This window comes from Dryobates pubescens, chromosome 16, assembly GCF_014839835.1.
Source record: "Dryobates pubescens isolate bDryPub1 chromosome 16, bDryPub1.pri, whole genome shotgun sequence".
Classification (NCBI taxonomy): Eukaryota; Metazoa; Chordata; class Aves; order Piciformes; family Picidae; genus Dryobates; species Dryobates pubescens.
The window spans coordinates 6,874,610-6,995,358 of NC_071627.1; the positions used below are offsets into that span (position 1 = coordinate 6,874,610).

At 50.3% G+C, this 120,749-nt stretch overlaps 2 protein-coding genes and 1 non-coding gene across 3 annotated transcripts; all 3 read left to right on the forward strand.

Annotated features, from left to right (window-relative positions):
• The first annotated feature begins 12,954 nt into the window (after positions 1-12,954).
• HSPA9 (heat shock protein family A (Hsp70) member 9) lies at positions 12,955-37,686 on the forward strand. Its single transcript, XM_054168282.1, has 17 exons — positions 12,955-13,131; positions 14,280-14,338; positions 15,865-15,952; positions 16,529-16,710; positions 17,953-18,077; positions 19,603-19,676; positions 19,760-19,866; positions 20,633-20,795; positions 21,402-21,494; positions 23,546-23,755; positions 26,637-26,864; positions 27,599-27,703; positions 29,050-29,167; positions 31,739-31,833; positions 34,362-34,454; positions 36,110-36,250; positions 37,469-37,686. The coding sequence occupies exons 1-17, from the start codon at positions 13,045-13,047 to the stop codon at positions 37,526-37,528; spliced, it is 2,028 nt and encodes a 675-aa protein (XP_054024257.1). The 5' UTR covers positions 12,955-13,044; the 3' UTR covers positions 37,529-37,686.
• Positions 27,107-27,178, forward strand: LOC128897981 (small nucleolar RNA SNORD63). Its single transcript, XR_008462651.1, has one exon. It is a non-coding gene; the product is annotated as a small nucleolar RNA SNORD63 (small nucleolar RNA).
• A 7,626-nt stretch (positions 37,687-45,312) lies between the features above and the next one.
• Positions 45,313-77,821, forward strand: ETF1 (eukaryotic translation termination factor 1). Its single transcript, XM_054168359.1, has 11 exons — positions 45,313-45,402; positions 45,497-45,641; positions 62,855-63,030; positions 64,053-64,192; positions 69,549-69,687; positions 70,591-70,781; positions 71,285-71,414; positions 72,645-72,800; positions 73,373-73,437; positions 74,959-75,106; positions 77,680-77,821. The coding sequence occupies exons 2-11, from the start codon at positions 45,556-45,558 to the stop codon at positions 77,760-77,762; spliced, it is 1,314 nt and encodes a 437-aa protein (XP_054024334.1). The 5' UTR covers positions 45,313-45,402; positions 45,497-45,555; the 3' UTR covers positions 77,763-77,821.
• Positions 77,822-120,749: the final 42,928 nt, after the last annotated feature.

Sequence of the window (120,749 nt, forward strand, 5' to 3'; positions counted from 1 at the left end):
AGGCTGCAACACCTCTGTGATCTCTCTCTTATTCTCTGTGTCCTGGTTCCCACAGGATGTGGTTAATTCCCATGAAAGCTTCCAATTCATTATTTCATGACAAGATTGGCTTTCACAAATGAGCAGCTCTTAAAAGTGCTTGCAGATAACCCAAGTTGTAGACTCACAGAATTGTTAGGGTTAGAAGGGACCTCAAGTTCCAATCCTCCTGCCTTGAGCAGAGACACCTCACACTACATCACATTTCTCAGACTTGATGATCTTTGAAGTCTTTTGCAACCTTTATGATTCTATGATTCAGAGCCACATCCAGCCTACCCTTAAAAACCTCCAGGGATGAGGCTTCCACCACCTCCCTGGGCAACCTGTTCCAGTGTCTCACCACCCTCATGCTGAAGAACTTCCTCCTAATGCCTAATCTAAATCTACTCTCCTCCAGCTTGGATCCATCCCCCTCAGTCCTATCACTCCCTGACACCCTAAAAAGTGCCTCCCCAGCTTTCTTGTAGCCCCCTTCAGATACTGGAAGGCCACAATAAGGACTCCTCAGAGCCTTCTCTTCTCCAGGCTGAACAGCCCTGACTCCCTCTGTCTGTCCTCATAGGAGAGGTGCTCTGAATGCAGCCAAGGTTGGGTGTAGGACGAATGAAGGTGTGCACCTGCTTTGTTTGCACACAGTCCCACAGCCCATACTTTGATGAAATGAGTAATTCCCAGAAAATTATCCATGCCCCTTTACAAGAAGGACTTGGCAGGGTTTGTCGGATGCTCAGGATTTTTACAGAGTTGTTCTAATCCTCTGGTTTTTGAGTGAGGAAAAGCTTGGCAGGGCAGAGCTTACCTGTCAGAAACTAGCAGGCAAATGAAGGAGGATGTACAGCCCCAGTTTGTTATTTTTTCCTCTCTGTGTTGAGCCCAGCTCAAGCTTTTAGGAATATTTGGGCGTGGTTGTGCTGCAGTGATGCTCCAGGAGGGGGGGATTTGGGAACAGCCAGTCAGCAAACCCAGCTGTGCCCAGCTTGCCTCCAGCACATCGTTTGGGTCCCTGCCCTGCATTTGTAACGGGGGAAGGAGAAGCGTCGCTGTCTCATTAGCTGCTCAAGTGCTGGGAGCATGTACCAAGGGCAAGATCATTTCTTACGTGGCCTGGATCCTTTATTTTTTCCACTGGCTTTTGCTCCCAGGCTCTGTGACACTCGGCTGGGGCATGAGCAGCACAGCTTTGGCAGCCTCTGCCCTCTAAACGTGCTCCTGGGTCTCACCGGTGTGGCCTCCGGTGCTGCCTGCTGCAAAGCTCCCTAAGCAGCATTTGAAAAGGGGCAGGAGGCTGGGAAAAGGAACCTCAGTTAAGAGAGGTGAAAGTCAAAACTTCAAGAAAAGCTTTTAATTGACAAGCAGCTCCGCAGGGAAATGCTGAGGCGAGTCGCCCGCTTGGCGCCTTTACAGACGGTGAGAATGTCACACTTTGGGGAGGAAGGAGAGGAAAAAAGCTAGCTGGGGTGAGCAGGAGCTTCCAAGAAGTAGGGCATGGACAGGAGGAATGAGGGAAGGCAGAAAGCGCCGCTGTGTGTTGGCTGCCAGCTCCCCGCCGCAGCCTGCTCCCAGGGATGGCCCCATGCCTGGGGCCCAGCACCACCAGCCCTCCAGCCAGTACCCAGGGCCTGAGGTGCAGTGGGGCTTCTCAGACCTGCCCAGCTCAGCCAGCTCACAGAGAAGCTCCATTTGCTGGGCTGAGTGTGTGTGACTTCATAGATCATTAAGGCTGGAAAAGACCTCTAAGATCAGCAGTCCAACTGCCAGCCCAGCATCACTGTGGCAATCAAACCATGTCCACATGTTTCTTCAGCACCTCCAGGGGACGGTGACTCCACCACCCCTCTGGGCAGCCTGTTCCAATGCCTGATCACTCTTACAGGAAAGAAATTGTTCCTAATATCCAACCTAAACCTCTCCTGTGCAATTTCAGACCCTTTCCTCTCATCCTGTCATTTGTTCCTTGGGAGAAGAGACCAACTCCCACCTGGCTCCAACCGCCTTTCAGGGAGTTGTAGAGAGCAATGAGGTCTCCCCTCAGCCTCCTCTTCTCCAGGCTATACAACCCCAAGTCCCTCAGCCACTCTCCCCCAGCCCTTTTTTCCAGACCCTTCCCCAGCTATGTTGCCCTTTTCTGGACCTGATCCAGCCCCTCAATGTCCTTCTTGGAGTAAGGGGCCCAAACCTGAACCTAGTATTCAACATGTGTCCTCACCAGTGCTGAGTAGAGATAGACAATTGCTTCCCATGGATTTCCCAGGCTCTGGAGGAGGTTTCCTCTTTCACTCCAAGTATTAAGAAATACAGTTTTCTATTGCTCTTGTCAGGTGGCACTGGTGTGGCAACCTCAGCCAGTCTGCCATGGCTGCCTGGATGCCAGCTTGGCAGCAGGGACCCAAGGGAGCAGGACCACTGTCACATCCCTGCAGTTCTTCCCTTCCTTATTCTCATTTGACTTTCATTCCTCTTCTCTTTCCTCTCTCTTATCATTCTAGCTGTATTTTTGTGTTTGTCCCCATCTTGTCCCTGGGAGCTCGCCTCAAGGGAGGAGACACAGCAGCGTTTTGCACATGAATCTCTTCCATGTCTCTGTGGTTTATGACCTGGAGGAGCAATTAAAGGAAGGTTTGAATCCCCCCTCTACATCCTTAGAGAAACCACCCTGCAGAGCTCCTTCCTTTTGCAAGCAGGGTGACAACAACTCAGATAATTCAGTATTTTGCCTTCGCTGGATTTTGGTGAGGTTCAATTTTTGCTTGCAGGGTTTCACTGCTAATAATTCCTAGTGGGCTTCCAGCATTCACTCTCTGACATCCCAGATTCCTGATCATTGCTCCCAGGAGATGCTGCCCTGTGCAGGACATGACCTCAGAGCTCCCAGGAAGATCAACAATTTCTCTGTCTGTGAGTGCATCGGCACTACCCCATCCCTGTCCTTGCTCATGCACAGAGCACAAAGCCAGCAGGGGCTCGCTGGTGGAAACCACCTGGAGGAGTGCAAGGTATGGCTCAGTCCCAGCTTAATCGGTCTTGGGAACACAAATGCTCCCAGAGGAGGGAGTTATAGCTGTGAAGGTCCTGTAGCTCTCCAGTTTCACCTAAGTTTCATCTCGGCTCTGAATTAGGAGGGAAGTGTCAGCTGCCACTCTCATTAGAAAGATGCTTCTCTGAAGGGCACCTTGCAGCGAGGAGGTGGAAACCTTGGAGCCCTGAAACGGAGCGGGGTGTTCCCACTGGCAGCACCTATGCCTGGGGCTGGGTTTTCATTAATGCCCAAGAGAACCGGTGTGCAGGCAGGAGCGGCAATAAAAATGGGATGCTTTGCCGGTCTGATCCTGTACTGAGAGCCACGAGATTGGTGGAGGGCTGTGAAGAATAATGCTGAAATCACAGAAATGTCAGGGCAGGCTGGGAGCCAAATCCGAGGCTGGATTTGTGGCAAGTCACATTTTAAGTCATCTTCTCCCTAAAAGCCTTGCCTAGGTTTCACGCTCGTTAAATCAAAGGAGAAGACCGCCGCGTCTGACCGAGCCTAACCAGTCCGGCTCGGTTCTCACACTCTGGCTGGCACAGGCTTACAATGAGATGCTGAGGAGCAACCTGCAGCTGGGGAGCTATTAGCAAAAATTATTCAGTGAGTAGCTTGGAACAAGGAGCAGACCTGAGCAACTTCGGCGCTTGTTGGCTAATCACGAGGAAAAAGAGCAGAGAGGACTTGGTGCCTGAATTATTTGTGATGAGTTAATTACAGCAGCAGAGGATGATGGAAGGTAGGAACAGCAGTCAAAATTTTCTGCCTCCTTCCACCTACACAGTTTCCTTAGATCCACTCAAAATGGATGTGCTGTTCAATATCGGACCCTCTCCAGGCTCTGAGCCTGAGCAATTGTTGATTTACAACTCTGTCCAGGACTGCTGTGCCTTATTTTATTTAATATATATATATTATTTTTTTTTTGGACCTCTCCATGATGTAAATCAGGTGGGAAGTGAAAGGCTTTGATAATCCAAAGCCCTGCTTCTGCAGGGGGAGTGGGGGTGGGGGGGTGTGACAGCCCTTCCTAGATGTTCCTAAACACTTCAGGATAGGACAAAGCTTTCACCTTGTAAGATCAGCCTAGAAAATTATGTGGTGATACCAACCCAGAAAGCAAATTGCCAAGCTGAGGAGGTGACAGGGGAGGAAGATGAAGCAGAAAGACCATGAGCTGAGACCTCTTGCCGATGTTTGTGGTTGGGAGATGGGAAGTCAGGAGGAGCCAATCCCACCAAGGTGATGCTGATGCACCTCTCAGCATTTCACCATCAGGTGAGCTGAACCTCCCCACAGCCCTGAGCAGGTCTGTCCAAGCTCAGCCCCTCGGGACTGGCACCGGGGGGGGATGTCTATTCCCAGGTACCTGCAGGATTTATGCTGCTCTCATTTTCCATCCCACTGAAAACTGCAGATCTCCTGGGGAAAGCTGCTCTCCCAGGAGACTTCCCACTGAATCTTGCACGTCCCAGGGGGGCTGCAGAACACCCAGCAAGCTCGGGTTCTGTGTAGGCTTAGCTAAATCCAGAAGCACAGAGGGTATTCCCCAGGGAGGGTGCACTGCCTGCTCCTGTGCACACAGCAGCCAGCGCTGGAGCAGAGCTGAGAGCCCTGCTGGGATCAGCGCATCCCCAGTTAACGTCAGAAAACACTGTGTGTCCAAAACGACCCTGGGAAGAACTGAGGCACGCTCTCTTGCTCTGATTTTTGTTTTCCATCACATGCCCCAGGATCTATTGAGACATCCAGGGAGGTGGTGGAGTCCCCATCCCTGAAGGCATTCAGAAGGGGATTGGATGTGGCACTTGGCAGCCATGGTTTGGTTGCCACGAGGTGTTGGGTATCAGGCAATAGGTTGGACTTGATGATCTCCGAGGTCTTTTCCAACCTGATTGATTCTATGATCCAGGCTGTGTTTTCTGAGCTTTAGGAGGCTCTTTTCACCACAAATCCACAGCTCTTGATTTGTTATCTATTGTTTTTAATCCGTTCGCTATTGGATTTTTCTGATGGAATTTCAAAGCTGGAAAGAAGCCGCTAGTGAGGATCCTCCGGGGCACCTGAAGGAGGGCAAAACAAAAGGGAGAAAGAGGTGGTGGTAGGTGAGGGGTGGGGGGAAAACTTAATGAAAAAATGTATTTGTCTAAACAACCCCCGAAGCTCGCGTTCGCGTGTTAAACAACCACCTTGAAATTGGTCTGTCTCAAAGGACTGAGCGATTGCCGACTGCCTCGGCATGAATGATTTATGACATTCATGAACTTGGCAACTGCATCAGTTTTTCCTCAACCTGGCAGCCAACACCACCTGCATATTAAGTGAAGATTTATGATTTCGCAAACTCACCTCATTATGCAGAGGAACAGGAATTGTCTTATGTGTGCAGTCTATAACTCCCGGGACAGATGAAAAGGCAGCTCTGACACACAATTTATGTGCTCTCCCCTTTGCTCAAGTTGGTGAGGGGAAAGGAGGGGGGGGGGGGGGGGAAAGAGGGGAGAAAAAATAGGTCTTTGAGTAGGGTGTCTTCAAAGCTGGCCACCTCCTCCTCCCTCCCTCCCTCCCTCCCTCCCAGAATGATGCTGTGGCTAAAATTGCCTCTTCTCTGGGAGGAGAAAGGAGGGGGAGGGGTGGAAAAAGCCTCACCAAGATTAATGGTGGAGGTCATCTGAATCAATGTGCTAAACGATGTCCTCCCTCCAAAAAAAAACCCACTGGGATAGGAAGCATCTGAGATGCCTCCATGGAAATAACAGGCTTGATGTTGAGCTCATTGCTCGTATATTTTTTCCCCCACACTGTCCTCTTCTGATCTTTCTTACCCAAGGACACAGGTTCCTGGCTTCAATGAGTTTTTGGTCTTGTGGAGGCCAAAATGCAGCATGTGTTAGGCGTGGAGCTCGTGTCCCCCAGAAAGGACTGAAGCAAAAAGATGAGAACCCAGGGTACAGCTGGTGTCCCTCATTTGGGGTCAGGAGGGCATTTGAGAGACATGAAAACAGGCAGGGCTGATGGACTGAAACACAAGTGACATGATCCAAGGAGAAAACCCCCCAGGGCAGGATTTCTCCCTGATCTACCACGTGAGATTGAGTGAACTGTGGTCTGCACATCTCATTTTCTCTTTTGCTTAAAAAAATTAACAATTCTGTCCAGAGAGCAGATGCTGGTACAGCTTGATAGGTAGTGCTGCTGGGGAGCTGTCAGAGGGCCCTGGAGCTCCATGTTACTGCTGAGAGCAGGAAAAATCCCACTCTAGTGTGCCTAGGACACCAGAGGACACACACATCCCATCCTCGGCGTCCCAGTTTGGTCAGGGCTCCCACAGACTGGACAGGGTTGTCTGTGCTGTCCCCAGGCTCCTGGGAGTCCATGGAGCAGCTTCTGCAGCAGGGCTGGGGATGGAAATGCAAGGACATCACTGCTGGGGACCACTGCATGAAGCCCACTTGCCCTACCAACCTCAGGCTGCTCCTAGATCTGGCCAGGGGTCACAGGCAGGACACAGGGGTGCAGTGGGGACATGAGGCTCCCTCTGCACTTCATGCTGTGCAGCAGGGCAGCCATGTGTGGGTACATCTGATCTGGAAGGGCAGCTCCTCTCCACAGCTATCTCCTTCTGAAGGGAGGGATGTGACCTGTGAGCAGCAGTTTGGAGCACAGGCATCTGAGCTGGCCCAGCAGCCGTGCAGCATGCTGCTAATTACACCCAGGAGTTTTGGCAGGAGAAAGCCATGTGTGAAGCCTTTGGTTCTGTAATTGGCTGCAGTGCTACTTAAATCAATTTAAGCCTCCTCCGTGCCCAGCCTGGCTGCTTGTGCCCACCCTGTGCTGCAGTTGTCTGTGCTGGGAATTGGCTCAGGAAAAAGGGAGCTGGGAAAAGCCAGCCTGCAGGAAAGGGGCAGGGAGCTAAGTACCCCCTACCCCCAGGTAAGCAGGGCTGTGGGAGCTCCTGGAGATCCCAATATGAAGGGCTTGGGTGCACCCTCCTTCAGCAAGAAGGGATTGGCACAAAACCTGTCCATACCCTGGCACAATAACGAGGCTTGGCTCAGCAGGAGGTGAGGAGCTGAGGCTGGAGGCAGGCAGGATGTGTTCTGCTGCTGCTGTAGGTTGCAGGGGGGACACAACTCACTGTTTATTTCCTGCAGTAAAAACCTGCACTGAAGCTCTTCAAAATATATATTGGTGCTACTGGAAAGGAGGGAGTCAGGAATGTGAATGATTTTATGCTTTCCTCCCTCACTCTCTCATTGCCAAGGTAGCAGAGATGGAGCATTTCTTCTGTCTAAGCACAAATCAGGATTTGTTTTGTGGATTTTTTTTTTCTCCTCCCAACGTTACCTTTTTGTTCCACACCTGTCTCATGAGGCTGATTTCAAAATGGAATTGTTGTAACTGTACACATGAAATAAATTGCAGGCTCTTACCTCGGCCGGGTGTGTTGGCAGCAGCTGATCCAACAGGAGCTTCCTGGCACCGGCCCTGCCAGGCAGGGAAGAGTCTTTCTCTCCTGGCTCTGTATGCAAACAGTCAGCACAAAGCAAAGAGTGTTTGCACACACAGGAGCTGCACCAGGTTCAAGGCACCGTGGCTTACAAAGGAAGGGACGCCTATTTAAGAAACGACAAAGGAAACGGCAAGTATGTATCAATGGGGTGATTTATATCCTTTTCAGAATAAAAAGCCGCGTCCTTCCTCAAAAGACAAAGTGCTGGATGGGAAGTTTTTGCATCCTTCGAGCTGCTTGAGGAATGGGAAGCGGGGGTTCGGGGCTGGTGGGTACAAATCCAGAGGGCAGGATAAAGTGGCAGAGGGTGCTGTGAGGAACAGCCTCATGATGGCCTGGAGGAGGGAGCACAGAGCTGTAAATTTGGTGCTCCTGCAAATACTGGAGAGGGCAAAGAGTGGAGGAGCTGGGAAGGACAGGAGGCTAGCAGTGAGGGAGAGATTCATGCCAGCACAGGTGGGAGTGGTGTAGATGATTTGATGAGGGAGAAATTAGGGAAGCAGAAATTGGGACACACCTTTGGGTGTTTCCACTGCATGCTGGAGGGTATGTGGGAGAATAAGCCTACTCCAAGACACCACACAAGAGCAGGGGACTGGGGTGTGCTGGAAAACCCCACCATGAGCTGGGGACACAGGACAAGTCCAGCCCTGCCCAGCAAAGGGCACAAGGGAGACTTCTGCCAGAACATGTACAAGGTGAGCCCTTAACCGAGGGGTCCCCAGGGGCTTCCTCTGCCTGCCAAGTTAGCTGGCTGAGCCCCATCAGTCTTCCCATTGTGGCACAGTTTGGCCATTGGTGACCTTCAACCCAGCCTGTCTTCTCAGCAGGGCTGAGAGCAGCCCTGGGAGCTGCACCATCCTCCTGGAAACCACTCGCTTTGTACCTCAGCTGCTTCAGATCAGGGTGAAAAAAAACCCCAAAACAATCTGCAGAGCACAGCATTTGGAAGTTTTCATTTGTAACACACTAATTGTCCTCATTATTATGGTTCCTGGAGGCACCTCAGATCCTTATTACGGCAGCTGCAGTCGTGTCGGGGTGAGATGCGGTTTGCTGCTCCCTCCGGTCTCCTGCCTCCTCGGCTGAGTGACAGGTCTCTGCCACATGCACTGCAGGAAGAAGGTCTGGTGTGCTGCCGGCAGACTCGCAGGCAGCCCTCACAACTGTCTTGTTGCTGGTTTGTTGCTTCTGTGTTGCTTTCTGATTTGTTTTGTGATGCTCTGCAGGCTGATGCTTGCTGCCAGCCTGACTGGAATCACCATCAGGGTGAAACCAGGGGAGCCTGGAAGGATGCTATGAGGTTGACCAGCTCTACATTAAATGCCCACTCCAAACCCTCATGTCCCTGCAGCGAGCCCCTCGAGGTGACTACCTAGACAAGCATCTGCCCGGGAGTTCTTTACAACACCGGTGCATACAAACCGTTAAGTACCCAAGCCAAAGAGAAACGACTGCATCCCTTCCACCCTTGCAAATGGGAGGACTTCTCTTTTACCCTGCTGCCCTCTTCTCATTGCTCCTGCACACTGCAGCTTGCCTTTCCCCAAAGCCAGCCCTCCCCTAAGCGTTTGGGGATAACCCTGCACTAGGTATGAGTTTCTCCTCCTGCACAGCGAGCATGGTGGCCCTTGGCTTGTGATTCACCCTGAGTCAGGGTTCAGAGCGATGCCATGGTGTGTTTGAACATCGCTGCTTTTCCTATCAGACTCCACTGCAGAGAGCAGGGAAGTGCCTGAAGTGCAGCTGTTTTGGCAGCTGCCTCAATGAGCCTCTTCACACCAGGTCACCTGAAGCTGTGCAGTCATCACTCCAGGTAACTCCAATGCACTTAGGAGCCAGGGCACAGGAGCTGTCCTTAGATCCCTGCCAGAGGGGAATAATGAAGGTGGAGGAGCTAAGGCAGAGCTCCCTGCAGACCCTGTCACACTGCCAGCAGCCTGAGCCTAGCAGCCTCAGCCTGCCTCTGACATGCTTCTTCCACTGAACACTGTGGAACCTCGTTGTGTTTTTGCCATTCACAGTGACATCCTTCTGAAACAGATGCCTACAGAGCTGACAAACACAACCAAGCAGCTTGAGGTTTTGCAAGGAAGGAGCTACAGCCTTGCTCTGCTCCTTTGGGAGTCAAGCAAATGCTCCACTGATGTCTGTGGGACATCCACACGGCCCCCTGCGTTTGCAGCTGCCAAAGGGCTGCCCTGCTACCAGAGCAGTGTCTGTCATGCTTCAAAGCAGCTTGATGTCTGGCAACAGTTAAAGGAAGGAAATTAATTGAGTCCCCACAGGGCAGCTCCTTCACACCGTTTCTGTGTTGCCGTGCTGCAGGCAGCTGGTGCCTGGTCCTCACTGCAGGCTGTACCAGAGAAACCACATCACCTTGCCCACCAGACCCCTCCCTGCCAGCCCCTTGCACGGGGAAGTGGAGGCTCGGGGCCAATCCTGCCTGATGCAGAGCATCCTCTGGGTCAATTTGAGCCAGCAATCTTGAAGCTGTGAGTGCCTTGCCTACTGCCTGAGCACCAAAGGGCATGGCTGTGGTTTTGGCTAGCACTGTTGGCTGCCTGGCATGATTTAGGGAGCAGAGGCAGACATGAGATAGATTGCATCAGAGGGATCAAAGCGTGAGCGAGGAAGAGAGCAGAAGGTGCAAAGGATATCACAAGTGAGGCCTGTGAAGATGATGGCAGGGATGGAGCACCTCTCCTATGAAGACAGGCTGAGAGAATTGGGGTTGTTCAAATGGAGAAGAGAAGGCTCCAGGAAGACCTTAAAGCAGCTTTCCAGTACCTGAAAGGGGCTGGGGAGGGACTTTTGACAAAGGCATGGAGTGACAGGAGGAGGAATAATGGCCTCAAAATGGAGTAAACTGGATTTAGATTAGACATTAGGAAGAAATTCTTCCCTGTGAGGGTAGAGAGTCATTGGAACAGGTTGCCCAGGGAAGTTGTGGAGGCTTCAAGGCTCTGGAGGAGACTCAGAGCCAAGCTGGATTGGGCCTTGAGCAACCTAATCTAGTAGGAGGTGTCCCTGCTCATGGCAGTGGATTAGAATTAAATGATCTTTAAGATCCCTTCCAACCCAAACCATTCCATGATTCTATAATGACTTCTAAGTGGTGCAGCTAAAGATGACAACTAAGGACAATTTGAAGCTCACATCTGTGGCTTTTAGAGAGCGGAAGGTGAGCATCTCACGTTTCAGGAGTGGAAGAACTCCGCTCTGGTCTTTCACCGGGGGGGCCCTTGCTGCCGTGTGCTTGCTGTGCCTGCAAGGCAGACACACCAGACACTGACACCTGACCTCAGCCAGACCACAGGGACAGAGACTTTTTACAAAGGCATGTAGTGACAGCACAAGGGGTAATGGTTTCAAGGCCCAAGGACACTGCAGGTCACATCTGTCTTCTTAGCAGCAGCTGGACAGGGCTGGGGGATTTTGTGACCTTCGGAGCAGGAGGATTTGCCCTTTCCCTTTTTTGCCACCTCTACAGGGACTGCTGAAACAGGCTGGCCCGTTGCTCGATCAGCTGCTGTCTGAGCAGCCCCTGTCCCAGCCCAGGGTGCAGGGCTTGCATGCTGCGGGACGTCCCCTCAGAGCCGAGAGCAGGGAGGGGGGGCACAGGGTTCCCGGGGATCCGCTTCCAGGTGCGTTACTGTTTTAATTGCAGCCGTGCCAATGCCGGGGAGTTGCCAGCGAGGAGAATTAAGCTGTCATTCTCCAGGCTTATGATTCACAGCGGTAGCCAGAAAGCAGCTCTAGCACGGCTGGCTGCTGCCCCTTTCTGGCAAGGGGAGAAGGTGGCACTGGAATGTGCCCTCCTATCTTGCTGCGTTAGAGCTGGCCCACCCCAGGACATGAGTCAAGGATGCCTGAGGGATGAAGTCAGGCTTGTGTGAGCCATACAGGAAGGATGTGAGTGAATGGTTATCACGGGTGTACACTAAACCCTGGCTCAATTACTGTCTGGTATTTACTGGGCCTCAGCGGTGGATCCTGACCCTGCAGGATGAACCCACTCAAGCACCAACAAGCAGCCAGAGCTATACCCTGCCCTACCTTTCCCCACTGGTGCCCCATGGGCAGACCCCAAACATACAGAGCCAGCAGGTAACACAGCCACGGCCCACAGCTTCAGCTGGAGAGCTGCTGCTGGGTGAAAGGACCTTCCCTGGGCAATCCAGGAGGCTGTGATCAGCCCAAAGGCAGCCTCCTGTGGGGCAGGGAGCACAGGTCAGTGGTGCACTAGTGCTGGGCTCTGTCCTTTGGTTTTTCAGAGGTGATTGGCTGAATGTGTTTCGGGGAAGGGCATCAAGCTGGTATGATTGGGGAAGAAATGAGGACCTGCACTCAGAAAGGCCTCTTAGGGGCAACATGATGGTGAATGATGTGGAGTAGAGGTCTTGTCAGCAGCAGCTGAGGGACCTGGGGGTGTTCAGCCTGGAGAAAAAGGCTGCAGGGAGATCTCACTGCTTCCTGCACCACCCTGAAAGGAGGTTGGAGCCTGGTAGGTCCCTTTTCTGGAGGAACAAGTAATAGAACAAAAGGAAATGGTCTCAAATTGGACCAAGAGAGGTTTAGACGAGACATTAGGAAAATTTTCTTTATTGAAAGAGTGGTCAGGCATTGGAACAGGCTGCCCGTGGAGGTGGGGGAGTCACCGCCCCTGGAGGCACTGGCACTTCAGGACATTGTTCAATGGCCATGGTGGTATTGGGCTGACGGTTGGCCTTAAATGACCGTAGAGATCTTTTCCGACTATTCTGATTCTACGTGACAAACTGATACTGTGCTGCTTTCGGTCCCGCCTGCAGCACTGCTGGGAACTGTGCACTGGGGAGCTGGAGGCTCACCTTTGCCTGCAGGGGAAAGCCTCACGTTCCCGGTCCTTGCCACTCGGTTGAGCAGCAACAAGAGACACCCCCCGACCCCCACCGCCAAAGACCCCGAACCCGGCCGCGAGAAGCTGCTGCTGCCGCCGCACCGCACACCCCTCCGCATGCGCGCAGGCCCCGCGCTGTCATTCGCTGCGCATGCGGCAGCTCGGAGCCAAAGGCGCATGCGCACCGCCCGGACTGACGCAAGGCCACTGCAATCGGCCTGCGCTTTATCCTGTCCGACCTTGAGTGCGCGGCCTCCCGCAGGACCCGGGCTGTCGGAACCGTGCCGGTGTGTAGCTGACCCATTCGAAGCCCGTCTCGCGCCCCAGTCCATGCGGCCTGAGGCAGCGGATTCTCCCGCAGTCTCGACATTGCAGAGCGCAGCCCGGCTAAGGGTGCTGGTCTCCGACCGGAGAGCCAAGGAACGCGCGTAAAGATCAGGCGATTCTCCGGGCAGCCCGCGCCGGGGGTCCTGCGACGCACTCTCAGCCCCTCCCCGCGGCCCACGTGGGTGGAGGTTTCCAGAAGAGCCGCGGCCCCGCGCACACCTTGTCCTGCCACCGGTCCTGCTCCGTCGCCCTGCAGCCATGCTCAGCGCCCGCCGCGCCGCCGCCCGCCTCCCGCTGCTCCTGCCGCGCGCGGCCCCCGCGCCCGCGCCGCCCGGGCTGGCGCAGGTGGGGATGGGGAGGCCTCGGGGGGATGGGCCCGGACGGGAGAGGCCTAGGGGAGGTCGGAGGGGACGGGGAAGGCCCAAGGGGACGAGGACGCCAGAGTGGACGGGCGAGCCCTGGGGGAGCGTTAGGAGGTCGGGAGGGGGCTACGGGCATGGCGGGGGAAGCTGCTTGTTAGCGTGTGAGTCCCGACAGTGCCGGGGATGGGCCCAGGCCGCTGGCTCCTTGGTCTGTTTCGGGCGTGGAGGGAGTTTTGTGAGGGGAAAAAAAGCGTTAATAGCCGTGCAGGGGCTAACAGCAGCTGGTGGCTGAGGAGGGAGTAGCGTACCAGCAGTGTGTTCCACGTGTTTGGGCTTACTTTTGAGGAGCTTTATAGTAAGATTGTACAATTCCATGTGAGAGTTATGGTGGAGATCAGGAAGGTAGAGTGTTGGTAAAGCAGTTTGTAAATAGATCGGGTGCCAAATCCTGTAGCTTTCTGTGCCGGACGGGCTGATCGGTGTCTCCCACGCAGAGCAGGTCGCTGCTTCAAACACGGTGCTGACAAGGCCTTCCCCAGCCCACATCTGCTCAGAGAGTGCAGCTAGGCCAAGTATTTGCAAGAATTAACAAAATCTTCATGTGTTGCCCTGGTCCTGTTAGTGATAAGATACCTTATTAAAAACTCGTTCTCAGAATAAGGGATGCTGCTTTCAGAAGTCTCGAAGGTGCTGTTTTGTTTGTGCCAAGTGAAGACTTCCTGCAAAATTTGGGCTCCAGGTTCTTGAAGGGATGTAGTCGATCATTTGTTGCTGACCGCACATAAAGCTTTGAGGAATGGGGTTAATGTTTATCTGCTGCTGTTTGGTGGAAGTTGAAGGTTCAGAGTTAATTTACATAAGTGGTTTTTTTTTTTGGTCTGGTAGCATATTTGGAGACTGGCTTGTATGAGAAAGATAGCTCTGTTCTGATGATACAAACCGGGGTTACGCCAGATGTAGTAACTGAAGCTTTGTGTCAGCTTGAGTCTTTCTCAAGTTTTTCCTTAGTTTGTAGTGAAGTTTCTAAATACAGGACACTGTAGTGGGGCTCTGTTGCTTCAGACTTTTTTCCTTTGGAAGCTCACTTAATATTTAAAGCTAAGCTTTCATTTGACTGTCTTTGCTTTATAGACATTCTGGAATGGCCTCAGTCAGAATGTTCTCAGAGCAGCATCCAGCAGAAAATATGCGTGAGTATCTCCTTTTCGTTTTTCAGTTTGGTTGGTTGATGTTTATTTTCACTCTGTTCCTGATACCAAGACTGATTATTGAAGTCAGAGATGGAGTAACAGAGCAAAGCTGGCAAGATAAACTTAGATGTTATGCATTTAACTTTTTAAAGGCAGTTTCTTCATCTCTTTGTGGTGGTGTTTAGGTTTTTCTCAAGCAGAGCTTTAAGACTTCTTGCCTCTTCTCTCACCACCAGTAGCATCTAGAAAATGTGGGTTGTTGAGATCTGTTTGACAAACAAACATATCTCCCACCCAAACAAAAACACCCCAAGTGGTGAAGGAACAACTTCTAGACTGGTGTGAAATGAGAGGAGTCATAGAATGATTTGGATTGGAAGGCACCTCCAAAGGTCATCAACCCTCCTGCAGTGAGCAGGAGGCCTATGAGTGGCTCTGTTTCCCTATAGATAAAGCTTGTTTCAAGCAGCTTGTGGATTTTAATCCCTGTTTCTTTCCTGTTGCAAGCTAATGGGAAATGTGTAGCAGTTGTGTAACTTTGATCCTTTGTGGCTGTTGCTGGTTCGGGACACAGTGGGAAATGTATGTGTGTTAGGAAGACTGCCCCATTCTGCTTTGTGCAGAGGAAATGAGCAGCTGCACATCTCTGAGATCACTGCCTGATGTTTGAACTGGAGTTAGAACAACTTAACACTTTGAGTAGGTGATAAACATACTCCTGCTCTACCTTCAGTGTGCTTCCTCCATCCCAGGACATGGCTTGGTTTAAGGCAAAACTGATTCAGGAGTTCACTTCAGCCTGTTGTAAGGGGCAACATACTCTCTCTAGGAAAGAGAAGGAGGTTCAGTTTTGTCTCATGTAAGAACCACTCCCATTTTTCAACATTATATTAATTTCTTGCCCTCGGGATCAAAAAGATAACCATCTTTGGCTCTGGCTCAGAGAACCTTGCATGAATGGAGTAATTTATTGTCTCTCTGTATTCTTTTCATGCTAAGCAACAACAACAAAAAAAACCCAGTACAATTTAATATTAGCATTTTGATTCCAGTTGGTGGACATCAAAAGTAATTCAAAAGAGACCCTCTGTGTGTAGGGACACAATTAGTTGCCACTGGTCTATGTCAAAATCCTAACAAGATGTTGGCAATATATGTAGTAAAAGGTTATTCTGGGGAGGAATAATAATTTAGAGGTTTATTTTAACAAGCAAGAGTTTACCTGCAAGTGATCCAATTGAAAACAGAGAGGCAAGGTTAAACTCTTGTGTAAGAGCCAGAATACAACCTGTATTTCACAGAATCCCAGCGTGGTAAGGGGTGAAAGGGACCTCTGGGGATCATCCAGTCCGATGCCCCTGCTAAAACAGGGTCACCCACAGCAGCTTGTCCAGGATCACAATGTCCAGGTGGATTCCTGAACATCTGGTGACAAATGACTTTGTTCTGTCTTCAGGGTAGGAAGTTTTTGCTGTCGTTTTCTTTTAGTAGTGATTTCTTTTTCCCCCTCACAATATGCTTTGCAGCTCAGAAGCAATTAAAGGTGCTGTTATTGGAATTGACCTGGGGACAACCAACTCCTGTGTGGCAGTTATGGAAGGAAAGCAAGCAAAAGTAAGTAAAACATGAACCCCCAGCTTGCAGTGATGGTGTTGCAAGTTGAATGTCTAAATTGGTCTTAAACTCACAGAATTGATTAGGCTGGGGAGCACCCTTGAGATTCTCAAGTCAAACCATTAACCCAGCACTAGCAAGTCCACTTCTAAAGCACATCCCTCAGCACCACATCTGCATGCATTATAAATTCCTCTAGGGATGATGATTCAATCAGCTCCCTGGGCAGCCTGTTCCAGGGTTTGACAACCCTTTCCATGAAGAAATTGTTCCCTTGCATCCACCTTGAGGCTGTCTTCTCTTGTCCTGTCACTTGTTTCTTGGAAGAAGAGACCAACCCCAACCTGGCTCCAGTCTTTTCAGGGAGCTGCAGAGATCAATGAGGTCTCCCTCAGCCTCCTTTTCTCCAGGCTGAACACCCCCAGCTCCCTCAGCTGCTCCTCACCAGCCCTGGTCTCCAGACCCTTCACCAGCTTCCTTGCCCTTCTCTGGACCCGCCTCAGTGCCTTTTACTTGAGGGGATGTTCTCTGGGGACATGTTTTATTTGACTGTGTCCTGTTACAATTTTCCCTCAGGTGCTGGAAAACGCGGAAGGTGCCAGGACAACCCCTTCCGTTGTGGCCTTCACAGCCGACGGGGAGCGGCTGGTGGGGATGCCGGCCAAGCGGCAGGCGGTGACCAACCCGCACAACACCTTCTACGCCACCAAGCGGCTGATCGGGAGGCGCTTCGATGACTCTGAAGTGAAGAAGGATATGTGAGTGAGGGGGAGGGGGAAGATACTCCACCGGCAATGCACCAAATGCAATGCTGTGTAATGAGGCCTTCGTCGGGGGAAGTGGTCGTGCCCTTGTGTCTCAAAGGGATCTTGTTTAGGTTGTTAGAATTGTAGGATCAGCCAGGTTGGAAAAGACCTCAGAGATCAAGTTCAACCTAATACCTAACACCTCCTGACAAGCAAACCATGGCTCCAAGTGCCACATCCAATCCTTTTTGAACACCTGCAGGGATGGTGACTCCACCACCTCCCTGGGCAGCACATTCCAATGGCCAATTACTCTTTCTGGGAAGAACTTTCTCCTCACCTCAAGCCTAAACCACTCCTGGCACAGCTTGAGACTGTGTCCTCTTGTTCTGGTGCTGGTTGCCTGGGAGAAGAGACAGTCCCCACCTGTCTACAACCTCTTTTCAGGAAGCTGTAGAGAGCAATAAGATCTCCCCTGAGCCTCCTCCAGGTTACACAACCCCAGCTCCCTCAGCCTCTCCTCATAGGGCTTGTGCTTGAGACCTCTCCTCAGCCTTCTTGCCCTTCTCTGGACATGTTCAAGTACCTCAGTGTCCTTCTTAAATTGAGGAGCCCAGAACTGGACACAATACTCAAGGTGTGCATTATAGACAATCACTGAATGGTTTGGGTTGGAAGGCATCTTGAAGCTCATCTAGTTTCAATCCACCTGCACACTGAGGAGGAACATTTTCCCACTAGATCAGGTTGCTTAAAGCCCCATCCAACCTGACCTTGAGTACTTCCAAGGAGGGGATATCTGCAGCTTTTCTGGGCAACCTATAACAGTGTCTCACCTCCCTCACTGAAGTATGACTTCTCAATACCTAATGTCAATCTCCCCTCTCTGTTTTGCCATGTTTGTTGCCAACCTTTGTGAGGCTTTCAAAGAAGTCAAAGGTCCACCATTTGGTCTGTCTTGCCAGGCAGCCTCCTCTTCTTGCTAAAAGCATCTGCCAAAGGAGACCTCTCATTCCTGAGTGTGCTTACAGTCACAGCTGTATGATCCTGCCTAAGGCTTGTGATTAAAATGATGCAGCTAATTAAGAGCAGTAGTACACTGGCGCTTCTGGGACTCTTGGATTTGAGGCTGCTGTTGGCAATTTCAGCATTCTTTGTCTGTCTGGAACTCCTACATGTTGATCTGCTGCTGGCTGTAGGAGTTTAGTGCTGTGTGCTGATGCAGGAGCTGAGGGTGGAATCCTTCTCTTTCAGTAAGAACGTTCCGTTTAAAATTGTCCGTGCCTCCAACGGTGATGCCTGGGTAGAGGCTCATGGGAAGCTCTATTCTCCGAGCCAGATCGGTGCCTTTGTGCTGATGAAGATGAAGGAGACTGCAGGTTGGTACAGTTGTTTTGGTCTTTGCCCTCAGTGTGCACCAGTGTGACCTCGCTGCTGGGCTGTGGTAAATGGGGAGTACAGCCCCCAGGTAGTTCTTGTGCTACGGGGGTCCTTCAAGAGCAGGTCCTTGCGTGGAGCAGATCGTGGAAGGCTGCGGTGATGCTACAGAGCCTCAAGGAAGATCAGTGCCTACCTCAGCCTGGGATTTTTTTGGCAAGATACTAATGCTTTGCTGACAACATTCTGACTAAAATTGAATACTGATTGAGTTGATGCTCAGTTTGAAGGAAATTGCACCCATGCTTACTCAGAAGGGGAAACTCCTTTTCCTCCTGAGCTGCAGGCCTTGTGCCTCCCAGGCTGGGAGAGCAGCCAGGGATTTGAGTGACTTTGTCCTTAATCAACTGCAGGGTTTGTAGCAAGAAAAGGAGTGTTTAAGGGACCTGATTTGGGGACTGATGGAATGGATTCTTAGCCAGTGCTGACTTTAGATCTTCACTAGGGGAAAATATCCATTGGCCTGCAGAAAGTTTTATTGTTGTGGTTTTGGGGTGTAGGGTTTTTTATTCTCTCTCCTTTTCAATTCCTAATGTGTTTGGGGGTTTGGAGGAGCTGAGTATCATACATAGAGATAACAGCTGCCTTCCATAGCCTTGTTTGATAATCATGCATCCAGTGATAAGTGTTTGGAGGACAAGGCTAAACATTGCTAGTAGAGCTGCACCCAGAGATGTTGGGGGGTTGGGTCTTGGACACATACTAAAGCTCTATCCAAAATGTGAGCAGCTAGGTGTGATCAGTCTGACTTACTCTGAGGGTGATGTTCCTCTGCCTTAAGCAGGGCTCTGCTTGCTGTTGGGTTTTGGCCTGGATGCCACATGAGCTGTGGAATGATCTGTGTGGAAGGGTTGTGCAGAGCTAATGCACAGGTGTAAATCCTCTCTCTGCATTCTCACTGCACCATGCACATTCTTATTGTTCAGCAGGTCTGAATCTGCATTTGATGACATCCTTCTCTTTTTTGAGGGAAGTTTGTGACCTGAAGTCACAAAGACCTAAGAGTGGCCTCAAGGGTGCAACACCTGGTTTTGCTGACTTGTGGTCAAACCTTTGCAAAGTTCATGTCTGTTATCTGTACCATATAAAGGTTATCTACAGCAGGCTCTATAAACAGGGTGAAAATGAGTAAGTTTGAAGTGCATCACATGTTGAACACCCCAAAAAGGGAGAACAGCTTCAGTCCCACGCACTAAAAGCTCTCAGATGAGTTCCCACTTGCTAGCAGCATCCAGTCACTCGTTAATTGCAGAGGTGCTTAGTTCTGTCAGAAGCCCACAAAGTACTCCATGTTATGTGGAAAACTTGAATTCTGCACAGCTCTATCTGCATTTGCCTAGAAAGCAGCAGGCTCTTGAGCAGCAAGCCTGTGTTCTCTTCTTAGTTCAGGAAAATTACTTCAAACTACATCATCATTTGGTCCTATTCTTCTCTTATGACTTCTGGTTTGTCTCTTCTTTCTTCCAGAAAACTACCTGGGACATGCAGCCAAGAATGCTGTGATCACAGTCCCTGCTTACTTCAATGATTCCCAGAGACAGGTATTGACCAAACTGGAAGATTGGGGGCTTATAAATGATTTTGTTTCCCTCAGCAGTCAGCACTCTTCCTCTTTTACCTTCAGGCCACTAAAGACGCTGGGCAGATCGCTGGCTTGAATGTTTTGAGAGTGATTAATGAACCAACAGCAGCTGCACTTGCCTATGGTCTGGACAAGTCTGAAGACAAAGTGTAAGTGCCTGTTCATAACTCCTACCCTCTCCAGTAAGCGTGCTGGAAATTGCTTTGCAGATGCCTCTTCTGCTTTCTGTTTGGTAAAATCATGGGTTGGAGTTCTGCCAAAGCAGACTCACCGCTGTGAGTCAGTGCTGCGTAATGTCACCTCTGCTCTATGCCAACCCTACTCCTTACAGTGAGTTCATAACTTGCAGCTACAACTTAATTATCAAAGCTAAATGTCAGTTTAATTATCTTACTTACAGCTAGGTGTGGTTAAGGACAGCTGGGTGAGAGGTTCTCTCTGGTGCTGGAGTAGCACCAGAGGTGCGCTGAGGTTTGGTGCCTGGTCTCCACAGCTGGCATAATCTTCCCTGTCTACATTCAGCCTTCTGTGAGGGGTGGTTATATAAATGCAGGGGGTTGGTAACAGATTTTGTATTTCTGATTGTAGATAATGGTGCTGTGAAAGCCTCAGGCTTTGAAAAACATGTTTCATAATGGTCTTGGTGTGCCTGGCCTTGGCGCTGGATGGGAGGGTGTCTTGCTTTGGAGGAGGAGCTGCCCTCTCTGAAGTAATGGGCAAGGTTAAGCATCTTGCAGCTCATCTTTTGAGCAGGCTTCATGAGGACTTGGGAGTGCTCCAGGAGGGTGTATGCTGTGGCATTTGCTTACTGCTGACTTTAGAGAGGCTTTTAACTTTGTGAATTCTGCACACTTCGGCTCCTGAGGAGTGGGATTTTCAAGCTTTGTCTCTGGTTTTGTGCCTCTCTCCTTCTAGGATTGCAGTCTATGATTTGGGTGGTGGCACATTTGATATTTCCATTTTGGAAATCCAGAAGGGAGTCTTTGAGGTGAAGTCTACCAATGGTGACACTTTCCTAGGTGGAGAAGATTTTGACCAGGCTTTGCTGCAGCATATTGTTAAAGAGTTCAAGAGAGAGGTAAAGTATCTCATCAAAATCCTATCTCCTCTTACACTGAACTCCTATAGCAGAAAGGTAATTTTCTTAATTATTAGACTTGGTTTGTAATTTATCATACAGTTGAAATTTAAGATGTCTGTTGGCCTTGCTTCCAGTTCTCAAACTTGTTTCCTTGAGGTGGAATATTCCTTTTCTGGAAGACTGGAATAGCATCACTCTGCCTTCTTTCTTCTAGGACTGTCCTGTACATAGTCTGCTTGCTTTCAATTGGAACAGAGACTTTTGTTACTGGATGTGTCAGCAGACTTGCATACAGTACAGTGTTGGCTGCAGTGTAATTCCACCTCCTTTACCCATCCAGTCTTGCCTTTATGTTCCATAATGTGACTGCTTTTCCAAGCTTTAATCAGTTCCTTGCTGTATAATCATTGTCAGAGGGTTAGTGGATGTTCTTGAAATGCTAAATACAGTTGCCAGAAGCAGGAGATCAGCTGAAGATGAGCATCCTGGGCTGTGTTTCCACAAACATCTTCATGCTTAAGAGTGGTGGGAGGCTGAACTGCAATGAAGAAGACCTCTCTGTGGCTCTTGTGCAATGTTTAACCCGTATTGTTTCTCACCTAGATGGGTGTTGACCTGACTAAAGACAACATGGCCCTTCAGAGGGTGAGAGAGGCATCAGAGAAAGCAAAGTGTGAGCTTTCATCATCTGTGCAGGTAGGTGGCTGGGCTCAAAGCAGTGCAGTAGAACATTGTGATACACTGAGGTCTGCATTATTTTTGTTTACCAAGTTCTGTGAGATGGTTGCTGCTTTGTTTTTTTGTCTGTGGTAGCAGAACAAGCTTCTGCTTTTTGTGTAGCAATGACATCACTCTATCCTGCTAAAGGACTTTCTGTTAGACTTTAGGAGCACAGTTAGTAGCTGGAAGCTCAGAATGTTAGCAGGTGCTGGGTTGTGCCTTTCTTCTGGCATCATATTTTCTTATCTTGCAGGGAATGTGGCCTTGTTCCCAACTTAACTCTGTAATTTAGATATAGGAAATCAGGGCATTTAGCTGTAGCTGGCGCTGCTGGGTTACTGGAAGCACTTGGCAGCTTTGTGCAAGCAGTTCCAGAGCCTTGGTGCTGCTCACTCCATTGAAACAGCTAATTTGTCTAATAAGACATAATTTCTGGAAAGAATCTTTGCTTATTTGCCTATGGGACTGCCTAGACAATGGGCAACATACACCCTTTATTTTTTCCACTCACTTTGTATATTAATGCATTCAAGCATGTCCTTTATTCACTGCTGAATAAGGAGCTAGAGAGGCAGCAAGTTGGGGGGGGGTGTGTGTAATAATCTTGCCTAAGTGAAATTAAGGTCAATTATATAGTAATTGAAATGGGGACTCTGCCAATTTCTAGGTTCTGAATAAACATATTTTTTTCCTTTTTGATGGTGGTCTTTTTATTGGCCAGTAGGGAGCTCCTAGCAAGGAGTTTAGGCCAGTCACAATGGATGCATAGTTCTGCCAGACACATAGCAGGCTCTGTTTTACTAGCTCAAGAGTTGGCAAGTACAGGCTGGTCATACCAGGAAAAACTGAATTCCTTAACTCTTTAGCAGTGAGGAGGAAACAGCTTGGTTTGGGCCTTGCTTTTGATGCTGTTTATAAAGTGAGTGCACACCTCTCATCCTGAACATGGCTTGAGTTCTTGTTGTGTAAAGGTAAAGCATCAGTAGTTTTCAATGCCTTTATTTGTAGTAGCTTTTGATGTCAGCATGACTCAGCACTTGAGCAAGATGGTTTCAGTTGAGACTTGCTTGGGAAATCCAGCATGTGAATTTGTAGGATCATTCACAGAAGAGATTTTGGTCTCAGGCACTGATGAACTTAGAAGCATAGAATTGTCAGGGTTGGAAGGAACCTCAAGGATCATCCAGTTTCACCCCCCCTGCCATGGGCAGGGACACCTCACATTAGATCAGACTGCTCAGAGCCACATTCAACCTGGCCTTCAAAACCTTCAGGGATGAGGCTGCTACCACCTCCCTGGGCAACCTGTGCCAGTGTGTCTCCACCCTCCTGGGGAAGAACTTCTTCCTAACATCCAAGCTGAATCTACCCACTTGTAGTTTTGCTCCATCCCCCCCAGTCCTATCACTCCTTGACACCCTAAAAAGTCCTTCCCCAGCTTTCTTGTAGCCCCCTGCAGATACGGGAAGGCCACAAGAAGGTCTCTGGGGAGCCTTCTGTTCTCCAGACCGAATAGCCCCAATTCCCTCAGTCTGTCCTCATCCTCATGGATGTCAACTTCATGTTAAATGGCAATGGATTGGCTGTCCAACATGAGCTGTTTGCATTTAGAGGAGAGTTGTGAGTTACTGCCTTCAAGCAGCTTACCTTACACAGCACGTTAAGTTCTTCGGCAAAGGGTTTTTGGAGCTCTGCAGGTGGGTTTGCTTCTGTGTTAGGCTAAAGGAAAGGGATCCAGGTTGTCACTTCTAAGGTTTTGTCTCTTGCTTCCTGGATAAGATAGAACTGGCGTTATTTTGCTCAACAATCCAATAGCACAGTATTAAAATTGAGACTCAACAACTGTGAGCAGGAGATGTTCTGCTAACGGAGTGCCTAAAGTGTTAAAAGCTCATCTGCTGCCCCTTAAAGACCTGGCTGTAGAGCAACATCCATGTCAAAGCTTCAGAACAGAGCCTGAAACTTGATCTGAACCCTGCCTGTATCTCATTCCCGTTGCTGTTTTTCACCCTGTGTGTGTGCTGCAGACTGATATTAACTTGCCGTACCTCACGATGGATGCCTCTGGACCAAAGCACTTGAACATGAAGCTGAGCCGCGCGCAGTTCGAGGGCATCGTGGCCGACCTGATCAAGAGGACGGTGGCACCCTGCCAGAAAGCCATGCAGGATGCTGAGGTCAGCAAGAGTGACATCGGTGAAGTCATCCTCGTCGGTGGCATGACCAGGATGCCGAAGGTATGAGCTAAGTCCCTGCTAGAGGCGAAGCTGGCGCAGCTTCTGTCGGGGGGTGATCTGTAACAGGAAGGTTGGGAGTCTGGTAACTACAGAGCTTCAGCAGCTGAAGGCCCCCAGAAGCAGAGCAAACATGCCCAGTAGTCACGTGAAAACAGCAGCAAGGGCCTCTCATCCTGTGTCATTAGCTCAGCTTGGATCTGAGGGCTGTAGCTGAGCTGCACCTCACAAGGACAAATAGGAGGTGCCAGGACCTGAAAACTCGCCTTGACTTCCTCATGTGGACTGACCATAGCAGTGCTGTTGAGTTACACAGCATGCTTCCTCTTGTGGGCTTCAGAAATGTGGTATAGGTGCACTTCAGTGACAACAGCTTGTCAGTAACCTTCACCTTCCAGTGGGTTTCTACCTCTGTAGAGCACTTGCAGCTAGCTGTGAAGAAACACGAGCAGAAGGGCTGCTACCTGTTGGCTGCATGCGTTCAGCAGCCTGCTTGAGGCTGAGTGTGTCGAGCATATTGAGCTGGCTGTTCCAAAAACCCTTCTTACCTAATACTTGGCCCTGGTATCCTGTGGTGATAAGCACATACAGGTAGCTTAGGAGCTTGCTCTGCTGACATGCAGAGTCTTGCAGGTGAAGCCCTGTCTGTTTATGAGCTCTTGCTCAGGGCAAGGCAGAACACTGCTTAGCTGCCCTGAAATCAGAGCTGAACGTGTGTGGGCACCGCTGTCCTCAAGGGTACAGCTTGTCCTCTTCCACAGAGATCATCAAAATCTTGGGACTGTGCTTGCTGTTAAGATCTGTGATTTGCAGGTCTTTTCTCCTGGGGCTGGTGTCCCTGCCCATGTCAAGGGCTTGGAGTTAGATGATTTTTTTTAAGGTTCTTTCCAATCCCAAACCCTTTTGTGATTCTGCAGTTCTGGGTTTGGTGGTGGGCCTTTTTCCTCCCTGTCTTAAATGAGCCTGGTGGCTGGAGGTGATATTGGTGTGTGCTGAAGGTCAGCCAGGCAGGGGAACCAGACAAGACAAACAGAAGCTGCTGGTCTGGGCAAAGCTCAAGTGGAGTAAGTGTGCTGTACCTTTCCAAAGTCCCTGCTCTTCCAGCTGGGAACAGGAAAACCCCTGTGGTTAGTGTGTAAAAAGTGAGGAAAAGCACTTCTAGGACTGGGGGAACCCTTCTTGAAACATTATGAATCCTTCAGGGGTGGAAGACAGTCCTCAATATTGATTATTTTTTATTATCCTTTTTTCTTTTTGCTCCCTGCTTATGACCTACAGCATCTGTGGCTTTCAGCTGCCAAGATGCTTTCACAAGTGCCTGCAGGTAGAGCTCTGGCTCAGAGCAGTGCACAGAGCCTTCTCCTGTGTGTGTGGTGGCTTTCTTCACCCTGCTCAGAGGGAACAGGCCTCTTTTGGAGCTCTCACAAGGCCAGTGCTCCAGGAAACCTACCGTGGGTGGTTAGCAGTAATGTTTCTTTTGTACTCTAAAATATGCCTCCAGAGGGAAAGGCTTGCACTTAATTATCTGCTCACACATTGTCTTCCTCTGCAATGAGTAGTCCCAGCAGATGTCTCTTGGCTGAAGTGCAGAGGAGTTGGACATTTGCTTCCAGCACAGTTTTCAAAGCACATCACTCTCTGCCCATGTGTGCCTGGGGAGGGGCAGCAGCTGTGAGCAGGAACCAAATCCCACACCCTTCTGTGAGGAGCAGCAGCAGCAGGCTACTGAGCTGTGCTCTGGAGCAGATACCTCACGGCGTTCCTATCTGGATGCTTCAGCAGCAAACGTTTTGCAGTCATGAGCACATCCTACCCAAAGGGCAGAGCAGGGCCAAGCTAGTGACACAGCTCAGGCTGGCTGCTGGCACAGCAGATCTGCTGCTCTGTTGAAATAGCCCATTAAATAGAGTTCAAAAATGCTGTACTTCATACCAGCTCCTTTTGACCTTTGGTATGCACAGAGAATCACAGAATGGTAAGGGTTGGAAGGGACCTCTGGAGGACATCAAGTCCAACCCCTGTACCAAAGGAGGATCACCTAGAGCAGGTCACATAGGAACATATCCAGATTGGTCTTGAAAGTCTGCAGAAAAAGAGACTCCACAACCTCTCTGGGCAGCCTGTTCCAGGGCTCCAGCACCTCCACAACAAAGGAGTTTTGCCTCATGTTGAAGTACAACTTTGTGTGCTCCAGCTTGTATCCATTGCCTCTTGTCTTATTCCAGGGCACTACTGAAAAGAGACTGGCCCCTTCTTGATGCCTACCCTTCAGATGTTTATAAACACTTCACAAGAACTGGCCTTCTGCTCTGGGTTTTTATTGCCTCCCCTGTGCTCTGCCTCCGCAGCACTGCTATCCTTGACAGCTGTGTTCTGCCCAGTGTTGGTTTGTGCACGTTCCCTAGGAGCAGTCCTTGACTCCTGCTTCATAAGCATGGAGTGATCCTTTCTGACTGTGGCTGGGCTACCTGACAGGACTGACTTCTGTGGTGCTTTGTAGCTGGCAAATGTGGCTGCAGGAAAGTCTCCAGTGAAGGTTGTCTAGGCTGAAGCAAGTGTGGCTAGCAGGGTGTGGGGAAGCTCAGAAGCCAGGTCAGATGGGGCCTTCAGCAACCTGGTCTAGTAGGAGCTGTCCCTGCTCATGGCAGGGGGATTGGAATGGGATGGTTTTTAAGGTCCCTTCCAACCCAAGCCATTCTGGGACTCCAAGGTGAAGAAGTTAGGAGCAGTCACAGGCTTGGGGCTTAGTGTTTCTGTTGTGCCACAGAGTTCCACGACGGCATAAAGCTGTAAACCTTCAGCTGTGGCTCGTGTGTTCCTGTGGCCACAGCATGGGATGGCAGTGGCTCACTCAGCATCTGAGCTGTGCTCTCTCTCCATTCAGGTGCAGCAGACTGTGCAGGAATTGTTTGGCCGAGCTCCCAGCAAAGCTGTTAATCCTGATGAAGCTGTGGCTATTGGGGCAGCCATTCAAGGTGGTGTCTTGGCTGGTGATGTTACTGATGTGCTGCTGCTGGATGTGACTCCCCTCTCCTTGGGCATTGAGACACTGGGAGGTGTCTTCACGAAGCTTATCAACAGGAATACTACCATACCAACTAAGAAGAGCCAGGTACTCATTGACTCTGGGTGGGTGGGTCTTTAGTGGGCTCAAACACCCAGTGAAGGCTACCCAAAGCATCCTCATGAATAGTCTTGTCTCCTCTGGCAAGGAGGAGCAGCATAGGAATAGAGTTTGATGTCAGCCACTGAATACTTGTGTTAATTATTAGTGTGCCTCAGTGGGGGGTAAGTTGTGTTAATGTGTGCCAAGACACCCCAGGGGTGTTTGTGGCCTGGCCAGGATTGCAGTGTGTGCTATGATGCTAACTGTCAACACATCATTCTGAAGAAGAATTGTGTGGAGACCTTCTGTAACTGAGCACCACACCCGTGCCAGACCACCTTTGTTGGTTTGCATGCCTCAGAGGGGATTCTTTTTTCTGGTGTTACAGGCTTGGGTGGATCCTTTCTCTCTGTGCCTTGCCTGGGTCTGCTGCTGTATGCTCTTACTGATAACACTTCTGGCTGGGGCATGGGGCTGGGGCAGGAGCCTTGCTCTTGGTACCATGGCTGGCTGCAGCCTGCTGCTGCCGTGGCACTGCCAGTTTTCCTGTGCTCAGTTGCCTACAGGACAAGGCGCCAGTGAGCTTGGCTGTTGCTAACCTTGTTTTAACAGAGGAACAAACATTTAATGGCTGTCTCTTCAAAGGAGCTTCTCTTTGTTCCTTGTTTAGTCTGCAACCACAGCAGTTCACGTGTTGTCTTTTACTGGCTCTCCAGTAACTTTCTGTTCCTCTTCCATAGGTGTTTTCTACAGCAGCAGATGGTCAGACCCAAGTGGAGATTAAAGTGTGCCAGGGAGAGAGAGAGATGGCAAGTGACAACAAGCTTCTTGGCCAGTTCACATTGGTACGTTCCCACTCAGCATGCATGACCTTAGACTTGACCTTCTTTGAGAAACTCAAAGCCTTCTCCATTTCATGTGACCCCTGAAGGCAATGTTGAGGGGGAATCATCTTACAGAAGACATTTGACGCTGTTTGTAGTAAAAAAGCAGCCTCCAGAGGCACAGCCTGCTTCTGGGATGGCCTTTCAGTGGCAGGGGAGCAAGTAAAACTTAAGATGGGGCTCAAAGCTCCTGAGCAGTCTTACATGGCACAGGGACTTGAGGGCCTGGTCACCTAGAAGGGCTCTCTTTGCTCATGAGGAGAAAGAGCTGCAAGAGCACCAGGCCTGTGCTGCAGATAATCTGAATGTTGGCCTTTCTTCTGGGGCAGGGAAGAGAAAACTTGGAGCAGGCTCCAAGACACCTTTGGTAACCCATTTCTGGCCTCATGCCACGTTGCCATGAATGCCTTTGGAACAGCCCTTCCTTCTGGAGACAGACATGCTCCAGGGATGCATCTGAGCAGTGTGGCTGCCCAACCAGCTCTCTGCACGGAATTGGTTTGGTCGGTGTGGGCAACGTTTGGCACTGTTACAACTGTCTAAGCTCACAGCTGCTATGAAGAGCCCCACAGAAGGGAAGGCCTTTGCCATTCACAGATGCTATTGGGTGGGAAGGGACCCTCAAAGGTCATCTTGTCCAGCCCCGCTGCAGTCAGCAGGGACACCTCCAACTAGATAAGGTTGCCCAGGACCGCAGCAAGCCTGATCTTGAATGCTTCCAGGGATGGGGCCTCAACCACATCCCTGGGCAGCCTGTTCCAGTATTTCACCAGCCACACTGTGCAGAACTTCCTTCCAATGTCCAACCTAAATCTCCCCTGCTCCAGTTTCAAACCATTGTCCTTCTTCCTGTTGCCACAAGCCCTCAGCCTTCCTGTAGGTCCTGTTCAGATACTGAAATACAGCTGTGAGGTCTCCCTGGAGCTGAACAGCCCCAACTCTCTCCTGTACTTATGAAGGTAGCTGTACTGCCTGTGACTCTGTCTCATTGAAACCTAGGTGTATCCAGAGCTAGAGTGCCCTGCCACATCCACTTCCATGGAAAAGAGGCCTGTTTAGCAGTAAAGCAGAACCTGTGTCACCCTGAAACCAAACTTGGGGGCTAGCTCTCATTGTTTTATGTGCAGTAGTGCTGAGTAGAGATCTGTATCCTCTCAAAGCTGCCAAGGTGCACCTCATTAACCACGTGGCACCAACAGGGATTTAGAGGACTTGGTTAATGGTTGATTCAATTGGCAGATGGAGTGCCCAGCGCTGGTGAGCTCAATGCCTGTGGGAGCTAATGTCTAAGCACTTGTCATTCTCAGGTTGGGATTCCCCCAGCACCCCGTGGAGTGCCACAGATCGAGGTCACTTTTGACATCGATGCCAATGGCATCGTTCACGTCTCCGCCAAGGACAAAGGCACCGGACGCGAGCAGCAGAGTAAGTGCCCTGGGTTGCTGCCTGGCCAGGAGGGAGCAAATGTGGAGCAGTAATGGTGCTGTAGCATGCTGGGCTCCCAAAGTGACCCTAGGTGACTCCAGAGGTAATGGGGTGCTGCCTTGATCATAGAATTGTAGAATGCTTGCCTGATGCCGTCACAGAATTGTCAGGGTTGGAAGGGACCTTGAGGATCTCGTTCCAGCCCCCCTGCATGGGCAGGGACACCTCACACTACATCAGATTGCCCACAGCCACATCCAGCCTGCCCTTGAAAACTTCTAGGGATGAGGCTGCCACCACCTCCCTGGGCAACCTGTGCCAGTGTCTCACCACCTCCTGGGGAAGAGCTTCTTCCTAGCATTCAATCCAAATCTACCCTCTTCTAGTTTTGTTCCATCCCCCCCCAGTCCTATCACTCCCTGACACCCTAAAAAGTCCCTCTCCAGCTTTCTTGTAGCCCCTTTCACATACTGGAAGGCCACACTAACATCTCTTCAGAGCCTTCTCCTCTCCAGACCAAACAGCCCCAACTCTCTGTCTCTGTCCATAGGAGACAGACTGATGGACATCCCATAGGCCAGAGTCAGGGACTCTGCAGCATCTTAGTTGATCAACAGGCAACCTGTTGCCACTGCAGCACACATGCAGCTGAAGTCCTCTCAGCCTAAGAGCCTCTTCTGGAAAGGAGGGCTGAGTGTTACTGCAAAATGAAATAGGGAAGGGGAGAAGTGACAGCTGATGTGTGGTTTTGTTCTCAGGAGGCAAAGCCTCTGGGAACATCCAGCACTCCTCTGCCTGCTAGCAGTGGATGCTCTCTCCTTGCACCTTAAAGATGAAGCACCTGCCTATCCCAAGGTCAAGGAAGTCCTTGCTGGCAGGGTTTCACCACCTTCCAAGTCATTTTGCACTGTGTGACAGTTCTCTCTTGCTGTCTGCTGTGATCACCACAGTGATGTTTCATAAGGGTGCAGCTGTTTGCTGGGGTTTCCTGTATGGATCAGCTGTGTCTCAGTCCTAGGAGAGGTGTTGGGGTACAGGTGAGCTATGGAGGGCTCACAGGAGTCTGTGGAGCAGTGCTCCTCTTGCTCTGCACAAGTCACCTGTGTCACTGGAGGAGCTTGAAGCAGTGACATTTTGCCCCAGAGGGACAGAAATCAGGGTTTGGGACTCCAGTATGAATTGTTCTTGAGCTATGCTGCTGGGCATGCTGTTCCTTGCTAACACAGGGAGGGGATTGCTGTCTGTCTGAGGCTGCCTGTGAAGGTGCCAGCTTTTAAGGGAGAAATCAAATTAGGGAGATCTCTGCCGAATCCAAGGCATGTCACGTACAGCCAGACAGATCAAGCCCTGTGCCCAGCCCCTGCTTTGCTTCCAATTACTCCATTAGGAAGGGTTTGAAATTCAAGTATCTTGCAGCAGCAGGTATTTTGTGTAACCACCTTGTTCATTTCCAGCCATTTAAGCTGTAAACATCTCTAAATGGCAGGAGGCTTGGGGACTTCAAGCTGTCAGGATATTGTGCTCTGCAGTGCAGGGTGTGGTGGTGTGGGGTAATTAAGCACACAGCTGACATTTTCTAAAGCACTGCTGTGGGCTCAGAAAATTAATTTGAAACAGTTGTAGATGGCCCTGATGGAAAATAAATCTCTTTTGTGACTCTTAACTGGGAGGCCTCTGGGCTGCCCAACAGTTGTTTCTTTGAGACAGCCACTTGAATGTGCTCCAGTGAAGAAAAACACTGTTAATTCTGTCCTGGCACCTGGAAGGGATATTGTTGGTCTTCACCATCCTGCTTGGCTCCTAGCATAAAACCACACTGCTGCTTACTCTGATTTCCTTGTAGGTTTGCCATCTGTGGCAGTCTTCTACCTCTGATAATAGACAAGCAGAAGGCTTTAGCTGCCTGTGTGTATGCAAATGTGGTCCTGATGATAAAGCTGAGCTCCCCATACCACATCTACATCCAGAGGACACATGTGTGGTCCTCTGCCACTGAAATTGTTTCACTGCAGAGCTTTGCTTATGTCTAGGCTGTATTTTTGGGAGCTTTTTGGCACAAATGGAGAGGACTAGGGGACCTTTAGGACCCCCACCTGTAGAATCATGTCCTCCTATCTTATCCTGCTACCAGCCTGGGCTGTTGTCCCACAGACAGGGATCTCTGCCCTGGTAAAACCATTCCTCCTGTCTGGATTTTTTTTTGTGGCTGGGGTTTTCTTTGTGCAATGTTTTTAACCTGCTGGAAGCCTTTTTTGGGTTGGGAGCTTTGTGTCCTTGGTTTCCAGGAGGAATAACTGAAGAGCTGTCAAAGGGACTTGTAGGCCAGGGGACAGGAAGTGTTTGGCAGAATTGAGGAGCTCATAGATCTAAGATGTCAAGCTTTTGTTTTGCCAGCAGCATCACTGCCTCTTCAAAGTCTGGCTGCCTTTGTACTGCCCACAGGGTCCTCACAGGTGCAGAGCTCCTGAGTAAGAGAGGGCCAGGGGCCAGGGAGAGGCTTTGGAAAATAACACTTTTCCTTTCCCCAGAGATGAAAGCATGTTTGTAATGAATGCTGCTTCTCTCCTGCAGTTGTTATCCAGTCTTCTGGTGGCCTTAGCAAGGATGAAATTGAGAACATGGTGAAGAATGCAGAGAAATATGCAGAGGAAGACAGGCGAAGAAAGGTAATGTGATCATTATGCTATGTTCCAGCTGGCAGTGACCTGCTCTTCTGTGCTGCTAGCTGGGCACACCTTTGAAGGGGCTGTAGGCTCTGGTCTGTGTTGTTTGTGCAGTTACCCAAATGCCTTCTTGCTGCTTACACTCCAGAGTTGCAAGGTGTGGGCAGAGGCATTTGTGTTTGTGGCTGGTTTGGTGGCCCTGTGTGCCAAGTGGTGTTGTTCCTCCCTAAAGAACTCCTGGGACAGGGAGGCAGCAGTAAGAAAATTCACCTGTCTTTATCAGAGAGCCACAGAATGGTTTGGGTTGGAAAAGATCTAGTTCCAGCCCACCTGCAACTCAAGGTGGACTTCTTGTCATCAGTGCTCTTTACTGTCCATCTCGTTACCTTGGATGTTCATTTGAATCACACAATCCCACCATGGTGGGGTTGGAAGAGACCTCTGAAGGTCATCCAGTCCAACTCCCTTGCCACAGCAGCTTGCCCAGGATCACAATGGCCAGGGAGGTTTGAAAGCGCTCCAGAGCCTCTCTGTGCTGCCTCCCACAGGGGTCCAGCACTCCCAAACCAAAGAAGCTTCTCCTCCTGTTCAGATGGAACCTCCTGGCTTCCAGTTCTTACCTGTTGCCCCTGGTGCTGTCCCTGGGCACCACTGACAAGAGTCTGGCCCCATCTTCCTGCCCCCATCCTCTAGCTGTTGATCAGTATTGAGAAGAGCCTCTCTCAGGCTGCTCTTCTCCAAACTCAACAGCCCCAGGGCTCTCAGCCAAGCTAACTGGGTTCTCACAGTGATGTTCCATTTAAATGGAGGCAGAATGGGGATATTTAAACTACTTTGAGTTTATTTTGAAGCTTAATTTATAGAACCTGCCAAGCACAGCTGCACCTGAGCCTCCTCTAAGTGGGAAGTTGCTTTCCACAGCAGTTACATCTCAGTGTGGTGTCTGCAGTGCTGTATTCATCTGAGGACAGAGTTTGCCCTCAGCACAGGTCAGGCCTTCAGGTGGTGTTTGAAAGCCTCACTGACTTTGTCAAGAAAAGGCTGGCACTTACTGTGGTTGAGTGACTGAACCTGTGATATACATAGGATTAATGGCTGGAACTAACTGGTTTAATGAGGGTAGTCCTAATGAATTATGCTACCTAAATATAGAGCATTGATTTTTTTAAGCAGACACAGCTCAGGTCTACTTGGGGATAGGACACCAACATATGTTGAGTGATTCCTGAAACTGGCACACTGAATTGGTCCTCTTTGTGTTCTCCTGGCCTGGAGAAACCTCTCAGCTGTTCAGGCAGCTCTAAGTCTCACCCTCAACAGTGATGGGATCAGAAGAGGACTGAAGGGGGGAATGCATAGAATAAATTCACATTCACCTTGCCTCAGAACCTCTCAAGCCACAAAGCATTGGCTCAGTAGCATTTGTAGTTCAGGTGGAGAACCTTTGAAGACCTTGGTGTGAAAGTCCCACTGTTCAAATAACCACATTGTTGCCCTGAAGCACAAGTAGTGGCCTAGCATGTGAAGAGGCTGCACTGGAGACTTTTCCCTGTTGCTTTACTTTGTGTCTTAAATTGCTGAGGAGGTTATTCCCTCTTGGTAGTCCTCATCTTGCTCCAGTGGCCCATCAGGTGCAGGTGATTGGGTTTCTTTCCTAACAAACACTTCTCTTCACCTGACTTGCATGGCTGTAATTGTCAGCATTCTCTCATTAGACCTTTCTGGTCGTGGTTTTGCTGCCATGGAAGTGTCATGACTGCATGCACAGAGTTATCACTCTGCTGGCCTCTGCCTCCTGCTGTGAACCTCAGCATCCCACAAAGATGTGTCGTAGAAACAACATCTTTGTCATCAGCTTTCTGCTGGAGGTGGTTAGTCTCCTGAGAATGTGATTACTGCCTTGCTGAGGTAGACTTTTCTTTCAAGTGGAGAGGGCTGGGTGTCCCAGGGAGTGTTGCCAGTGACACTGGGACTGAATTATGCCTCAGTGAGACTCCTGCTGCTCTGTACCTAAGCCTGCCCTGTCCCCTGTTGTCTTTGCAGCAGCACTATTAGGAACTGGTGTTTCTTAGCTAGCACAGTGGGGTTTTGCACTGTTTCACAAGCACTTGTAGTAAGGGGATGTGGTAAAACAACACAGTGCTTTGTCTCCAGTATCCTTGCTGGAAAAGCTGAAGAACAGTTGCCAGAAGCTCAGTTGCTCTCCTGAGGAGCAGAGCAGGCTGTGCTGTCCTGCACTCCCTGCCTTTTTCAGTGTGCCAGCACTCATACTGCTGGAGTTGCTTCCACTTCCAGGGAATTAAGCTGGAAGTATGAAAGCATGAGGACTGCCTTGCATAGGCTACCTGTGTGGGTGTTCTGGTACCAGAGCACACCTAGAGTTGGCTTGCTTGTGTTTCTTCTTGCCCCCCTGCTGTTGAGAAGGACCCTGAGTGGAAGCTGGAATGGAGTTTGGCAGTTAAATGCCAGCTGCTAGCTCATAGGTGGCCAGGTCATGTCAGCAGTAGCTCCATACAAGCTCTCTTCTCCAGGAACGTGTGGAAGCTGTGAACATGGCTGAAGGCATCATCCATGATACAGAGTCCAAGATGGAGGAGTTCAAGGATCAGCTGCCAGCAGATGAGGTAGGTCTTCTGATCCCATAACAGCAAAGGAGGTAAGATGCCTTACTAAGTCTTTGCTCCTATTCCTAACTCCCAGCTGGCTCTGGCCAGTGACACCAACTCTGTATTTCCATGGCACAGTCATTAGCTCCTGGTTTTTGCACTTGAGTGGCTGAGGGTGGCTGATGGGAGGATGTAAGGCCATGCTTAGAGGAGCAGGGTGTGGATAATAGCAAATGTCCTCTTTCAAAGTGTGAATTCAGTGTCACTGAAGATCTAAGAGCCTGGGAAGCTGTTAATGAAAAACCTTCTGTGTGAATTATGTCACTGACTTGGCCTTGGTGGTGATTTGATAAGGGCTGTGCTGTGGCCTGAGAGGAGAGTTTCTCTCAAAAGCTGGAGATTGGGTAGTGCCTGGCAGTGCTAGCAGAGGGACAGAGCTGCAGTGCAGCCCCAGCAGTACAAAGCACCCAGGAACTCGGAGGCAGTGACACCTGTACTGGCCACTTAACTCCCATTTTTCTTCTTGGGAGAGGATATTTAGCATCAGAAGAGTGCTTTCCACATCACTCCAAGGAGAGTTTAATTTCTGCATTCTGAATACCAGAAGCCAAGTTTGAAATGGATTGCACAGCCTTCAAGTGATCAGTTCTTGGAAGCAGAAAATCCAAAGGCTCCCTGGGGCTTTGTGAGGTGTTTGAAGGAACAAGGTGTAGCTTCTGACCAGTTCAGCTGCTCCTCTCTTCCAGGGTGGATATTGTCTGACTGTGTGGGGTTATGATCACTGCAGTTTCTCTCACAGGAGCAGAGGGCCTAAAACCCTGTTCCCTGTAATGTTTTTTTTGGTGGGGAGGAATACCAGGGGAAGGTGGGGCAGTGCTGGTCCCTGTAATGTCTTGTGGGGGGGAATGCCAGGGGGAGGTGGGGCAGTGCTGGGAGGGAGCCCTGTGCTGTCTGGGTGGAGATGGTGACCTGACCCAGGTGACGAGAGCTCTGCCTGCGGTTTGCCTGCAGATACTGCTGAATGTGTGCTGGCAGCACCACTGTCCCCCAGTCACCTCTCTGCTCCAGGCCTGCCTTTCCCAGCAGTGTGCCAGTCTGACAGGGACATGCCAGACTGCGTGGAGGCTTTGACAGATGGCTCCAGGGACTGGGGATGGCACAGTCTTGCTTTTGTTTGCCTCTCTGCTCCTTCTCCCACACACAGCAAAGGGATTAAACAGGGTGGTGAGCAGCCTTGCTCTTGGCTTCCTGACAGTGCCTTAAATACGGATGCAAACCAGCTTTCTCTTGCCTTTAGCCTGGCTCCTGGGGTGGGTGACTCAGTGGCTGAGGTGTGCCAAGGAGAGTGGCTCTCATCCTTGGCTGGCTGCTCGGTCTCTGCAGGGCTCTTTGTCCTTGGCGCCTCTGCTGAGCCGGCAAACGAGGCGACCGATTAATGCCAACTGTGGCACGTTTAGTCAAGTGGACAGGTGCCCAGTGGGATCTGAGCACAGTCCCAGCCTCTGCAGACTCTGTGGCTCGGTTGAGTCTCAGTCTTCATGGCTTCTGGACAACACCACCACCACCAAAAAGAAAAGGGCAGTTTTGCTGTGGCCAGTAGGTGGTGAAATGACAAGAAGCAGACTGCCCGAGGCGCAGGGTTTCATCGTGGGGGTTTTTGTCTTTACTTGCAGTGCAACAAATTGAAGGAAGAAATTGCTAAAATGAGGGAGCTGCTGGCTCGTAAAGACACTGAAACAGGAGAGAACATCAGGCAGGCAGCCACCAACCTGCAGCAGGCTTCCCTGAAACTCTTTGAAATGGCATACAAGAAGGTAGGTTCGTGGTCGTCTCTGTGGCACTCGGATGGGGAAGGGGCAGTTGGGACATCACACATTTGGGTAGAGCTGTGCTTGGAGGTAGCACTGAGTCTCAGTGCAGCTCCCTGTGCTGAAGGGGCAGCTGTAGAAGGTCAAGTAGTGCAAGGCCTGAAATCTTTGCCATGCTGCTGCAGGTAGCCCCCCTCCCGGGTGGTGTGTTAGGTTCCTGAGCAGTGTCACATGGAAAAGTGCTGGAAGCTCTTAGGGAGCATGAAGAAGAGCACAAACAGGACTTTCCCTGTGGTGTGTAGAGTGCCTAAAGAAGTAATATGGACTTGTTTTAAAGGTAATTCTAAAACAGGCTACCTAAAACCACAGCAATAAGGTCATTGGGACTTGCTTCCCAATCCCCTTCCCAGTGAAGGGCTTACTTGAAAGAACTCTGGCAGATGTGTGCTTCACCTCTGCAGAGAAGTCTCCCAGGAAGGAAGTGGCACTCCCTGCCCAGGTGACCTTGGTATTGCTAAGCCCTTCTCACAGTGGAAAGCTCCTTTTCTGGTACCAAACTGAAAACCTAGATGATTCCCTTCCTCTTAGCAGTAGTCAGGCAGAAATGAAGGTTTAAGAAAGATGCTGAGTTGCTCAAATGTGTCCAGGGAAGGGCAGCGAGGCTGGTGAGGGGTCTGGAGCACAGCCCTGTGAGGAGTGGCTGAGGGAGCTGGGGTTGCTTAGCCTGGAGAAGAGGAGGCTCAGGGGAGAGCTTATTGCTGTCTACAACTACTTGAAGGGAGTTGTAGCCAGGTGGGGGTTGGTCTCTTCTCCCAGGCAATTGGGAGCTGAACAAGAAGATACAGTCTCAAGCTGTGCCAGGGGAGGTTTAGACTGGATGTGAGGAGGAAATTCCTCACAGAAAGAGTGATTGGCCATTGGAATGTGCTGCCCAGGGAGGTGGTGTAGTCACCATCACTGGAGGTGTTTAAATAGAGACTGGATGAGGCACTTGATGCCATGGTTTAGTTGATTGGGTGGTGTTGAGTGATAGGTTGGACTTGATGATCTCGAAGGTCTCTTCCAACCTGGTTAACTCTGTATTGTTTCCATTCTCCAGTGGCCAGTTGCCTTTTCCACTGACTGAAGGCTTTCTTCAGGCTAGAACTAACCAAAGCAGTTAGCTAGGGGAGGAAAGAGGAGCAGAGTTTTGCTGTTCCAACTAACACACCACCTCTTCCACAGATGGCCTCCGAGCGAGAGGGTGCTGGAAGCTCAGGGGATCAGAAGGAGGAGAAGCAATAAGAAGTCTCTGCCTTGCCTTGACCAGAGCATGAAGAGGTCGATTTTTTTTCCTTGAAGCTTGGGAGAGAAGGGACCTTCCTGAGCAGCAGTGGGCAGAATTCAGACTTACTGTGTTTTTGCAGTATTCTATATATAAAATTCTTTAATGTATAAACTTAGTGATGTGTCTGCTAGATCAATTGTCACTTGATGAAAGCTGATTTCATGCCAGACGAACTTGTAAGCGTTTGGCCGCCCCCGTGGGACTTCCACCTGTGGCACCTGGGGACTTGCTGATCATTTTATTTCTGATACTTGACACAATGGTGTATTAAATCTGATCTCAGAGGTTGGAAACCATGTCACTAAAGCCAAAGGGTGGAGATGGAAGTCCTGCTGGAACCAGGAGGAGAATGGCACCTGCGTGGACCCCTCCTTGTGGCTCTCAGTACTTGTGAGTGGGTGGCGTAAGGCCTATGAGCAGCAGTGCCAGGGCTGGTCGTGTTGCTGGAGAAGATGCAGATCTGCAGCTGGGGGGTAGTGCCCTTGTTGAAGCAGAGGAGGGGTCACTTCTTCAAATTTAGCTGTAACGTTATTTCTTACACGAGAGGCTATGTGGAAGTTCAATACTTTGCTTGTCTGAGCCTTCTGCTCCATCCTGTGTCTGTTCTCTGCTATAGTAAAACAGTTTCCTAAATAATAAACCCATTACTGGATCCATCTGGATTTTTTTAAAATAAAAGCAGAAAAGTGTCCAACATGGAGTTCTTGGTATCCTGGCCTCTGATGGAGAACATCAGCACCTTCCCCCCTCCTGGGAGGGGAGCGGTCAGCACAGCAAGTTGTGCTTCATTCAGGTGCAGAATGAAAGGTACCTGCTATCACATTAGGGTCCAGCCTTCTGAGAGCATCAAGGAGTTGCCTGGAAGTGCACTTGCAGCTGTGTCCTAGGCTGCATCAAAAGCAGTGTGGCCAGCTGCTGGAGAGAGGTGATTCTGCCACCTGGTGAGACCTCACCTGCAGCGCTGCATCCAGCTCTGGAGATCTCCCCACAGGAAGGACAGGGACTGGATGGAGTGGGTCCAAAGGAGGGCCACAAAGATGGTCAGGTGGTTGGAACACCTCTGCTATGGGGACAGGCTTGGGGAGCTGGGGGTGTTCAGCCTGAAGCAGAGAAGGCTCTAGGGGAGACCTTAAAGCAGCCTTCCTGTACCTGAAGGAAGGCTGCAGAGGGACTGTCGGCAAAGGCCTACAGGGACAGGATGAGGGACAATGGTTTGGAATGAGAACAGATTGAGTTTGGATGCTAGGAACAAGTTGTGCACCATGAGGGTGCTGGAACATTGCAACAGGTTGCCCAGGGAGGTGGTTGAGGCCTCAGCCCTGGAGCTGTTCAAGGTCAGGTTTGACAAGGCTCTGAGGAACCTGGTCTAGTGGAGGATGTCCCTGCTGACTGCAGGGGAGTTGGACTGCATGAGCTTTGGAGGTCCCTTCCAACCCCAAGCATTCCATGATTTACAGTAGCAGTGGGACTTCACCTGCAGGCTGAACCTCCTGAAAGGGGCTGTAGGTGCCCCCCACTGCTGACAACCACGTCATCCATGAAGGTGCGTTCTGCTTGCTACTCTTTTTACCTACTTACTTTTCCTGTCTGTGGGGTCAAGTGGAAAGAAAAAACAACCTTTAGCGAGGCCTTGTCCTGACAGCTTGGATACTGGGAAGAAAGGATTTCTTTTTGTTTTCTTCTGGCACTCTCCTAACAAGAGGAGCTGTAGGAGAAAGCTACAAGTCCTGATTCTGTGAACTTTTAAGTTGTGGACTAGAAGGGACCACGACTGCTTCAGACACTGAGCTCTCCCCATCAGTCCTAGGAAGAAGGGTTATGAGGTGGTGGAGAGGGTCCAGAGAAGAGCAATGAAGCTGGTGAAGGGTCTGGAGAACAGTGCTGGTGAGGAGCAGCTGAGGGACCTGGGGGTGTTCAGCCTGGAGAAGAGGAGGCTGAGGGGAGCCCTCATTGCTGTCTACAACTCCCTTAAGAGAGGTTGGACCAAGACTCTTCTCCCAGGTGACAGGACAAGAGGAAACAGCCTCATGTTGCAGAAGGGTAGGTTTAGGTTGGACATGAGGAGATATTTTTTCCCCAAAAGGGTTATCAAGCCCTGGAACAGGCTGCCCAGGGAAGTGATGGAATCATCATCCCTGGAGGAAGTGAAAAGCCCTGATGCTGAGGGACACAGCTTAGTGGGACCCTGGCACTAATGGTTGGGCTCAATGATCTCAAACCTCTCTTCCAACCAAAACATTTCTCTCCTATGTCTGGAAGGAACTTCCACTTGGGAGTAAATCAGCTGAGCCAGTTGAAGTGGACAGGGACAAAGGAGTGAGTAGTGAGTGAGCTAACAGTAAAGGGAGAGGAACCTTGAAGTATTTTGGCCTGGACAAAAGTGAAGAAGGGGCATGGTGCAGCCATAGGAGTAGGTCAGAGGCAATGCCTTGGGCACTCAGCCTGCAGCATGCTTGGTTTGCTGTGGTGGGGGAGCCAGGTGTGCAGAGGGTTTAACAGCAGTTCCAAGTGTTGAGCTGTCTGGCTTCAGGTGGGCTGAGGAGATCCAACCCAAAATTCAGTGCTTTGCTTTTGCCAGGGGAGTTAGTGGGGCCTGGGGATCCTCACTGCTGTGGCTGTGGGGAGGAGAGGAGAGCACAGTGCAGCAGGTCAGTCTGTGGGGCTGGTGGTGGTCTTCCACAGGTGGCCAGAGGATACAAGGAAATGGATTGGGTGTGGGTCCAGGTGCTGTTTTGATGGGTTGCTAAGTGGCAAGGCTTTATTTGTCACAGGCATGTAGTGACAGGCTGTGGTGTACTTGGATTTGTACTTGGATTGTGCAACCAGCATGGTTCCCTGGAAGTTTTGAGGAACATCTGGCCCAGGATGTTCACAGCAGCTGCTGCTCCAAAGAGCTGTTTGTGCCATCTCAGTGTGGCTGCCACAGCATAATCCTGCTGCTCCTGCCCTACGTGTGGGTTAGGTAGTGGCAAGGGAGCACTTGGCTGTGCATCTCCTGAGAATAGTCCTCATCAAATTCAGCTGCAGGTGACTTCTGCCCACCCTGAATTTCCCCTGCTACTGCTCCTGTCAAAAGTGACACCCTGTGTAAAACCACAGTCTGAAAAAGAGGAGGAACTCTCCAGCAAAGGGAGTTGGGTAAAAGGGAGTTGGCTGAAAGGAAACATCCTCAAGGTTAAAACTCATTAATCAACAGGTTAAAACTCATCTTTTCCTGCTGCCTCCCTGAAACTGCCACCAGATGTTGGTGCAGCAGAGCTGGGACAGCCCAGGACAGTGCTGCTGCCCATGGGGGCTGCTGTTCACATGCTCTTGCCTCTGCTCTTGGCCTGTAGTGCTGCCATGGCCAGTGGGTAATCACCTTGGGGCCTTCAGGCTCCTGAATCATTGATCAGGGTTGGCTTTTGCTTCACCCATGAATTCTTTTCCCTGTTGCAGTTTAAACACAGCTCTTGGAGATGTTCTTTACCTTTTAATGAGCCCTTCTTAGCTCCTCCTTTATAAGACAAATTGACTTGGGGAGGGGAGAATTCAATTGGGTGATGTGTGTCATGCTGAGAAAAGTTTCCTGCTGTGAAAACTGCCAGGAAGGCAGTAATGAGGCAGCCGGGCTGTTACTTCTTGTGTAAAGGAGCAGTTGCTGTTCTGAGAAGTTGAGTGCTGCGGTCCCACCAGGGAGGTGTCTGTCAGCACCAGGAGAAAGGGTGTTCGGGCTTCATTGCTGTTCTCTGCCTAGGCTGTCAGTGATCTGTAGCCTCAGCAGTGCTGCAGCTCTGGAATAAATCACTGGTCTGCTCATGAGAGTAATTAAGGCAAGTTTTGCACACGTTCTCTGGGGGGGAAAAGTGATGGAGTGATGTTTGTGCTTCCTCTGACAGTGTCCTCTGCGGGCAGGAGCAGGTGAGTGCAAGGCACAGCCTGCTTGGCTCTGCTTCCAGATAACGACATCCCAGCACAAACAGCATTGGGACAGCAGATTCCAGCGGCACAGCTCCTGCCTGACTGGAACAGGGGAGGGAAGGCTGCGATCTCAGATTGATGCAAGACATCTTGACTTGCTGCAGTGCCTTCTTTTCTGCCCTAGCAGCATCTTCCCTCCATTCAGGACAGCCACAGCTGTGTTTGGGGAGCATGCCTGCTGTGGACAGAGACCTGCTGTGTCGGCTCTACGGGCAGGAGATGTTCAGCTTCCTTGGCGACTGAAGGAGGAAAATGAGATGGAGTCTCTCTGTTCTCCCCAGGACAGTGAGTGCCAGCAGGCTGTGACAGTGCAGGGCTGTTTTAAATGGCCTCTCTCAAGAGCAGAGTGGTGGATTGAGAAAGTTCTCTCCAAGGCAGTGGCTCTGCCTCCATAGCTGATCTTGGCTCCCTCCTAGGTCCCAGAGAGATGTGGACATGGGCACTGCTCAGCATCTCATTGCTGCTGGTGGCATCTGTCACATTGGGAAGGCTGGAGCAGAAAGTGTCACAGCACAGTGGGTGCATCCAGGGCTGGGGCAGAAAGTGTCACAGCACAGTGGGTGCATCCAGGGCTGGGGCAGAAAGTGTCACAGCACAGTGGGTGCATCCAGGGCTAGGGCAGAAAGTGTCACAGCACAGTGGGTGCATCCAGGGCTGGGGCAGAAAGTGTCACAGCACAGTGGGTGCATCCAGCTGGGAGCTGGAAACTGGGATATTCAGCAGGCAATTTTTGGAGCAGGGGCTCTGGATTACACTGGAAGGGCAGGGAAGATGCACAGGGTAAGCTGTTGTTGTCCAGTTGCCCATCTGCATACACTGTCCTTGTCATATCAGGCACAGAATCTTCCATCTCAGCAGATCATCTCCTAAAGCCAGGCATAATCCACTGTCTTACTGTTCTGAGGAGGATTATAAAGGGCTGTATGGGACCAGATGCCCATGGTAAAAAATACCTGTAAGGGTTGAAATTGCCACTTGCTCAGCTCTCAAAGAGAAACAGGCCTTAAATCTAACCAAGTAGTTCAGAAATTTACAGTGTCTCCCTAGAATGACCCTGGCAGTAGAAAGAGCCAGCCTCAGGCTGAACCCCAACCCAGTCCCTGCTCAGCTAACCGTGCTGCCCAGCTGTGACCTGTACCCAGCTCCTGGCATAGCTTCAGTGGGCCAAGGATCCAAGAGGCAGCACAGGAGGGAGAGGGGGTTGCAGTGGGCTCAGAGCTGTGGCAGCACTTGTCCTGTGAGCATAATCCCCCCATGGTACGGCACAGCACAGTGTGGGTGCCTGGCTGCTCCAAGGCAGGACAGGGCTGGAGACCAGGCTGATGGCAAACACCAGAGCTGGGATGTCCCAGGGAGGCAGAAAATTGGGCTGGAAGGACACCACAGCCACGAACCACCCCAACTTCCAGCTGTTGGTGCCTGCTCAGCATCACCAGGAAAGCATCAGCAGGAGAGCATCACCTCAGGGAAGGGGGAAGCAGCCTCGCTGCTGCCATTTAATAAAAGAAGCAAATAAGTGGCTTTGGTGTCAGTTTCACAGAATCAGCCAGGTTGGAAAAGACCTCAGGGATCAGCAAGTCCAACCTACTACGTAATACCTAACACCTCCTGACAACCAAACCATGGCTCCAAGTGCCACATCCAATCCCCTCTTGAACACCTCCAGGGACACTGACTCCACCACCTCCCTGGGCAGCACATTCCCCTGGCCAATCTCTCTTTCTGGGAAGAACTTTCTCCTCACCTCAAGCCTAAACTTCTCCTGGCACAGTTTGAGACTATGTCCTCTTGTTCTGGTGCTGCTTGCCTGGGAGAAGAGACCAACCCCCACCTGGCTACAACCTCCCTTCAGGTAGTTGAGGATGGCAATAAGGTCTCCTCTGAGCCTCCTCTTCTCCAGGCTAAACAACCCCAGGTCCCTCAACCTCTCCTCCAGACCCCTCCCCAGCCTCATTGCCCTTCCATGGACACGTTCAAGTGTCTCAATGTCCTTCTTAAGTTGAAGAGCCCAGAACTGGACACAGTACTCAAGGTGTGGTCTAACCAGTGCTGAGTACAGGGCAGAATGACTTCCCTGCTCCTGCTGGCCACACTATTTCTGATGGAGGCCAGGATGCCATTGGCCTCCTTGGCCACCCAGCAGGTCCCATTTCAATCTGTCCTGAAGGCAGACCCAACAGGCTCCCTAGGCTGTGGCACTCCCAAACCCACTGCCTGGCATCTTTGGGGCAAAACAGGCAGGTTGTAGGTTTGCAAAGCTGGACACAGAGGTTGTAGGTGTGCTTAGCTGCAGTACTTGGATGTGTGCTCAGATATGCAGAGGTGGGTTGGCTCCTCACAGCCCTGCTGTCCTTGCAGACCATGGCACAGGGGTGTCTTTGATAGCTCATCACTGCAACACGCTCTCCAAGAGCCAGGAGTTGCTGGCATGTGTCACCTTAAATATGCAATAATCCAGAGATAACGCAGTAAAATGAGAAGCCCCAGCCCGTGGGGGCACTCTGCTCCCCATGCTGAGCCACCACTGTCCTGGAGAGGGGCTGCCATGGTTCCTGCTTGTCTGCAGCAGGACAGCCCTGGCCAAGCAGGGCTGCAGGGCCAGGCTACAGCCACACCGTGGGGCTGGGAGGCCTTTGCCTCTCACCCAGGGACACCAGGCAGCCCGGCGCTTATCTTTCCCGTGCAGGACCGGGCTGCAGGGGCACAATTTCCCCAGCCAGGCACTGCTACCTCCACCCTGAGCTCACTGCAACCCATTTCCCCAGCCTTTCCTAAACCTCTGGCCAGCCTTGCTGCCCTTCTCCAGACACCGACCAAGGCATTGGTGCCTTCAGAGCAGCTCCCTGAGCACACCACTGAGGCTGGCCAAGATCTCTGTGGGCATCACAAGTTGCTGCAGCTCTCAGCCACCCCTGGCGCTGGTAAGGACAGCACAAAGGTGATGTTTCCAGGGGAAGGAAACATGTGGGATAACCCTGTGGTTCCATAGAACCATTCTGCTTGCCCCATCTCCTCTCCTCCATGCACCAAACACTTATGACAAGGGACGGCAGGGACCAAGTGTTTCCAAACCCCAGGCGGTGTGCTCTAGCCTCACCGTGGGGCAGCAGCTGCACAGGGACAGAGGGCAGGATGGAGAGCTCTGCCTGTGAGGAGGCGGCTGCAGCCCCCCAGAGCAGCGATGCCGGGGTGGGGGGCTGGCCCAGGGGACTCAGGTGGGAGAGAGGACACGCTCTGCTCCCTGCTCGGGTGCGCTGTTGGGGGCTGAAAAAGGGGCACCGAGAGTGGCACGGGATGTAAAGCAAGTGACACATGGTCCAGAGGGTGATGCTGCCAGGGCGGGGGCGTGGGTGATACCAGAGCCAGCAGCCGGACATGGGCAGGGCGGCCGTGAGCTGGCGCAGGCCCCGGTGCAGCTTGGCCGGCGGCAGACCCGTCCCCAGGACGCCGCCACAGACCCATACCCTAGGCCACGCCGCTCCCGCCCGCCGCGGGCCCTTTAAGCGCGCCCGGGGCCGGCCGCGCAGCTCTCGCGAGACCGGCCGCAGCGCCCCGCCCCGACGAGCGCCGCGGCAGGGCCGGGGCGGGCCGCGGACTACGCGCCCCATAATGCCCCGCTCGGAGCCACGGACCAATAGCGGCGCGGGAGAGGGGCGGTGGCGGGGGGCTCGGCGGCCTATGGTGTGGCGCCCCGCTCCCGCGCGGGCGGGGCGGGAGCCTGCCCCCCGCCCCGGTCCCCCGGAAATGATGTCACAGGCCCCATGTGAGCCGATTGCAACACATGCAGCGCGGAGAGGGGGAGCGCGAGCAGCCGGTGTCCGACGTCAGCGCCGCCGCCAGCCGCGCGCCGCCGGGGGGGACCGGGCCTGAGGTGAGGGCGCGGCGGGCAGGGGGGCGGCGGCGGGGCCGGGGCGGGCCGGGTCTGGGGCTCTAACCGCTGTGTCTGTGCCGCCGGCCCGCCGCAGGCCGCCGCAGCCGCCGCCGCAGCAGGAGGAGGAGGAGGAGGAGGAGGAGGAGGGAGAAGATGGCGGACGATCCCAGCGCTGCCGACCGCAACGTGGAGATCTGGAAGATCAAGAAGCTCATCAAGAGCTTGGAAGCGGCCCGTGGGTGAGCGGCGGGGCCTGCGCCGCCTTCGGGGAGGCCGCGGCGGGAGGGCGGGCCGGCGGGCAGCGGGGTCGGCCGCCCCGGGGATGGGGAGAGGGGGGATCCCGGTCTTAGCGGGAACCGGAGCGAGGGGTTGGCCGCCCGGCCTGGCCGGCTCCGGGTCCGCTGCCACGGGGGCGGGGGGAGGGCGAGGCTCAGTCTCGGCCCGACGGCCCCTTCCCGGGCCCCGGTGCCCTTTTGTTTCGCCGCGTGGTGAAGCGGCCAGGTTCCTGCGGCCGCTCAGGGGCTTGGGCTTGGCGAGAAATGCGGGTTGGGGGTTCGGCGAGAAGGGCCGGGACGGTCTTGTCGCTCCCGGGGGCGCCGGGGAAAGCTTAGTGGCAGAAAGGAAGCGTAACCGTATTTCCCTCACGAGAAAAGGGCAGCGCCTGTCGCCCAGCTCGGCCTGGCTGCCGCTCGTCAGCTGGGTTTCCCCCCACCCCCGTAAGAGGTTGAGTTCCTTGCGGGGGTGTCACAGGTGTGTGTCTCTGTCCCGGCCAGAGGAGAGGGGACGCGGGCCCATGCTGCCTGCGGAGCTCCACGTCGCGTCCGGCCTCGCTGTGCCCACTGGCTGCTTCGTGCCAGCTGGCACCGGGGAACAGCGGATTCCAGCGGGAGTAGACGGCTCCTCTGCCCCCCGTGCAGGCTTGGGTTCTTCCCAAGGGACCAGCTGGCTGGGGATGGCAGGAGGAGAAGGGCAGGAGGCAGGGGCCCAGGCAGCAGTTACTTTATTACTTCTCTTACTGATATATATTTGCTCTGTCTCATCCCCTCACTTGCCAGTAAAAGTGCTTAGCTCCCTTTCCCCAAAAGCAAACTCTTCCAAAGTTTAGTCAGGGTTAAATTTATGGTTTCCAATCCCACTTTTATCATCCTTGCACTATGATTTGGGTTTTTTTTTACCCCCAGAAGTAAAACTGCTGGATGTTCTTCCAGCTTGCCCCATGCCAACGGTGACATGGTGTCTGCCTTGGTAACTTAGCAGCTTGTTGCATGGGTCAAGAAGCCACTTGAGTTTGAATTACTCTAAAAGCTCTGGGTCCCAGAGCTGTAAAATAGCAAGGAAAGTGTCTTGATCTGCCACACAATAAAACAAAAATGAAGTGTGGTTCCTTTAGCTGCCCTTGTGGCTCCAGTTTCCATGGGCTCATCTGAGCCAGTGTTCCTCTAGCTGGGGCAGTGTTGGCAATGCTCTGTGGCCACCCAAAAGGCAGGTTGCATTTGGACAGCTTGCATGAGCCCAGCTGCTGTCTCATTCTCTCCCTTACTCCTGGCTTCTGTTCTGGGGTGTAGAGTAGGGCAGAGAAATTGTTCAGCTGGAAACTAAGCCGGTCAGGAGGGGAAATGGGAGGAGAACACAAGCCACAGGTCTCCCTGATTTATTTATTTATTTAATTCAAATTGCAGAGTAGCTCTGCATAGGATGAAGGTGTAGGAAAAGGGAGTGGGGAGCTAGAGTTTTCCTTCCCTGCAAGAGTGGACTTTGGCTGCCAAGGCTGATCACTCAGCTGTGCCTTTGCGTGGCACTGACAGCAGGTGCTGTACTTGCAGGGAGGTCCCGGCAAGCAGGGGAGCGTATAAAGGACTCCTGCCATGAAGCTGAAAGGGCTTGGGGAGCTACAGGCAGCCTGTGGAAAGTGCTGTGGGTCTCTGTAATGGCACTGAGAGAGCTGGGCTGTGCTTTGGAAATGTACAGTTAGCTTTGGGTCTCCCTGATTCAAACTGTGCTAACAGAAGCATGTCTACCTGTCACGTTGTTTGGGACAGATGAATGTTGCAGAGAGTGGGGTTAAAGCTGGTGTTGGAGAGCTCCAGTGAGAGGTGGGGCTGAAGGGCTAGCTAGGAGTTGGTGGCTGTTAGAACTACTTGATTCTTGGGGCCGCAGCCTCGGTGTCTCCCTCCTCAGTGACATCTTTACTTTGTGACAAAGAGACTGCAGGTGCAGTAAAATGCATGTAGGAGGTTTAGCTGAGCCCTCTGTATCCAGCATATCTCCTTGATGTTGTCATACTGCTGCTCCTTAATTTAATGTGTGCTAGCTGCTCAACCACCACCTGATGAAGGCTGCTGATGCCAGCAATCCTTGCTGTGAGCAAGGTTATGCTGGTTATGTGTAAATGTGCGTCGTGCTTCCAGGGAGTCCTAGCTAAAATTACCCTAGCCTGGGTTTCAGTCAGGGGAAGGGATGCTGCAGCCTCTGCCCCCAGGAGCCTTGGGCTCCCTGGCACCAGAAGGTGTGAGGCAGTGGAACAGGCTTTTCCGGCCTTTGGGAGAGTCGCTTCCTCTTCCTGTCAAGTAGGAAGACCTGTTCTGGGGTGGATTAGGGGGCAAAGCCTTTAAACAGGGTGATGTGGAGGGCCAGGGACTCCTAGGCGTCTCCACCTTCCCTTACTCATGTACTCCTAATAGTGACCCAGCAGCGGTGCCCCAGTTTCATGCGCTGCTTGTTCCTGCAGCGTGTCGAAGGGATGGGAAAGAGAGGAAGCTGGTGCTAGGCATTCGATTCACATGTGGTGCTTGGGGCACCTCTGCTGCTAGCCAGCTGCTTGGATAAAAATCTCAGTGAAACCTGCAGAATGGTATCAAAATGTTAAGTGAGCATAAGGACAAGGAAAGGCTCATGTTGTGTCTGGGACAGATGAGGTAAGTGGCAGTGTCTGGTCAGAAAGCCAGGGGGGAAGGTGAGAGCTTCAGCTGTGCCAGAAGCTGATTAGTTGGAGGCCAGCAAGGGTAAGACCACTTCTCAAACTAGGTAACATCCTGGCAAGGATGTCCTGTGTTGGTTTTCCAGCCCTGCTTAGGAGAGCTGGCTTTATCACTGATCCCTGGATAGCAAGAATCTAAAAAAAGAACTTTTCATTGCTTTGATTTGCCAAAGTCCTCAAACCCATCCTAAAACCTCCTCTGCTGGCAGAGATTAGAAGGAGCTTTTGTCTGTCTCTTGCTTCCTAAAACAGAAATGTCTGTTATTTCTTTCTGGCTCTTCCAAAGTTGGGTTGCAAACTGTCTGATACTACAAAGTTAATGAGTTGAGCTTTCTGATTCAGTGAGAATGGAGGGGGAAATAGCTGGCATCTGCAGAGTGTGTGAGTGAGAGCAAATGGGGTCCACCTTCTGTTCCACAGGCAATTAACCTTTCTAGCCAGAAGATGAGGGTAAAAGGCTGGTGATAAGGATGTTAAGCCCTTGTGAGCACTCTAGCCTTCTCATTCAGCTCTGGTAGCTTCAAGTGCTGAGACATTCATCAAGCACCTTCCCTAAAAAGGCATTCTGCTTCCAGTCCAGCTAGGTTTTGTCAAACAAAGTCTTGGTGAAGGCTGTGCCCCCCAGAAGCTGCAGCTGTGTCTTTGCCTGTGGATGTTGCAGCAGCACAGGGAGAGGTGGTGTCAGCCACTGTGTTTTTCCCCTTCATCTCTCTCTCAGGGCTTTTCTGCTGTTGCTTCACACAGTTTTCCAGTGTCAGTGTTGAACTGACAATCACTCTTTGTTCCTTTGGTCCCTGCAGTTCTGAATAGTTAGCAGAGCTATGGTCACTTATTTCTGCTATCCTAAGCTGTAAATGCTTGGTGAAATCAACTATCAGCAGCAACTGGCAGGCTTCTTCCAGGCCTGGGCCTGAGAGGTCCCATCTGAATCACATCTGGGAAACTTCTCAATGTCTTGGGGTGAGGGCTTGCCTCCTGCCAAGGGCTCTGCTCAGGAACAGTTGACTGGCACCTCTGCTGGGCAAGTGGATGCTCTGACCCTCAGTGAAAGCCCAGCAGGTGCAGGCTGTGGAGCTGCTTTGCAATGGTGAAACCTTCATGATAAAACCTTCAGGAACCTGCTCCCTTGAGACTTTTTTTCCTGGCTTGAAGTTAAAAGCAGGGCTAGGCTTCAGTTCAGAGCAGTAGCCCTTACGAGTTGTTTCACTGAGGCAGGGAAGGAAGAGGCAAAGAGAATGGTGTCTTTGACGGCTCTGTAAACACAACTGAAGTTGGCAGTGATGGAGCCAGGGCATCAGCAGCTACTGAGCAACTGCAGAAACAAAGTCTCAACAAGTAAATGATTCTGGTTGTAACTGGAAGGAATACGTCAAGGTGGGAGAATGGAGAAATGGCAAGAGAAGAGGAAGTCTTGGTGTCTGCAGAGCCATGGGAAAGCAAAGCAGTCTGCTGCTGTATGGGAGAAACCAAGCATGAGACATGTCACCACATGAGAAAAGTCACCAGGAAGGACAGAGGCCTGAAAATGTATGGGAATTGCTGCAAAGTGAATCACTTTGCTTAAGGGTGGCAAAGCTGACCTGTTGTTTAGATGTGAATGATTTGCCCAGCTTGTGTTGCAGAAAGCATCATTTGCAGCTGGCTTCCCCTGCAGTCCATCTGGAGCCTTGTTGGTCCTGATGGAAGGGCCTAGCTTTGGAATTGGCCTCAAGCTGCTGCTGTTTCACAGCCTTGTGTGAGAGGAGGCTGCTGGGGAGAAGGTGGGTGGGAGGCCTGTGCAACTCCATACCTTGTTCTGGGTGTCCTGGGATGGTGTTGCTGTTGTGACTGGCTGAGATGTGTTTGGACAACTTGTTGGTTCTGGAGAATGAGATAGTCTTGGCCTGTTCTGGTGTTTAGCATGGTAAGCCTTTCCAAACATGACCTGAAAGCTCACCTTCTTCACACTGCAGCTGTGAATGCTGCTGGGATGCATGTAGGGAATAACTGGGGGATCGGTTACAAGTAGATGTCCTGTATGAGTTTGCCTCATTGTGATTTCTTCTGAGCAAAGTGTTGTGGACCTGATGGTGCTGGGGTTATCTGGTGCTGCAGCCATGAGCTGTGTCTCTCCTGAGATGAGCAGTGCAAATACTCAGTTGCTCCTGAGAGTATCTACAGCACTTGGCTGTAGGTGGCTTGTTCTGTTCTGCTGATCACAGGTGCTGCACAGCTTTGTTGCACTGAGGTTGCCCCTGTGCTGGGTGTTGGTTCTTAATTCTGGTGTACTCTGTGTGACTGTAAGGACACCACCATGTCTAGGCAAGTACCAGTACTACTGTCTTGTCTTCAAGTGATGTCACAGCTCAGGAGGAGGGTTTGCTGTGGTCTGTCATCGCTGTGACTGGCTTCTGGCCACACTGCCAGAGATGTGTTGGTTCAGAGGCCCCCTCCTGGGCTCCCAGGCTGGCAGCAGATCTTCCTTTGTCACTGGGATCTATTTGTGGTTGTGGCTGTGCCTCAGGGAAACAGTTTAACCACTGGTAGAGGAACTGTTTCTGCAGAGCTGAAGCTTTACCTTAGGAGCTGGTATCTGATGGAGACCTTGAGCTGGGCCTGGTGAGCTGCTACCTGTGAAGAGCAGTCCTGTCTTAAGGTACTAGTTGGCTTTCCAACTTGTTAATTAGGTTGCAGTGCTGATGTGTCATGCTAGTGCCAGTCATGGGGTAGCTTTGGGGATCTCTCCACAGCAAGCTGATGTCTCCAGTGGACCTCCCTCTGCTTCTGCTGGAATCTGGTCTGGGCCAGTTTTGGGGCATAGGGCTGCCTTACACTTTCTGAGTGGGGCAAGGACTGGAAGGGCAGTGTCAACAGGGTGGCCCATGGAATTTTCCTGACAATGAGTTTTCTGCTTTGGCTTTATGATCCATCATTAAGGTGTGGAGTGTTTAGGGAAGAGGGGAGGGTTTATGTTCTTACCTAAGCTGAACTACTTCCTCGAAGTAGTGCTTTGTCAGCCCACTTGTCTTAAGAGTAGTTTCCAAAGGAGGTCACATTTCTGTTACAGAAGTAAAGGCTGTAGTAGTAATGCTGCCTTTTGCTTCTGGTAGTGTGAGGAGGAGGAGACATTTGCAGAAGCTGGAGTAGGAATAGTCCAGGGTAGATGTTATACCTGAAGACTCTGTGGCAGGTGATCATGTAGGATGTGCTGTAGCTCCTTACATGCTGAGTCTCTCCATAGTGCCAGGGTTAGAAGCTGCATGTAGGTTTGATGTGAACAGCCTGATCAGACCTCTCAGATCTGAGACAGAGTCTCTGCAGAGCTTGTGCTCTGGTGGTATTCTAGGTAGGTGGTCTGAGAAAGCTGCCCTCTCCATGTGCCAGGTGAGAAGGCAGAGGGAGCTGGTGGGGGGGAACGTCTGAAGGGTTGGGACATCCTACTGGTTGCCTTCATCTAGTTGTAAAACATTTCCAAGGCTTTCTTGTCTGCCTGCTCTACCTGTCCCTTTTTGAATTACAGCAACGATTAGGAAGTGCTTTTTGAGAGCACACACTAGCAAGTGACAGCAAAGGACCCGAGCTGGCAGGACAGTGACGTGTCAGACAGCAGCTCCCGTGCTTTATAGCCCTTGGTAGTTAGCAGCCTGATACCCTCCTTTACAACTGCCTGAATCATTAGTGAGCAGCGTGATTCATACACAGATCATCATTCACACAGAGCTAATGAATGAGCCCCTGCCTGCTGGAGACAGATGACGTGGTAGAAGATGGGAATGAGCACCTCAAAAGAGGACAGACTTTTTTGGCTTCGTGGCAACTGGATTTCTTTCCTCTCTCTCTAACCCCCCCCTGTTAGCTCCCTATTCCCATGTAGCTCTGAGGCATTAACATCTTAACAAGCAAATCTGGATTTGTTGCTTCCAGTCCCTCAGTGTACATCTTGTACCCAACTGGCCCATTAGCATAATGCAACAAGTCTTTTAAACTTGGAGCATTAATAATTGGAGAGGGAGAAGGGAGGGCAGGGGCTGTGGCAAAAGCGAGCCTCCCAGTGAGTCACAAACGTCTGAAGTGCAGCAATGCCTGTGCCACTTACTGGTAATTGGGCATCCAGGCTTTCTGCATGAGGTCAGGCCCAGCCAATGGGGCCTGTTCAAAACATGCCTACGCAGTTGTGCCTGCTCATGTCTTGCCTTTGATCCAAGCATTTCAGAGTGCCACTGATTCACCTTCCCAGTCAGGATCTGCTCCTGCAGCTGCACCACCAGCTTGTGGTCCGGGTGCTGGTGGTTGGCTGAACACCGCTTGGCCTCACTTGGTTGGGGTTGGGATGGAGGTTGCAGCAGTGAGCTGCTTGTGTTGACCTCTGTGCAGGTAGCACCTGCTGGGCCAATGGGCAAGGGCCTGCTGTCACCTGCTCCCTGTGCAGCTTTTGGACACGTGATACCTGGCCAAATTCTGCTCTGTGGAGAAATGGAGGGCTGTGACCTGATTCCTCTTCCACCTCCTTTCTGTCCCTGGGGAGTGATGAATGCTGAGCTCAGGAGACACATCCTGGCAGCAGGCCAGCAGCTGCTGAGGGAGGGGAAAGCACTACCTTGCCTGACCCTTGGTGGAACACCAGGCAGTCTGGCCTCTGCTCCTTTGCTGAAGCAACCATTTACTGCCTCCCTGTGGGAAGCTCTCCCTTGCTGCTGAAGCAGGAGGTGCACTGGGGAGAGAGCAGCCTCACTTTTGCTTCCCAGGGTGGGTTCTGCTCTAGTGCTCCACTCCTCAGCTTGCACTCGATAAGATGCACTGCTTGGCATCTGGAGGCTTCTCCCCGTGAAGAAGGGCAGTGGGTTAGGGTGGGAGGGCAGAGGACCTTTTCATGACACTCTTAATGTCTTGGCAGTCTCCAAGTTGTTTCTGGTTACACAAAGTGTTTTTCCTATCTCATCTGCTGTCACTGCAGGAAGAGGATATACAGGATTGCTGTCTCAGGCTCTGGGACACAACTGCAGCACTAGAGCTTGGCCATGGTGGCAGTGGCTGCGTGGCCTCATGCTGTGCAGCTAAGTGATGTTCCTTTGTCCAGGGTAGAGGTGACATTCAAAGCCTGATGGGGGAATTAGCTACCTGGAGTGTCTCCTCTGGGGAGGGGAGCTCACTTTCTCCAATGAATGCTTATGCTGAAAGATACTGTTGAGGAAGGAATGATTTGGTCTCCTGGCCCTGCGGTCATATCCACCCTGCCTTCATCTTGTGCTGTTTCTGTGCTGCTGAGGTGCCACTGGATCCAGAGAGGTCCTCTCTGCCTTGCTTTTGTTTGGGAGCTGATCACTTCTACATCTTCATACCCTTCACCTGGAAACCTTTGGGGAACTGCTTGTATTGATGTCACCTTTCAGCAGCTGATCCACAGTTGGGGTGTATGATGTGGTGAAATGCAGAGTGCCTCTGAGATTGGGGTTGTGAGGTTCTTGCTGCAGCGATGCTGTAAAAAGTACTGCCAACAGCATGGCTTTCATCTCAACTTCACATTCAACTTTAAGGGGCTAATGGTAGGTCCCATTGGCAGCTAACTGGTGGTGTATGCTCAGTCTGGGTGCCTCCATCTGAAGCTGTGCTTTGAACCCACCATCTGAACAGGGGCTGGGCTTTCACCTGCTTGTGATGGAGACCTCACCAAAAGCTGTTGCCTCTTGAGCAGCAGTTAGGTTGAGGCCTGTTGGCTGTGCTTTTGGCAAAGCATTCAGCCAAGGTTCTCACAGGCTAAGCTTCCAGATGCCATTGCCTCTGAAGCACTGAAGGGATCCCAGACTCTTGTCTCTGCTCTTTCCTAGCAGGCTGAGAGGGTTTCCAGGAAAGTTTATGTAGCTTTTGCATCTGCCGTCGCCTCTCGAGATTTAGCATCTCAAGTGGACTGGAGCCACTTCCTCTTTGCTGAAGGCTTTGTCATATTAAAAGACATGGAGTCTTCAAAGGGCACAGCTCTGACCTGTTGGTGTACTTCACAGCCATAATTCCTGAGCTGGAAGAGCGTTTGCATCGAGCTTCCCTACAGCAAGGTCAGCGCTGTTCCGCTCAGGGCTTCTCTGAACTGAGTGTCTAGTTCTGCAGAACCCAAACCACCAATTTTGTCTCTCCCTATTCCAGAGGACACTTAGCCTTTTGTAGCACATCATTCAACATCTCTGCTCAGATACAGGATCAGAAACCCCTCTGGTGTTCTTTACTTACACTGCTGCTTGTGTGGCCTGTGCTCTCAGCTTAGTCCTTTGCAGGAGTATTGTGTGCCTGCAGCCTCCTGTGGGTATTTGTTCAGCAGCAGTTCTCTTCTCTTGGACCTGTGGTACATGCCTGGTGAAGTTCTGCTTTGGATTGCACAGATATTGCTGCCATCTGTCTTGCAGCTGGCAGTATCAGTGATGGAAATGGTCTAACTTCAGTAGTCTTGGCTATCTAGGCGGCTTGGGCTCCTCAGCACACGCGATGCCTGCCATGGTCCTCTTGGCTGGAGACCAGCAGGTCCTACCTTGGGAAGGTAACATTGCTTGAAGCAGTATGTGGCAACAGGTATTTCATAGAAAGCTTCCTAGCTGTGGCATGTGGTTCAGATCAGATTATCTGAAAGCTGTTTGCTCCACGCTCCTGCTAGTCCCTGGCAGTCAGATATAGGCCTCATGCTGCCCTTGGTTGCTGAGGGAAGCAAGAAGCTCTTGAAGCCTGTGCCCTGTGAAAATAAGCTCATTTTGAGTCATAGGGAATGAGTGACCTTCCTTGTGTCTGTGTCCTCCACGTCACACAGTGTGCTGGTAGTGTGAAATGGTTCACTGTGGAGCAGCTACAGCTCAGCTGCTGTTTGTCAGCTCTCCTCTGATACCACAGGATGGGCCAATAACTGCTATTTATATAGCAAGTCTGTGCTCTCCCTTGCCAGCTCATTTCCCAAATTCCAGAAGACAGGTTGAGTGGCTGTGTGTCCTCAGACTTCTGGTTGGGATTGCCAAGCCAAGGGTGACTACAGTTGGGGCTTGCTGGTTTGGTGTGTGGTATTTAGAGGACACAGTCTCAGGCTGTGCCAGGGGACGTTTAGGTTGGATGCTCGGAAGAAGTTCTATACAGAAAGAGTGATTGCCCATTGGAATGGGCTGCTGGGGGAGGTGGTGGAGTCACCATCACTGGAGGTGTTCAGGAGGAGACTTGATGCCATGGGTTAGTTGTTTAGGTGGGTTGGATTGGTTGAGGGGTTGGATGTGATCTTGAAGGTCTCTTCCAACCTGGTTTATTATTATTATGTGGCCCTGCAGGTAGCTGTGTAAGATGGCAGGAGTCTTGGAGAAAACCACTAGAGCAGTTTCAGCTGAAAGCTGAAGGTCTGAGGATCTGCTCAGCTGTTCCTTCTGAGGAGTGAAAGAGTAGAAACCAAATCCCTGTAGATGAAGATGGCCACCCCGAGCAGGAGGCTTAACTGCCAGCTGTTAGGCAAACCATCCATGGGGTGTACTTGGCAGCTGACCTCGAATGTGATACACTGCTTGCTTTGTGCACTTGCCCTCTGTTGTGGTGGCTTCCTGGTGCTGAACCATGGAACGTGGATGCAGCGAGCGCTGCTCCTGGTGCCAAACGTGGCCCGGGACCCGGCACAGCAATCCAGCTGGGCTCAGTGCCCTCTCTGAGAACCCTTTTCGTGCTTCTGGAGAGAACCCAGCAGTTCTCCTCTTGCTCTGCAGTACCACAGCGGTGTGAGGCCTGGTGAGATGCTGTTGGGTGATAACCTCTTGGGCTGTGCAGGAAGGGCTTGCAAAAAGTAGGTGCAGGCGAGGCGGATTCAAGGGTTTGCAGAGCCTGTAGAGTTCTTGACTGCTAATAAAGCCTGAAAATTTGATTTGAAGGATTAATGTGAAGGTGTTTTCCCCATCCCTATCTGCATCTCTGGTAACACTGTGTTTCCTCACACACCTGAAGAACTTCCTGCAGCAGCTGTGCTAAAGCCACCTGGCATTGCTGGCACCTGGAATTGCCTCTTTCCCAGTTCCACCACGGCTTTTACCTGGAACGTTGGAAGGTTCCACCTCAGCATGAGGAAAATCTTTCCTGTAAGGGTGCTGGAGCCCTGGAGCTGGCTGCCCAGAGAGGTTGTGGAGTCTCCTTCTCTGCAGACTTCCAAAACCCATCTGGATGTGTTCCTGTGTGACCTGCCCTAGGTGATCCTGCTTTGGTAGGGAGGTTTACTTGATGATCTCCAGAGGTCCCTTCCAAACCCTGCCCTTCTCTAAGTCAAGCTGCTTGGATGCCATAGTACCTGCTTGCAGGGACACTGGCAAAACTTCTCCCTGCAGCTTTCCAGGGCTGGGTTAGTGATGGCTCAGCTCTGCACATGTGAGAACTTACTAATGTGTGCTCTTAGCCTCCCTGGCAGGGAAACTGCTGCTTTGTGGTGCAGCTGTCTGGAATTCAAGCTGTAGTAACACTGAAGTTTTAGTTGTAGCACAGGCTGTCCTAGCCACAAACCACCTTTATCAAAGGAAATGACAGTCTCAAGAGAGCAAAGCATCCTTAGTTTTGCTTCCCTTTTCCCAACAGACAGCTTGCTGGCAGGTTGTAGGAGCAAGGTCAGAGCCCACCTGCAGTTTAGGAGCAGAACTGAAGCTGTGATCATCATCTTGTCCTAGAGATACCTCCCAGTCCCTGTTAAATCTGAGCTAATTGCAGGGCTGGCACAGTGAGAGTAGTAACCATAGCACCCAGACAGCCAAGTGTTTCCACCTTCCCAGAGGTTGGCACTTCATTGCCCTCTTGTCTCTCTGTACTGCATGGGCAGGTGCCCTTAGTGCTTTTGTTTTGTCTCCTTCAGACCCTCGTGCAGTGGCACATGCTGTGCCCAGGGATGCCTGTACCTTACCTAGCAAACATCTCAGAGCCTTTGGGGTCTGGGTGTATGCACTTGTGTTGCAGCAGCAGCTCCTTGGCTGCTCTGCAGGCACTCCTTAGCCCAGAATAGGGACAGCAACTGTCTCGAGCTGCTTAAAACTTCCTGGCTCAGCTCAGTCTGAAAGCATTAGCTCCCAGCTGGTCAGCTGTAATTTGTCTTGGGCCCACTAAAACCAGGGAGGGGAAACCTCTTAGCAGTGGTGTGTTCTGAAACTGGGATCATGAGGGAAGGGAGACATTTCTTCAGCATGAGGGTGGTGAGACACTGGAACAGGTTGCCCAGGGAGGTTGTGGATGCCTTCTGCGTGGAGCTGTTCAAGGCCCGGTTGGATGAGGCTCTGAGCAGCCTCATGTAGTGTGAGGTGTCTCTGCCCATGGAGGGTTAGAACTAGATGGCCTTTAAGGTCCCTTCCAATGCAAACCATTCTATGAACCTGGAGTGCTTTGGGTCCATCCTTCCTGCTGGAGCCCTGGGAATGACCCAGGGAAGCCGCAGCTCTTTGCCTGTTCGATCCCAAGCTGCCAGTGTGAGCACTGCCCTTAATCTGGATCGATCTCTTAATTGTTGACTGTAACAATCCTGTAATGAAGTTCTGTCTGGCAGTGTGCTCACCAGGAGATTTGTGGCTGGCAGCAAGTCTCCCATGTGCTTGGTGTGCAGCAGAGCCTGTTGGGTTTACAGGGCTGCTCTTCGGAAAGGCCCTTTGGGGAGGCTGTAGTCAGTATGATTTGTCCTACCTCATCCCCAGAGCAGATGTACTCTAGAACCTGATGTGCAGCTTGTCCAGCAGTCAAGGAGGTTTGGCATACAGGGTTGGAAGGGACCTCAAGGATCATCTAGTTCCAAGCCCACTACCATAGGCAGGGACACCTCACAACAGATCATGTTGCTCACAGCCACATCCAGCCTGCCCTTAAAAACCTCCAGGGATGAGCTTCCACCACCTCCCTGGGCAACCTGTGCCAGGCTCTCACCACCCTCATGCTGAAGAACCTCTTCCTAACATCCAGTCTGAATCTACCCATTTCCAGTTTGCTCCATCCCCCCCAGTCCTATCATTATCTGACACCCTACAAAGTCCCTCCCCAGCTTTCTTGTAGCCCCCTTCAGATACTGGAAGGCCACAAGAAGGCCTTCTCAGAGCCTTCTCCTCTCCAGCCTGCACAACCCCAACTCTCTCAGTCTGTCTCCAGAGCAGCTCCAGCCCTCTGCTCATCCTCATGGCCCTTCTCTGGACACTTTGCAGCATCCTTCCTGTAAGAGGGGCTCCAGAACTGAACACAGTGCTCCAGAGCAGTGTGGAGGGGGAGAATCGCTTCCCTCTAGATGCAACCCAGTCACAAATACCTGTCCTTGTTCAGGCACAGTGGCTGCAAAGGCTGACAGGAGCCCTGGAAGCTGTGTTGCTATGCAGAATAACCTGGTTTTCTTCCTAATTGTTTTTGCACAGCAGCTTTCTTAGAAACTCTTTGCTGGGTTGTCTCAGTTGTGGTGAATTCAGCAGATGCAACCACAGGGAGTTTTAGACCTTGCCAGCCTGCAGTAAGGTCACATACAGGTGCAGGCTGTAGGTAGGATAACATGGTGTGTGAGGGAGCACTGCAGCCATCCTGGTCACTGGTATGCAGGTCTCCTCCAGCTGCTCTCTTGCTAGGTCTCATCCTCTGTGGGACATGATCCAATTTAGTTATCAGATCCTGGCTGGGTGCGTGTCTAAGGATGAGGGAGAAGTGCAGGGGGTGCTGATGCTACCTTCAATTCATGACTGTTTGGCTGTACCCAGCAGACAGCAGCATGGCTGGGGTTGCCTTCCTTTACAGAATCAGAGTGACAGGGGTTAGAAGGGACCTCTGAAGACCATCTAGTCCAGCTTCCCTGCTAGAGCAGGATCACCTGCAGTAAACCACGCAGGAACATGTCCAAGTGGGTTTTGAATAGCTTCTGAGATGGAGACTCTTTGGACAGCCTGTTCCAGTGCTCTGCCACCCTCAAAGTGAAGAATTATTTCCTTATGTTTAATTGGAACCTCCTGTGTTCCAGTTTGTGTTCATTGCCCATGGGGTGCTAGGTGCTTGGGGACACTGTGGACAAGCTGGCTGACTCTCCAGCAGCCTGGGATGCTGTTGAGGTGCTCCTGTGGCAAGCTGCACCCCAGCTGTTGTGCTGGATTCTGCAAGAATTGGGTAGTGTCTGACATAGCTTTGGCTGAGCAACTAGTGGTGAAAGCACCTCAAACCCAGGGAATGCACGTGATGTTGGGAATGGAAGGTGCTCCTAGACATAAATCCAGGCTCACAGGGTGGACCAGGCCCAGTACTGTGCTGTTAAACTAGTTTGAGACTCCAAGAGACCCTTTCCACTTAGTTGTGTGCAGTGTTCCAGCAGGAGGGCTTGTGAAGGCCACTGTGTTATCTTGGGTAGAGTGCTTTGGGCAGAGTGCTCCTCAGGAGCAGTGATCTGACTGGCACATGTGACTGTCTTGGAGATAAGACACTGTGTCATTGAAATAACTGCCAGGAGTGGTGGCCCCTTCGAGGTGTGGCTTTGGCGCACTGCAGCCAGCTCACACCGTGCAGAGTTGTGCTCTGGCCAGCGGTTCCACTCATGCAGTGGAACACAAAGCCAGGAGCTGGGGTTTGTCCTGTGCCTGGGGTGGAATAACCCCCTGAACCAATACAGGGAGGGGTTGACTTGCTGGAAAAGAGCTTTGGGAGAAGGATCTGGGAGTCTTGGTGGAGCACAAGTCTGCTATGAGCCAGCGATTTGCCTTGGGGGCCAGGAAGGCCAATGGTCTCCTGGGGTGCATTAAGAGTGTGGTCAAGAGAGGTTCTCCTCCCTACCTAATCTTCCCTAATGAGGCCACAGATGGAATATTGTGTCCAGTTCTGTGTTCCCCAGTTCAAAAGAGACCAACTGCTGGAGAGAGTCCAGTGGAGTCTATGAAGCTGCTGAGGGGCCTGGAGCATCTCTGTGAGGAGGAAAGGCTGAAAGTCCTGGGGCTGTTGAGCCTGGAGAAGTACAGCCCCAGAGGGCATCTGCTCAATGCCCAGCAAGAGCTAAAGGGTGGAGGGGCAAGAGGATGGGGTCAGACTCTTGTCAGTGATACCCAGAGAGAGGACAAGGGGCACTGGGCACAAACTGGAAGCCAGGAAGTTCCATCTGAGAAACTTGTTTGGTGTGAAGGTGCTGGAGCCCTGGAGGAAACTGCCCGGAGAGGTTGTGGAATCTCCCGCTCTGAAGAGCTTCCACCTCCCCCTGGTCATTGTGCTGCTGGGCAAGCTGCTGTGGGTGCCCTGCTTTAGCAGGGGGGTTGGACTGGATGATCTCCAGAGGTCCCTTCCAGCCCTGCCATGCTGGGATTCTGGCATTTGAGGGGTGGCTTGCATTTGAAAATTGAAGATAGCTTTATAAGATTTGTTTTTTCCCTGAAGAACTTCTCCTGGTAGAGCACACCCAGTCTTCCTCCTGGCTGTTCCCACCTGCTGCCCAGGCTTGCTCTCTGCTTTTCCCCCTTTGTCTTGAATACTGGAAGAATTGCATGAAATCCTTCCTAGCAGGAGAGCCATGGATTGCCAAGGGGCATAGCAGTCCCATCTCCCACATTCTGATGCCCTTTGTTTGTACAGCAAATTAGGCCTGATGTGCAGAGCTTTCTCATCTTTGGGAAGCCTGAGAAGTTCTCCTTTGAGGAAGAAGTCAACCTGTGTGAGCTTGCCTCCAGTGCTGCTTTCAGAGAAGCCGGGAAGAGCTACTTTCCTTCTGCTCAGCCTCTCACTGAAGGGAGCCTGCTGGGAGTGATGGGCCATTATATCTCCCCTAAGGCTGCTGCCATTCACAGGAGGAGCTAACTGCTTTAATTGAGTGGTATATGGAGTATTCTTGGCTGGTGTGACCTGGAAGTCTGATAGGTGTCAGCATGGCTCAAAGCTCCTTCTGGGAATGATGTCTGCAAGTGTCTCTCTGCAACTTTCTTGATTAGTGTGTATGGGGATCTTGGATATTAAACCCAATTAGTTGCTAATTCTTCAAGGTCAGGGACTTGTCTGACCCAGCAGCATCCCTTTCCACTTGGCCTGAATTGGAGATCTTTGGGAGAGGGCTGCACAACTTTTGTGAAGAGGCTAATGAAGTGATGCTTTTTAAAGCACTTCCCTGCTGTCTCTGTAGCCCAAACACTTCAGGCAGGATGCTGGTGCATGACAATCTGAAACAGCAGCAGGCAGGTACCGTGTTAGCCTTCTCCTGCTGTAGGAAATGTAAAGGAGCAAACTCCTTTTTCTTTTTTTTATGGCTGCAAAGCACTTTGTTGGTGCTCTGACTCAGAATCCTGAGCAGAGGGTTTCTCTTCAGAGAGCTTTAGCCAGTTTGCCCTTGAGAGGGCCAGAGGACGTGACGAGGTATTTGATTTTTGTGCCATTACTCTTAATGTGAAGTATGAGGTCTGGGATCAGTTTGAGACAATGCAGGAGCAGCACTTCAGACATCTGGGATACTTCAGCTGCAAAAGGGAGGTACCTGCTGCCAGGCAGATGGGAGCTTCCCCCATCTTCATTTTGGCTTTGGGTGGATTTGAACCACAAGGCTGCTTGGGGGATTAAGACCTCTGCAGGATCCACCCTAAACCCATAGGAAAAAATGAATATCAAACTCAACCTTCTTTTTTCTTTTTTTTCATTGAACTTAATCCATTTCTGTGATTTGTGGGGTCTTATCTCCTGACTCCATGCCTGGGGGTTGACACTTCTGAACTCAGCCATGTACTTAAGCACTCTTTATTTAAAGCAGCTGCCGGAGTTGGTGAGCTGCTTCGTAAAGCAAAGCACCAGCAGGGAAGTGGGAAAGACTGACTGCCACAAAGGCATCCTTCCAGTTGAGCCTTCAGCATTCATCTGAGGAAACCCAAGTGTTAAATTGGCACTTGGGCTGGCTAGAGCTCCAGCTGTCTGAGAACAAATGGAATAGGCTTAAAAATGTCTTTAAAGTATGTGGCTGCATTGTTTGAAATAATCTCTGCTGGAGACAGCTTACATGCCTTTAGCTTGCAGCCCCTTGGCTTGTGCATAAATCCTTGTTTCCAGAGTAGTATCCCAGGTTAGACAAGCAACTTTTGGAGGACTTGCTTGGCAGTGGCTAATCTGAACATTCAGAAGAGCTTTAAGCTTGAGGAGGGAAGATTTAGACAGGATATTAGGAAGAAATTCTTTCCGGTGAGGCTGGTGAGACACTGGAACAGGTTGCCCAGGGAGGCTATGGCTGCCTCCTCCCTGGCCAGGTTGGATGAGGCCTTGAGCAACCTGGGCTGATGGGAGATGTCCCTGCCCATTGCAGTGAGGGTTGGAACTGGATGATATTTAAGGTCCCTTCCAACCCAAACCAGTCTGTGGTTCTAAGAGCCTGTTTAGCTTGCTTTCTCTCCCATTGTTGTCTGGCAGAAGAGGAATTGCACTGCTAACAGTGAAGTGAAGCATCCCTGGTGGGACAGGAGGGAGCAGAGACAGCTGTGTGCATGGAATATGGCATGAATCCACTCGTTGCTTTGGCTGGTGGCTGCTCACAAGCCTTCTTTTTTTCCTTCTCAGCAATGGTACCAGCATGATCTCGTTGATCATTCCCCCCAAAGACCAGATCTCACGAGTGGCAAAAATGTTAGCGGACGAGTTTGGCACAGCCTCCAACATTAAATCCCGAGTGAATCGCCTTTCAGTACTGGGAGCCATCACATCTGTACAGCAAAGACTGAAACTCTATAACAAAGGTAACTTCCACCTTCTCTGGCAGAGCTCTTCTAGGTGGGAGCAGCCTTAAGTGTTGCAGTATGCAGTTTGCTGCTAACCAGACCTGCCGGCTCGCAGTGATGTTCCAGGTGCGTTGCCCATGGATGGCTGCCTGGGACTCGCCTAGCAAAGCTGGTCCTTGTCTCCACTGAGTGGGCTCATGTAGAATCACATAGTCATGAGATAAAACCAGGAGTACATGGTATTTGTAAGGAAGCTTGGGTCTATAATCAACTTTTTCCAGTGAGGACTAGCCAGTACCCTGTTTATTGTCAAACTCTCGATTCATGCCTTCTGGAAGTGGCAGAATAGGAAAAGATTTCAAGTAATAACATAAAATACAATACAAACTCATATTTTTAATGTAAATATGAAAGTCTTCTAAGTAAACTAAGACATTTAGTGCTCATGATTCTATCCTTAGCAGTGCTGACTCATCTAAGCCTGACCAGCCTTAAGAGCTATTCTCTAATAGTTGCATTACAGCAGTGGGTTTCCATCAAGCAGAAACTCGTGGTCTGCCTTGTGCATGCCACTGTGCAGCTATTAGCATTTTGGGAGGAAATAGACCCAGGCCATCCAAAATGAGTACTGGAAAAGAGTCCACCATGACTTTACACTGGCAAGTGGTCCTCACTGAGCTGGCCAGGCTATAAATCACTGAGTCAGAACTAGGAAAGCTTCATGGGGTTGTTCAGCCCTTTTCTGGATCCTAGGAGCTTGCAGGCTTATGGTACATGCTCTTGCAGCCCTCTTGCAAGGCTTACCAACACTGGTACTTTTCCTGCTCCAAGCTGTTCACCATAAGTGCACTACACTACTTTGGTTGTCGTTGTAGAGGTCTGGGAGGGAATGAGGTGGGGGAGATGGGAAGTCAAAAAACCAAAACTTGGGATCTTCAGTTTCAACTCTGCCTCAAGTCTTATGGCTTAGTAGTGAGTTTTTGATGGGTGCAGCTTGCAATGTTTGTCAGTGATCTAAAATTGCATTGTGTCCTTTGCAGTACCTCCAAATGGTCTGGTTGTTTACTGTGGAACAATTGTGACAGAAGAAGGAAAAGAGAAGAAAGTCAACATTGACTTTGAACCTTTCAAACCAATCAATACGTCGTTGTACTTGTGTGACAACAAATTCCACACAGAGGTAAGAAGCCTGCTGTTGCCTGCTGGTCTTGCAGAAGTCAGGCTGCTTTTCTAGGCTCTGGAGCAATCCCTGGTGTGTTTGAGCCTATAGTCTGTAGAGCAGCAGGTTTTGCTGGAGACACCCTGCTGGTGAAGCCATTGGATGGCTGTGTGGTATTTGCTGAAGGGAGCTGAGGCCTCACCTGGAGTACTGTGTCCTCTTCTGGGCTTCCCAGTTCAAGAAGAACAGGGAACTACTTGAGAGGGTACAGCAAAGGGCTACAAAGATGATCAGGGGACTAGAACATCTCTATTATGAAGAAAGGCTGAGGGACCTGGGGCTGTTTAGCCTGGAGAAGAGAAGGCTGAGTGGGGATCTCATCAATGCTTAAAAATACTAAAGAGTGGGTATCAGGAGGATGGGACCAGTGGTGCCCAGTGACAGGCAAATGGGTAACAGGCACAAACCTGAGCATAAGAAGCTCCATCTAAGCCTGAGGAGGAACTTCTTAAAGGGTGGCAGAACACTGGAGCAGGCTGCCCAGAGAGGTGGTGGAGTCTCCATCTCTGGAGTCATTCAAAACCCACCTGGATGCTGACCTGTGCAGACTGCTTTAGGTAAGCTCTGTCAGGGGGGTTGCAGTAGATGCTCTCCAAAGGTCCCTTCCACCCTGTCTCAATCATTCAGGGATTCTGTGAGACGTTGTCCAACCCCTGCTGTAGGTGACTTTAAGGCCCAGCTAGTAACTGCAGAGTTTGTATAATGCACAGACATAAGATTTCCTCTGCAACTGGAGGCAGGTTCTGTTCTTTTGAGGTCCATAGATCTTATTCCAAGCCAGACCTTAAAGCAAAGCCAAAACAGTGTTGCCAGGCTTGATGTCAGTGTTAACCCAGCCCCTTGATGGGGAACTGGCAAGTGCCTAGTCTGTCTGAGGTAAAGTGGGAATATTTTTATCAAACATAATCTTATCTGAGTTAAATGAATGGTTTGAGGCACACTTAATGTGCATTGCCCTAGTCTTGGCTGCACAATGTCAATTCATGGCATCTAAATCAGTTTTGGCTCTGCTGGCAGTTGCAGAGGTCTCCATATTTGTAGTAGATGACTGATTGCCTTTCATGTCCGTGGTGTTCACCACCATAAATGTGTGGACTGAGAGTTAATTGCCTGTCACCAAACCTATGTATCATGGGTTTGACAGGACTTCAGTGATGTACCTCTGCTTGTTTGCTTGACTTTTGGGAGACCTGATCCATGCTTTGGTTTCCAAGCATTGGAGGACTTACAGGAAGGAAAGGTGTGCTTGTTGCACAAGTGAGGTATGTCCCTACTGCTGTCTCCCCACAATGGATGAATTCCCAATAGACCTACCAGAATGACAAAACTTCACCCAGGGACAGCTCTTGAGTTCTGCTGAGCCCCCATGTCCATAGGCAATTGAAAGCAGGAGGTAAATAAGACAATTCAGGCAAGAGCTAGAGGTGCAAAACCAAGGGATATGCATGTCCATGCAATTGTTGGCAGTGGGTGGACAGTGGTGGGTTGCCCTTCTGCCCTATCAGGAGGGGGATTAATTTGGTCTAGGCTGCAGCCACTTGCCTCAAGGTGCTGATGGAACACCACAAAAGGAGCTGTTGCCCAGAGGGCTGTTCCCAGGAGGCAAGCTGTGAATACAGCTCCTGCTGGTGTGAAGCATTGCTCAGCAAGAGAGTGGCCATGATGTGAGAGGACTTTGGGGTAATTGCTGCCAGTGATGTGATTGCTAACAGCACCTTTCTCCATGGGCTGTTTGCTCTCAAGTGTGTTATCACTTGGTATTTGTCTGTGCTGCAGAATCCCATCTAGCTGTCAGAGCTCTCCTGAGCAATGAGGTGATGCTAGCACTGAAGTCTTGATTTGCCCATTGATGCTGCTTGGTTGTAGAGCTGTGCTGTTAACCCAGTGCTTGCCCCCAACATGCAATTAGAACTCCACAGCTAAGTCATCTGGCTTGGGACATCAACAGATGCCCTCTGAAGGAGAGGGCATGGCAAGGAGCAGGGGGAAGATGGGATCTTCCCTTCCCTCTTCAGTCTAAAACTTCAGTCCAGACTAAAGGAACAACAGAAAAACAATGTCCCCTTATTTTTGTATTTGATAGCATTGTAGAATGGTAGGGATTGGAAGGGACCTCTGAAGATGGAGTCCAACCCCCCCTGCCAAAGCCGGATCACCTAGGGCAGGTCACACAGGAAGGCATCCAGATGGCTCTTGAAAGTCTCCAGAGAAAGAGACCCTTGAGCAGCCTGCTCCAGGACTCCAGCTCCCTCACAGTACAGAAGTATTTCCTCATGTTGAGGTAGAACTTCCTGGGTTCCAGTTTGTATCCATTGCCCCTTGTCCTATCACAGGACACCGCTGAAAAGAGCCTGGCCCCTTCTTCTTGACAGCCACCCTTCACATGTTTATAAACCTTGATCAGATCCCCTCTCAGGCTGCTCTTCTCCAGGCTAAACAGCACCAGGTCTCTGGTGCTCATCAGACTGATGTTCCTTACAGCCTCTGTTGAACACTCTGCAGTAGATCCCTGTCCCCCTTGAACTAAGGAGCCCAGAACTGGACACAATACTCCAGATGTGATCTCACCAGGGCAGAGTAGAGGTGGTGGAGAACCTCCCTCGATCCGCTGGCCACACTCTTAATGCACCCCAGGATCCCTTTGGCCTTCTTGGCCACAAGGGCACGTGGCTATCCCATAGCTAACTTATTGCCCACCAGGTCTCCCAAGGTCAAACAGTGGAATTGCTGACATAGAGCCATAGAAGGGGGTACTGAGGGAACTGATGGTCATTGGCCACTTCATTAAAACAAGAGGGAATCTGGAAGATCAGAGCTGCAGTCATCTGCTGCTTGGCAGCAGTATCTGATAAGATTTCCTCCACATATTTTATTGCCTGTGTGAAACCAGAGTAACTTCCCAAGAGGGATATGAACCCCTGACATGTGTCTGAAGGGTGGGATTTACAATGACTTATTTTGATACCTTGGCTGGAGCATTCATTCCAGTCACAGGATTGGCTTGGCTGTGTCCCAGTTAAATAGATTGCAATGTAATATGGCACTTCCTCCTCTCATTCATCCCACTGCTGAGGAATTAATACAGAATATTTATTTTGGCCAGTAGATTCCATTAAACCTTAGAGCCTGTTTCTTTTAAGCTTTGAAAGCTGTAGCCTTGGTGGTGTGGATTTGGGATGAAGTTGACTGATGGGTTTTAGCCTTTCCGTTCAGCACAGTAATCAAGCTGGCAGGCGTGCAGGCACTTAAAGGTCCTCTGCAGTAAGCCCATGCCATCACTCTTTCAGTATTAAGCTGGTGACTTAAAACACTCTGGAATTTGACAAGTCCTCCATCCTGCTGAAGTGGGTTTGCCAGCCAGGAAGAGGATTCTGGCCATTACTTTGATTGGGCACACCGAAGTGAGCAGGAGTGTCCGTGTTGAGTGTGCCTAACCTGCTCAGGCTGCCCTTGGGGGAGCTGTAGCTGCTTCTCTCAGGAAAGAAGTATGGGATGTGAGTAAGCTGTAATGTTCCACACCACCAGAACCAGGGCTGGGCAGGAAATTGCACCAAGTAGGTCAAAATAACCTTGATACTAAGCTCTAGTTGTCGTCAACTTAAATGACCATTTACTAGGCTCTTGTGAGACCCCTTCTCAAATACTGCACCCTGTTCTGGTGTCCCCAGCAGAAGGATGTGGAACTCGCATGAGTGAGTCCAGGGAAGGGCCACAAAGATGATTCAAGGGCTTGGAGTTGAGGAAGGGATGATGGATCTGAGGTTTTTCAGCCTGATGAGAAGAAGAGTCTGACGGGACCTTAGAGCTGCCTTCCAATACCTGAAGGGAACCTGCAGGAAGGCTGGAGAGGGACTTTTCCTAAGGGTGCCTAGAGACAGGACAAGGTGGAATGGTTTGAAGCTGAGGGAGGGTAGGGTTAGAGTGGATCTTAGGAAGAATTTCTTCAGTACAAGGGTGGCAAGACTCTGGAGTAGGTTGCCCAGAGAGGTTGTGAATGCCCCCCTCCCTAGAGGTGTTCAAGGCCAGGTTGGATGAGGCCTTGAGCAACCAAGTCTAGTTGAGGGGTGTTCCTGCCTGTGGCAAGGGGGTTGGAGTATAGAATCATAGAATAGAATCAATGAGGTTGGAAGAGACCTCAGATCATCAAGTCCAACCTGTCACCCAAGACCTCATGACTACTAAACCATGGCACCAAGTGCCATATCCAGTCCCCTCTTGAACACCTCTAGGGGATGGTGACTCCACCACCTGCCTGGGCAGCCCAATTCCAATGGCTAACAACTCTTTCTGTGAAGAACTTTCTCCTCACCTCGAGCCTAAACTTCCCCTGGCGCAGCTTGAGACTGTGTCTTCTAGTAGATGATCTCTGATGTCCCTTCCAACCTAGGCCATTCTGTGACCTTACAGGATGAATTTAGCTGTCTACTTCAAAGGGAAGAAAACTGAAAGATAACTTCATTTGCCAGCAAATGTTGTGGCTGTCTTCTCTCTAGCCAGTTGTGCACAGGACAATTATTGCTGCTGTCACTTGGCTCTGCTATGTAAGGCTGAGTTTGTCAAAGCCACTGTAGATTTCATCCTTCTGCCTCTGGGACTTGAAGCCAGCAGGTGCTGCAAACCAGTGTTTGTGGTACTGGGCAAGTTGAAGGTGGTCTGTATGAAACTGAGCAGTGAACTAAGCAAGTTAGAGAAGGGGAGGTTTAAATCAGACACTAGGAAGAAGTTCTTTCCCATGAGAACAGGTTCTCCAGGGAGGTGGTGGAAGCGTCATCCCTGGAGGTTTTGAAGGCCAGGCTGAATGTGGCTCTAAGCAACCTGATCTAGTGTGAGGTGTCCCTGCCCATGACAGCAGGGTTGGAACTGGATGATCCTTGAGGTCCCTTCCAACCCTGACAGTTCTGTGAGTCAGTGAAGTTCTGCCTTCCTGGCTGCAGTGCTAAGAAAGCCTCTTGCACTTTTGCCAGCCATAGAGGTAAGTGATCTATTTGCTTTAACACTTGGCAGAGCTGATCTTTAGGGCTTGAGTGTTCCACCTGCCTGTGATGCCATGGGATGAACTTCTCATGCTCTGAACACAGTTATTAAGCATAACCATGAGTTTCCTTTCTGCCCTTGGCAGCATTGTGTGAGATGGTCCTCAGGGCTAGTCTCGCCTCCTTAATCTGCAGCTGTCCCTCTGGTTTAGTTATTAATAAAAGGCAATGAGTACCCCTGAACTGAAATGTGGTGAGGTGTACTGTACCTGGTAGCCTTTCTGAGCTTTCTGGGTGCTTGGCAAAGCGGTGCTTCCTGCTGACAGCATCATTTTGTGTTGCAGGCTCTCACGGCGCTGCTTTCTGACGACAGCAAGTTTGGCTTTATAGTAATAGATGGTAGCGGTGCACTCTTTGGAACCCTTCAAGGAAACACACGAGAAGTCCTGCACAAATTCACTGTGGATCTTCCAAAGAAGCATGGTAACACATTAGCCTGTCTCCAGACTCTTGGCTGCAGAATGTCACGGGGTGGGGTGTGAGGGTAGAAGCAGGGAATTTGGCCTGTAGGTGTTTAGCTCAACTCAGTTCTTTGCTCCCCTGAAATCTGACAGCAAAGCCTCTCCTCTGAGCCTTCTGTCAAAAGGAATGAATCACTGTAATGTGCAGCTGAGCTTCTGAAAGTGGCTCCTCTTGGCTTTTTGGGATGTGCAGCCCTTTACTTGGGTTTTAGGACAGTCCTCAGTAAATTACTGGCACAAGGAGTGATACCTCCTTGGTAGCATCTTTGAAGTGTGCATCCAGTGTAGTGAAAAGCAAGAAGCACCGAAGCCTAAACCAGAGTGAGCGAAATTCTACTTCCACTGCATGATGCTGTAGTACAGTAAGCCTCTAATTCATTCAGCAAATTGGTAGCTACTCCTGGTTTACCTGTTAGTTACTCCTGTCCTCTGTAGATCAAGAGGGGACAAAATTAAATGGAAGCATTTTCCCCAGAAGGTATCTGCAGCAGGGACTGCTGGGATGGGTTGCATGGGCGATAAAAGTGCATGAGGCAGTGTAAGAAAGGAAATGGCTTTAATGCAGGTACAGGCCATGGAAGATGGGCACAGATGTTCAGATTCTCTATAGAGAGTTGAGTCTGTGTACAAAGACAACAACCCCAACATGTTTCCCTCTGTGGAACAACAGAGAGAAATCTTCTACTGCGAACGATCCGTCTTTATTCTCTCGCTGTTTGAATGAGTGCCTCTGGCTCTGCTTGTGGCAAACCAATTCTGAAGGCTTCATCTGCCCTTAGCTTCAGTTACTCGGGGCCCAGTTGGGACCATGTGCTACTAATCTTCCTGAAATGCCTTGCCAAGAGGTCCCTGTGCTGTGGTGCAGGTAGAGGAGGCCAGTCTGCCTTGCGCTTCGCCCGCCTGAGGATGGAGAAGCGACACAACTACGTGAGGAAGGTAGCGGAGACGGCTGTGCAGCTCTTCATTTCTGGAGACAAGGTGAACGTGGCTGGGCTCGTGTTAGCTGGATCAGCTGACTTCAAAACTGAACTAAGTCAATCTGACATGTTTGATCAGGTGAGTGGCCTTCCCTGAGCAAAGCCCAAACGTTTCTGCTGTCAGCGTGGGGATAGCAGTAGTAGCTGTGCTGTAAAATGCATCTCTGTGTCTGAAGTGATTGGATCAAAATATGGGATGGGTCCTAGGGAGGTCTCTCTTTCCTGTTGCCTCCTGCAGGGAAGTAAGGTCTCCTTTTCTTAGTAACAGTGCTAATAAGAAATCCATTCTCCCTGGTTTGAAGGCACTGCTGAAGTCCTTCATGGTCCCAAATCTAAAGCAGAAGCGTTATTGGAGTTAAACTCCACTAAACCTAATCTCCGTGGCCCTGCTGCCTGCGAACTGTGCTTTCAATATTAAGCATTCTGAGGTTCCCCTGATTCAGAATCTCTGCTTGCAAGTGAGGCAAAATAGATTAATGCTGTGACTCTTGCCAGGTACTTACTCTTGTGGCATTATGAAGTGGTCTTATGGCAGTGCTGTGTAATAGACTCTTTGTCATGTCTCCTCTCTCTCTTGTGCAGCGGTTGCAATCCAAAGTGCTCAAACTAGTTGACATTTCATATGGAGGAGAAAATGGATTCAATCAAGCAATTGAGCTGTCAACTGAGGTCCTCTCCAATGTGAAATTCATTCAAGAGAAGAAACTAATAGGTATGTGGCTACATCCACAGCCTTCTCCAGAGCCAGATGTGCTTGATTGAACGTGCTGATCTCTCTTAAGACCTCTTGGTAATGCCTTTGTGTGCTGCCTCAGCCCTCAGTGCATTCTCTTATAGTGGTCTTCTCTGTTGATCACCATCTGGACACCTCAAATGCTGCTGCACTTAATGAGACTTCAAGGGGTGGAGGTTTTTTGTTGATTTGGTTTTTTTCCCCCTCAGCAATCTTCTCAACCTTTTCTGTCTCTTTCTTCATCAGAGATCATCTTAGTTTCAGACCTTCTGATGACATTTGGGTGGGAGAGGGCAAAAAATATCCTTGGATTGTTTGCATCTTCAGCAAGATGAGAGTTGAGATGTGCTTTGCTTTTAAGATGGCAGTTGAAATGATCCCTTGTCTGGCTGTCAGCAGACACATAGCTCATTTGAAAGCACAAGATGGCAATAGTAGAAGTATCACAGAGTCGCAGAAGGGCTTAGGTTGGAAGGGACATTAGACATCTACTCCTACCAACCAGCCATGGGCAGGGACACCTCTCAACTAGACTTGGCTGCTCAAGGCCTCATCCAGCCTGGTCTTGAACACCTCCAGGGAGGAGACATCCATGACCTCCCTGGGCAACCTGTTCCAGAGCCTCACCACCCTTGTACTGAAGAACTTCTTCCTAAGCTCCCATCTAACCCTGTTCTCCCTCAGCTTCAAACCATTCCCCCTTGTCCTGTCTCTAGGCACCCTTATGAAAAGTCCCTCTGCAGCCTTCCTGTAGGATCCCTTCAGGTGTTGGAAGGCAGATGCTCTCAGCCTCCCCCAGAGTCTTATCTCCAGGCTGAACAACCCCATCTCCCTCACCCTATCCTCATAGCAGAGGTTCTCCAGCCCTTGGATCATCTTCGTGGCCCTCCTGGACTTGCTCCAACTGTGTCTTTATGCTGGGGACACCAGAACTGGAGAGAGGTTAAATAGTGCCTGCTGCTGAGTTAATCCAAGTGATTTTTCCACAGTGAAGGTAATCTCACTCCTCATTGGAGTGAGATTCCTTGCAGGGCAGCGCTGGCTTCCTGACAATCAATGCCCTGAGTTACGTGTTACCGTATCCCTGACTTCCTTCAGCAGCACTGCAAGCTGCTTTTCCAGTTCTTTGGTGCATTCCTCTCAGGCTTGTTTAAAACTCCACGTGGCTTGGTCGCTGCTCCTGACAATCTCTTTGTACCCTGGCTGCAGGACGATACTTCGACGAGATCAGTCAGGACACGGGGAAGTACTGCTTTGGTGTTGAAGATACACTAAAAGCTTTGGAAATGGGAGCAGTAGAGATCCTGATAGTCTATGAAAATCTGGATATCATGAGATACGTTCTGCACTGCCAAGGCACAGAGGGTAGGTAGCACTTCTGGAGGGTCCCTGAGGGTTTAAGACCGAAGCTGTTGTGCTTGGATAGATTACACTGGAGGGACTCCTTAAAGAGATCTTGAAGGACTTGCTCATGGGGATGTTGTGGAGGCAGGTCACTAACTTGCAGCTTCTCAGATACTCTGGGGGAAAGTCTGAAACTAGAAAGCTTTCACTGTGCAGAAAGAACTACAGTGCTGGGGTGGCAGTTTGTGTCACAGGAGCAGCCTGAAACCTGCCTGTCAGTTGTGTGAGTATGAATGTGCTACCAGGGGGTTGCAGAGGGGACACTGGCTTGACCTTTCTGGCCAAACCCACAATCCCTAGTGACTGCAGACAAACCCTACAGCAGGGCCTCTGTATTTTTTTGGTGTTGGCACTACAGTTATTCTCTACTGGCAGACTCTGTGTGGTTTCTGATAGAGCTTTGGCTATAAAGAGGCACTGTCAATGGCCAAACCCTCTGTGTTGTCATTGCTGCCTGTTGTGAGTCTCTTGCTGAGTTTAACCTGATAGTCTTATCCACCCTCCTTTGTTTGTTTTCCTCTCTCCCTTCCCAGAGGAGAAGATCCTGTATTTGACACCAGAGCAAGAGAAGGATAAATCCCACTTCACAGATAAAGAGGTATTTCAGCTTTGGGGCTTGTGGATTTATTCTCAGGGTACTGATGCAGCATTCTGAACATGAGAGCTTAGCTAGTCACGAGCACAGGAGCCTGATGACCTCTCTGGCACTCAGCTGAGACTCCAAGCTGGTAGCCCCTGGCTCTTCATGTTCACCTTCAATGTAACCCCTGGATTCTAGACTTGCTTTTCTTTAACCTTTCCTGCTGCCAACTCCAAGACTGTGTAAAGCACAGAGGCAATTGGGGACCTTTGGTCACCATCAAAGCACCTGCTAGAAGAGATTGGTAGTTGCCATACAGCATGCCAGGCTAAGGTTTCAAACCATTGCTCACTGCTTATTGTGCACTGATTTGGTCAGCACACAATAATTGAGAGGGGGTAGAACTGTGCCATTTAAGTGCAGAGGAGTGTTTGCTTCTAGGTATATTGACAGTGTGGATCTGTCACTCACTGCCTGTGCAAATCAAAAAACCCTGGGGGGATGAGAACTGGGCAAAAAAAGTCTGTCCTTGGCAAAAACAGGTGGGCATCTCTGTCCCATACTAGGACTGCCAGGGAGGTCTCTTCCAGCTGCTCTCCTTCCTGGAGGGGTAATTGCTAATTCCTTCTGTGCATGGGAGGTTCACAGTGCTATCTGCCATGCTGTAGTGTTTCTATGCCAATAATCACTTGACCTTCTCCCTATAAAACCAATGCTTTTTGCCTCTGTTTGCATAGATCAGGATTTCCTGGAGTCAACAGCACCACGTTTCTAAAGACCCACTGAGCCTGAGTGTAGCATGAGCTGAGCAGAAGAATGAACAAGGCATTTTCTCTTCTGCTTCTGTAGTATAGCAGCCCAAAACAAGGCTTGCCAGTAGTTAGCTTCCTAGCACCAGCAGCCTTCTGTTTGTGTCCTGTCTGATACAGACGTGTCAGGAGCACCCACCACCCAGTCCCTGCCAAGTCTGCCAGGCTGCTCTGGTGTACACCTCACAGGATGTTAAGGGTTGGAAGGGACCTCTGGAGATCAAATCCAACCCCCCTGCCAGAGCAGGACCCTAGAATCTAGTGCAGGTCACACAGGAACACATCCAGATGAGCCTTGAAAGTCTCCAGAGGAGACTCCACACCCCCTCTGGGGAGCCCATTCAGTGCTCTGTGAGCCTCACAGTGAAGAAGTTCCTCCTCGTGTTGAGATGGAACCTGCTGTGCTGGAGTTTACATCCATTGCCCCTTGTCCTATCCCAGGCTGCAACTGAGCAGAGCCTGTCCCCTCCCTCCTGATATTTATAAACATTTGTTAAATGCCCTCTCAGTCTTCTCTTCTCCAGACTAAAAAGCCCCAGAGCTCTCAGCCTCTCCTGCCGCTCCATGAGGGCTGCTGTCTCTGCCTTAGGACTAGAAAGACAGTGAGGATGTTTAAGCCAAAGACAAACTTTTTGGCATGAATTTTCTCTAACCTAACATGTAGTGACCATAACACTTTTATTTCTTCTCCTGTGTTTTTCCCCCACCCCCCTCTCAAATATCTGCACAGACTGGCCAGGAACATGAACTGATAGAAAGTATGCCCCTCCTGGAGTGGTTTGCAAACAACTACAAGAAATTTGGAGCAACATTGGAAATTGTTACAGACAAATCACAGGAAGGATCCCAATTTGTGAAAGGATTTGGAGGAATTGGAGGTAACTGCAAGGGGGGAAAAAAAGGGGGTTGTCTTTTGAATGGTTGGTTTAATCTCAGGACAACACAAAGGGGATTAACCTTACTCCTCCTAGTCATGATGCCAGTTCAAGTGACTGCTGTGCTCCTCAGGGGTGTCCAGGTGAATTCACTCTGCAAGGTGATGCTGCATGTTAGGCAGCTGTCATGTTCCAACTGTGTTCCTTGGATCCCCTTGTCCTTTGGAGAGCTCAGAGGGTAGAGTGTCCTTCTTTCCAGCTGCTGACTTTCAGAAGGGCTGTGAACTGCTTCACTGTGTCCCTGCACAGTTGCTGTTTTGTGGCAGACCATGCCCTGCTGTGTGGAAGTGGTGTATGACAAGCTCCAGCCTAGTTTCTGAAGCAGCTGGATATCTGTTACTCATCTCTCAGAACTTTCCTGTACTTTGCTCCCCAGTCTTCTCCTTCTTTTCAAAATAAAAGTATTTTTAGCCCAGCTTCAGGGAGAAAGAAGGTTTCTGAAATCCTCTTGAGCTCACTGACCAGTCTCAGTGAAGTCTGGCAGAGGTGCAGATAGCTTCTGTGCTTCAGTCCAACAAAATCATTAGCAGGGTAGAGCAAACCCACCTGCCATGCACCTTGCTCTACCCAGTCTTGCTGGTGATTCCAGCACAAAGCTGTTGCTTATTTACTGCTAAGCCAGCTGTGGCTGCTGGGTGCCAAACAGCATTGCTTTGGTTGAAGTGACCTTTATGATTAAGTCGAGCTGTTAACCCAGCACTGCCAGCTCTCCACTAAACCATGGCTCTCAGCACCACATCTGCATGGCTTTTTAGTCCCTTCAGGGCTGGACATTCCATCACTTCCTGCTCCAGGCCCTGACAACCTTTTCAAGGAATAAATTGGACCTAAGCCTCTCCTGGCACAACTTGAGGCTGTTTTCTCGTTTCCTATCCTTTGTTACCTGAAAGAAGAGACTAACCCCCACCTGGCTTCATCTTCTTTCAGGGAGTTGTAGGGAACCAGAAAGTCTCCCCTCAGTCTCATTTTCTCCAGGCTAAACAACCCCAGTTGCCTCAAGTGCTCCTCTCCTGCCCCCTCACCAGCCTTGTTGCCCTTCTCTGGAGCTGCTCCAGCCCCTCAATGTCCTTCTTGGAGTGAGTGGCTCAAAACTGAACCCAGTATTCGAGGTGTGTCCTCACCAGTATCATGGTCACTGCCCTGGTCCCGCTGACCACACTTGCTGGTGCAGGCCAGGGTGCTGTTGGCCTTCTTGGCCACCTGGGCACACACATGTTTTTCAAGTGGCTTTTAACCAGCACCCCCAGGTCTTTCTCTACTGGGCAGTTTCCTGCCCCTCTTCCCCAGTTCTGGGCCCCTCAGTTTAGGAAGGATGTTGACTTGCTGGAACGAGTCCAGAGAAGGGCAACAAGGTTGGTGAGGGGTTTGGAACACAAGCCCTACGAGGAGAGATTGAGGGAGCTGGGGTTGCTTAGCCTGGAGAGAAGGAGACTCAGGGGTGACCTTATCACTCTCTACAACTACCTGAAGGGAGGTTGTAGACAGACAGATGATGGCCTCTTCTCCCAGGCAGCCAGCACCAGAACAAGAGGACACAGTCTCAAGCTGCACCAGGGGAGGTTTAGGTTGGATGTGAGGAAGAAGTTCTATACAGAGTCAGTGATTGCCCATTGGAATGGGCTGCCTGGGGAGGTGGTGGAGTCACTGTCATTGGAGGTGTTCAGGAGGAGACTTGATGGGGTGCTTGGTGCCGTGGGTTAGTTGTTTAGGTGGTGTTGGATTGGTTGATGGGTTGGACGTGATGATCTTGAAGGTCTCTTCCAACCCAGTTTGGGCTATTCTATGCTATTCTATGCTATTCTATGCTATTCTATGCTATTCTATGCTATTCTATGCTATTCTATGCTATTCTATGCTATTCTATGCTATTCTATGCTATTCTATGCTATTCTATGCTATTCTATGCTATTCTATGCTATTCTATGCTATTCTATGCTATTCTATGCTATTCTATGCTATTCTATGCTATTCTATGCTATTCTATGCTATTCTATGCTATTCTATGCTATTCTATGCTATTCTATGCTATTCTATGCTATTCTATGCTATTCTATGCTATTCTATGCTATTCTATGCTATTCTATGCTATTCTATGCTATTCTATGCTATTCTATGCTATTCTATGCTATTCTATGCTATTCTATGCTATTCTATGCTATTCTATGCTATTCTATGCTATTCTATGCTATTCTATGCTATTCTATGCTATTCTATGCTATTCTATGCTATTCTATGCTATTCTATGCTATTCTATGCTATTCTATGCTATTCTATGCTATTCTATGCTATTCTATGCTAGTGGTAAGAGCCCAGCACCAGCTTCTCCACAACATCCTTTCAGGTAGTCATAGACAGCAGCGAGGTCTCCCCTTCACCCTATCTTAAACAGCCCCAGCTCCTTCATCGCATGTATTCCCCAGCTTCCCAGCTCTCCTCTGCACACTCCCCAGCGCCTCCACGCCTCTCTCGCCTTGAGGTGCCCCTCAGTGCAGCTAAAGCCTGTTGTTCTCACCCAGGTATCTTGCGGTACCGAGTGGACTTCCAGGGAATGGAATACCAAGGAGGAGACGACGAATTTTTTGACCTTGATGACTACTAGGTAGTCGACCTGGGTCCGGCGAAAACGTGCCTCGCCCCTCCAGCATCCAACCCAAGGAGCAAACTACTCCCGGTGGAAAAACACACACACACACACACACACACACACACAACAAGATCCCCTGCCTTACAATTGGAACCTTTCCAGAACTTGATCCACGAGGTATTGGATTGAAAAAAAAAAATAAAGAAAACTAAATAATACTAAATTAAAGAAAACAAGCAAAAAGCAAAACCCTACACTTTGATTTGTCATAGTGTCAGTACAGCAGCAAGCTACTCAGTTCCTCTCTATGCCACTTTGGACTAATTTAACAACCACCACCACCACAGGAAAAGAAAAAGAACCCCAGTTTTTACTTTTACTCAATGGTGAAATTGGTTGCTCTTGTCTTTTATGGAAATGATTTTTTTAACCTTCATGATGCATTAACTGCTGTAAAACCTCTTCCTTCCAACCAACCAACCAATTAATTACTTAGAAGTAAGGTCCTACTGGTTTCTTTTGACTTTGATTGGAGAAATCGCTCGCTGCGTTTCGCAGCGCCCTTGACCCATTTACATGGCATCCTCAGCTTAAGCCTGCAGAAGGAGACATGCAGTGAGGTGGGAGCCATCCATTCCCCTCACAGGAATGAGAGAAGGCACTTGCCCAGGGTGCTAGCTTAGAGTGTGTGGGGCTTGCAAATTCAGATGGTCTGGGGAGGGGGGCTGTATCGGCCTCAACATCCTTTTCTTTGCAGAAGCACTGCTCTCACGAAAGAGAAAATGCAGCTCTCTTGGCTTGCAGTGAAAATGCTGCTCGAGGCTTGGGCTTAAATTTGGTTTGGAGCAGCCTTCAGGCTTGATTTTGGTTTATCTTTCCCCAGTCTTGGTTAAAAATAAGAAATAAACAGATGATTGAAGTGAAGTAAGGTAAACTTTGGTTTGTTCCTTAGTTGTTTTGGTTTAGGGCTGCGTAAGGTGTCCTTGATGATGTGAATTTGAGCCCGCGGTTCTTTAGTGGAAGTGGGTGCTTGGCAGGAATAATTAGGCAGTGGAGCCCTTGCCTGAAACCTTGGTGCTGGTGCATTTGGAGCAGTTCATACTTAGCACAACCCCCTGGGGATATCCATCTCCCAGCACTAAGGCAGGCTGTGGTGGTAGCTCCAGAGTGTCCTGTAAATCTGATGATAAACTCTCCACAGGCCCTTCACGGGTTAAAACTCCTGGTGGCACCAAGGCCGAAGACAGCTTTTTGTCATGCTCTAACAGAATGCATTTCAACCTGCCCCCCAATGGCCGAGGGGGGGGGGCGGGTTCAGGTGGTCTCACAGGCAGAGAGGGTGGAGTGACCACTGGCATGAGGTCATGCACAAGTCCTGCTCCTTTTTTGGGAGCTCTCTGGGCACTCTGATATCACAGTGCCTGCTGGGTCTGTCCTCCACTGGCTCCCCCGGCTCCCGGTGCATCGCTCCAAAGCAGCTCCTGTTCCAGTTGCATCCCTGCCTCTTGTTCCAGTAAATCCTGTTTCACTTGAATGGAGGGGGGGGCGGGGAGCTGGTCTTCAAACTTCTGCCATGCTCTTCTTTGAGGTCCAAAATTACTCTGCTGGTGAGCAATAGAATTTGTACTCCTCCTTTCTAACCTGGCAGATGGCTTTGCTGTCGTTCTCACATCCCAGCTGGAATCTCTCACAGAAGGTGTGACCGGGCCCACCACAAAATTGGCACAAACTCAGGTTTTTGGGGCACGACTGTGGCTTTTTTTCCTTCTCTTTTTTATTTTTCCTTCCTTTCCTGTGCTCCCCCTGAGTTTGGGCCCAGATTTGTGGTCCCCCACGGCTGTATGTGCTGGATTTTGCCATTGTAAATGGGTCTGATGTGACAAGGCCAGAAAAAAAATTGGGTGTAAATTTCCATTCTTTTTGTTTCCTTATTGTTTGGTTTTTTTCTGGGGGGGAGTATGCTGCTTGTTGTTTCACATGATACATTTGAGGGTATGCAGCTCCTTTTTTTTGGTTGTTTTGGTTTTCTCTCTTTTTTTCCTTCTTTTTTCCTTCTTTCATTTGGTTTTTTTCTCCTTTTTTTCCCTTATTTTCCTTCTTTTTTTTTCTTTTTTCCTTTTTTTTTTTTAATTTTCCTTTTGTCTTTTTTCTTTTTTTTCTCCTTTTTTATTTTTATTTTTCATCTTTTTCCTTCTTTCTTTTTTTTCTTTATTTTTCTTTTTTCCTCTTTTCCCTTATTTTCCCTTTTCCCCCTCTTATTTTTTCCTTTTGTCCTTTTTCTTCTTTAACCTTTTTCTTCTTCTTCTTTTTTAACCTTCTTTTTTAACCTTTTTTCCTTCTTTTTTAACCTTTTTTTTTCCTTCTTCTTTTTTAACCTTCTTCTTTTTTAACCTTCTTCTTTTTTAACCTTTTTTAACCTTCTTCTTTTTTAACCTTTTTTTCCTTCTTCTTTTTTAACCTTTTTTTCCTTCTTCTTTTTTAACCTTTTTTTCCTTCTTCTTTTTTAACCTTTTTTCCCTCCTTCTTTTTTAACCTTTTTTCCCTCCTTCTTTTTCAACCTTTTTTTTTCTCCTTCTTCTTTTTCAACCTTTTTTTTTCTCCTTCTCTTTTTCAACCTTTTTTTTTTTCTCCTTCTCTTTTTCAACCTTTTTTTTTCTCCTTCTTCTTTTTCAACCTTTTTTTTCCTCCTTCTTCTTTTTCAACCTTTTTTTTGTCTCCTTCTTTTTCAACCTTTTTTTGTCTCCTTCTTTTTCAACCTTTTTTTTCTCCTCCTTCTTTTTCAACTTTTTTTTTCCTCCTCCTTCTTTTTCAACCTTTTTTTTTCCCTCCTTCTTTTTCAACCTTTTTTTTTCCCTCTTTCTTTTTCAACCTTTTTTTTTTCTCCTTCTTTTTCAACCTTTTTTTTTCCCTCCTTCTTCTTTTTCAACCTTTTTTTTTTTCCTCTTTCCCTCCCCCCTTTGTTTCCCTTTTGTTTTCTCTTTTTTTCCCCTCCTTTTTTTTTTGGTAGTTTTTATTTTTACTATTTAAGTTTGGAAATGATGCCAAATTATTAATTTTTTTTTATTATTATTTCTTTAATCAATGTGTTTCTCTTCAGTGATATATATTGCATTATATATTGATGTGTTTATCAATATATACTGATATGTATTACACTTACACATGCAAACACGGTCAACGGGGGTGACAAATCCTAGCCTTTGCATACTATATAGCCTCTGCAGAGAGATCCCAAGCAGTGATATCTTGGTGTTGTGATGTACAGAAATGGAGAAGATTATTAAACCATATTTAAGAATATACTTTGGACTCCTGACTTGTTTTCTTTGCTCCAAGAAATGGTTTTTATTCGCATCTTGGTGCCAGCTTCAGGTTGCTGCTGCGGCAGTGGTGGTGTGTAGCTTGCACTGGGCTGGATGGGAGCCTCAAAGGTCATCTTGTCCAACACCCCTGCAGTCATCAGGGACACCTCCAATTGGATCAGGCTGCCCAGGGCCACAGCAAGTCTGATCTTGAATGTCTCCAGGAATGGGGCCTCAACATCCCTGTTCAGCCACCCTCATAGTGAAGAACTTCCTCCTGCTGTCCAACCTGAATCTCCACTTTCAAACCATTGGCCCTCATTCCAGTGCCTAATGTCCAGCCTAAATGTCCCCTGATGCAGGTTGAGGCTATTCCCTCTTCTTCTATCACTTGCTACTTGTGAGAAGAGACCAACCCCCACCTTGCTCCAGCGCCCTTTCACAGGGAGTTGTAGAGAGCCAGAAGCTCTCCCTCAGCTTCCTTTTCTCCAGGCTAAACCACCCCAGTTCCCTCAGCTGCTCCTCATCAGCCCTGTTCTCCAGACCCTTCACCAGCTTTTTTCACTCTTCAGTGTTGCTCTTTCAGTGCTCTCTGTGATGGGCTGCAGAGCCTTCAGCATACCAAAGTGCTGCAGCCTGGATCTGGGGAGGCTCAGTGCAGCTGAGTCTGACACAAGTGAGCATGGGATGTGAGTTGGATTGCCAGGCAGGATGGTTTCTGTCTGCCTGCTGTATTGTGGGCCCTCAAACAGGTTTCCTCAGCAGGCATCCCATTCTGATTAGGTGGAATCAAGAGAACACGTGAGGTGTCATTTCCAGCATGCCCCAGGGAGCTGCTTGGGTGCATCTCAGGCAGGTTTCACACCTGATTTCAGGGTGGGTGCTGCTGGGCACGTGCTGCCAGGAGCCTCAGCAGAGCGCTTGCAGCTTCTGCCTGCTCCCTGAACCTGTTTTTTTTAACCTCCTTCAGCTCTTCTAAACACTTCACTGTGCCTCACCCTCAGAAATGAGGGTTGGTTTGGTGCATGGTGAGTCCACACACGCCACCCTTACCATGCGGCCCGCTTCGGTTTGGAGTTGGCGCCGCCTGCTCAGGTGCTCGGATGAAGCTCTTTTTAAACACCCCTTTTCGTGCAGCTGTAATGAAAGACAGAAACTGCCCTTTAGAAGTGGTTATTTTGGGAGCTGGAGCCTGGCCTGTGCTGTTGTTGCTGGCTGGCTACAAGTGCCATTGTCCCAGGAAGCCGAGCGCAGCTGGGAGGCAGCTCCGGAATTTCGCTCGGCTATTTTTAGCCGGTGGTGAAAAATTGCACTTCCACCACTTCTGCGTCTTTGTCAGTGCTTAAATAAATAAAAGGTGACCTTAGGCAACTGCAGAGGCTGAGCTGATGAAAAGGTGAAGTGAGGATGGGGGAAAAGAGCCTCAGCTTTGCCTGGCTGGTTGCTGCCTTGCTCAGAGAGCGGTAGGATGTCAGTGTGCAGCCGTAGCCACTGCTTTGTGCAGGTGGGCTGTGGCCATTGCTGCACTGGGATGGCTCCTGGCTCCCTGCTCTTCTCCCTGTGCCCTCTTTGAGCCCAATCCCCCCCTGATTTCCCTCTGCCTCCCTGGCTCTCCTCCTGTGTGGTTCCACGTGTGCAGGTCTGCTCTCTGCAGAGCCACAGTGGTGAGCACCCTGGATGTGGCAGCTCTTTGAAAGCCAGAAGCTGGAGGCAGGAGCTGCTTAAGGATGATGCTGTGTGTAAATCTGGGTGGCTGCCTATCAAGCTGTTATGTGTTGGACTATTCCATTCAAGCCCAACCACCTCTGCAGCTGTAAGGCAGAACCAGCTTCTAACCCACAGTTTCTCCTCTGTAATGCCGGTGCAGGGGGTTTCCAGGGAACTGCTTCACCTGTTTGGCCACATTGGCATAAAGCCCCCAGTTCTCTGTCAGCAAGATCCTCACAGGCAAATCTCACTTTAGTGTTTGCTGCCATGAGCTTGGAGAACCCCAGGTGGCTGCTTTGCTTCTTGCTTTTTTTGTGCTCTGACTTCAGGACTTGGTTTGAATGAGGAGACCTTTGACTAGGCCTGGTTGAGGCTCCCAGTAGCCTCCAGTTACCTGAGAGCAGCTCTGCATGTTGTCCAGGCTCCAGCAGCCCATGCAGGTAAAAGAACAGTGAGGGCAAGAGCCTGTGGAATTCTGTGTGCAATGAACCTGTGCTTAAACTAACTCACAGCCAGCCCCAGGATGCCCTGAAGTGTCCCCAAGGGAGGACACCCATGGCTGCTGTGAGCAGGGCTGATGCTGCCCACGCTGCTGGGTGCTGTGTTGCAGAGCACCCCAGGTCAGCTGCAGCTGCTGTGTGCCTGCACCCCAGCCAGCTGCCAGAACTGCTCAGCAGGAGGAAGCTGCTGGGGAGTAAAGCTCCACTATCACCTCTGAGGCTGTGGCACAGCATGAAAACAGTGTCAAGAGAAACTGGGGATGGTGATGCCTTGCTGCAGGTACATCTTGTTCCACCAAGGATGATGTGGTTCACTCACTGTACCTGCTGAGGTTTCCCTGCACCCCTCAGCCCACCCTAAAGTGCTCGCCCTGAGCCCTTGCCCGGTCCCCATTCCCAAACCATTCCATGAGGCTGAGGGTAAACCTCTACAGCACCCTGAAAGGAGGTTGGAGTTGGTCTCTTCTCCTGAGTATCAGGTAAGAGGGCAGGAGAAAATGGCCTGAAATTGTGCCAGGGGAGGTTTAGGATGGAGATTAGGAACAAGTTCTCCAGTGCAAGAGTGGTCAGGGATTGGAACGGATACCTAGGGAGGTGGTGGAGTCACCATCCCTGGAGGTGTTCAAGAAACTGGTGGCCATGGCAGCTGGGGACAGGGTTTAATGGCCATAGTGGTGGTGGGATGACTGTTGGAGTGAATGATCTTGGAGGTCTATTCCAACAGAAACAATTCTATGATTTCTGGGAGCTGCTTTTGGCTTAGGTTGCTATAATCTGGTAGACAGCTCCTGAATTCTCTGATGTTGCCACTCATGCTGCTCCTCAAAATCCCCTTGGGAATGCTCAGGATGCCTCAGATGGCCACTCTGAGCTGCTGACCAGTTAAGCACACCAAAGAGCGCTGCAGCCCCAGCCTTACAGCCCCAACTCTATACCACAACTGCTGAGCAGCTGCAGCCATGCAGCCCTACACTCCTATAGCCCTGCAGCCCCAGTGCTACAGCACTACAGCCCTAAATCCCTACATCATCACAGCCCTACATCCCCAGTACTACAGCCCTAGACCCCTGCGACCCCAGCACTAAAAAACCCTAGAGCCCTACAGCCCCAGCCCTACTGTAATACAGCCCCACAGAAATATGGCCTCAGCCCTAGAGCCCTACGACACTACAGCCCCAGTCCTACAGTCCCAGCCCTAAAGCACTGCAGCTATGGGGAAGAAAAAGGAGAGGAATAAACAGAGAGCAAGAGAGGTGTGCAGAGAGCTGAGCTCTCCAGCGCAGTGCCTGCCGCCGGCCTTCCCGTGCCGCTGTTGCATTAGCTTTGGAACCAGGAACGAGGGAATTCCCTCCTGCACGGGAATCCTCTCCTTCCAGTACTGAGCCATCTGCCTGGGCTGTTCAGCAGGTCGGGAAAGTCATTAAGAGTCATCAGTGAGACCTTGCTACGCTCATCGTTTCGAGACGGTAAAGTCATTAAGGGCTCTCACGCCCTATAGCCCTATAGCCCTACAGACACAGCCCCAGATCTACTACCCTATAGTCCTACAGCCCCAGATCCACTGCCCTGCAGTCCTACATCACTAAACCCCTATAGCCCTACAGACCAGACCCAGTCCTGCAACCCCAGATCTACTGCCCCACAGTCCCAGATCTACTGCCCTGCAGTCCTACATCACTAAACCCCTGAAACAGACCAGACCCAGTCCTGCAACCCCTCAGCCCTACAGCCTTGCAGCCCTACATTATTACACTCCAGTAGTCCTGCAGCTCCACAGCACTACAGGCCAACAGCCCCAGTGCTACAGCCCTACAGACCCAGCCTTTGAGCTCCAGAGCTCTATATCCCCAGAGCCCTACAGCCCCAGCCCTTGAGCTCCAGAGCCCTACAGCCCGTTGGAGAGGTTGCCTTCCTGTTACCTTCTGTGTCTTTGCTGTAAACTGACCACGTAATAACACCAGGGAGAAGTGACCTTGTGGCCACGTTGTCCAAGTGGAATTCATGAATGTCCCTGACAGGGTAATCAGTGAGCTGGCTCATGTGCTGCAGGAGTTCAGTGCCTTAACAGGCAGCAGCGTGGGAAAAGTTTTCCTCCATCCTGGTGTGGAAACGAACAGCCAAGAGCAGCCCAACAGAAGGAGCCCAGCGCTGCCTTTGCTGATCAGCTGCTGGTGGCCAGGTGGCTATCTGGGTGGTGCCCTTGTCAAGCATCTTCAGCTGTGCTGAAGTGAGGGTGCATCCTTCTGGGGTGCTTACCTAGAGCTCGTGGGGTGAGAGTTTAGTTTACAGCTCGCTCATACATTGCTTAGACTCATAGAAGCTTTTAGGTTGGAAAAGACCTTCAAGATCGTCAAGCCCAGCTACTAACTCTACCAAGTCTTCCACTAAGCCATATCCCCAAGGACTTTCTACGGCCATGTGATGATTGGGGAGGAATGTTCAGCGCTAAAGCAGGGCAGAATTTTCCCTCCTAAGCACATACCACATGGAAAACGAGGGACGCCTCTCTCCACGGAGCCCTGCGAGCTGGCCTTCTTCGGGGACAGAGTTCCAGGTTAATTACCCTGACCCCTCCTCCGTACCTCCTCCTGGGCTGGGCTCTCCCCGCTACCCTCCCAGGAGCTCCGGCGGAGACCGGGAGAAGATCCCAGTCCGTACCGGAGCCGCGGGGATGCTCTGCCCGCCACAGCTGGCCCGGGGGGCACCAGGTAACCGTCAGGCCGGCTGGAGGGATGCTGGGAGGTGGCTGTGGAGGGGTCCATAGCCTGAAGTGAGGAATTCTGGTGGGGATTGTAGAGAAACGATGCTGATTTATTGCTTCTAATTAGCGTAGCCCAGTGCAGCCGGCTGGAAGTGATTCGCCTTTGGGGGGGGGGGGGTGTGGTGTGTGTCTGGAGGTGGACGATATGGGGCGGGGGGATGGGTCCGAAGGAAGTGGATGGTGGGGCCCGGAGGCGGATGATGGAGGGGTCCAGAGGCGGATGATGGGGAGATCCGGACGTGGATGGTGGAAGGGTCCGGAGGTGAATGGGTTGAGGAATGCTGGGGAGGGGGAGGAGGACGAGGAGGAGTGGAACAAGCGAAGCGCTGCAGCAGCAAAGCCAAAGTTCAGCCAGCCCTCGGGATCTTTGCAAAGCTTCACAAAGAGACGTTTTGCCAGACCTCGGTACTTCAATTGCCACTACAAAGCCGGGCGGCCGGTGCCGGGCGGCCCCCTTTCTGCTTATAAACCTTTACGGCTGAAAACGGAGGGGGTTTGGTTGTGTTTTCTTCGGGCCGGGACTTCTGCCGGTGCCTGTGCGGTGTCCAGGGCACGCTGCCAGCTCACTCCTATTGTCTGCTGAGAACACAGCAGCTTTAAAAGTGATTTTCATCTAACCTGATGTTATTTCGGTGGTAAAAAAGCATTCTTTCGACGTTCAAAACTGCCGCACCAAAGGACTTTTGATGTGTAACAATGTGCCTTATTTATGCTCTCTACAGCAGGAGGGTTTTTAATCTTTCCATGCATTTAAAGACCCTAGCTACATAATTATTTCCAGCAAATAATTGCCTGGCCCCTGGGTTGTTTTTTTTTGTTGTTTGGGTGTTGGTTTTTATTCCCCTCCCGTGTTCCTCTTATCCTGTGTTAATGGGATTTTTTTTTTTCCTTGGGAAGAAAAGTCTCCTAAGCAGCATTTAATGTCCAGAAAGCAGCAGTGTCAGGTAGAAACTGGATCTGTTCCAGTGAAGTGTGTCCTAAAGAATTCCAAACTAAGCTCTGGGGTGCTCAGTGTTTGGCAAATATTCAATGAAGTGATGCAGTTAAAAAGAAGAAGAAGAAGAAGAAGGAGTAGGGAGCAAAAAAAAAAAAGGTTTGTGCTGAAGTGTGGAAATTAATGAGCCTGTATGAAAGTTTCAAACTTGCAAAGCAGTCTGAGTGTGTGTTCAGAGAATGGAAATCCAGGTTGAATAAGTAGGGGAGGTGACAGGAAAGTGGTTTCCAGTGTGTGGGGGAGGGAATACCATTTTCCAGCCTTTTCCAAAGGGTGAGAGAATATGGAAATGTGTTTGTTTATGAACTTGCCCTGGAGGGCGGTGTAGCTTGATGCTGGCTCTTGTTTGGCCTTATTCAGTGCTAAGGTTCAAGCCCGAACATGCCAAGGGCCAGACTCATGCTAAGGAGACTATTCAGGCCTGCCAGGACCTCTGGCTGCACCCAGAGTGAGCCAGGGGAACTGGGAACCACATCCAGCATTCAGGATATGGCTGGAGAGAGGCTGGGGCACGGGCTGAGCTCTTCTGCCTGGGCATCCATGAGCCCTGGAGTTGCCCTCAGCCCAGGCACAACCTCTCCATCTCCGGTTTTGGTCTGATGTTCCACCCCAAACCCTTCTCTGGAAGCTGAAGGATGAAGCACTGCCATGCTGCCAGGTGTTTGGTGCTTCCAGCTGTTAACACACTTATTTCCTCACTCCAACTTTGTGCCAGAGCTTTCCATCTGTGAATTTGCATTCTGCTTGGTAGCTTTGCCCAGAATTTTGGGCAGATGGGGTCAGGATGAATCCTACCTTTTTAAGAAGCATCTTAGGGAGGAAAAGGCTGTCTTGCCTAACTTCAGTCCTTCTGACCTGTCACTGCACAGCTTTGTTTCCCACGCTTTGGAGCAGGGAACTGCATTTTGCTTTGCATGAATTTGCATCTGGGGTGTGCTTTTTGCTGTTCCCTCTGAAAATCTGCCCAAGCCTGGCCGTTTAAGTCTCTGAAAAATGCCCCTGCTTGGGTTGTTTTGAAGCTTAAACACCTGAAGATTCTGTCTTCAACATACTGGAACCTGACCTGTGCTGGATTCCATGGTTCTGCTCTGGCAGGGGGGTTGAACTCAATGATCTTTGGAGGTCCCTTCCAACCCTAACATCCTGTGAGCCTGTGACCCTCCAAGAGCTTCCAGTTGTGGCTGGGTTGACTGTGCCAGTCCCAGATCATGAATGAAGGTGCTGCCTTTGACCTGTGGCTTCTGATGATTGTGGCTCTGAGCAACCTGATCTAGTGTGAGGTGTCCCTGCCCATGGCAGGGGGGGTTGGAACTGGCTGATCCTTGAGGTTCCTTCCAACCCTGATAATTCTATGGTGCAACCAGATTGTCACCATCGTGACTGGTTCCACAAGAGCTGGCCGTGGCTGAGCCCACTGTGCTGGCCTGGCGCTTTGGGACATGGTCATGGGGATGTTGGACAGAAGGTTGGGCTTGGTGACCTTAGAGGTCTTTTCCAGCCTTAACAATTCTGTGATTCCATGAGCTGACAGGAGAGCTGTTGGCATAAAGCAGTGAAAATGGATTTGTGCAGGGTGGGGCTGGGACAGATGTGGAACAGGAGACCTGTGAGAGCTCTTTAAGATAGTTCATCTCTGTAGAAATTTAATACAGAGTGAGCAGAAAGCAAAGGGGAGAGGGGGGAAAAAAGAGCTAGGCATAGTTAGTTCCTCTTTATGATGCTGTGTTTTTGTTCTCCTAATCTTAGTTATTGAAATTACACTGTAATTCCTTTTAGAAGTCATTTGCAAAGGCAAAGCTCTGTTGGCAACATCCTTGATGTCAAATTTGAATAGATCTCATAAAGTTTGTTCTTTGAGAGGCTCCCTCTAAGTTCTGCTTACCTGAGTTTCCATCTTCGTGGGGTGGTGACAGCAGCTCATTGTTCCTGCAGACTCTTCTGGAGAGCTGGATTTGCACTGCCTGTGCTGGAAGTGTTGGCCAAGCGGAAGGCAGAGCAGATCTCAGTGCCTCGAGCTGACTCCAGCAGCAGCGGCGGCGTGCTCCCAGCTGAGGCTCTCTGCATCCCCTCCCCACCACCCTGCTGCTTTCAGCAGAGCTTTTGGCTCTGGTTTTCCAGCCTACCATTTGCACACTCTAACAGGAGAGTTAGGAATCCCTCAAACAAGGGATGTATTTATCTCAAGGGTAAGCCTTTTCATCTCAGGCTTTGAGATTTTGTCCATTTCTCTTTTTGCCTGCACAGCCCCAGTTCTGCTGCCGGCCCTTGCTGTGCCTCCCTGCTTGGGTTGCAGCTCCTCCTTGTCACTCTCTTCCTTCCAAGCCCAAATCTCTTTGTCCAAACAGGTGCTGACTCCCTTAGGTTCCCATCTGATCTGTGTCTTCCTCTTCATTCTCCTCCCAATCAGAATTCTGGGGTTTGGCATATTTTGGTGCCTCCCAATTAAATTTCCTTGCTAGAATCATCGGATCAGTAAGGTTGGAAGAGACCTCAAAGATCATCAAGTCCATCCTGTCACCCAAGACCTCCTGACAACTAAACCATGGCACCAAGTGCCACATCCAATCCACTCTTGAACACCTCCAGGGACGGTGACTCCACCACCTCCCTGGGCAGCACATTCTCGTGGTTAACAACTCTCTCTGTGAAGAACTTTCTCCTCACTTCCAGCCTAAACTTCCCCTGGTGCAGCTTGAGACTGTATCCTCTTGTTCTGGTGCTGGTTGCCTGGGAGAAAAGACCAACCCCTTCCTGTCTACAACCTCCCTTCAGGTAGCTGTAGACAGCAATAAGGTCTCCTGTGAGCTGCCTCTTCTCCAGGCTAAGCAACCCCATCCTCAGCCCCCATTTTCCCTCTGGACTGCCAGTCCAGCCTCAACACACTTTTGCTCTACTATATTCCACCTGATTCCAGCTATTTTCTTAACCTGGTGATTCCTTTGCTCCACCTGACTGGGATCCAAGCAGCTGAGAGATGAGAGCATGTGTTGGAGGTGCTCTGGTTTCAGTGTCTGGAGGGGATGCTGGGCTTCCACAAGAAATTCCAGGAATAGCCTTGTAAGCCATGGATTAGCTGCCTGGAAACTTTAATGCATCAAATCTGGACTGAATTTATGCAAAGTGGTCGTTCAGGGCTTTAAATCCAGTCCCAGATTTAGATCATTGAGGTTTCACAGATAAATCAAACCCAAGTGCTTGCTGCATTAGCTGCTCCTCAGCAGGTTTTCAGCCTGAGCTCTGAAGGACAGGAGCTGCTGTTTCATCAAGGGTTGTCAGGACCTTTACTAACCTGGAGGAGACAATGTGTCATCCTGAGACTTCTTAAACAGCTGGGACACTTCAGCTACCAAGTCAGAGAAAGATCACCCAAATCTCCTGAGCATATCTCCAGCTGGCATATTCCAGTCAAATGGATAACCATTTATCCTAGGGTCTGTAGCAGGAAAGGTGAAGCACTGCTGATGCTCATGGCACCTTCCTACAATACACAAACCTCTCTCTTTTTTTCATCCCCAACATGAGATGACAGCTCTCCTCTTCAGGAGCTTACTCTTGGTGCAACATTCCTCCTGCTGGAAAGCAGCTCCATGGAGAAAGACCTTGGAGTCTTTGTGGATAGCAAGTTCTGCATGGGACAGCAATGTGCCTGAGTGGCCAAGAGGGTCAATGGTGTCCCAGGCTGCATTAAGAAAAGGTTGAGGGAGGTTCTCCTCTTCTCCCCCCCCTACTACTCTGTCCTGCTGAGACCACACCTGGAACACTGTGCCCAGTTTTGGGCTCCCCAGTTCAAGAGAGACTCCAATGGAGGCTATGAGGATGACTTGGGGACATGAACATCTCTGCTGTGAAAAAGGCTGAGAGCCCTCTGGCTGTTTAGTCTGGAGAAGAGAAAGCTGAGGGGGGAATCTATCAATGTCTATAAATATCTGAGGGGTGGGTGCCAAGATGAAGGTGCCAGGTTCTTTTTGGTGGTGCCCAGCGATAGGACAATAGAATAGAATTAACCAGGTGGAAAAGACCTTCGAGCTCATCAAGTCCAACCCACCACTTGACACCATCTAATCAACTAAACCATGGCACAGAGCACCCCATCCAGGCTCCTCTTAAACACCTCCAGTGATGGTGACTCCACCACCTCCCTGGGCAGCACATTCCAACGGGCAGTCACTCTTTTTGTGAAGAACTGCTTCCTAACCTCCAGCCTAAACCTCCCCTGGTGCAGCTTGAGACTGTGGCCTCTTGTTCTGGCGCTGGTTGCCTGGGAGAAGAGACCAACCCCCACCTGGCTACAACTCCCTTCAAGTAGTTGTAGACAGCAAGAGGGTCTCCTCTGAGTTTCCTCTTCTCCAGGCTACACAAACCCAGCTCCCTCAGCCTCTCCTCACAGGGCTGTGCTCCAAACCCCTCCCCAGCTTTGTTGCCCTTCAAGGAACAATGGGTGCAGGCTGGAGGTTCCACTTCAGCATGAGGAGAAAGTTGTTTGGTGTGAGGGTGCTGGAGGCCTGGAGCAGGCTGCCCAGAGAGGTTGTGGAGTCTCCTTGTGTGGAGAGCTTCCAACCCCACCTTGGCCATTGTGCTCCTGGGCAAGCTGCTGTGGGTGCCCTGCTTGAGCAGGGGGGTTGGACTGGGTGATCTCCAGAGGTCTCTTCCAGTCCCTACTATTTTGTAATTCTGTGGTTCCATGCATGGAGCTACAGAAGACAGCTTCCAGAAGAGGCAAGGAGCAGGGTCAGAATTTGAAAAGCTTGGGTTTTCCTGTGCCAGTCTGCCCCAGTGTTATGCACTGGGCTGTGCCCTGAGCCTGGCTCTTGTGAAATTTCAACCCTGGCTTGAAGCAAATATTTCTGGGTTGGTTGGTTGGTTTGTTTTTAAGGACAACAAGCATAAATCAGCAAGAGGTTTGTTTTGTTTGCTCTGAAAAGTTGCTTCTATGAAAGTGACAAATAAATATTTGGGGTTAAATCATCAACAGACTGTCCAGGAGTTGTAAAACAGAGGATGAGAGGAAATGGCACCAGGGGAGGCTTAGGTTGGACATCAGAAGAAACTTCTTCCCTGGAAGGGTTCTGAAAGCCTGGCACAGGCTGCCCAGGGAGGTGGTGGCATCCCCATCTCTGGGGGTGTTTAGAAGAGGTAGAGATGCGGTGCTGAGGGCCATGGTTTAGCCCCAGCCTTGGTGGAGTTAGAGACTGGTTGGGCTGGATGCTCTGAAAGGTCTTTTCCAACTGAAACAATTCTGTGACTCTAGCCTATGCAATGGCTGAGCTGCTGAACACACTCTTGGAGCTGAGCTTTGTGGTAACCTTAGAGCCTGCAAAACATAAGGGTTTGACCCCAGGGCTTGTCCAACTCCTGTGACTAATCACCATGAAGCTAATCTCTGGGTTGGCACTGCTCTCTCTTTGAAATGCTCACACCATGTTGCATATTTATTGCTAGAGCTGAATTTTCTGGTGTCTAAAATATCAGAAGCTGGTTTTCCAGGGCCACTTGTAGAAGGCTCAAGAATGATTTGGTTTCATCTCCTACATAGCAGCAATCCAAGACCAGTGATGCAATGCTGCCTGGATGTGACTGGCACTATCCAAATTGTCCTGAGGAGTCACCAGGGCCTCAGTCCTTTGCCCAATCAAACCTTTCAAGGCAACAATATTCCCAGGAGCACAAGATCTGATTCAGGAGATTTAGGCAAGAGTTAGACTGTGGTGCCCACCCTGCTTTGGCACTCTGAGAACAGCCATGGTGTGATGCTCCAGGATCTCAGAGCTGAAATTCTCAGATCCCCCAAATGCTGGGTGTGAATCTGAAGCTTGGCTTGTGTCAGGAAGGTTTGTGTCATCGAGGCTGGAAGCAGATCATCTGTGCTGCTTCCCCACCACGGCCATGCACACTCATTCCACATTGCTGAGGGGTTTAGACATTCAGAGGCCCTCCCAGCTGAAGATCAGATGAGCTCACATGGTTTGTATTTTTGTCTAATCCATGTCTTTCTGCTCATGGCAAGTGTGTGGTGTGCACCTCTCCAAGCCTCCTTCCTCTCATGCCTTCACCTGTCCAAGCCTCCTTCCTCTCATGCCTCCACCTGTCCTTGCTCCCAAAGACCATTTCTCCCTCCTCTCATGCCTCCACCTGTCCAAGCCTCCCTCCTCTCATGCCTTCACCTGTCCAAGCCTCCCTCCTCTCATGCCTTCACCTGTCCTTGCTCCCAAAGACCATTTCTCCCTCCTCTCATGCCTCCACCTGTCCAAGCCTCCCTCCTCTCATGCCTCCACCTGTCCTTGCTACCAAAGACCATTTGTAGGAGGAGTGTAGAATCACTTTAGTGGGAATTGACCTGTAAAGTCAAGTCCAAGCCTTAAGAAGCTCCAAGATGATTTAATTTGTAAGATTGTAGGGCTACCAGTGCTGTCCTCACAGGATCCACTGCTTTAGCTGCCTCTGGTGCTGCTAGGAGACCTCAGGAGGAGTTGGCCACCCAAGGAAATGTCCTGATTTCAGGTGCCCTCGCCAGGTGGCATGCTGGTCAGTTACACTGCTGACCATCTCCACAGCTTGGTGGTTCTTGGATGGCTTTGCATGTCCTGAATGCCTTGAAATGAAGTGTTTCATTTGGGCTGGAATTGGAACCTTTAATTTGGCACAGAAGGGAAACTTGCACTTTCAAGGTTTTTTTTTGTAGACAAGCCAAAAAAAAAAAGAGGAAAAGTGATTTTTGTGGTCTGAACTGAAGCAATTCTCAACCAATTCAGCTGTCAGACTGAAAAGATCTCTGATGGGACAGTGCCAGAAAGCTGTTCTTGGCAGATCTCCTCCGGCAAGGTGCACGTCTCTAATGCTTCTTGAATGAAGTGTTGAGGTTCCAGACCCGACCTCATGAGAACTCCCCTGCAAACCTTTGACTGAAATAGGTTAGCAGGAGGCTGGGACTTTCTTCCTAAGCAGCTTCTGTCCCTCAGGAAGCTCAGTGGCTTGCTTCTGCCATGTGGCATTTTCCAGCAAGGGCTAAGGAGCTCCACAACGCAGACGGATGTGGGACCGCAACTGAGCTTTAGAACTCCGTGGGTGGGAGCAGCTCTGGGATGTGTCCCTCCCTCCCTGCCCTTCCCTTTGCACCAGCTGCTCTCCCTTTGCACAGCAGATCTCATGCAGTGATGTTGAGGTGGACCTAAATCCCCATCCAGGTCCCTGGTGAGCAGAGTGGCTTTTAGGAGTGTTTTTGGGGTGTTCCAAAGGCAGCTTGGGTGGTGTTTCAGAAGGCTCTTGTGGAACCTCTTCTAGCTTCCTAGTGAAATGAACTTGCACAGGTGCTCTTTGGGTCTCTTGAGCTCAAGGAGTTGAGACCACAGCCTGAAGTGACCTCTGGAAAAGCATCCTCAAAGCTTGCCTGGTGTGTGATTGTCTAATGTGGTAATAGGTTGGATTTGATGATCTCTGAGGTCTCTTCCAACCTGGCTGGTTCTATGATTCTGTGAGATCTGGGCTAGGTGACAGAGCAGGGCTCTGGCACACAGGAGGTTTGTTCTCCTTCCACTTCTGCTGTCAACTTACTGCATGGATGTGGCTGAAGTGCTGTGTAGCCCCAAGTCTGTCCACTGAAGAGCTTCTGGCAGCTCCTTGCCCCCTCCCTCAAGGTGTTCAAGGCCAGGTTAGATGAGGCCATGAGCAACCTGGCTGGTGGGAGGTCTCCCTGCACACAGCAGGGGAGTTGAAACTGGATGATCTTAAAGGTCCCTTCCAACCCAAACCATTCTGTGATCTCTGAGAAGTGTCACATTCAAAGCACCTTTAGCTATAATTTTAGAGAGGGAGAGCAAGCAATTTTGCTTCAATTATATAAAACAGGCTGCTAGAACAAGATGGATTTGGTCAGATGAAATCAAAAGGAAACCCCTTAGCAGGTTCGTGTGGTTTGTAGTGAACTGTCATTTGAGCTGAGGGACATAGGTTACTGGTGACCTGGCACTGCTGGCTGAATCAGAGAACCATAGGATGGGTTGGGTTGGAAGGGATCTCCAAAGCTCATCCAGTCCAACCCCCCTGCAGTCAGCAGGGACATCCTCCACCAGATCAGGTAGCCCAGAGCCCTGTCGAGCCTGCTCTTGGATATCTCCAAGGATGGGGCTTCACCTCCTTCCCCTGGGCAGCCTGTTCCAGCATCCTCAAGCTGAAGAACTTGTTGCTAGCATCCAATCTAACTCTACTGTTCTCTCATTTCAAACCATTGCTCCTTGTCCTATCACTGCAGGCCTTAGCAAACAGTCCCTCTGCAGCCTTATTCATAGAGTCTAACCATCAGCCTAACCTCACCATGACCACTAAACTATGTCCCCATGTGCTTGAACACCTCCTAGGATGGTGACTCCACTACATCCCTGGGCATCCTATTCCAATGCCTGACCACTCCACCCTACAACTCCTTGTTCATTGCTCTCCCTTTTTCCCCCTTTCCCTTTTTCCCCCTTTCCCTTTTTCCCCCTTTCCCTTTTTCCCCCTTTCCCTTTTTCCCCCTTTCCCTTTTTCCCCCTTTCCCTTTTTCCCCCTTTCCCTTTTTCCCCCTTTCCCTTTTTCCCCCTTTCCCTTTTTCCCCCTTTCCCTTTTTCCCCCTTTCCCTTTTTTCCCCCCTCTCCCTGCTGCCCTTTGCCCTTTTTTCCCCCCTCTCCCTGCTGCCCTTTGCCCTTTTTTCCCCCCTCTCCCTGCTGCCCTTTCCCCTTTTTCCCCCCTCTCCCTGCTCCCTTCTTTTTGCCTTTTCTTGTGCTTGGGTAGCTTTGTGAGACACTGGGTTTTGTTCATGTGGGGTTTTTCCCCAAGCTACATTCAAGAGACATCAGTCCAGATCCTGCTGGGTTTATACCTTTATCAGCCCCACTGCACCAAACAAAAGCATTCCAGTAAGACATGTCAGCTATCAGCCATCACTCTGGGCTGTAGTCACTGGCCAGAACTTCATGTCCTGTATTTGTTGATCCCACACTGCTGGAGCAAGCTGCTGGTTTTGCTTTGCTCTACACTGCTTAATCTGGAAGCATGGCAGAGCTGCCCCACTCCATAGCTGGAACTGAACTGTGTAAAGCTCCTTTTCTCTGTGACATCTCGTGGCTGCATTATTTATTTAGCCTCCCTGTGACACAGACACCACTGCACTGGAGTGTGGTGAGGGAAAGCAGAGAGCCTGCTGGTGTAACTGGATCGAAGTGCCACCAGCAGCCCTCCTTAGGTATTTGTTTTTCCGAGTGCAGCAGGAGTGGAGCACAGAGCTGATGACAAAAGCAGGCAGCACCTGGCTTTGCTGCCCCTCTCCAGCTGGACCTGTGTCCCAGGGGAGCCATTGTGTCCTTCTCTTCTTACTCCTTTCACATTTTATGCAGCTTAAAAGGTCAACAAATGGATCCCTGATTATCAGAAGCCTGCTCTTCAGCTACAAGTGTGACTCCTGAACACGTTTGGTCAATGGAGTGACAACTTGCACTTCAGTTCTGGGGGTTTAACCATGTGTCAGAAAAGAGAGTGCACAGCTCCTGGCAAGTGACACATTCCTGAAGGACAATGTCCTGGTTCTGTTCCTTGAATGCTCCTGGAGGGGGTTAAAAGAGGCAGAGATGTGGTGATGAGGCTCATGGTTTAGCACCAACCTTGCTAGAGTGAGAGCATCATAGAATTGTTAGGGTTGGAAGGGACCTCAAGGCTCATCCAGTTCTAACTCCCCTGCCATGGGCAGGGACACCTCACACTACAGCAGGTTGCTCACAGCCACATCCAGCCTGGCTGCAAACACCTCCAGGCATGAGGCTGCCACCACCTCCCTGGGCAACCTGTGCCAATGTCTCACCACCCTCAATGCTGAAGAACTTCTTCCTAACATCCAATCTGAATCTACCAACCAAAGTGATTCTATGACTGTCATTGAATACTTCACCAGGGTCAAATCCTGTAGCCTTACTCAGTCAGAGCTCCCAGTGAAGGCTGGTGTGGGTAAAAGCATGGCTGTGCTGCTTGGCACAGTACCAGTTCAAGGTAATTCTTGGCCCTCCCAGCCCACAGCTGCTGGCTTCTGCTCCACCCTGCAGCATAAAGCCCTGCTCACTGCCAACAGCTGCTGCTGTGAGCCGAGGAAATTGGCCTTAAAAAGGAGCAGGAGCAAAGGGAAAGCCCTTTGGCTGCAGAATGTTTTGTGTTACAGCAGGGACTGGAGGAACATGGGGACCCATCTTTGATCCACAGCACATCTGTGTGTCTTAGAGCAACAGCAGGAGCTTCGTGGGACCTTTCTTCTGCAAACTGTTACCAAGCAAGGCAGGAAAAGTGATTGTGTCCCTGTGCTGGGCACTGGGGGGGCTGCAGCTCAAATACTGGGTTCATTTTTGGGCCCCTCACCCCAAAAAAGACACTGAAGGGCTGGAGCATGTCCAGGGAAGGGCTACAAAGCTGGTGAAGGGTCTGGAGAACAGGGCTGGGGAGGAGAAGCTGAGGGAACTGGGGTTGTTTAGTCTGGAGAAGAGGAGGCTGAGAGGAGACCTCATTGCTCTCTACAGCTCCCTGAAAGGAGGTTGGAGCCAGGTGGGGGTTGGTCTCTTCTCCCTAGTATCAAGTGATAGGATGAAAGGAAATGGCCTGAAATCATGCCAGGAAAGGTTTAGGTTGGAGATGAGGAACAACTTCTTTCTTGTGAGAGCGGTCAGGGTTTGGAACAGGCTGCCCAGGGAGGTGGTGGAATCCCCATCCCTGGAGGTGTTGAGGCAATGTGTGGCCATGGCACTTGGGGACGTGGTTTAGTGGCCATGGTGGTGCTGGGTTGGTGGCTGGACTTCCTCTTGGAGGTCTTTTCCAACCAAAACAATTCCATGATCCTCTGCTTTCACGGTAAGTCACTAAGTGACAAGAAATGGCAGGACCCCCTCTGTTTGCTGAACCCTCAACTCCTGCAGGAATGCCTGGATTCTAGTGGATGGAACAATGAAGCTGTGTCTGTAGCTACAGGACCTGAGCTAGTTGGGTTACCAGGTGGGCAACCAGGTCTGTGAGGGCTGGATGAGAGCTCTCAGGGATGTTATTTGCTAGGCTGCTGCTGTTTGGATGGGCTTGGTGGGTAAACCCCAGGATTTTGATTTCATTTTTTCCCTGTGTCCCTGTGCCACCATTGACCTACTTTTGGAGGCCAATAACCCCCAGCAGCCATCTGTGTCCCAGCTGATGCCAAGTGATGAAAATAACCTCAAAAGGTAATAACCCAAGGGGTGATGGGGAGGGCTTGGGGGGCAGCATTTGCTGTCTGTGCTGCTTCTCCCTTTGGATTTCACTTTCCAACACTCAGTTAAAAAGGCTGGGAGGGAGGATGGGCATGGAGATCAATGCTGCAAAGCAAGGGAGGGTTTAAGTTAGCCCTGCCCACAGCTCTTTAGCTGTGGGACATGGCTGAGGAATCACTGGAAGTTCCACCTGAAGAGGAGGAGAAACCCCTTTGTTGTGAGGGTGCTGGAGCCCAGAGAGGTTGTGGAGTCTCCTTGTATGGAGAGCTTCCAAACCACCCTGGCTGTTGTGCTCCTGGGCAGGCTGCTGTGGGTGTCCTGCTTGAGTAAGGGGGTTGGACTGGGTGATCTCCAGAGGTCCCTTCCAACCTCACCATGCTGGAATCCTGGGACAGTCCTAGCTCTCAGTAGGAAACCCACCTTGTACATCAATATTTCTGCTTGTGAAGCAGAGTTTGAAAACACAGAATAAACTGAACACTGAGGAGCCCAAGGCCAGATGAAATGAGCCTCAGCTCTGCTCTTTGTCCAGCCTCCTTCGCCCGTTCCCACTCTTGACTCTATTTACTATTGTTGTTACCCTCTAAGTGTAGAGATAACAAACCTCAGCCTGTGTTGCCATGACTTGTAAATCTCCTGAGAGCACTTGAGTTGCTCCTTAGCAGTGATGAATGGAGGGCTGCTGTGATTGTCTGCAGGATGGGAATATGGTTTCTGCCTTGCTCTTATCACTTTCTCTGATCCCAGTGGATCATGGTGGGCTTCCTGGCCAAGAGCAGATGTAAAGTCTCTTTTGTTTGGGGGGGTTTCTCCTTCATGTCATGTTATTAGTCATTAAACATCATCCCTGGGTAGCCTTCCAGTGTCTTAAGGAAGCCTATGAGAAAGCTGGGGAGGGAATCTTTAGGGTGTTAGGTAATGGAGGGGGAATGGAAAAAGATAGAAATGGGTAGATTCAGATTGGATGTTAGGAAGAAGTTCTTCACCATGATGGTGCTGAGACACTGGAACAGGTTGCCCAAGGGTGGTGGTGGCAGCCTCATCCCTAGAGGATTTTAAGGGCAGGCTGGATGTGGCTGTGAGCAGCCTGCTGTAGTGTGAGGTGTCCCTGCCCATGGCAGGGGGGTTGGAAGTGGATGATCCTTGAGGTCACTTCCAACCCTGACAATTCTATGATTCTATGTCAGCATGTGATGCTGAGGGATGTGGTTTAGTGCCAGTGACTTAGCAATGGTGGTGGGATTGTGAGCTCTAGGGAGCAGTTGGACTTGATGACCTCCGAGCTCTCTCCCAAGCCCAGTTCTGTGGTTCTATGATTTGATCAGGTTGAAGTGGGAGGCTATGGCTGACCCCATCTCCCAGGGGTGCATTGTTCCTGCTGTCCCTGCAGAGCAGCTGCTCCATGATGGAATGCAAGGATAAAGCAAAGGATGATTGTTCAGTGCTCCCCACAAAGGCAGGGGGAGGTTTAATCATGGATACTTGTAAAGCAAGGTCTCGCTGTGGTAGTGGGGACCCTAAAGCAGCTGTGACCCCACTCCCTGTCAGCTCTGCCCTGTGGTTCGTGTGCTGCTGATGTTGGCAGCATGGCTGCTCCATCCTCGTGGTGGGAATGCTGCCTGGGAGCAGTTGGTCATGGTGGGTTAGGGCTGCAGGTGACACAGCGTGGTGCTGGCAGGGCATTGTCCTCAGGCTTTGCGTTGTTCTGTGAAGCTTCAGGTGATTTGCTCTGAGCTGTTACTGACACTGTTCACCCTGCAGAATCATACAATCAATAAGGTTGGAAAAGACCTCAAGGATGTTTCAGCACCCTTGGGTTAGGGAGGTTGGGTTTGTGCCTGAGAGTCCCCCAGTTTTTAGTGGATGTATCCTGGTAAGAGTGTGGCAAGACAATGGATTTGTCCCAGGTTTACACAGAAGAGACTCTTCATTTAAGGGCCCTTGAAATTTGATGTGTGTGCAGTCCTTGTCCAGACAGTAACTAGGGGCTGTGCTGTGTCTGAAGGTCTGAACACCACCTCAGCTCTGATGTGTTTAAGTGTCTTAGTAAAATATCTCATCCTGCTGAGGTCACAGCTGGAGAATCAGGTGCAGTTCTGGGCTCCCCAGTTCCAAAGGGTCTGGGAGCTACCCGAGAGAATCCACTAGCTGGAGCCTACAAAGGTGCTGAGAGGCTACAAAGGCTGAGAGCCCTGGGGCTGTTGAGCCTGGAGAAGAGCAGCCCCAGAGGGGATTTGAGCAAGATCTCAGCAAGAGATAAAAGGTGGGGGGCAAGAGGCTGGGGACAAATGCTTTGCAGTGGTGCCCAGGGACAGCACAAGGCTCAATGGGCACAAACCGGAGCCCAGGAGGTTCCATCTGAACAGGAGGAGAAAGTTGTTTGGTGTGAGGGTGCTGGAAGCCTGGAGCAGGCTGCCCAGAGAGGTTGTGGAGTCTCCTGTGGAGAGCTTCCAAACCCCCCTGGCCATTGTGATCTTGGGCAAGCTGCTGTGGGTGCCCTGCATGAGCAGGGGGTTTGGATGGGATGATCCTCAGAGGTCCCTGGGATCAGAGCCAAACCTGACAAAGATACACAGCAAATCCCAGAGCGAACCCACACTCTCCAGAGTTAAAAGCCTTGCTGCTGAATTCACAGCTTCCCCTGCTGTGCCCAGGCCAGGAAGGAGTTAGAGTTGGAACCCTCTGAGCTGTGAGGTGACTTTGGCTCTCTGTATTTTCTCTGTGGTGTGTTGTGAACCTTCATTCCTGATGAAGGGCTCAGGTCAGGTTTGCCTGCAGCCCTTGAACACATCGGTCATCTCGACACAGCTGCACAGCACTTGCTGGCACCAAAGGAAGACTCTGCAGGGGGACCACCACCCATGTCACCATCTCTGCCCCCAGCTGAGGCTTTTGCTCCTGACCTGGCAGGAGGAGCTGCTCAGGTTTCTCCTTTTACTCCCAGACTGGCATCATGTGGTGCAAGACTTTTGTCATTTTCGTTTCTTGGAGCGCTGGAAGCAGCTCCCTCAGCTCCTGCTGCAGAGCACTTGATCAGATACCAAGGCAGTGCTTTGTGAAAACAGCATTTAATGCAATGACCAAACACCCACTTAGTTACTGAGTAACTTCCCAGGAGCCCTTCTCCATACTCTGCCAGTTAATGGTCACATTATGTGCTGCTGAAAAAAAAGAACTTGGGGTTTAGGGATGGTTTGCTTGTGTGCAGGGTTTGGAAGAGGAGCCTCAGGGGATGCTTGCAGAAGAACTCTCAACCTCTCCCTGCTTCTGTGCAGTAAAGCAGGGATGGGTTCTGAACCCTTTGCTTTGGCCACCAAAGGCTACATCTGGGTCCTATTGGGAATCATCTGCTCCTTGCCTCCACAGAGAAGCTGAAGGTAGCCACAAGCGACCAGGAAATGTGGAAGGAATCCCCAGGTTCCCCAATACATCAGCATCATAGAATCACAGGGCCTTAGGGGCTGGAAGGGACCTCCAGAGATCATCCAGTCCAAGCCCCTGCCAAAGCAGGATCACCTAGAGCAGATCACATAGGAACAAGTCCAGGTTGGGCTTTGAAAGTCTGCAGAGAAGGAGGCTCCTTAGCCTTTCTGGGCAGCCAGCTCTAGGGCTCCAGCACCCTCACAGAAAAGAAGTTTCTCATGTTGAGGTGGAACCTCCTGTGTTCTAGCTTATATCCACTATTCCTTGTGCTATTACAGTGGGTGCCACTGAAAAGAGCCTGCACCTTCCTCCTGACCCCCACCCCTCAAGCAGAACGGGACAGGCTCTTTTCAGTCAGCACAGAATTGCTTTGGTTGGAAGGGACCTTCAAGACCATCAGACCAAACCATTACCTGCCTCTGCCAAGGCTGGTGCTAAACCATGTCCTTCAGCACCACATCTCTCAGGCTTTTCAACACCTCCAGGGATGGGGATTCAACCACCTCCCCAGGCAGCCTGTGCCAGTGTTTGAACAAATCAGAGCGCTGCTGCCTGCAGGGCATTATCCAGTTGGCAGCTTAGTCTGAGGACAAAATACAGTGGCATAAAATCAGCTTATTAGTATTTTTTTTTAAGGCCAGCTGGAAAGTAGCAGGAATTCATCTCAGCAGATAAGGATGTTATGAAATGTAGTATCAGGCTCCATCACATCTAGCTGGGGGGGGCAGGGGAGCAGGAAGGAATTTATTGCAGAGGCTTGAGTTGATTCAGGCTCGCGTGAAACAGATGAAAGCTTCCATCTGTAAGGCTTCTGTGCCATTTTTGTGAACAAAACACTTCAAAAAAGAGAAGATAAGACCCCAAAAGATATTTTAAGCATGCTTCCCCTTCCTCTCCCTCCCCCTCCCCCCCCAGCCTTGTGCAGAGTATAAAACATTGCTCCAGTGTTCCCTTGATCTCTATTAACTTCTATTGCACAACCCTTTCCTCTCCCCCTCTGGAAGCAGGACAGAATTTAAGAAGATCAATTCTAACTACTTTGTTGGATTAAATCTAACCCTTTTCAATTGGATTTAAGTAGCTTTTGTCTAATAGTGCTTCCTGGCTGGCCAAGAGCAAGGGGGGTTTTGGTCAGTGTGCTATGACCCCGGGCTGGGGACAGCTGAGGCCAAGGTGTGGTGGAGTGAAGATGCTCTTCTATGGAGATGATTCCCAGTGAGGCTATGATCTAACCTTTGGTGGCTTTGGTTCAGAACCCATCCCTGGTTTACAGCACAGAAGCAGGAGAGGATGGGATTGTTTTGTTGGGAATAGTCTCAACTCCACATCTCCTGTGCACGAGGAGAGCAACGGGAGCCTCTGGGATACTGATGATTCAGTACCAGACTTGGTAGAGCTAAAGAATATTTGGACTTGGTGATCTTCAAAGTCTTTTCTGACCAAAATGATTCAATGACTCGTTGAAGCCATGTTTGAGGTTCTTCTGCAAGCAAGTGGATGCTATTGTGGTGCTGCTGTCCCAATGGGATGCAGGGTAAGGGAGTGTTTTGGGTGCCAGGGGGAAGAGACCCTCCCCTGCTCTCTCTGCTGTGGCTTCAGCAGCAGCATCATAGAATTTTTTTGGTTGTGGCTCCATGGGAGTGGTGGCCACTGCCCAACAGCTGGGGCAGAAAAGGTCCTTGGTTAATAATTGACCAGGGAGATAATGAAAGAGCAGAGCCTGCAGCTGGCTTCCCTTCCTTCTCCGCTGGCACTGCAAAGCTCTGCATGGCAATGTCAGAACCCAGAGGTGCAGAGAGGAGCTGTGTGTGAGAATCTCTTGTGCACCCTCAACACCCCTGCTGTGCCTGCAGCTGCCCTGCTGCCTCCCAGACAGCCCAGTTGTGTGGAGAGCCAGGTGAGAGACTGGGGGAACCACCTCTGGTATGGAATGAGCTACGTGGAAAACACCTCAGGTTCTGCTGTTTGCCTTTCTCCTCCGCTGTCTTTCAGGTCCTTTGCAGGAGTAGCTGGAATGTGGTTCTAAACTGTTAGGACTTGGGTTTTAAAGAGAAAATTTGAGTTAGAGTCTTGGCTCTGGCTGTGCTCACAGTGAAGGTGTATTCAGCTCTTGGAGGTAGCTCACCCAAAGGAGCAATTTCTCTACTGAAGGAGTGGTCAGGGATTGGAACAGGCTGCCCAGGGTGGTGGTGGAGTCACCATCCCTAGAGGTGTTCAGGAAATGAGTGGATGTGGCAGTTTGGGACATGCTTTAGTGGTCATGGAGGTGTAGAAGGTTGGACTCGATGATCTGAGAGGTCTTTTCCAACCTTATTGATTCTCTGAGTCAAACGTCCTGCCAGTGTGTGTGGTTTAGATGGGCATCTCTGGGGTCTCTCTAACTCAGCAGCTGCTGGCTGGAGCTTGCTTCATGCAAGCAAAGAATGACAATAACTTTCTGGTTGCTCTATGTTGCTTTTATCTTGCTAGCTGTAAATCTGGTAGGACATCCACATTCTGCTGATCCAGGGTCTGAGTGACTGCTCCTTGGTCTCTGGTGGTTTTGGGGAGGGAGGCATGTTCAGTGAACCCCTGAGTGCAGACCTCTGAGGCTCCCAGGACCTCCCAGGGTTTGATGGAGAGTTTGTATGGTGCTAGGCAGTTTGAGTGTTTCCATGCCCATGGGTGCTTGTGGGTATGGTGGCAGCATCTGACCAGGTGGTCTCTGCTCAGCTCCCAGCTCTGCAGAGCTGTTGGGCACACAGGGCAAGGATGATTAGAGACATTCTGCCAACCCAGACCCAGGTATGAGTCAGTGGGGGTGGCAGGAGAAGAAGATGTAATGTTGGAAAATGAAGCACTGAGGTGGTGTGGTTTCAGTTGGTCCTTTCCCCTCCACCAAGGACTAATTTGGCTCTTGGGTTTCTTCCAGAGCATCTGCTGCCCAAGTTCAGCTGCTCCCATCCAGAGGCACATTCTGGAGCAGTCAGCAGGAAAACAGATGAAGGAGCAGGATGTGTCTGGGAAAATATTAAAACCACATTTGAAATGTTTAACCTAGGGTTGGTTGCAGGCAGCCTTAGGCACATGTGGCCACATGAGGCCACCTGAACTGCAGGGCTTACCCTCTGTGTCTCTGCATGGGAAAGATCTGATAGGACAAGAGGAAATGGCCTGAAACTGTGCCAGGGCAGGGTTAGGTTGGAGACTAGAAATAAATTCTTTGCTGCAAGAGTGGTCAGGCACTGGAACAGGCTGCCCAGGGAGGTGGTGGAGTCCCCATCCCTGGAGGTGTTCAAGAAACCTGTGGCCATGGCACTTGGGGACGTGGTTTAGTGTTGGGTTGATGGTTAGACTGGATGAGCCCAGAGAGCTTTTCCAACCCCAAAGATTCTATGAATGCAACCCCATCCCTGAACAAGGGCAGACCTGAATTCACAGCTACTGTGCAACCATTCATTCATCTTTAAGATGCTGAAGTTCTCAGTGTGTGAGGGACCAACCTCACCTCTCCCCATGGACACAGCCAGGCTGGTGGCACTTTGGTGTGGTGGTCAGCCTGACAAAAACACAGGAGGTCTGGGCTGTGCTTGGGTGTGCAGCTTGTGTGCAGATCTAAGGAACTCCAGGTCTGTGAGGAGGTGAGATGTCTGCCACTGAGGTATTTTTACAGGGAAAGAAGTTTGGTCCAAATGCACCTCGTGATCCTTCAGCAGTGGCACTGGTGCTGTGGAGGGGCTGGTGATGAAATCATAGAATCACAGAATGCACTGGCTTGGTAAAAGACCTCTAGAGGTCATCTAGTCCAACCCCCCCACACTGAGCAGGGACATCCCCAATTAGACCAGGTTGCTCAGAGCCCCATCAAGCCTGACCTTGCATGTCTCCAGGAATGGAGCCTCCAGCACCTCCCTGGGCAACCTGTTCCAGTGTTCCACCACCTCATGGTAAAGAACTTCCTCCTAATTCACAGATTGCCTTGAGTTGGAAAGGAGCCTCAAAAGTCATCTTGTCCAACCCCCCTGCAGTGAGCAGGGACACTTCCAACTAGATTAGGCTGCCCAGGGCCATGTCCAAATGCATGTGGTGATCCTCCAGCAAAGGCAGTGTCTGTGTGGAGAGTCTGGTAATGAAAGGTAGGTTGTAAACGATCCATTTGGGGACTGGAAGGGAAAGTTTCCATGGAAAAGATTAAATCATAGAATCACAGACTGGTTTGAGTTGGAAGAGTCCTTAAAGATCATCCAGTTCCAACCCCCCTGCCCTGGGGCAGTCCAATCCAACGTTCCACCAGATCAAGTTGCTGAAGACCTCATCCCACCTGGCCTTGAACACCTCCAGGGAGGGGTCACACACAACCTCCTTGAGCAACCTGTTCCAGTGTGTCCCCACCCTCACTGTGAAGAATTTCTCCCTAATCTCCAGGCTCAATGTAGAAAGGCAGACATGTCACACTTTATTTGGAGAGGGACTAATGGCTGTGAAGGGTTAGAGGAGATCCCCTAAGGAGACTTCCCTCTTGGATTCCTCACCCATTGTCAGGGGCTGAGGGACTGCCCTGGCTCAGCTGCTTTGCTCAAGTCTCATTACTGCTCTGGGCACTGCCTTGTCCCAGAATGAGACACATTTTCCTTTTCCTCCTGCCATCCCCAGCAGATTTTGCAGCAGCTCTGAATGCTGTTTGCAGATCAGGTGTTGAATTCCTGCCTGCTGCTCCAAGCAACCTGCACCCCAACCATTAAACCTCTACTCAGCTAACTGGGGGATGTTTCCAGGTTCTGTTTGACTACAAATGCAGTTGCTGACTGTTTGTTATGGAAACCAGTGATAATAATGTTTAGTGAGGTCAGGAATAAATGATGATGGATTCTGCAAGATATGGGAAAGTCCTGGGAGGCAACACTTGCCAAAGGGCCAGGCCAATAGAAATGGAGTCCTCCATGTGTTGGATATTTGTCTCTTTCTCCAGTGGAACATTCTGCAGTCACTGGATATTCCATTGCAGCCTCCCTCAGCCCAAAGGCAGGTTGCAAGTATCTTTAATGGCTGGATGAATTAAACTGAGAAAGACATCAGCCTGGAGAAGAGAAGGCTCCGGGGAGACCTTCTAGTGGCCTTTCAGTGCTTAAAGAGGAAAGATGGAGAAGGACTTTATCAGGGAGTGCAGTGGCAGGACAAGGGGAGATGGTTTAAATTGAAAATGGGAGAGACAGAGTGGAGGAAGAAATGTTTGACACTGAGGGTGGTGAGACCCTGGCCCACGTTGCCCAGAGAGGTGTTGGATGCCCCATCCCCACAACCATTCCAGGTCAGGTTGTTTGGGGCTCTGAGCAACCTGCTCTGGTTGCAGATGTCCCTGCTGACTGCAAGGGGGTTGGACTGGATGGCTTTCAAAGGTCCCTTCCCATCCAAACCATTCAATCACAGAATCACCAAGGTTGGAAGAGGCCTCAAAGATCATCAAGTCCAACCTGTCACCACAGACCCCATGACTACACCATGGCACCAAGTGTCACATCCAATCGCCTCTTGAACACCTCCAGGGATGGTGACTCCACCACCTCCTATGACCCTCTGAAAATGTGTAGCAGCTGTTTCTTATGTCCAAATAAGAATGTTAGAGAGCTAACAGCTTAACACCAAATGATTAATCTTAATCCATAACCCCTCATTTCTCCACATAGAAGTGCTAATAAGGTTTGCTAATTGCATTTCAGGCTGGCAGTGTGCTGTGAAAGAATGGCAGAGCCACAAGGTGTGTTGAGGATAAGTTGTTAACAAAATACCTTGTAGCCAGAAGGGCTTTGGAGGCAAGAGTGATGGATCCTGTTCCCGTTGCAGGGCTCTCTTCCCATCCTGTGGGGCTCTCTTCCCATTGGGGGGTATCAAATGAATTTCTGGTAAGGAAGATAATCCCACTGGGAGTGACAGCATTCTGGCCTGGATCAACAGGAGTGTGGCCAGCAGGACCAGGGCAGGGATTGTCCTCCTGTACTCAGCACTGAGTGAGGCCACACCTCAAATCCTGGGTTCAGTTTTGGGCCCCTCACCCCAAGAAGGACATTGAGGGGCTGGAGTAGGTCCAGAGCAGGGCAATAAACCTGGGGAAGGTTCTGGAGAACAGGGATGAGGAGGAGCAGCTGAGGGAATTGGGGTTGTTTAGCCTGGAGAAAAGGAGGCTGAAGGGAGATCTCATTGCTCTCTACAACTCCCTGAAAGGAGGCTGGAGCCAGGTGGAGCTTGATCTCTTCTCCCTAGTACCAGATGAAAGGAGAGGAAATGGCCTGAAATTGCACCAGGGGAGGTTTAGGTTGGAGATTAGGAGCAATTTCTTAGCTGCAGAAGTGGTCAGGGATTTGAGCAGGCTGCCCAGGGAGGTGGTGGAGTCATCATCCCTGGAGGTGTTCAAGAAACCTGTGGCTGTGGAACTTGGGGACATGGTTTAGTGGCCATGGTGGTATTGTGTAAATGGTTGGATCAATGACCTTGGAGGTCTTTTCCAACCCAAACAATTCCCTGATTCTATGTAAGACAAGGAGATGGTTCTGTTGGCTGCAGCCCTGTTGCCCCATCTCTCCTTCCTTTCCCTGTCTTTCTCACAGGCTCAGTCTCCTCCTGGCCCACGTTTAGTCTTATGAAGTTTGCCAATTAGCTGAAGGTGATTTCTCTGCTGTTCTCTGGGAGGATCTGGGTGAGCCAGCTTGGCTGTGCCATCCCTCTACTCAGGAGCAATCTGGTGGGATTCTGTGTCCAAGTTGCTAGATGTGGGTGATCCTTGGATGGGAACAGCTTTGGGAATGCAGTGAAGGGAGTGTGAACATCTCTGTGTCATCCCTGAGGTTCCTTGCACACAGCCCAGAGCTCGCCAAGCTCAGCAGAGAGCTTCTCATCACGTTGAAAGAGCCTGGAATGAATTGTGTAATCCATCTTTATTCCAGCAAAGGCCATCATCTAAATATGGACACACATCTATTGAGACACAGAAATAAACCACAGAATCCCACTTGATTAGATGGGAACTGGGCACTGGGCACTGCCCCTTACCCAGCCCCACATCGATCTGGGCGAAAGCTGGAGCCACGGCAGCGATGTTTGTTCTCATGGCAGATTTGTCTGTGGAAAACATTAACAGCCCAGAGAAACTGGAGTCCTCAGCCTCTTTCTGGCTGTAATGACAGGAGTATCCATTAAGCCTCTGAGAATAGTTTTGTAACAGAAGAAAGTGAATCTAGCTGCCAGGAAACCACCATTCCTCAAAAGATAAGGTGGCTTGATGGCATTTCCCAGCCCAGCAACTCTCCCTCAGAAGACTGAGTGGGAGTTTGTTCTCCCAGAGCAATAATAAAAGGCCAGGAAAGGCAAATTCTGCTCCATGAGATGCTGTAAATACTTCTGGTGTGGGGTGTGTGGCAGTTGCTGGAGCTGCCTTTAAGGAGCACTTGGATGTTTCTAATTCATCTGTTAACGGCAGACACGTCTTTAAAGCTCTGCCTTACAGAGAGTGCTCAGCAGCTTCCACTGGTAGTCACACTGGAGTCCAACCTTGTGTCCAAGGAAGATCTTGAAGTGGATTTCACCTATTTAGAGGCTGGGATTTTTTGTTTTCTTCTCTCTTGATGCCTAGGCTGTGGGAAGCTTGGTGCAGTCCATAGCAAGTCAGGGAGGACTCTCAGTCTCAAGCTGCACCAGGGGAAGTTTAGGCTGGAGGTGAGGAGAAAGTTCTTCACAGAGAGAGCTGTTAGCTGTTGGAATGTGCTGCCCAGGGAGGGGGTGGAGTCACCATCCCTGGAGATGTTCAAGAGGGGATTGGATGTGACACTTGGTGCCATGGTTTAGTCATGGGGTCTGTGGTGACAGGTTGGACTTGGTGATCTTTGAGGTCTTTTCCAACCTTATTGATCCTATGACTATGAGGATTGCCTTTTTCTCTGCTATTTCTTGGCCACCCTTGCTGGCAGCAGCCAACAAGGTAGGAATGGGAAAACATTTTCTGAGGCTGCTGTGGCCACTGATGGTGTTGCACCCTGCTTCTGGAAATCACATCTTTTTTCTTGCTGCCTGCTAAAATAGGACGGTTTGTCCATCCTGGAGAAAGCAGTCACAGAATCACAGAATGGGTTGGGTTGGAAAGTACCTTAAAGATCATCCAGTTCCAACCCCCCTGCCATGGGCACCTTCCACTACATCAGGTTGCTCCAGGCTCCCTGTCTCCTGATCTGTTGGGTTTCTTGCTTCTCTATTTGCACTGAGCCATGCAGGGGTGGGAAGAGTACTTTCTGCCCTTAAAAAGCAGCCTTCTTCCGAAGCTTGTTGCAGGAGGGCACTAGTAAAGGCTTGTTCCTGCTTGGTTTGATTTTCACATAATGTTAGTGGCTACAAGGGACCTCAAAAGATCATGAAGTCCACCCCCTCCCCGCCAGAACAGGAGCACCTAGAGCAGGTCACACAGGAACACATCCAGGCAGGTCTTGAATATCTCCAGAGAGGGAGACTCCACAACCCCCCTGGGCAGCCTGTTCCAGTGTTCTGTCACCCTCCCAGTGAAATAATTCTTCCTCCTGTTTCCTTGTGTGTTTTCTAGGCTACTGGATAAACCATATTACTCCTACAGGAATTTTCAGGCACTGGAACAGGCTGCCCAGGGAGGTGGTGGAGTCCCCATCCCTGGAGGTGTTCAAGAAACCTGTGGCCATGGCACTTGGGGACATGGTTTAGTGGCCATGGTGGAAGTTGGAGGTTGGACTCAATGATCTTGGAGGCCTTTTCCAGCTGATGCAATTCTGTGATTCTATGAACATGTCTGAGAATGAGCAGTACCACTAAGGTGTTGGTTTTTTTCCAAAGCTCTGAGGTTGGTCTCTTCTCCCAGGCAAGCAGCACCAGAACAAGAGGACACAGCCCCAAGCTGCACCAGGGGAGGTTCAGGCTGGATGTTAGGAAGAAGTTCTTCACAGAACGAGTGATTGGCCATTGGAATGTGCTGCCCAGGGAGGTGGTGGAGTCACCATCACTGGAGGTGTTTAGGAAGAGACTGGATGGGGTGTTTGGTGCCATGGTTTAGTTGATTAGGCAGTGTTGGGTGATAGGTTGGACTCCACGATCTCAAAGGTCTCTTCCAACCTATTCTATTCTATTCTATTCTATTCTATTCTATTCTATTCTATTCTATTCTATTCTATTCTATTCTATTCTATTCTATTCTATTCTATTCTATTCTATTCTATTCTATTCTATTCTATTCTGTTCATCTTTAGAGTCTAATTTTTTAATGCTCCAGGACATTTTTGAGTCTGTCCTTGTGTCCTGTATAAGCAGCATAGATGGTAAATTGAGGGTGTCAAGTGAACTTGATTCATTCCAAAAGCAAAAGAAAGAAAATGGTGCTGGAGAAGGAAAGAAAGGAAGGAAAGGAAGGAAATAAAGGAAAGAAGGAAAGAAAGAAAGAAGGAAATAAAGGAAAGAAAGAAGGAAAGAAAGAAAGAAGGAAAGAAAGAAAGAAGGAAAGAAAGAAAGAAGGAAAGGAAGGAAAGAAAGGAAGAAAGGAAAGAAAGGAAGGAAGGGAACCAATTTGAAAGCTGGGAAAGAAAAGCAGATCTTTGGAATGATGCTTTCTGAAGCTTTTTTGCTGTGAAGTGCTTCAGAGGTGGAAACAAAAGTACAAATTTGGTGCCTCTGATTCTGTGTGGAGGAGATCAGGGAGTCATAGAAGAGAATCATAGAATTGTCAGGGTTGGAAGGAAACTCAAGGATCAGCCAGTTCCAACCCCCCTGCCATGGGCAGGGACACCTCACACTACAGCAGCTTGCTCAGAGCCACATCCATCCTGGCCTTAAAAACTTCCAGGGTCATGATGATGGAAACTAAGAGAAATTGTTGAGACTGAATAAGGAAAGCCAGGGAATTCAAGGACAATGGAGAAGTATGTAGTGGGTGAGTGCTCTCATTAAAAGGTCAGACTCTGTTGGGTGCTCAGAAAAGGTCTCTCACAAGGCTGGGCAGGCTTTGCCAAACCTGATCTTCCTAACTAAATCCTTGGCCAGAGAGTGGACTGTGGGGCCTTGGGTCCAAAAGCATTTTATTTGTGCCACAGCTTTTCCAGCAGCCAAGCACATGTGGTGTTGAGATGCCAAATGTTCATGACCAGCAGAGAGATGTCATCATTCCAGGGAAGCTGTGGGATGGATCCATTCTGGCATGATGGCTCAAGGAGAGCTCCCATGCCAGTCAGCAGGAATCTTCTCCTTCCGTAGAGAGCTGAGCATAGCTGGGTGAAGAAGCTTAGGAAGACTTAGCTTCCTCCCCTCTCCTCCCAAAAGAAACACTGAGATGCATTATTATTTTAATCCTCTTGCATGACCTAGGAGACCTCCATAGCTCCAGAAAACAGAAGGTCTGACTGGTTTTTACTGGAAATGTTTACATTCCTCAAACTGGTGACAGTTATTTCCGTGCACATGAGGCATAAACTTCATCTACACCCCTTTTAGACTCGCTTTGGGACTGTCTGACACTTTGACCTTCCCTGACTCCCAGTAGCAGGGTAAATTTCCCACTGGGTCTCTGTAAGCCAAGCTTAGAATCACAGAATTGTCAGGGTTGGAAGGGACCTCAAGGATCATCCAGTTCCAACTCCCTTGCCATGGGCAGGGAAACCTCAAACCGGATCAGGTTGCTCACAGCTACATCCAGCCTGCCCTTAAAAACCTCCAGGCATGAGGCTGCCACCACCTCCCTGGGAAACCTGTGCCAGTGTCTCACCACCCTCATGGGGAAGAACTTCTTCCTAACATCCAAGCTGAATCTACCCACTTCTAGTTTTGTTCCATTACCTCCAGTCCTATCACTCCCTGACACCCTAAAAATTGCCTCCCCAGCTTTCTTGTAGCCCCCTTCAGATACTGGAAGGCCACAAGAAGGTCTCCTGGGAGCCTTCTCTTCTCCAAACTGAACAACCCCAACTCTCAGTCTGTCTCCATAGCAGAGCATCTCCAGCCCTCTGCTCATCCTCGTGGCCCTTCTCTGGACACCTTCCAGCACCTCCAGATCCTTCTTGTAAGAGGGGTTCCAGAACTGGACAGAGGGCTCCAGCTTGGGATGATGTCCTTGGATTTTACTGTGTGATGTCCTTGGCAGCTGAGAGCATGATGGGCCTGGAAATTGCACCAACTGAGGGACCTGGGGTTTAGTCTTAAGAAATTCTTGTAAGGAAACCACAGATTAGCAGAACATGTGTTTTCCAGTCATCTGAAGGAGGTGTCATCTGATACCTTCTCTTCTGCTGCCTTCCTGTTTGAAACCTGAAACTGGAAGTCCTCAGGGATAAAAGTGTTGATTGTAGGCTGGAAAAAAAAGAGTAATAAAAGAAGCATATCCATTTTAAAGAAAATAAATGAAAGAAGCTGAGAGAGAAATGGTGACTTTGAGAGGGCAAAAAGAGGATCAGACAGCCACACTTTCCTGGATGGATCCTCTCATTTCCCTCACCCTTTCAACAGTCATGTGGAAATGATGGTATTTGAAGACTTCAGACATTTGTCAGCAGTTTCTGGATATTTCAGAGCCTGGTCAAAGCAGCAGCTTTGATTTTCAGACATGTCTTAGCAAGAGAGGGAGTCATTGAGAGTGTGTAGGTCATCTGTGTCATGAGTGTGTGTGTGGATTTCTGTCCTGGATGGAGATCTGGGAGCCTGTGCTGGATCAGCAAGGGCTGATGTACCAAAGGTGGCTGTGATACCAGAGGCACTCTACTCATCTTCCACAAGATTTTAGCCTCTCCTGCTTAGGGACATGGTTTAGTGGTGACCTGGTAGTGATTGGACTTTAAAGGTCTTGTCCAATCAAAACTCACATTGGCCTGAAATTGTGCCAGGGGAGGTTTAAGTTGGAGATGAGGAACAATTTCTTTGCTGCGAGAGTGGTCAGGGATTGGAACAGGCTGCCCAGGGAGGTGGTGGAGTCCCCATGCCTGGAGGTGTTCAAGAAACCTGTGGCCACGGCACTTGATGACATGGTTTAGTGGTCATGGTGGTGCTGGGTTGATGACTGGATGGGATGATATTAGAGGCCTTTTCCAACCCAAACACTTCCCTGATTCCATGATTCCCTGGCTTCTCTTGGGTACCCAGGAAGGCTTTTCTGCTCAAGCCAGCCTCAGCGATGACATATCGGTAGCGCTGGGATTTCACAGTCTGTGAAGCAGATGGGTCAGGTGCTGTGGACTGTGCAAGCCATTGGAATCTGAAGAATTTGGGCTAATATTTACATCAGGAGTTTACCTTTGATAAGGAGCAGGTCATTCACGAGCAGGTACATGACATAACAGTGGTCGGTTCGTCATGCTGTTTGCTCTGCGTCTCGCGCGCTGGCCGCTCTCGCTGCTTGGGGAGCAGCTGCACCACGGAGCCTCGATACGGGTGAAGAGCTGTGGGTTGCTCCTTCAGTTCCATGCAGCTCATCTCTGTGAGAGGGAACTCTGGCAGGAATAGCTCTGGGCTAGAAATAGCTATTTGAAGCTGGGAAAGGACTTCCTGAAAGCAGGGTGGAGTGAGGTGGGGGTTGGTCTCTCCTCCCAAGTTGCCAGCAAGAAAATTCAATTTAAGAAGGACATCAAGATGCTTGAATGTGTCCAGAGAAGGGCAGTGAGGCTGGGGAGAGATCTGGAGCACAGCCCTATGAGGAGAGGCTGAGGGAGCTGGGGTTGTGTAGCCTGGAGAAGAGGAGGCTCAGGGGAGACCTTATTGCTGTCTACAGCTACCTGAAGGGTGGTTGTAGCCAGGTGGGGGTTGGTCTCTTCTCCCAGGCAGCCAGCACCAGAACAAGAGGACACAGTCTCAAGCTGTGCCAGGGGAAGTTTAGGCTTGAAGTGAAGAGAAAGTTCTCCCCAGAGAGAGTAATTGGCCATTGGAATGTGCTGCCCAGGGAGGTGGTAGAGTCACCATCCCTGGAGGTGTTCAAAAAAGGATTGGATGTGGCACTTGGAGCCATGGTTTAGTTGTCAGGAGGTGTTAGATAATAGGTAATAGGTTGGACTTGATGATCTCTGAGGTCTTTTCCTAGCTGGATGGTTCTGTGTAACAGGAGTAAATGGCTCAAGTTGTACCAGGGGAGGTTTAGGTGGGGCATTGGGAACAATTTCTTTGCTGTGAGAGTGGTCAGGGATTGCAACAGGCTGCCCAGGGAGGTGGTGGAGTCCCCATCCCTGGAGGTGTTCAAGAAACATGGATGTGACACTTGGAACATGGTTTAGTGGCCATGGTGGTGTTGGGTTGATGGTTGGATTTGATGATCTTAGAGGCCTTTTCCAACCTTAATCATCTAAGTTTTCCACATGCCAACCTGTTGGCAGGGCATCACCTTCATCTCAGGTGGTTTGGAGGAGAAATCCTGGCTGGTTTTCTGGAGTGACCATTCCAGTCTCACATGAAGGCATGAACTCTGCTTGTGTTCCTTAAGGAAAATGCTCCTCCTTGCTTCTGGTGGAAAGATCATGCTTGAAGGGAACTGCACAAGCATGCAAGGGTTCTGCATGGCTGTGCTTGGTGCTGGGACTCTTTGTCCTGGGTTGTGTAGGAAAAAAAAATCAGAGACTTGATGAAGAAAATCCCTGTGTTTCTGAGGAGTGAGCCATTGTATATCACTAGAGGTGAGTTATGGATCGATTAGCAGCACCTAAACACAGCCTAAATAAGGTCAAACAAGAGCCTACTCTGAGGAGAAGAAAGGTTGCCTATAGAGGAAGGGTACCTTGTTAACTGCCTGCAGTCTAGAATCGGTGGTGTGCCTCGGTGCAGAGTTAATTTGCCACAGAGACATGAGGCTTTGACCTCCTAAACTGGTCAGAAGGAATTCAGGGTTGTGCAACACAAAGCAGCTCCCCCTGGCACTGAGAGCTTGAGGAAGTGCCTGGTGTGAGACGTCAGGAGGACTTGAACCTGCACCGAACGCTGGGGCTGGTGTTTGGTCGTGTACCTGAGCTGAGAAAAGGTACAGCTCGTGCTGGAACAGTGGGAATTTCCTGGCACTGCCTTCTTACTACTACTTCCCACCCCTATTATTTTCATGGAGGAAACTTGGAACAGCTCTCTAAGACATGACATCATTGTCTTAGCCCGGAGACAGCCCAGCCTCACGTACGCAGCGTCCTGGCTCATCCAGGTTTTGTTCTTCCTCAGCCATCAGCCTGCTGGGAAGTGTCAGACAAGTGCCATTCCCTATGGACACCCTGCTTCTCCTCTGTGATCTTGCTGATCTCAGCTCCCTAAAGCACAGGTTGTGTGCTCTGCATCTGCAGACTGCTCTGCAGAGAGGGCTGAGTTCTGGGTTGGGTGTCCTAGGTAGTACTGGAGCACACATCCTGCCAGGAGAGGCTGAGAGAATTTGGGCTGTTCAGCCCAGAGGAGAGATGGCTCCAGGGAGACCTTAGAGCTGCATTTCAATATCTGCAGGGGATCTACAGGAAGGCTGGGGAGGGGCTGTTCAGAAGGGATTGTGGTGATAGGACCAGGGGCAGTGGTTTGAAACTGGAGCAGGAAAGATTTAGGCTGGCCATCAGGAGGAAGTTCTGCACAGTGAGGGTGGTGAGACACTGGAACAGGCTGCCCAGGGAGGTGGCTGAAGCCCCATCCCTGCAGACATTCAGGATCAGACCTGCTGTGCCTCTGGGCAGCCTGATCTAGTTGGAGGTGTCCCTGCTGACTTGCAGGGGGGTTGCACAAGATGACCTTTGAGGGTCCCTTCCAACCCAATGCACTCTGTGAATCTGTGGAGCAAATATAATAAATCAGTGGGTGGAAGCCACGTTTGCCTTTTGGGGTTTTTGAAAGGAAACAAACAAACTTTGGACCTTCCTAGGTTGCTTGTGGCTTCACTCCTTCCTTGGGCATGGAGTGACATGTCATCAATGCATCACCTTTGGTGTTCTTGGTTCTGATAGACTTTTAATTTAACTTCCTCCTCCCCACCCCCCCCCCCACCCCCCCTTCAGAGGTTTACAAAGAAAATATTGTGAGCCTGTCTGGAATGTGCACGTTGTATTCCAGCCTTGCCAGGGCATTTCTGCAACCCAGAGTAGTCCATGAGAGTGCTCTACCACCTACCATCTGAGGAGAACAATAAGGGCATTGTTAGTGTCAGCTGGCTTTTAAGTGCAGCAATGTTTTTCTTTTTCCAAGTGAAGGAGAAGGTGGTTTGCACATAGGTCCTTAAATATGTGGATGTGAACATTGTGCTTCCAGGGCTTAGGAAACATCTCTCTCCCTAGTATCAGGTGATAGGATGAGGGCAAATGGCCTGAACTTGTGCCAGGGGAGGATTAGGTTGGAGATTAGGAACAATTTCTTTGCTGCAAGGGTGGTCAGAGATTGGAACAGGCTGCCCAGGGAGGTGGTGGAGTCCCCATCCCTGGAGGTGTTCAAGAAACCTGTGGGGACATGATTTAGTAGTCATGGTGAGGACAGTTGATGGTTGGACTGGATGAGCTCAGAGAGCTTTTCCAACCCCAAAGATTCTATGAATGCAACCCCATCACTGAACAAGGGCAGACCTGAATTCACAGCTACTGTGCAACCATTCATTCATCTTTAAGATGCTGAAGTTCTCAGTGTGTGAGGGACCAGCCTCACCTCTCCCCATGGACACAGCCAGGCTGGTGGCACTTTGGTGTGGTGGTCAGCCTGACAAAAACACAGGAGGTCTGGGCTGTCCTTGGGTGTGCAGCTTGTACCTTTGTGTGCAGATCTAAGGAACTCCAGGTCTGTGTTAAACAGAGGAGGTGAGAGGTCTGCCACTGAGGTATTTTTACAGGGAAAGAAGTTTGGTCCAAATGCACCTAGTGATCCTCCAGCAGTGGCAGTGGTGGTGTTAGGTTAATGGTTGGACTTGATGATATAAGAGGGTTTTTCCAACCCAAACAATTCTCTGACTCTATATGACAGGGTTTCCCTGAGATGAGCTTTAGCAGACTTCTGGAGAAGACTGTGTGGATGTTCTGAGGAGCTTCAGTTCTCATTGGTTTCACTCACTTTGAGGATGTGAAATTAGGAACTTGGTCTTGAGCAAAAGAAAAATGCAAAACTCTGAGCCCTGCAAGAGTGGCTCTGGAGGACAGCCAACAGGTGGTGGGGAAAGTCCTCTTGCTTATCCAGCACTTTCTTCACAGAGCACAAGGAATGGCTGCAGGCAGCTTCAGACAGGCAGTCTCAGACAGGAGGAGGAGATGGAGGAGGGAATGTCCCCCGAGCCGTTGTCCTCCTGCACCTGGCACAAATGAGGGCTTGGTGCTTGCTGCTGCTGTTTCCGAGTCAGATGTCCTGACCTCATCTTCTAAGATACTGAAATGATATTTCCTGCTATTTCTGGTATCATCACAAAAAACTTGAGACAAAAATTCTCCACTGTGCTGCTGACCTCACTGCAAATGATGGACTAGAGGAACTTTAAGGTCCCTTCCACCCCTGCCATCCTATGGTCAAATCACAGAGAGGGAGCTTGAAATAATGAGGGAAAAGAGGTCTTGGGCAACCAAGAGAGTTCTTGTCTTGATAAACACCAATCACAGCACAACTGTGTTTAGATTCTACACTTAGCTGTCAAAAGTTGGAGCCAAATTCTAGCTGTAAATCAAGGTGGCTCTATTCACTCCAGTGGAGTGGTGCCAGCACATCCCAGACACAGACTTGGCTCAGTCTATTAATAGCAACAGAGGAACAGCAGAGCTGCTTGGAGGGGTTCCACTGGAACACAAGAAGAATGGCAGAGGAATCTGCCTTCTGGTTCCGTTGTGGGATGTGGTTCCCACAGGGGTTGGTCCCCAGCACCTCCAGAGACCACCCAGCTTGCATAGCTCAGTGCTGGGCCAGGTTCTCAGGTGCAGTTTGATGTCACAGCAGCGTGATAGCAACTGTGGTACAGCCCCAGGCTGCATTTAGTGTCACTGCAATTATCCTCTCTGCTGCTTTTCTTTCTCTTCAGGGAAATCCAAGTTTTTTCCCTTTCACCAGGCACCTGAGCTTTTTATTTCTTGAAGTTCTTTGTGGTGGAGAGGATGGGGAATGTCATCACCAGCCACTGATGCTTCGTATTTCCTCTGTGACCCTGTTAGTCAGGTATGGACAATTAAATTCCACAGCTGCATTTTAGATCATCTCTTAAAGGCAGAACTTCTCCAGGCGTCCTGGAAGCCATTTCTGACTGAAGTTTCCAACAGCTCCCAGCAGAAATTCCCACTGCCTGGCATAACTCTGCTTTCTCTTCCCAGAAACCCCTTACTTTCTTCACTGTGCCCCACCAGTCCCAGCTCTCTTCATAGATTAACTTGTGTGTTTTGGCTCAGCCCCAGCTCTTCCTTTGGCTCCAAATGAATGATACCAGGACTGTCTTTGAAACAAGGCAGGAATGTGAAGCTCTTTGATTAAGTAGCAATCTGAGCCCTGGGACCTCTCTCTCTGCCAGCTTTAGGAGGCTGCACTGCAGAAGTAGAGTACTGGGAAGATGAAGGTCTGGGGAGTTGAACCTGTTTGAAGGAATCAGACCTGCAACAATCTGGTGGGATCTGGGAACAGTTTGCATCGTGTCAGAAGGTTTTACTTCTCACTGAAGGTTTTCAAGACTGTTTTGGGTTCCTTAAGAAAAATGTGGCAAGCAGGTTGAGGAAGGTTCTCCTCCCCTTCTGCTCTGCCCCAATGAGGCCATATCTGCAGTACCTGGGTCCAGTTCTAGGCTCCTCAGTTCAAGGGAGACAGGGAACTGCTGGAGAGAGTCCAGTTGAAGGCTCCAAAGCTGCTGAGGGGCCTGGAGCATCTCTGTGAGGAGCAAAGACTGAGAACCCTGGGGCTGTTGAGCCTGGAGAAGAGCAGCCTCAGAGGGAATCTGATCAATGCTCAGCAAGGAATAAGGGTAGGAGGCAAGAGGCTGGAGCCAGATTCTTGTCAGCAGCATCTGAGCTGGGATTTTCAACCCCTTGGATTTATTTTTAGGCAGTCTCAGAAACTAGACTTGATTGTGGCCCTTGATGTTTTGCAATCAGGTTGAGAGGGCACCTTCTAATTTTACTTGTAGTCTTTTAGATTTAAATGAAGATCTAAAGACCTGGTTGCTCTGTTTCTGATAGAAAAAAAGAATTATCCTTGCAAGATCCTGATAATTAATGAAGCCAGAAATTAGCTTTAGTTACTCTAAATACTGTTTTCAGGTTCTCCTCTTGAGTGTGTGTGTGTGATGCTTGCTGCCTGACCTCCCCAGGTGCCATCAGAATCCTCCCACTGAGCCTTTTTCATCTGTTTTTCTTTCTTTCTTCTTTTTTTTTAGGTTCCTCTGGATGTTATTGGAACGTGGCCATGGAGGAAAATGTGCTTCTCTAACAACTGGCTTGTGGACCATTCATGAGACTTTGCTTTCTGGAAATGCTTCAACATGGATTCATCTGGGAATGAGATAGAAAGATGGACTCACAGGCAAGGTGGGCGAAGCGGAGAGCTGATAGAGCCTCCTGAAAACAGTAACCATCTCTCACCAGTGAAGTCCATCAGCAGTGCAGACCACCTCTTGCACATCCCTGGAAGAGCAGACTCTGCTTACAGCTCCTTCTCAGGGGGATCAAACGTTCCAGAGTACCCCACCCCATCATGCTATGGGGAAAGCTGCTGCTTGCCTCCAGAGCAGGGACCGTACATGGACTCAAACTACGTGAGAGGTATTTCTCATCTCAGCGCAGCAAACTCTGACCTCAGATGCCAGCAGCCATACAAGGCACCAGACCTCAGCACCCATAGCAACCCCCACGGCACCAGCCCTGTTGGTGGAAGCACTCCTGCCCGAGGGACCTTAAACCAGGGAGCTCTGGGGGCACCTCCACCTTCTCCTCCCACCCGACTCGATAGCTACAAAGTCACCAAACACCTGGAGAATTCAAGGGGGAGGCGCAGCTCTGGAAGCCACAGGGAGTGCGGTGGGCAGCCAGCTCCCTGCGGGCAGGACAAGCAGCTGGTGGATAGGGAGGTCCCAAGGAGTCAAGGCAGGGGTGAAGCTGCAGGGCAAGGTGTGATGGCTGTCAGGGGACAGGCTCTGGGAAACAAAGGCCTTTCTGTCGAGGCCACC

Bases quoted from the DNA above. Each gene is read 5' to 3' on its own strand.
- HSPA9 (XM_054168282.1), top strand. From the start codon at position 13,045: ATGCTCAGCGCCCGCCGCGCCGCCGCCCGCCTCCCGCTGCTCCTGCCG. The intron at 26,865-27,598 runs GTACTCATTGAC...CCTCTTCCATAG, and splicing joins TACCAACTAAGAAGAGCCAG to GTGTTTTCTACAGCAGCAGA. The intron at 36,251-37,468 runs GTAGGTTCGTGG...CCTCTTCCACAG, and splicing joins TTGAAATGGCATACAAGAAG to ATGGCCTCCGAGCGAGAGGG.
- ETF1 (XM_054168359.1), top strand. From the start codon at position 45,556: ATGGCGGACGATCCCAGCGCTGCCGACCGCAACGTGGAGATCTGGAAG. The intron at 64,193-69,548 runs GTAAGAAGCCTG...TTTGTGTTGCAG, and splicing joins ACAACAAATTCCACACAGAG to GCTCTCACGGCGCTGCTTTC. The intron at 73,438-74,958 runs GTATTTCAGCTT...ATATCTGCACAG, and splicing joins CCCACTTCACAGATAAAGAG to ACTGGCCAGGAACATGAACT.